Source organism: Gobius niger, assembly GCF_951799975.1.
Source record: "Gobius niger genome assembly, chromosome: 3".
Lineage (NCBI taxonomy): Eukaryota > Metazoa > Chordata > Actinopteri > Gobiiformes > Gobiidae > Gobius > Gobius niger.
The window spans coordinates 707,090-851,268 of NC_136854.1; the positions used below are offsets into that span (position 1 = coordinate 707,090).

At 47.2% G+C, this 144,179-nt stretch overlaps 3 protein-coding genes across 3 annotated transcripts; 2 read left to right on the forward strand and 1 right to left on the reverse strand.

Moving 5' to 3' along the window:
• Positions 1-8,010: 8,010 nt before the first annotated feature.
• kif16ba (kinesin family member 16Ba) lies at positions 8,011-67,186 on the reverse strand. The gene is made up of 27 exons (XM_079552984.1): positions 67,061-67,186; positions 64,719-64,788; positions 56,689-56,802; positions 55,070-55,186; positions 53,521-53,612; positions 52,285-52,394; positions 52,075-52,217; positions 50,907-51,075; positions 43,261-43,386; positions 42,764-42,939; positions 42,455-42,580; positions 40,251-40,370; positions 40,127-40,178; positions 39,914-40,051; positions 37,678-37,760; positions 37,134-37,222; positions 36,742-36,774; positions 33,505-33,558; positions 31,872-32,103; positions 26,132-26,259; positions 25,976-26,065; positions 25,821-25,908; positions 25,497-25,544; positions 10,946-11,068; positions 9,681-9,770; positions 9,467-9,550; positions 8,011-8,221 (listed from the first exon to the last, which is right to left on the reverse strand). Exons 1-27 carry the CDS (start codon positions 67,105-67,107, stop codon positions 8,069-8,071), a joined length of 2,895 nt encoding a protein of 964 aa, XP_079409110.1. The 5' UTR covers positions 67,108-67,186; the 3' UTR covers positions 8,011-8,068.
• A 1,011-nt stretch (positions 67,187-68,197) lies between these two features.
• On the forward strand, positions 68,198-81,718 carry snrpb2 (small nuclear ribonucleoprotein polypeptide B2). Its single transcript, XM_079554130.1, has 7 exons — positions 68,198-68,207; positions 69,522-69,593; positions 71,167-71,339; positions 71,415-71,549; positions 72,335-72,364; positions 72,591-72,679; positions 81,547-81,718. Exons 2-7 carry the CDS (start codon positions 69,530-69,532, stop codon positions 81,704-81,706), a joined length of 651 nt encoding a protein of 216 aa, XP_079410256.1. The 5' UTR covers positions 68,198-68,207; positions 69,522-69,529; the 3' UTR covers positions 81,707-81,718.
• A 4,283-nt stretch (positions 81,719-86,001) lies between these two features.
• On the forward strand, positions 86,002-89,149 carry prokr1a (prokineticin receptor 1a; the record flags this gene model as incomplete). Its single annotated transcript, XM_079552985.1, has 4 exons — positions 86,002-86,067; positions 86,343-86,695; positions 88,422-88,716; positions 88,778-89,149. 4 exons carry the CDS (start codon positions 86,002-86,004, stop codon positions 89,147-89,149), a joined length of 1,086 nt encoding a protein of 361 aa, XP_079409111.1.
• Positions 89,150-144,179: the final 55,030 nt, after the last annotated feature.

Consider the following 144,179-nt stretch of genomic DNA (forward strand, 5'->3'; position numbering starts at 1 on the left):
GGTCGTGGCACACTGGACCAGCTCTATACCCTCCGTCGGGTGCTCGAGGGTTCGTGGGAGTTCGCCCAACCAGTCCACATGTGTTTTGTGGATCTGGAGAAAGCGTTCGACCGCGTCCCACGTGGTGCCCTGTGGGGGGTGCTCCGGGAGTATGGGGTCCGGGGCCCTCGTGGTGCCCTGTGGGGGGTGCTCCGGGAGTATGGGGTCCGGGGCCCTCTGCTAAGGGCTGTCCGTTCCCTGTATGAGCAGCAGGAGCTTGGTTCGCATTGCCGGCAGTAAGTCAGACCTGTTCCCGGTGCGTGTTGGTCTCCGCCAGGGCTGCCCTTTGTCACCGGTTCTGTTCATTACTTTTATGGACAGAATTTCTAGGCGCAGCTGTTTGCGGATGATGTTGTTCTGTTGGACCTCCAGCTGCCCTGGGGCGGTTTGCAGCCGAGTGTGAAGCGGCCGGGATGAGGATCAGCACCTCCAAATCTGAGGCCATGGTTCTCCTTCCCCTCTTCAGGTCGGTGGGGAGTCCTTACCTCAAGTGGAGGAGTTCAAGTATCTCGGGGTCTTGTTCACGAGTGAGGGACGGATGGAGCGTGAGATGGACAGACGGATCGGTGCGGCGTCAGCAGTGATGCGGTCGCTGTATCGGTCTGTCGTGGTGAAGAGGGAGCTGAGTCGGGGCAAAGCTCTCGATTTACCGATCGATCTACGTTCCCACCCTCACCTATGGTCATGAGATTTGGGTCATGACCGAAAGGACAAGATCGCGAATACAAGCGGCCGAAATGAGTTTCCTTCGCAGGGTGGCTGGGGGTGAGGAGCTCAGTTACCCGGGAGGAGCTCGGAGTAGAGTCACTGCTCCTTCACGTGGAAAGGAGCAGCTGAGGTGGCTCGGGCATCTGTTCCGGATGCCTCATGGTCGCCTCCCGCGGGAGGTGTTCCAGGCATGTCCTAGTGGGACAAGGCCTCGTGGAAGACCCAGGACACGGTGGTGGGACTATGTCTCCGAGCTGGCCTGGTGTGGCCTCGGGGTCAGAACAGCTGGAGGAGGTGTGGCCTCGGGGTCAGAACAGCTGGAGGAGGTGTGGCCTCGGGGTCAGAACAGCTGGAGGAGGTGTGTGTGGATCGGGAAGTTTGGGCATCTCTGCTGAGACGCTGCCCCCGCGACCCGGCCCCGGATAAAGCGGAAGAAAATGGATGGATGGTTCAAAAAGTAATTGTAATTGTTAAGCCTCATGTGGTGTATCTTTGTCTGTTGTAGGTTATCAACCTACTCCTCAACCAAAAGAAAATTAAATACAAATTTGGCAAATGGAGTTGAGTTGTCCCAGCGTCCTTTTGTCCAGAGTCAGGCCTTTTTCAAGTTTGGGCAGGAGCTGAAGGAACTTTTAAAAAACTTGACGTTGAATAAACGACTGTACTTTACTTTACTTTACACAAAGGGATGTACTGCGTGTCCTTCGCTGAGTGTAGTACCTGGTATTGTGTGTTTTCTTTACCTTTACTCCTGACACGGCGTGACTTCAGGGTGCTCTCAGATAACTGTGTGGAAGCCGTTCTGGTGAGCACTGGAGCAGCACTGGCTTGAACCCCCACTGACCTCACTGGAGCAGCAGGGGTTTGAACCCCCACTGACCTGTGGGTGTAGCCGGGGTGGACGGGCTCTTGTGACGTGCTCTTGGAAACAAACATTATTTAACTTTAGTATCAGTGAAGAAGGACGGAGAAGAACCCATTCAGTGTCAGAAAACAAGAACAGCTACAGAAGACTGATACTAAAGGGGGGGTATTCTGCAAAATGGACTTGTTCAAGCTTTCCATCATGTTATTCTGTCACTCCCTCATTAAAAACATGGCTGAAGTGTTGCCTTGGCACATTCACGTATTTCTGAGTAATCTGTAAAAACTCTGATGGCGGCCATTTTAGGGATAGGTTTGCCTGAGTCCTCCTAGGAACGCCCCCACTTAGCCTGTTTACTTTGGTACAAGTGATAGTTACTAGTACTTACAGTGAAACATCTATGGTACTTGTTGGTAATTGAAGTACACAACAGTAATAATTCCTAGGTAGTAAAATGTGTTTAAAACCCCTTTAACCCCTTAACTCCCACCGGAACCGAGCACATTTTCTCCAGTTTGACTTTACCCCAATCCAAAAGCTTCTGGAAAAAAGCTGTGAAAATAGCAACAAAACTGATACGAAAACAATGATGGAAATGTGAGAAAAAAAGTGATGGAAAATTGGTGAAAAAGTGGCAAAAATGTCTCAAGAAATTGACAAAAATGTGAAAAATAAAATAAAAATAAAAAGATAAAAAATGATTAAAAAAATGACAAAAAATTGACAAAAAAATGAAAAAAAAATGTGACAAAAATGTGATAAAAAACGGACGAAAAGATGAAAAAAATGTGACAAAAAATGACAAAAAATGTGACAAAAATGTGACAAAAAAATGAAAAAAAATGTGACAAAAATGTGATAAAAAACGGACAAAAAAACGAAAAAAAAAATTGACAAAAATGAAAAAAATGTGACAAAAATGTGATACAAAATTGACAAAAAAATAAAAAATAATTTATAAAAAATAACAAAAAATTGACAAAAAATGTGACAAAAATGTGATAAAAAATTGACGAAAAGATGAAAAAAATTTGACAAAAAAATAATGAAAAAGTAACAAAAATGAGTTGAATACCCAACAAAAAAATGATGGGAAAAAATGTGATGACGTGAGGAAAAAGATCCTCTCGGTTCAGGCGGGAGTTAAGAGGTTAAACAACATTAGTTTCTTTATTAATATACACAACACAACCTAAAACATTGTTCTCATTAGCGGTATACACGTCATTACGGCCGCAGAGCTCATGTTATCACGTGACTATGGCTCTCACGTGACCACGCTACTCACCGCGTCTCCGTCCGGCGTGTTCACGGTGGGCACCGCGCCGGTTACGAGGGTTAATCTCTGGGTCCACCCGCTCTGGTACGGGCCGAGGTTGGCCAGGCAGCTGTGGCTGAAGTGCAGGTCACACAGATGCGCGTTCACGCTGGTCAGATGCGGGATCGCGGAGAGAAAGTCCAGCCATTTTTGGCGCGTGGGCTCTTCTTTGGGGAGGCTGAATAACGCCCTGTAGCTCTGGCAACCGAACGCGCATTTCCGTGTTTTCCGAGACATGATCTTCAGGAGGGATGATAATAAAACACTGGTGCTGCGACAGAGCAGGAGAAACACTTTGTCCGGACCCGGGGAGCGTCTGTTTACTCTGCCGGAGCGGAACTACCGAGCACTTCCGGGTTTCCGCCGTGACGACACACCTTTTAAAGGACATAGACGGCATCTCGTCATAGAAGGGGGCGTGGCTTCGCCAAGGGGGAAATAGAATCTTTAGAGAAACACAATTTTCCACTCTTTTAAGCCATTTCCTGGTGGAATATGAACTTATTTATCACATAAATAAAGTCAAGTGTAAATCAGGTCTATATGGATATTTTCTTACAGCAGATTGTTCAGTAGAAGTAAAAAAACGGCAGTTGTAACAAGCGCTAGCTAACCGTTAGCATTAGCCCGATGCTAACATGTAGCATCAAGTTAGCATTCTCCGTTATTCATGTATTTATGGGCTGTTGAACCTCTTTGCTCCTCTCCATGTCTTTGTATCTTTATTTAGTAGAAACTATATTCATAATTCAGCCTTTGTTAAGTAGTTTTTTGAATAATTAGAGAAAGTTTAAATTTTTCTCCAAACTTTTTCCCCCTTAACTGTTTTCAAACATGACCATATATGGGTGATTCCAGAGATGTCGTCTGTATATATATTTCAGGATTTTTGACATAGGTCTTGCTCTGAATGTTTAACCACTTATCTGCTCCCCATGTTGTATCATATTGGACCCAATTTATAGGTAATATTTCATGAAAAATACACGGACACTTCCCAACAAATGTCTGATAACAAACAAAGTAAAAGAGGTTTCGTACAAAATCATCCATAAATATCATCCAGTTAATTCTTTTGTGACTAAATTCAAAAGGGACAGTGACGTGAACTGCTCTTTTTGTGGAGATCATGTTCTGACCCCAAGACATTCTGGAAGGACTTCTGTAGTTTTATAATTGAACATCTACACAAGGACTTTACATTGAGAAGGTTATTTTTTGTTTCTTCAGAAAGCAAAAGAATGAAGACGTCTATTTTGTTATTAATTTACTCATTCTTTTGTCCAAATTTTATGTTCACAAATGTAAATATTCTAAGCAGAAACCCACCTTTACACATTGTTTTAGTGACACTCTCATATATTAAGATTTTGGAAGGTTCTGAAAACAAAAAGGCTCTAAAAACTCTAAAAAAAAATCAGTATTTGCTCAAAATACAATATGTTTGTAACTGAATAATTGTATTGTACAATTCTGTTACCCCCGGCATACTCTGTACTCTGTGTATTCATATACTTTTCAATTTAAAAAAAGATGTCTGACATAGGGCCTCATTTCCTCATTATCCAGAGTGTGATTTCTGGAGATATATTTTTTTTTTGTAGTTCATGCAGTTCTTATATTTGAAGAGTTTCGTGGCGCTAGGCTAGTGCGAGGCTAGTGCATGTCTATGGTATCAGCTAGCCTGCATTAAAAACAGTGTGACCTGCTCCACAGAGCACCTGAGAATCATTTAAAATACCTTATATTTGAGCAGCATCAGCTTCCTGGTTGTATAAGCTAGGCGGCGGCGGAGTGATCTGAGAGAAAATAGTCCAGGTCAGTTATATTCCAAACATGATTCTATGGACACAGACGTTTCTATGGTTAGTCTGGTGTTATCAGTGATTTGCCTCAGGTGCTCTGTGGAGCGGGTCACACTGTTTTTAATGCAGGCTAGCTGATACCATAGACATGCACTAGCCTTGCATTAGCCTAGCATCACAAAACTCTTCAAATGTAAGAACTGCATGAACTACAAAAAAAAATATCTCCAGAAATCAGCAACACTCTGGATGAGGCCTGAGATCTGCTCTTACCTGAGCTTAGACGAGTTGATGCGTACCTGTCTGGTCTTTGTGCGTGCGCTCAATCACGCAAAACGACCAAAGATGTTGCTAGCATTTGGCCTCTCCCTGTATATTCGTATAGCTCCAAACGGGGGTGAAGTTAGAAGCGACAAAGCTCTTCCACGGGCACAAAGACCAGACAGGTACGGATCAACTCGTCTAAGCTCAGGGAAGAACATATCTCATTTTGTGAAAACAGTGGCCTGTTCCTTTAAGAGAGGGCGGGGCTGCTGCTCAGAGGGCGGGGCTGCTGCTCAGAGGGCGGGGCTGCTGCTCAGAGGGCGGGGCTGCGTCCAAAACCATCAAATTATATCCTCTAAGCACTATGTTGTTGCAAATGCAGTACAGTAGGGGGCGACATGCTTTTGTTTGCCTGCAGTCTGCCAATAACTTAAAGAAGAAGAACAGCAGCTGTTGGTGATGTCACTTCCTCTTCCCCTGGGTCAGGACGGTCCCATACGAGCGATCGCTGTTATTGTTTACTTCCGCAATTTTCGCCGGATGTTTGGTAGGCAGCTGATGCAGACAGGTCTCTAACTCGGTTTTATAAAATGATAGATCTGTTACAGAGCAAGAGAAGCAATGCCCTGTTTATGGACATTGTTTTTGATGATTATAGGATTTTAATAAAATGTTTATCAAATATGAAAATGTAAAATGCCTACCACGGCCAACGGATGTGACGACATCGCGATCGCTCGTATTGGACAAATGCTGCTGAAGCAGAAGTTCACTCCCTGCAGAGATCTAACAGTCGACCCATGAAAGGTTAAGGGTTACGAGCTCGGGTTTGTGCTTAGAGGATATCAGTTGATGGTTTCGGACGCAGCCCCGCCCTCTGAGCAGCAGCCCCGCCCTCTGAGCAGCAGCCCCGCCCTCTCTTAAAGGGACAGGCCACTGTTTTCACAAAATGAGACCCCCGTTTGGAGCCATAGAAATACACTGGGATTGGCCAAATGCTAACAACATCTTTAGTTGTTTTGCGTGATTGAGCGCACGCACAAAGACCAGACTGGTACGTATCAACTCGTCTAAGCTCAGGTAAGAACATGTCTCAGTATGTAATAACGCTGGCCTGTTCCTTTAAAGGAATAGGCCAGCGTTATTACATACTGAGACATGTTCAACTCGATGTGTCATATAGCTCCAAAAAAGCTCACGATAGAAGCTACCAAGCTCTTCCACGTGTTCCCTATTTAAATAAAGTTACGTGAAGTGTTTTCATGCGGAGTATATTTACACAGAAATGTAACGTGTTGATTTTATAAGCAAATAAAAAGGGGAACTATATTGTGAGGCGTAATGATACGAGGAGCAAAACGTCCGCGCAGTAACTCCTAAAGACTTCCCCGCTCACTTCACAAAAGCACACGCCGCCCCCTACTGTACTGCATTTGCAACAACATAGTGTCCAAATAAAGACATTTAAGGAGAGAAAAACAGAAAAATCCAGATGTTCCTTCCCATTTCCCTTTCGTGTTGTTTTATCTCACAGCTGTTTCTTAAAGTGACAGCTGCGAATGATCCGTGTGGGTTAAGTTTGTGCTAAATGAAGCAAAAGCACAAACTGTCCTCGTTTCCTGGGGCGGCTCTTTAACACGGACATGTGACCGAGCTGTGGGGACGGGGAACCTTTCAGAATAAAAGCACTCTTCACTTCGGCTGCACTTCCTCCACTTTTATTTGGTAAAAAACAGTATTTACAGCTTCTTCACATCTGCAAACATCGACTTTACATCTGCAAAAACAAAATCTCATTCAGTATTAATTTAATCAAAGCTGCCTTTAAGACGAGACGCTGCAGTGAAACAGGAAATGCTTTTAATGTGAAAGAGTTTTCTGTCATTTCATGTTTTGGCCACAGTCATGTTCTGTTTGAGTCGTGTGGGTTAGAAAACGATAAATCGACACTAAAGTAAATACCATTTCAGTAGTCGATTCATCATGAGTTGTTTCATTTTCATTCTGTATAACTTTATTTGTTTTATTCAAGCAGATCGCACAGTGGCCCCGCCCCTTTACACCTGTTACTGCAGGAAAAGACTTCAGATATTTATATATATTTATATTTATATTGAATATTTCATGTTCGTGTTACACGAGTCAAAAAGTCTCTGTATTTTCCCAGTTTCACGGCAGAGTCTGTTCTTTCACAGTAAACCAGTCACTCAGTCAGTAAAGTGCAGTCAGATCCAGACGGGACCGGCTTTAGGCTCAGTCCGGTCCCCTGGGGGGGTCTGTGGGGGGTCTACCTGGGGTACATGTGGGTCTATCCTGTCCTGTGGGGGGTCTGTGGGGGTCTATCCTGTCCTGTAGGGGTCTATCAGGGGTCTGACTCGGTCTATCCTGTCCCGTGGGGGTATGTCAGGGGTCTAATTCGGTCTATCCCGTCCTGTAGGGGGTCCGTGTGGGTCTATCCTGTCCCGTGGGGGGTCTGTGTGGGTCTGTGTGGGTCTGTGGGGGTCTATCCTGTCCTGTAGGGGTCTATCAGGGGTCTGACTCGGTCTATCCCGTCCTGTAGGGGGTCCGTGTGGGTCTATCCTGTCCCGTGGGGGGTCTGTCAGGGGTCTATCCGGGTCTATCCCGTCCCATCCCGTCCCGTGGGGGTCCTGTGGGGGGTCCGTGTGGGTCTATCCCGTCCCGTGGGGGTCCTGTAGGGGGGGTCCTGTGGGGGTCCTGTGGGGGGTCCGTGTGGGTCTATCCCGTCCCGTGGGGGTCCGTGTGGGTCCTGTAGGGGGGTCCGTGTGGTCTATCTCGTCCCGTGGGGGGTCTGTCAGGGGTCTATCCGGGTCTATCCCGTCCCATCCCGTCCCGTGGGGGTCCTGTGGGGGGTCCGTGTGGGTCTATCCTGTCCCGTGGGGGGTCTGTCAGGGGTCTATCCGGGTCTATCCCGTCCCATCCCGTCCCGTGGGGGTCCTGTAGGGGGGTCCTCTGGGGGTCCTCTGGGGGGGTCCGTGTGGGTCCATCCCGTCCCGTGGGGGTCCTGTAGGGGGGTCCTGTTGGGGGTCCTCTGGGGGGGTCCGTGTGGGTCTAACCCGTCCCGTGGCTGCTGGACTCGAACACCCCCTTCTTGAAGAACGGCGAGAGTTCGTAGACGTGACGTTTGTTCAGAGGCTCCGAGTCCGGCCTGAGCGGAGACGGAGAAACGTCCCGGACCAGAGAGAAGAGGGCCCTCAGGTACCTCTGCAACACACGAAGGTTAATCTACGACTGGACCAGGGCCCTCAGGTACCTCTGCAACACACAAGGGTTAATCTACGACTGGACCAGGGAGAACAGGTACTTCAGGTACGTCTGGCCTGTGCTCCAGACGAGGCCCTCACACCTCTAGACCAGTGGTTCTCAACCTTTTGGAGCCGCGACCCCCATTATAGCTGTTACCGGGGTTACACCGTGAGAAATAGAAACATTAGCCTGCGTAATTCTTATAAAACAAAGAGGGAAAAAAACCAAATGGATAAAATAAAATCCATCAAACTACGAACAAATAACGCCACTCTGGTAAAATAGCTACACCTGCTACAGTAAAATGTTACATTTATGCTAATCCCCTCCTGGAGCCGCCACCTTAGCGCAGTGGAGGGTTTGAGCACCCGCATGATCCTGGAGCTCTGTGGTCGGGGCTTCATGCCCCTGTAGGGTCTCCCAGGGCAAACTGGTCCTAGGGGACGGGTCAGACAAAGAGCGGGTCAGAAGCTCCTTATGAGAGACCAACAGGCCCGGGTTAGAACCATGAGGCCGTCCTTCTGTGGACCCCCCACCTGCAGGAGGAGCCATGAGGGGCTGGTGCAATGTGATCTGGGCAGCTCCAACATCTGCCCCCACGACCCGGCAACGGACAAGTGGAAGAAAATGGATGGATGGATATACGCTAATGAAAATATGTATATTTTGTCTAAATGATCTGCCGACCCCCCAAATTTGTCTCGCGACCCCCAGGTTGAGAACCACTGCTCTAGACAATAGGCCCAAATGGCCCGTCTCCTCAACATGACAAAGACCTCCTTCTGCCTCCAAACGCCACCTTGATGCATCACCAGGCAAAGCGCCGTTTGGTGGCCTGTATGGACATCTCCAACTGTATTACCATGTCTATGTGTTTCTGTGCTTCCCTCTGTTGTGTGACCTATGACCCCTGTCCTGCTGCTCCGTCTGTGGTGCTCACCTATAAAAGGTGATGCCAAAGCTGACTCGGGCAGAGCTTAGCATGAACTCGCGTCATGTGTCACCCTCTCCGCAATGCACTGTGTAATAAACTTCACATCTTGACGAACATCTCTTCTTTACTAAGCAAGAAAATCCACAACACACCTCTGCAAACACACGAAGGTTAATCTACGACTGGACTTGTCGGAAACCAAACCCTCACATCCAGAGGAATCTTCTGAAAGAGTCCAGATTATTTCAGAGCAGGTTCTCCAAACTCACCTCGAGCTGAAGGCGTCGCTCAGAAACCATCTTCTCGTCTTTGTTCCTGAAGAGTTTCTTTGGAGGAAAGTCCAGACACGCCACCTGCAGGACGACAGTGGAACAGCAGGACGTTACAGAGTTTGACTTTGTCCAGTTTCGGGTCTCAGAACTTGAAGATTCCCCCAAAGCTTCACGGTTTCAGGGGTTTGACAGGTTAGGTGGAGTCTCAGACCTGGGGGAACTTGAGGCGGAGGCTGTGGTGCATCTCCCTGAAGCGACTGTATCTGCGGAACACGCTCCACGACTCTCCCGTCACCGTGAGCTGCAAACAGGACAGGAGGGTTTCAGAGCCCAGAGGATCAGAGGATCAGAGGATCAGAGGATCGGCCTGTTCAAGGACGCGACCCCCGTTATAACAGTTAAAGGGTCTCGTGAACCCCCGCCCTGGTCACACCGTGAGGCACATTAGTCTACGAAATTCTTTAACCTCGTAACTCCCGCCTGAACCGAGACGATCTTTTTCCTCACGTCATCAGATTTTTCTTCCAGCATTTTTTTGTCATTTTTAATTTTTTTTGTCAAATTTGTATCACATTTTTGTCCTTTTTCTCATCCATTTTTTATCAATTTTTTTCTCAATTTTTGTCATTTTTTTGTCCATTTTTTATCATATTTTTGTGACATTTTGTCACATTTTTCTTATTTTTTTGTCATTTTTTGTCTTTTTTTGTCCATTTTTTATCACATTTTTGTCCTTTTTCTCATCCATTTTTTATCAATTTTTTTTCTCAATTTTTGTCATTTTTTGTTCCATTTTTTATCATATTTTTGTTACATTTTTGTTATTTTTTGTAAAACATTTTTAATTTTTTTATCAATTTTTTTTTCACATTTTGTCACATTTTTGTCGTTTTTTTTGTCATTTTTTGTGTTTTTTTTGTCAATTTTCTCATATTTTTCTCATTTTTTCTCATATTTTTGTCACATTTTTCTTATTTTTTTGGTCATTTTTTGTCTTTTTTTGGTCCATTTTTTATCACATTTTTGTCACATTTTTGTTATTTTTTGTAAAACATTTTTAATTTTTTTGTCAACTTTGTATCACATTTTTGTCCTTTTTTTCATCCATTTTTTATAAAAAAAAATTCTCATTTTTTTGTCCATTTTTTATCATATTTTTGCCACTTTTTCATCAAAGTTTCATCACTTTTTTGTCACATTTCCATCATTGTTTTCGTCTCAGTTTTGTTGCTATTTTCACACCTTTTTTCCAGAAGCTTTTGGATTGGGGTAAAGCCAAACTGGAGAAAACGTGCTCGGTTCAGGCGGGAGTTGAGGGTTTAAAAAACAAAGAAAAAAAATAGCAACACACATGCTACAATAAAACATTAGATAATCTGCTAATTAAACAGATGTATATTTTATCTACAGATTCTGGTGACCCTATCAAATAAATACATCAAATAAAATAAAATAAAAAGATCCGGAGAGACAGACCTTGACCTCAAACTCGAAGTGCTCGTCTTTCCCTTGTCCTCTGCGGACGAAGCGCGGGACGGAGACTCTGACGCCGTCCTCCGAGACGTCGGCGCCGCACGTCCACGAGCGGCCAATCAGGTGCTGCCGAGGGGGCGGGGCAAAGGAGGGACCAGAGAGAGACATGGAGAGAGGAGACGCTGCAGGATCATTCGCCGTTTGAAGAAGGAAAACCTCTCCATGAACAGTTTACGACAATCTCCTTGGAGGCTCCGTCATGTGAGTGAGGCAACTCAGCCCAGGACAGATCAACACTCAAACGACTGACACGTTTAAAGGAACAGGCCAGCGTTTTTACATACTGAGATATGTTCTTACCTGAGCTGTGACGAGTTCTTTAGGACCTGTCTGATCTTCAGTCACGTAAACACAGCGCAGACGGCGTTAGCATTTAGCCTCTCCCTCTCTCCTCTATAGCTCCAAAACAGGTCAAGATAGAAGCTACCAAGCTCTTCCACGTTTTCCCTATTTAAATATGGTTACGTGAAGTTTTACACTACAAAGTATAATTACACACAATTAAACAATGTGGATTTTCTAAGCCAGGGGTGTCCAAACTTTTTTCATGGGGGGCCGCATATTGAGGTGTACACGGGGTGAAGGGCCGTAGATCAGTAGCTAGTGCCGCAAAACCTTCGACTAGCAGAGGTTTAAATTGTGCCCCATACGTCTATTTAAGCTTAAAACCTTCATGGCAGCTCTGTCTCACAATAAAATGTCAGTTGTTCGGTTAGAATTGTATAGAATTATTACATTTCAAATAAAAAGGTCCATCTCTAGAGATGTGTACCGATACAGCAAGAGGCCGAGGGCCACCATAAATTGGTCTGAGGGCCGCATTTGGCCCCCGGGCCGCACTTTGGACACCCCTGTTCTAAGCGGATAAAAGGGGGAACTATATTGTACGGCGTAATAATACCAGGAGTAGCTTGGCATCCGCGCAGTAAAGTGAAGATTACTGCGCGGGTTTGGAACTACACTACAAAAAGTAAATATCAAGCATAGACACAGACGCATCTCGTCATAGAAGGGGGCGTGGCTTCTCCGAGGGGGAAAATAGAATCTTCATAGAAACACAATTTTCACTCTTTTTAGCCATTTTTCTGGTGGAATATGAACTTATTTATCACATAAATAAAGTCAAGTGTAAATCAGGCCCATATGGATATTTTCTCACAGCAGATTGTTCTGTAGAAGTGAAAAAAAAACGGCAGTTGTAGCTAGCGCTAGCTAACTGTTAGCATTAGCCCGATGCTAGCATGTAGCATCAAGTTAGCATTCTCCGTTATTCATGTATTTATGGGCTGTTGAACCACTTTGCTCCTCCCCATGTCTTTGTATCATTATTTAGTAGAAACTATTTTCATAATTCAGCATTTGTTACAGTAGTTTTTGAATAATTAGAGAAAGTTTAGATTTTTCTCCAAATTGTTTTCCCCCTAAACTGTTTTCAAACATGACCATATATGGGCGATTCCAGAGATGCTCTGTATCTATTGTCTTAAATGACTTGAATTGAGGAAATGTTTCTTGTTTTGAGCGGTTTTCACTCATTAAGACACTTTTCCTGATCGGACCGAGTTTCCTTTGCTTGTTTGAGGACATTTCAGACCAGTTCTAGGGAAAATCTCGCTTGAAATAAGAAAGTAAAATTGCCAATGAGATAAGACCGATTTTCTTTCCCCATTGGCAAAGAAAATGACCTGAAATAAGGACGAAATGTATCGAAACGAGTCAGAAACATCTCAGAACAAGTGACAGAATCTGGGACAAATGCCCAACAACTTCTTAACTAGTCAAAACAATTAACATTTGGATTATTGTGCTCAAATTGAGATTTTTATACTGTTCTAGTTAAATACTTTTTGCAGTGTACTCCTGGTATTATTACGCCTTACAATATGGTCCCCCCTTCCTCCCTTAAATAGGGAAAACGTGGAAGAGCTTGGTAGCTTCTATCTTGACCTGTTTTGGAGCTATAGAGGAGAGAGGGAGAGGCTAAATGCTAACGCTATAGAGGAGAGAGGGAGAGGCTAAATGCTAACGCTATAGAGGAGAGAGGGAGAGGCTAAATGCTAACGCTATAGAGGAGAGAGGGAGAGGCTAAATGCTAACGCTATAGAGGAGAGAGGGAGAGGCTAAATGCTAACGCCGTCTGCGCTGTGTTTACGTGACTGAAGATCAGACAGGTCCTAAAGAACTCGTCTCAGCTCAGGTAAGAACATGTCTCAGTATGGAAAAACGCCGGCCTGTTCCTTTAACTCCGCCTCCATGGATCGGTCCAGGAGAACTCTGCTCAGGGACTCCCATCAGCCCTGGGTCTATCTCCTGTCCGTCCATGGGAGTGGATCTCTCCTTCTGTGGTTCTCCCCCAGGTTTCTCTTTTCTCTCCCTGGGTTTTTGAGTCTTATTTATTGCTCTGTTTTGTTGCCTTAATGTTCGGTGTTTTTGATTTGTTGCCATCGACTGAACTCACTTTAGTGGATTAATCAGGACATTTAACACCTACATTTATTTCATTTGGCAAATAATTTAGTGAGATTGTGGGGGAAGTTCTGCTGCTCTTGTCGTCACTGATGCAACGTATAAATGCCTTTCAGTCATGTGACCTTTGTTGTTTTGGCGGCCATTTTGAATACCGAAGTAGAATCATGCAGTACTACAACATGTAACAATATCTCTACTCAGGATATAAAAGAAAGACATGTGACTGACAGAGGCATTTTTATGAACTCATAATCACTGCTCAAGAAGAAAAGAGTAAAAACTCGGCCCCAGAGACGCACGTTTATGTGATATAACCAGTCTTTAAGCTGCTCGACATGTTAGCATGCTACCGGTTAGCATTTAGCTTCAACAGGCGGCACGGCAGCGCAGCGGTTAGTGCTCTCGCTTCACAGCTAGAAGGTCCGGGTTCGACTCCCACCATGTTCTCCCCGTGTCTGCGTAGGTTTCCTCCGGGCACTCCGGTTTCCCCTACCACTAAAAACATGTACAATAGGCCAGTGAGTGGATGTATGGTGGTGTCAGAGGGACCGTTGGCGCAGACCTAGCTTACCACCACCGAGTATGGAGTGAATGTACAAGTGTCTCATGTAAAGCGCTTTGTGACCATGTCTGTGAAAGGCGCTATATAAATAAAGATCTTCTTCTTCTTCTTCTTCAACAGCTCAGCTCAGACCTCTCCAAGAGAAAGCCCTGAACCACAAACATCTGGCCTTGGCTACAACATGTGACAGAGGTCAGAGCTGTTACTGTAGTATTTCCTCAGTGTCACAGATGTGGCCACACGTGTTTATCGTGTTGAAGACATTGACAGTTGGTTGATGACAGTTGCTAACCGGTAGCATGCTAACGCTAAGCACTGACTCAGACAGAGACTCTGCTGACTTGACAAACTGTAACAATCCCAGGGAGAGGTTTTCTGTCCCCTCTTTGATGTGTTCATTTAGTCTTCAGAGTGGAGCAGATCTTTAGTAAATCCAGCTGTAGCTCCACAGACGGAGCTGCTACGTCTGAGCCACATGTGCTGGTTTTATCACATTAACGTGTTTATACTGTTCTCTTCATGAGCAATGATCACGAGTCATAAAAATGCCTCTGTCAGTCACATGTCTTTCTTTTTCATCCTGAGTAGAGATATTGTCACATGTTGTTGTACTGCATAATTCTACTTCGGTATTCAAAATGGCCGCCGGAGTGATGTCATTGGTGACGCATGTATTGGACTGAATGTAGTTGTGTCTCATTGTGAATAATGAGCTTCATGTGACGCTCTGTTCCTTTTCCAGGGACTGGCCATGTGTCCGTTCTGGAAGAGCACAGAGGGGCCACCGGTCCCAACCGAGCTTTACCCAAATCTAAAAGCTAAACAGAAAAGCATCATAATAGCGAGAAAAAGAGGATGAAAACATGAGAAAAACACGGCCAAAAAAACACAACAAAAAATGATAGAAAAAATGATGAAAAAAACAACAAAAATATGACAAAAATGCGGCGACGTCACGAAAAGTTTCCGTCACTTTTGTGGGTCTTAGCTTTCAAATGAGGCGTTACATTGTTGCTCTCCAGTCGAGAAGCTTTTAGATTTTACTATAAAAAAACATGAATCTAAAAGGAATTCCGTGGAGTATGGTGCACCACAAGGTTCAGTTTTCGGACCGTTATTATTTATTATTTATATGAATGATTTTGCTTCTGTTTCTACGACCGCCTTTCCCGCTCTTTCTGCTGATGATGCCGATCAAAAAAACAATAATAAAAAGCCGAACTGGGGAAAATGCACTCGTTAATGTTAAGGCGGTGGGTCAGAGGTTAACCTGAACGGATCCCATTTTCTCCAGTTTGGCTTTACCCAAATCAAAAAGATTCTTGGGAAAAAAGCACCAAAAATGTGACAAAAACTCAGCAAAAATGTGACAAAAATGTGACAAAAAAGTGACAAAAATTCAACAAAAATGTGACAAAAAAGTGACAAAAACTCAACAAAAATGTGACAAAAACTCAACAAAAATGTGACAAAAATGTGACAAAAATTCAACAAAAAAGTGACAAAAATTCAACAAAAATGTGACAAAAAAGTGACAAAAAAGTGACAAAAATTCAACAAAAATGTGACAAAAAAGTGACAAAAAAGTGACAAAAACTCAACAAAAATGTGACAAAAATGTGACAAAAATTCAACAAAAAAGTGACAAAAATGTGACAAAAATTCAACAAAAAAGTGACAAAAATGTGACAAAAATTCAACAAAAAAGTGACAAAAACTCAACAAAAAAGTGACAAAATTCAACAAAAATGTGACAAATATGAAAAAGAAAAAAAAAACATACAAAAGCTGACTCAACACAGCAACAACGTGAGGAAAAAGGTCAGTTTTGTGGGTCTTAGCTTTCAAATGAGGTGCTACACATCCAAAAGAGGACAGAATGCATTTGGTTTAGGCGGGGGGTCAGAGGTTAAATATGTATTTGTGGAAGTGTCACGATTGTTTCTCAGTCCCAGTCCAGCCCTGTCCTTTTCTAAACGACGTCTCTTCTTCGACTTCTGATTCAGTTTTTAAACATCTGCAGATTTTAGTCACAGTTTTAGCCTCATTCATTCACTTTGTGGTGTTTTCTCCTCACGTCCTTTTTAAGATATAATGAAGAAGAGTGAGGTGAGTGCGTCCAACGTCCAAGCTCTGATCGAAAGTCCTTTATTTGGTTTTATCACGTTTTATTCACAAAATCAGACACAAATAAAGTGCAATCAGTGTGTTTGAAATCAGTCTGCAGTTCATTCACAAAAACAACTAATTTTGGTTTAAACATTGAATTTCTGTCTCTTTATTGCTACGACTTTTGGTAATTTTGATGAAAGTGGAGCAGCTTGAACAGGGACGGCTGGTAATGCAGTAAGTGCTTCATGCTAAACATCTCCCACTTCTGTTTTCTTCATTATTACAGTTACTAAAACATTAAAACTAACAGTGTTTAAATCTGTTTTCTTCATTATTACAGTTACTAAAACATTAAAACTAACAGTGTTTAAATCCAGATTTCCTTTCACAGTTTTCCATTGATTCCTGATTGATCATTTTACTTTTAGTTTTATGGAGCGACTGAAGGTCAGATGTTGTTATGGTTTAGTCTCTTTGTTTGCACATGGGCGCCTCCCACAGAGGAAATGACCATATTTGGATTACAGCGTCTTTCCTGCTACACGTGGATACCAAACATGTCAGTGTCTGTGAATGTGGGAAAGACCAGGAGCGACACAGACGTGATTAAAGGAGTAAACTTTCCAAACTGTCCCAAAATCTCCTCCAAACTTTGTCACATTTTTCAAAGTTTGTACATTTTTAAAAACTTTTCCAAAATGTTCAAATGTTTTCCAATTTTTTTTCTAAAAACAATTTTAAAAAAAATCGAAACATGTAAAAAAAAAATTATCCAAATTTTCCATAAAAAAAATCCAAAACTAAGAAAAAAAAAATCACAATTTTTCCAAATTTTTCACAATATTTCCAATAATTTCCCATTTTTTTCTAAAGAAAAAAAACTTTTCCAACATTGAAACGTTCAAATTTTCCACTTTTTCAAACACTTAAAAAAAAAAAAAAATCTAATTTTTTCACAATATTTCCAATAATTTCCAAACGTTTCCAGTATTTCCAAACCTCGCCTCTGTGTGATAATATTATGGTCTGTCCTCCTGTCGTTACTGGAGATCCAGGACCTTCTGGCTCTTCACCAGGTGCCTGAGCACCGCGGCTGCGTCTGAACTGTCTCCAAACGTCTCGCCTCTGTGTGATAATATTATGGTCGTCACTGGAGATCCAGGACCTTCTGGCTCTTCACCAGGTGCCTGAGCACCGCGGCTGCGTCTGAACTGTCTCCAAACCTCACGGTCCAGCTGGGGCTGCTCTCCTTCAGCACAGACACGTCCACAGACCTCCTCCTCGTGTCCAGATGTTTCCTGAGGTTAAACACCAGCTCCAGCTCCACACAGCCGTCCACGCTCCTCACAGACACGCAGCGGACCTCCTCCCGCCCGCGCACCCTCAGCCCTCCGAACCCCGCCCCGCCCCGGGACACGGCCCGGAGCGAGGCCTCCCCCACGCAGCAGACGTGCGTGTCCGTCAGGAGGAACCGCGTGACCTCCCGCCTGGTCTGGGACTTCATCCACACGCTGGTGTAGACCAGGGCGCGCACGTGAGCGAGCGACGGCCTCGCCGGGCCCTCCATGTTCCCGTGGACCAGGTACAGCAGATCCGCCAGCACGCGCTTGAACCGCGACTGCACGCGGAACCCGTTCAGGAAGAACAGGTCCGGGACCCGGGACGTCCAGTCCAGGGACAGGGCCATGAGGTCCGCGCTCAGCAGCGGGTGGAGCTCCGGGACTGGGGCTTCAGGGAAACCTTTAACATCTTTGCTACACTTTCTTTCCTTTTCTCTGTTGCTTTCCAAAACCTGCTTCATGTTTATCTCTCGACCACTCTCTACAACAGCTTCTCCTGCATCGACCTCAGCCTCATTTTCCAAAACCTGCTCCTGGTTCCTCTCGCAGTGTTGTTGATCCTCTGAAGAACCTCCCTTTGTTGGACTTCCTGGGACCTTCTGTTCCTCCTCCACAGCTCCAGCCTGAAGCATCACCTCCTCTGCCTGTGTCTCTGAAGGTTGTTGCTGGTTCTGAGCGCTGACGATGTCCCTGCAGAACTCCTGTGTGAGTTTAGCGCTGAGCGTGAAGAGCGTCAGAACCTCCTCCTCTTCATCCCGGATCATCCTCACGCTCTGCCCTCCCAGCCCCACCTCCGCCGCCGCTAACTCGCTCCACAGAAGCCGCCGCTGGAGCCGCGGTTCCTCCTGAACCACCCCCAGCCCGTGCTCACACACCGACACCGCCGCCGCCGTCGGGACCGGCCGCTCGCCGTCCGCCGCCGCCATGAAGAACACGCTCAGAACCCGCCCCAGCTCGCCGTCCGGGAGTTTGGATAAAAGCTCGGCGTTGGGCAGCGCCGTCAGCTCGGACAGACGCGGCGGGAAATCCACCAGCGTCTGCAGGAAGACTCGAGGCCGCTCGCCGGCGCCGCGGCGGACGGACCCGGGCGCTGCTCTGAACGCCTGAAGCACTTCCTGGTCTGTGAGGGGCGTCGTCTCCGCCCTCTCGTCTTCAGAATCCTCCGCGATGTCCCGCTCCCTCGGGGCGAAGGTCGACTTTAGCTTCGGGAAAATCGACCTGGTTTCGGCCTGAGCGACAGCGACACAAACAAACACTCGAGGTTTTCTTTCTCCACAACGACCACGAAGAATTTATGTAGAACGTCAGAAATGTGGAAGAAATGTCCTGCAAACGTTTCCCCCTAATGTTTCCACACTTTTCCACATTCATCCACTAATGTTTTTACATTCTCCCGCTCTGTTGTACATTTTTCACATGTTTTTCCTCCATGTTTTACTGTTTTTCCACCGCCCCACATTCTCCCAAAGGTTTATTTTTTTAACTTTTACTCTTCTATTTTGTCAAACATGTTTCTAATCCCTCATGTTTTCCGCCAATTATTTCCTTCATGTTTTACTTTTCCCTATTTATCTTTTCTTCATATTTTACAATTTGTCCCATTTTTCCCCCACATTTTCCACTTTTTTTTCTTCCATTCTACCATTTTTATTTACATTTGTTTCCAATTCCTTTTCTCTCAAATATTTATCCCCATTTACTATTTTTTTCCACTTATTTCTTCTATTTTGTCCACATTTTAATCAAAGATTTTTCTCACCCCCCTCATGTTTTCCCCAAATTCCCCCCATTTTTTGCCAAATTATTTCTTCATGTTTTACTATTTTGCCCGATTTTTTTTTTTTCCATTTTCCAAACTCTTGGAGAATCTTGTTCCGTCTTTCCTCTATTTTTTCAAACTTTTCTCTGAAATATTTTGTCTGACACATTTTTTTAAACTTTTTTTTTTCTCATTTCATCCCCATATTTTCTACATGTTTTGCTGTTTTTCATTTGTCTTCCATTTGTTTCCCCCATTTCCCACAATTATTATTTGTAATTATTAGTTTTGTTTCTCCAATTTCTCCCCCACATTTTCTCTTTTTTTTTCTCCATGACATTTCTGTTTCCACTTTTCCCGGTGTTTTCCTTATATCTGTTTTCACTTTACTCTCAGACATTTATCCCCATCTTCTATTCTTTCACTTCTTTTTTCTGTCATGTCCAAATTTTCATCTAAAATGTTTCCCATCCCCCTCCATGTTTCCCCCATTTTTTTCTCCATTTCCCAAAATCTTTGAGAATTAAATCTTTTTCCCTCTTTTCTCTAAGTTTTCAGACTTATATTATATTTATCCCCTACGGAGCCCGACAGGGGACATGAACGGAAAAAAAAAGGGTAGGAGAATTTATTTTTTATATAAAAATCCCAACTTATTATCTCGGGATCCCGAATTAATAAATCGGGATCCCGAGATAATTAAGTCAGGATCCCGGGAAAGTTAATAACACCTTTTAGTAGCCTTGATTACCGCTATGCTAATCACTTGTTTACTTCTGGCATCCGCGGTTGGAGCCGAAACCTTAAGGATAGTGGAGTTTACGAACTAAAGCTAACCTTACCTTAGCCCTAACCTTAAGGATAGTGGAGTTTATGAACTAAAGCTAACCTTACCTTAGCCCTAACCTTAAGGATAGTGGAGTTTACGAGCTAAAGCTAACCTTACCTTAGCCTTAAACGTAAGGATAGTGGAGTTTACGAACTAAAGCTAACCTTACCTTAGCCTTAAACTTAAGGATAGTGGAGTTTACGAACTAAAGCTAACCTTACCTTAGCCTTAAACTTAAGGATAGTGGAGTTTACGAGCTAAAGCTAACCTTACCTTAGCCCTAAACTTAAGGATAGTGGAGTTTACGAGCTAAAGCTAATCTTACCTTAGCCCTAACCTTATGGATAGTGGAGTTTACGAGCTAAAGCTAATCTTACCTTAGCCCTAAACTTCAGGATAGTGGAGTTTACGAACTAAAACTAGCCTTACCTTAGCCCTAAACTTAAGGATAGTGGAGTTTACGAAATAAAGCTAACCTTACCTTAGCCCTAACCTTAAGGATAGTGGAGTTTACGAGCTAAAGCTAACCTTACCTTAGCTCTAAACTTCAGGATTGTGGAGTTTACGAGCTAAAGCTAACCTTACCTTAGCCCTAAACTTAAGGATAGTGGAGTTTACGAGCTAAAGCTAACCTTACCTTAGCTCTAAACTTCAGGATTGTGGAGTTTACGAACTAAAGCTAACCTTACCTTAGCCCTAAACTTAAGGATAGTGGAGTTTATGAGCTAAAGCTAACCTTACCTTAGCTCTAAACTTCAGGATTGTGGAGTTTACGAGCTAAAGCTAACCTTACCTTAGCCCTAAACTTCAGGATTGTGGAGTTTACGAGCTAAAGCTAACCTTACCTTAGCCCTAAACTTAAGGATAGTGGAGTTTACGAACTAAAGCTAACCTTACCTTAGCCTTAAACTTAAGGATTGTGGAGTTTACGAGCTAAAGCTAACCTTACCTTAGCCCTAACCTTAAGGATTGTGGAGTTTACGAACTAAAGCTAACCTTACCTTAGCCCTAAACTTAAGGAGAGTGGAGTTTAATAGCTAAAGGTAACCATACCTTAGCCCTAACCTTAAGGATAGTGGAGTTTACGAGCTAAAGCTAACCTTACCTTAGCCCTAAACTTAAGGATAGTGGAGTTTATGAACTAAAGCTAACCTTACCTTAGCCTTAAACTTAAGGATAGTGGAGTTTATGAACTAAAGCTAACCTTACCTTAGCCCTAACCTTAAGGATAGTGGAGTTTACGAACTAAAGCTAACCTTACCTTAGCCCTAAACTTAAGGATAGTGGAGTTTACGAACTAAAGCTAACCTTACCTTAGCCCTAAACTTAAGGATAGTGGAGTTTACGAACTAAAGCTAACCTTACCTTAGCCCAAACCTTAAGGATAGTGGAGTTTACGAGCTAAAGCTAACCTTACCTTAGCCCTAACCTTAAGGATAGTGGAGTTTACGAACTAAAGCTAACCTTACCTTAGCCCTAACCTTAAGGATAGTGGAGTTTAAGAACTATAGCTAACCTTACCTTAGCCTTAAACTTAAGGATAGTGGAGTTTACGAACTAAAGCTAACCTTACCTTAGCCCTAACCTTAAGGATAGTGGAGTTTACGAACTAAAGCTAACCTTACCTTGGCCTTAAACTTAAGGATAGTGGAGTTTACGAACTAAAGCTAACCTTACCTTAGCCCTAACCTTAAGGATAGTGGAGTTTACGAACTAAAGCTAACCTTACCTTAGCCCTAAACTTAAGGATAGTGGAGTTTACGAACTAAAGCTAACCTTACCTTAGCCCTAACCTTAAGGATAGTGGAGTTTACGAACTAAAGCTAACCTTACCTTAGCCCTAACCTTAAGGATAGTGGAGTTTACGAGCTAAAGCTAACCTTACCTTAGCCCTAAACTTAAGGATAGTGGAGTTTACAAACTAAAGCTAACCTTACCTTAGCCCTAACGTTAAGGATAGTGGAGTTTACGAACTAAAGCTAACCTTACCTTAGCCCTAAACTTAAGGATAGTGGAGTTTACGAGCTAAAGCTAACCTTACCTTAGCCCTAAACTTAAGGATAGTGGAGTTTACGAACTAAAGCTAACCTTACCTTAGCCCTAACCTTAAGGATAGTGGAGTTTACGAACTAAAGCTAACCTTACCTTGGCCTTAAACTTAAGGATAGTGGAGTTTACGAACTAAAGCTAACCTTATCTTAGCCCTAACCTTAATGATAGTGGAGTTTACGAGCTAACCCTAACCCTAACCCTAACCCACTAACCCTACCCCTACCCCTACCCCTACCCCTAACCCTAACCCTAACCCTAACTAAAGCTAACCTTACCTTAGCCCTAACCTTAAGGATAGTGGAGTTTACGAGCTAAAGCTAACCTTACCTTAGCCCTAACCTTAAGGATAGTGGAGTTTACGAACTAAAGCTAACCTTACCTTAGCCCTAACCTTAAGGATAGTGGAGTTTACGAACTAAAACTAACCTTACCAGATGAAAAGTTACGAGAGTTGTAGCTATTATTAGATAGTAAGCCGGGATTTTGAGTTTCAAAAAAATTCTCCTCCCCTTATTTTTTTTCTGTTCATGTCCCCTGGCGGACTCCGTAATCCCCAACCCGTTTACCACCTTTTTTTCCACTTTTTTTTTCTACTTTTCCAAATTTTCTCTCATTTTTTTCTCATTCCACCCCACATGTTTACCATTCTCACAATTTTTCTTCTATTTTTCACACCTTTAACATTTTTTCCACATTTCTTGACCCGGTCGACCTTCATCTGCAGATCTGGTCTTTAATCTCGCACCTGTTTCTTCTCGTCCTCTGAATCCTCGTCCCGCTCCCTCAGACTGAAGCCCGCCGGGATCTTGGGCAGCCCCGGCAGCTCTCGGCTCAGCCTGGACACGTAGTGGGACATCGCTCCCGTCACGTCCTGGATCTGGACGTTCTGGATGATTTCTCGCGTCCCCTGGATTTTGCGGTTGGCGTCTCTGTAAGCGTCCGACAGTTTCCCGGCGAAGAACCCGAACACGGCGGCGCTCCTCGGAGTTTCCTCGTTCTGCACGTAGGAGCTCAGGTAGGAGTTCACCGACCGCACGACGGAGGAGCTCAGCTCGGACACGCTGCTCGGAAAACGCACTCTCCCAGCGGCCGCCATCTTGTCTTCCTCCGCCATCTTGTCCTCCTCCGCCATCTTGTCTTCCTCCGCCATCTTGTCTTCCTCCGCCATCTTGTCTTCCTCCGCCATCTTGTCTTCCTCCGCCATCTTGTCCTCCTCCGACATCTTGTCCTCCTCCGCCATCTTGTCCTCCTCCGCCATCTTGTCTTCCTCCGCCATCTTGTCTTCCTCCGCCATCTTGTCTTCCTCCCCCATCTTGTCTTCCTCCGCCATCTTGTCTTCCTCCGCCATCTTGTCTTCCTCCGCCATCTTGTCTTCCTCCGCCATCTTGTCTTCCTCCCCCATCTTGTCCTCCGCCATCTTGTCTTCCTCCGCCATCTTGTCTTCCTCCCCCATCTTGTCCTCCTCCGCCATCTTGTCCTCCTCCGCCATCTTGTCCTCCTCCGCCATCTTGTCTTCCTCCGCCATCTTGTCCTCCTCCGCCATCTTGTCCTCCTCCGCCATCTTGTCCTCCTCTGGTCTGTTCTCGCTTGTGTTTTCACTCAGAGTCTCTGTTTTCTGCTCTTCTTCTTCTTCACAGACATTTCCGAGCGTTAAATCGTCGCTTCCCGATTGTATCGGTCGTTCTCGTTTCCCGCTCAGATCCGACGAAGAGCCGCCGTGTTTCTGCGAGCGAGAAGACGAGGAGTTCGATCTTTACCGACGGAAAAGTCCGAGCCTCGAGGAGGAGAATCAGCGGGCGAGATTTCAGATTAAGAGCGTGACATGCAGATCACAGCAGGCAGTGGCTTTTATTGTGAAAGGGTGCAGCTCCTTCCCATGTTTCTGATTCACATACCAACATGTTTGTCTCCACATGAGCAAAACACACACGTGTTCCTAAATGATATGAGGCTCTTTCAAACTGTCCCTTCTTTTACTTTGGACAAAATCTCCAGATATTTCAAAAACTAAATCCACAGTCACTGACAGGAACGTATGAGATGGATTTAGTGTTTGATAAATGTTTGTAGAGGAGAGTGAGCAGCTAGGTTAGCTACTGTTAATAACATATGAGCTTTACATTTCTATTGGAAACGGTTAAGGCTATTCATCATTTTCAGGCGTACATAAAATGATCCTGCATTGAAGCATCTTTGTCTGGATTAGTAAAGTCAAACATAAAAGTTTGAGTTGGGGGGGCCCAGGTGTGAGCGACTCCACCGCAGCTGTTTCCATAAACAGTTGAGCTGGTTGAGCTAGCTAGCTAGCTTCAGGTTAAACCTTGTAAAAGGTAAATAACTCCTGCCCACGAGTGCCGCATATCGGTGTTTCCTTCCAGGGAAAAGTGTTTCCGGGTTAGTCCTGTTGTGTTGTGATTCTGTGCTGATGTTGTGTCGTTGAGCCTGACTGAGATCCTCGTAATAGCTGCGGAGAATGACTCGCTCTGAGACCAGCCTTCAGTGACCGGCTAATAACACACACAAAATAGTCCCGTAGTCTGGCAGATTTAGTGACTTTAGTCAATGAAAAACACATTTATTATAAATGTTAGGTTTGTGGGACCCTGGTATAAGCGGATTAAACAACGAGGAGCCGCGTTAGACGTTATAATGCAGGAGGAACAACACTGTGTCGGGCTGCTACGAGCTAAAGCTCCAACCGAGCAAGTGAAAACGAGAAATATGCACGAAAAAAGTCAAACCAAACCACATCTACATAAAGAACCGTTTAACAATGATCACACACTGGGGTTGTTGATTTTGTAGTTTGTTTTACGTTTTAATCTATAATTTGCCGTAGCCGATTGTTTAGCGCCCGGACTTAGCTGCTAACTAGCTTGATCCTATGAAAACAAATTATGCACCAATAACATAAATAAACCCGGTAAAGCCTTTAGACGATCACACACTTGTCCAGCTTGACGTATTTGTGGTTTATTACAGACTTTTCATCAACAATGCCAGACCTCAGCCCCTGGTCCTCACTTTGGAAATATTACGCGCTATAGGTCAATGTTGAGACGAACGCGGGAAAGAGGGTGTGGACTTTGTGTGGACAGGGGCTTTAAAGCAGAATCCGTCCTACAGCTGGAATCTGAGCTAAATGTGGCCAATAATAAATAACTGTGAGGGTCAGAATCCTGCAGCTGTCCTGTGTTTGTGACCCTCGCCTCAGCTTTGACCAGGCATGTGTTTCAGGAGTCTGAGGGATAAACCCGTGCATGTAGAGGATGAGTTTTAAAGAGAATTACGTCTCATGCAGCTCCGTGTTTCCATTTCAGATTCCATCGAGGTGGTGATTCAGAAAACAATGTCACTAAAGCAGGTCCTACCTCGTACTTGAGTCGTCTGGGGTTCAGGTTCTGCTGCTCCTCCTCGTCCTGGAACGAAAGAGAGCCGAGGTTAAAGGTAACGCCGTAGAAAAGTGGTGGAAAAACTACAGAAAAGTGATGAGAGATGAGAGAAAATGCCAGAGGAACAGAGGAAAACCACTCTGGTCTGGGGGATAGAGACAAAAATTAATATGTCAATATTTTCCCAGCTAGAAACCTAGCTGGAGCCTCAAGGAAAAAGCCCAAAGACTCAGAGAGCATCCATCTGCTGGTAGGAGGCGTGGTCACCTGTGTGGGCGTGGTCACCTGTGTGGGCGTGGTCACCTGTGTGGGCGTGGCCGGCTCGTTGTCGTTGCTGAAGTTGATCTGACGGAGGCGCCGCTGAACCTCCTCCTCGATCAGAGCGTTGATCCTGGAGAAACACAGAGTCAGACGGAGAACAGGGGGGGACGGGAGGGCATCTGGTGCCTCGGTGGTACCTGTGGTCCGAGAGCGAGGGCAGGGGGGCCGGGGGGGGCAGGGGGCTCAGGTCGTCGCTCAGCCTGCGACTCCACAGCTCGCGCTCCGCTCTGAAAACAACACAGCGCTCCTTAAACTGCAACAAAAGATCAAACCTGAACGTGTGTGAGTGGTACCCGTCTGTGTGGTCCTGGTGGTCCTCGTACGGTTCCTGAGGCTCAGAGCTCCACACCATCAGGCTGTGACTGCGCTGCTCCACGTCCTCCACCTGCAGCAGAGAGAGGACCTCCATAACTCCAACAAACTCCACAGAGAGAGAGAGAACCTCCATAACTCCAACAAACCCCACAGAGAGAGAGAGAACCTCCATAACTCCAACAAACCCCACAGAGAGAGAGAGAACCTCCATAACTCCATCAAACCCCACAGAGAGAGAGAGAACCTCCATAACTCCAACAAACCCCACAGAGAGAGAACCTCCATAACTCCAACAAACCCCACAGAGAGAGAACCTCCATAACTCCATCAAACCCCACAGAGAGAGAACCTCCATAACTCCAACAAACCCCACAGAGAGAGATCCTCCATAACTCCAACAAACCCCACAGAGAGAGAACCTCCATAACTCCAACAAACCCCACAGAGAGAGAACCTCCATAACTCCAACAAACCCCACAGACAGAGAGAGAACCTCCATAACTCCATCAAACCCCACAGAGAGAGAGAACCTCCATAACTCCAACAAACCCCACAGACAGAGAGAGAACCTCCATAACTCCAACAAACCCCACAGAGAGAGAGAACCTCCATAACTCCATCAAACCCCACAGAGAGAGAGAGAACCTCCATAACTCCATCAAACCCCACAGAGAGAGAGAGAACCTCCATAACTCCAACAAACCCCACAGACAGAGAGAGAACCTCCATAACTCCAACAAACCCCACAGAGAGAGAGAACCTCCATAACTCCATCAAACCCCACAGAGAGAGAGAGAACCTCCATAACTCCATCAAACCCCACAGAGAGAGAACCTCCATAACTCCATCAAACCCCACAGAGAGAGAACCTCCATAACTCCAACAAACCCCACAGACAGAGAGAGAACCTCCATAACTCCATCAAACCCCACAGAGAGAGAGAACCTCCATAACTCCAACAAACCCCACAGACAGAGAGAGAACCTCCATAACTCCAACAAACCCCACAGAGAGAGAGAACCTCCATAACTCCATCAAACCCCACAGAGAGAGAGAGAACCTCCATAACTCCAACAAACCCCACAGAGAGAGAACCTCCATAACTCCAACAAACCCCACAGAGAGAGATCCTCCATAACTCCAACAAACCCCACAGAGAGAGAACCTCCATAACTCCAACAAACCCCACAGAGAGAGAACCTCCATAACTCCAACAAACCCCACAGAGAGAGAACCTCCATAACTCCATCAAACCCCACAGACAGAGAGAGAACCTCCATAACTCCAACAAACCCCACAGACAGAGAGAGAACCTCCATAACTCCATCAAACCCCACAGAGAGAGAGAACCTCCATAACTCCATCAAACCCCACAGAGAGAGAGAACCTCCATAACTCCAACAAACCCCACAGAGAGAGAGAGAACCTCCATAACTCCAACAAACCCCACAGAGAGAGAACCTCCATAACTCCAACAAACCCCACAGAGAGAGAACCTCCATAACTCCATCAAACCCCACAGAGAGAGAGAACCTCCATAACTCCAACAAACCCCACAGAGAGAGAGAGAACCTCCATAACTCCAACAAACCCCACAGAGAGAGAACCTCCATAACTCCAACAAACCCCACAGAGAGAGAACCTCCATAACTCCATCAAACCCCACAGAGAGAGAACCTCCATAACTCCATCAAACCCCACAGAGAGAGAGAACCTCCATAACTCCAACAAACCCCACAGAGAGAGAGAGAACCTCCATAACTCCAACAAACCCCACAGAGAGAGAACCTCCATAACTCCAACAAACCCCACAGAGAGAGAACCTCCATAACTCCATCAAACCCCACAGAGAGAGAGAACCTCCATAACTCCATCAAACCCCACAGAGAGAGAGAACCTCCATAACTCCAACAAACCCCACAGAGAGAGAGAGAACCTCCATAACTCCAACAAACCCCACAGAGACAGAGAGAACCTCCATAACTCCATCAAACCCCACAGAGAGAGAGAGAACCTCCATAACTCCAACAAACCCCACAGAGAGAGAACCTCCATAACTCCAACAAACCCCACAGAGAGAGAACCTCCATAACTCCATCAAACCCCACAGAGAGAGAACCTCCATAACTCCAACAAACCCCACAGAGAGAGAACCTCCATAACTCCATCAAACCCCACAGAGAGAGAACCTCCATAACTCCAACAAACCCCACAGAGAGAGAACCTCCATAACTCCAACAAACCCCACAGAGAGAGAACCTCCATAACTCCAACAAACCCCACAGAGAGAGAACCTCCATAACTCCATCAAACCCCACAGAGAGAGAACCTCCATAACTCCAACAAACCCCACAGAGAGAGAACCTCCATAACTCCAACAAACCCCACAGAGAGAGAACCTCCATAACTCCATCAAACCCCACAGAGAGAGAACCTCCATAACTCCATCAAACCCCACAGAGAGAGAACCTCCATAACTCCAACAAACCCCACAGACAGAGAGAGAACCTCCATAACTCCAACAAACCCCACAGACAGAGAGAGAACCTCCATAACTCCATCAAACCCCACAGAGAGAGAGAACCTCCATAACTCCAACAAACCCCACAGACAGAGAGAGAACCTCCATAACTCCATCAAACCCCACAGACAGAGAGAACCTCCATAACTCCAACAAACCCCACAGAGAGAGAGAGAACCTCCATAACTCCAACAAACCCCACAGAGAGAGAGAGAACCTCCATAACTCCAACAAACCCCACAGAGAGAGAGAGAACCTCCATAACTCCAACAAACCCCACAGAGAGAGAACCTCCATAACTCCAACAAACCCCACAGAGAGAGAGAACCTCCATAACTCCAACAAACCCCACAGAGAGAGAGAACCTCCATAACTCCATCAAACCCCACAGAGAGAGAACCTCCATAACTCAAACAAACCCCACAGAGAGAGAGAACCTCCATAACTCCAACAAACCCCACAGAGAGAGAGAACCTCCATAACTCCAACAAACCCCACAGAGAGAGAGAGAACCTCCATAACTCCAACAAACCCCACAGAGAGAGAGAGAACCTCCATAACTCCAACAAACCCCACAGAGAGAGAGAACCTCCATAACTCCATCAAACCCCACAGAGAGAGAGAACCTCCATAACTCCATCAAACCCCACAGAGAGAGAGAACCTCCATAACTCCATCAAACCCCACAGACAGAGAGAGAACCTCCATAACTCCATCAAACCCCACAGAGAGAGAGAACCTCCATAACTCCATCAAACCCCACAGAGAGAGAGAAACTCCATAACTCCAACAAACCCCACAGAGAGAGAGAACCTCCATAACTCCATCAAACCCCACAGAGAGAGAACCTCCATAACTCCATCAAACCCCACAGACAGAGAGAACCTCCATAACTCCATCAAACCCCACAGAGAGAGAGAACCTCCATAACTCCATCAAACCCCACAGAGAGAGAGAGAACCTCCATAACTCCAACAAACCCCACAGACAGAGAGAACATCCATAACTCCATCAAACCCCACAGACAGAGAGAACCTCCATAACTCCATCAAACCCCACAGAGAGAGAGAACCTCCATAACTCCAACAAACCCCACAGACAGAGAGAACCTCCATAACTCCATCAAACCCCACAGAGAGAGAGAACCTCCATAACTCCATCAAACCCCACAGAGAGAGAGAACCTCCATAACTCCAACAAACCCCACAGACAGAGAGAGAACCTCCATAACTCCATCAAACCCCACAGAGAGCGAGAACCTCCATAACTCCATCAAACCCCACAGAGAGAGAGAGAACCTCCATAACTCCAACAAACCCCACAGACAGAGAGAACCTCCATAACTCCAACAAACCCCACAGACAGAGAAAACCTCCATAACTCCATCAAACCCCACACAGAGAGAGAACCTCCATAACTCCATCAAACCCCACAGATAGAGAGAACCTCCATAACTCCAACAAACCCCAGAGAGAGAGAACCTCCATAACTCCATCAAACCCCACAGATAGAGAGAACCTCCATAACTCCAACAAACCCCACAGAGAGAGAACCTCCATAACTCCATCAAACCCCACAGAGAGAGAGAACCTCCATAACTCCAACAAACCCCACAGAGAGAGAACCTCCATAACTCCAACAAACCCCACAGAGAGAGAGAACCTCCATAACTCCAACAAACTCCACAGAGAGAGAGAACCTCCATAACTCCATCAAACCCCACAGAGAGAGAGAACCTCCATAACTCCATCAAACCCCACAGACAGAGAGAACCTCCATAACTCCATCAAACCCCACAGAGAGAGAGAGAACCTCCATAACTCCATCAAACCCCACAGAGAGAGAGAACCTCCATAACTCCAACAAACCCCACAGACAGAGAGAGAACCTCCATAACTCCATCAAACCCCACAGACAGAGAGAACCTCCATAACTCCAACAAACCCCACAGAGAGAGAGAGAACCTCCATAACTCCAACAAACCCCACAGAGAGAGAGAGAACCTCCATAACTCCAACAAACCCCACAGAGAGAGAGAGAACCTCCATAACTCCAACAAACCCCACAGAGAGAGAGAACCTCCATAACTCCAACAAACCCCACAGAGAGAGAGAACCTCCATAACTCCATCAAACCCCACAGAGAGAGAACCTCCATAACTCAAACAAACCCCACAGAGAGAGAGAACCTCCATAACTCCATCAAACCCCACAGAGAGAGAGAGAACATCCATAACTCCAACAAACCCCACAGACAGAGAGAACATCCATAACTCCATCAAACCCCACAGACAGAGAGAACCTCCATAACTCCATCAAACCCCACAGAGAGAGAGAACCTCCATAACTCCAACAAACCCCACAGACAGAGAGAGAACCTCCATAACTCCATCAAACCCCACAGAGAGCGAGAACCTCCATAACTCCAACAAACCCCACAGACAGAGAGAACCTCCATAACTCCAACAAACCCCACAGACAGAGAGAACCTCCATAACTCCAACAAACCCCACAGACAGAGAGAACCTCCATAACTCCAACAAACCCCACAGACAGAGAGAACCTCCATAACTCCATCAAACCCCACACAGAGAGAGAACCTCCATAACTCCATCAAACCCCACAGATAGAGAGAACCTCCATAACTCCAACAAACCCCAGAGAGAGAGAACCTCCATAACTCCATCAAACCCCACAGATAGAGAGAACCTCCATAACTCCAACAAACCCCACAGAGAGAGAACCTCCATAACTCCAACAAACCCCACAGAGAGAGAACCTCCATAACTCCAACAAACCCCACAGAGAGAGAGAACCTCCATAACTCCAACAAACCCCACAGAGAGAGAGAGAACCTCCATAACTCCATCAAACCCCACAGAGAGAGAGAACCTCCATAACTCCATCAAACCCCACAGAGAGAGAGAACCTCCATAACTCCATCAAACCCCACAGAGAGAGAGAGAACCTCCATAACTCCATCAAACCCCACAGAGAGAGAGAACCTCCATAACTCCAACAAACCCCACAGAGAGAGAGAGAACCTCCATAACTCCAACAAACCCCACAGACAGAGAGGACCTCCATAACTCCAACAAACCCCACAGAGAGAGAGAGAACCTCCATAACTCCCCACAGAGAGAGAGAACCTCCATCACAGAGCAAACGTGTCAGTATGAGTGAAGGATTGTGGGTAACCTGCGGCGGCCTGTTGCTCCTCCTCTCCTCCTGGACTCTCCTCTGTTGCTCCTGGACCTCCTGCAGTCGACTGTGGAGGTTCTGGCTGCGCAGACGCAGACTCTCCTCCTGCAGACGGATGCGCTGCTGCAGCTGCTCTGACTCCCTGCGCTGACTCTCCACCTCCTGCTGGAGGCGCTGCAGCTCCCGCCGCTCGTCCTGCTGCTTCTGCTCCATCTCCGCCATGACACGCCTGCAAGACACAACGCCATCAGAGACACGACGCCATCAGCTTCATGCTAACGTTAGCTGCTAACCTTTAGCTTGAGCTGTTAAATGACCGACAGCTTCATGCTAACGTTAGCTGCTAACCTTTAGCTCGAGCTGTTAAATGACCGACAGCTTCATGCTAACGTTAGCTGCTAACCTTTAGCTCGAGCTGTTAAATGACCGACAGCTTCATGCTAACGTTAGCTGCTAACCTTTAGCTCGAGCTGTTAAATGACCGATAGCTTCATGCTAACGCTAGCTGCTAACCTTTAGCTCGAGCTGTTAAATGACCGATAGCTTCATGCTAACGTTAGCTGCTTACCTTTAGCTCGAGCTGTTAAATGACCGACAGCTTCCTCTCGAATAATCCAGGTCATTCATGTAAAATCCATGTGAAATATAAAGTATCTGACTCGTATTAATCCATAAATATTCCACGGTCTCTGAGTTTGTTTTTTATCACAGAAATACTTTATTCCCGGAGTTTATTGAACTTTTAGCAGATGTCGTCACTCAATCTGCTGGTGTTCGGACACCGGGCTCTGACCGACTCTCGGCGTCTCTGAGCTCACGCTGGGGAGACTTTTTTTCTTCCTTTTTTTGTGATGACAGTAACGCCTGTAAAAGTGCCAAAACAGTCTTTCTGTTTCATAAAATAAACTAGTGACTATATAGTGACTATAGTGACTATATAGTCACTATATAGTGACTATAGTCACTATATAGTCACTATATAGTCACTATATAGTGACTATAGTCACTATATAGTGACTATATAGTGACTATAGTGACTATATAGTGACTATATAGTGACTATAGTGACTATATAGTGACTATATAGTGACTATATAGTGACTATAGTGACTATATAGTGACTATATAGTGACTATAGTCACTATATAGTGACTATATAGTGACTATAGTGACTATATAGTGACTATAGTGACTATATAGTGACTATATAGTGACTATAGTGACTATAGTCACTATATAGTGACTATAGTCACTATATAGTGACTATATAGTGACTATAGTGACTATATAGTGACTATAGTGACTATATAGTGACTATATAGTGACTATAGTCACTATATAGTGTCTATACAGTGCGGGCCTATGTAGTGAATGAGGGGTTAGGGACGAGGGTGGACATTCAGATACAGCCCAAGTCTTTCTGGAGCTTTGGTCAAGTCAGTCTCGAGTCATGTGATGGAGTCATGTGATGGAGTCATGTGACGGGAGTCATGTGATGGAGTCATGTGACTGGAGTCAAGTGATGGAGTCATGTGATGGAGTCATGTGACTGGAGTCATGTGATGGAGTCATGTGACTGGAGTCATGTGATGGAGTCTCCCTCCTCTGGTAAATACTGTAGTATTTGTACCTCTTCATCTCCAGCTTGTCCAGCTCCTCCCTCTGCTGCCGCTCGAACTCCAGCCTGAAGGAGAAACACGTGTGAGCGGAGTTCACTGAGAACATGAGGGAGAACACGAGGGAGAACATGAGGGAGAACACGAGGGAGAACACGAGGGAGAACATGAGGGAGAACACGAGGGAGAACACGAGGGAGAACACGAGGGAGAACATGAGGGAGAACATGAGGGAGAACATGAGGGAGAACATGAGGGAGAACATGAGGGAGAACACGAGGGAGAACATGAGGGAGAACATGAGGGAGAACATGAGGGAGAACATGAGGGAGAACATGAGGGAGAACACGAGGGAGAACACGAGGGAGAACATGAGGGAGAACATGAGGGAGAACATGAGGGAGAACATGAGGGAGAACATGAGGGAGAGCATGAGGAAACGACATTAAAGCCACAGGAGGAACATTCAAGGAGTACAGTGAGGAACAACTCGAACAGGAACAACCACAGGAACAACCACAGGAACAACCACAGGAACAGCTCGAACAGGAACAACCAAAGAGACACCAAGGAAAGACGCAGGAAGTAAATGGAAGCATGTTGGTGATGTTATGAAAGGGTCAGAATGTCACAGAGAAGATGAGGTTAGACTGAACAGAACTGAAGGATCTGAGGTCACGATTAGGAAACTCTGGAGCATCAGCCATTTCCAAAGAATGGTGACGAAGGCCTTCTCTGTTCCTCTGTGGCCGACACCCGTCCATCCATTTTCTTCCGCTTTATCCGGGGCCGGGTCGCGGGGGCAGCAGTCTCAGCAGAGACGCCCAGACTTCCCGACACCAGGCCAGCTCGGAGACATAGTCCCACCACCGTGTCCTGGGTCTTCCACGAGGCCTTGTCCCACTAGGACAAGCCTGGAAAACCTCCCGCGGGAGGCGACCAGGAGGCATCCGGAACAGATGCCCGAGCCACCTCAGCTGCTCCTTTCAACGTGAAGGAGCAGCGACTCTACTCCGAGCTCCTCCCGGGTAACTGAGCTCCTCACCCCCAGCCACCCTGAGAAGGAAACTCATTTCGGCCGCTTGTATTCGCGATCTCGTCCTTTCGGTCATTACCCAAATCTCATGACCATAGGTGAGGGCGGGAACGTAGATCGATCGGTAAATCGAGAGCTTTGCCCCGACTCAGCTCCCTCTTCACCACGACAGACCGATACAGCGACCGCATCACTGCTGACGCCGCACCGATCCGTCTGTCCATCTCACGCTCCATCCGTCCCTCACTGTGAACAAGACCCCGAGATACTTGAACTAGGACTCCCCACCGACCTGTAGAGGGGAAGGAGAACCATGGCCTCAGATTTGGAGGTGCTGATCCTCATCCCGGCCGCTACACACTCGGCTAAAAAACCGCCCCAGAGCAGCTGAAGGTCCAACAGAACAACATCATCTGCAAACAGCAGAGATGAGATCCTGAGGCTCCCAAACCGGACTCCCTCCGGCCCCTGGCTGCGCCTAGAAACTCTGTCCATAAAAGTCATGAACAGAACCGGTGACAAAGGGCAGCCCTGGCGGAGACCAACACGCACCGGGAACAGGTCTGACTTACTGCCGGCAATGCGAACCAAGCTCCTGCTGCTCATACAGGGAACGGACAGCCCTTAACAGAGGGCCCCGGACCCCATACTCCCGGAGCACCCCCCACAGGGCACCACGAGGGCCCCGGACCCCATACTCCCGGAGCACCCCCCACAGGGCACCACGAGGGCCCCGGACCCCATACTCCCGGAGCACCCCCCACAGGGCACCACGAGGGACGCGGACCCCATACTCCCGGAGCACCCCCCACAGGGCACCACGTGGGCCCCGGACCCCATACTCCCGGAGCACCCCCCACAGGGCACCACGTGGGCCCCGGACCCCATACTCCCGGAGCACCCCTCTCAGGGCACCACGAGGGACGCGGTCGAACGCTTTCTCCAGATCCACAAAACACATGTGGACTGGTTGGTCAAACTCCCACGAACCCTCGAGTACCCGATGAAGGGTGTAGAGCTGGTCCAGTGTGCCACGACCAGGACGAAAACCGCATTGTTCCTCCTGTATCCGAGGTTCAACTATCGGCCGGATCCTCCTCTCCAGCACCTGGAGTAGACCTTACCGGGGAGGCTAAGGAGGGTGATTCCTCTGTAATTGGAACACACCCTCCAATCCCCCTTCTTAAAGAGAGGGACCACCACCCCGGTCTGCCAATCCAGAGGCACTGTCCCCGACCGCCACGTGATGTTGCAGAGACGTGTCAGCCAAGACAGTCCTACAACATCCAGAGACTTAAGGTACTCAGGGCGAATCTCATCCACCCCCGGAGCCTTGCCACCGAGGAGCTTTCTCACCACCTCGGTGACTTCAGCCCCGGTGATGGGCGAGCCCACCTCCGAGTCCCCAGCCTCTGCTTCCTCATTGGAAGACGTGACGATGGGATTGAGGAGGTCCTCGAAGTACTCCTTCCACCGCCCGACGACATCCCCAGTCGAGGTCAGCAGCCCCCCACCCGCACTGTACACAGTGTTGGTGAAGCACTGCTTCCCCCTCCTGAGGCACCGGACGGTTTGCCAGAATCTCTTCGAGGCCGACCGATAGTCTTCCTCCATGGCCTCCCCGAACTCCTCCCAGACACGAGTTTTAGCCTCCGCGACCGCACGAGCTGCAGCACGCTTGGCCTGCCGGTACCTCTCAGCTGCCTCAGGAGTCCCACAAGCCAACAAGGCCAGGTAGGACTCCTTCTTCAGCTTGACGGCATCCCTTACTTCCGGGCGCCACCACCGGGTTCGGGGATTGCCGCCGCGACAGGCACCAGAGACCTTACGGCCACAACTACGAGCACCCGCATCGACAATGGAGGAGGAGAACAGGGTCCACTCGGACTCCATGTCCCCAGCCTCATGGGTGAAGAATCTTGAGGTGGGTTGAAGGAGCTTCGAGGTCGGGATGTTGAAGACACGCTGATTGGGACCTCCAGTAGGACTTCCCACAGTACCTAAAATACCTTCTCAGTGGCCAACGACCATTTCCACCATGGTCCTAAGTTTCTACGATACGGAGAAGCAGGAGTGAGTTAGGACGGAGCTGCAGAGGGCGGAGCTGCAGAGGGCGGAGCCTCACGGACACATCGTTATGACACGGTTGAACCACACACATGTGACAGACGGACTGAGGTCACTGCACACGGACAGTATGACGTGTAACGGGTACCTGAAGCGCCCCGGGGTGCTCTCCGTGAGGAGGCTGCAGAGACACACACAGCTGTAAACACGGGGGTTTTACCAAAGGGAAATCCTCTTTTTAGAGCTTTCCACTGGGTCAGAATGTTCTAGAGCACATCTTATCCCTCCTCCACAGGGCAGCGAGAGGAAAAGACACCACCAGAGCCGCGGGGAGTGAGGGGAGACGGGTTAAAGGGACAGATTACTGCCACAAACTGAGGAATGAGGGAAATGTTCTTGGACACAACAGCCAAAACTGAAGCTGAGTGAGCTTTAGAATTTCAGGATGTTTCTTATCAATGAAGGCTACAAAAAAGTATTAGCAGGAGCAGTATCTGTAGTAGTAGTAGCAGTAGAAGTATCCGTAGTGTCAGTACTGACCCGGGGTTGTAGAGCATGGCGGTGGACAGGTTCTCACAGGACTGGGACAGGTCTGTCATGGAGAGACTCAGAGTCGACAGGAGTCCGCTCTGAAACACACAAACAAACTCATGTTTAAAGCATTACTAAGTAACTCTTCCCCCTAGAGATTTTTTAACTTATTAATTATCTTGGAGAGTAAATACTACGCTGACAGGACAGGCAAAGGGAGAGGGGGTTACTGTGCATCCAATTATACAATGGAAATATTTTTTTTCACTCAAACTTGGCTGTAAATACTGTTTAAAGTGACGCTAGCCCACAGTTAGCTTTGAAACTGACGAATAACACATTCATCTATGCATTTATTAAGAACTCTCCCTTTATAATGTTGATTTATGATGTCATGTCTTTCCTCTTTTCTCCTGAGGCGTCTCGGCTTCAGCGTTTCATCTGCAGGTTCTTTTTCTTGTGTTGGTTTTATCCTTGTTTTTACATTTTTCGTATAAGTTTATTCGTTTGTAAGACGAGCTGTGGAATAAAGTGTCTGAGGTTTTTCTCTGACCTTCCTCTTCTCGCGCAGACGAGCTGCTTCTTTGGGATGGTTAAAGCGGAACATGTTGGTGCGTCCCAGAAGAATCACGGCTCCTGCAACCAAAAACAAACTGGATTCAGACACTTCAGAAGCAGAAGAAGAAGAAGAAGAAGAAGAAGAAGAAGAAGAAGAAGAAGAAGCAGAAGAAGAAGCAGAAAAAGAAGCAGAAGTAGAAGAAGAAGCAGAAGAAGCAGAAGAAGAAGAAGCAGAAGAAGCAGAAGCAGAAGAAGCAGAAGAAGAAGAAGCAGAAGCTTGCTTTGTCAACAAATGTGGGACAATGGCCCTCATTTATCAAACTTGCGTACGGTGAAATCAGAGCGTATGTGGGGTGTACGAAAAATTACCGCCTGTTTTGGCATTTATCAATCTGAGCGCACCGTACACCTGGCTCAAATCCTACACCAAGTCAGGAGGTGGTGTACATGATACACCAATTTTAACTAAACACTAAACAGCGCTGGGAAATAGTTTTTAACAGCATGAATTGCACTGCCACACCGCATATAATCCAGACTGATGATTTAAACATGAAACAAGGCGACAGCGTTAATGTTTATGGGCAGATTTGATTCAGTGTTGCGCTGCATCGACCTGCTCCTCCACGAGGCTCAGCCAGACCAGAGACACTAGAACCTGGACTGCGGGGATATTTTCTTTTTTAACAAAAAACACCGCTGCTGCTGCGCAAACTTTGTGTGGATGTCTGCCCCGCCTCACATGCCGCTGCCGTCGGGACACCGGGACTCACCTGGGTCTTCGCGAGGCCATGTTCTGGCTGGTGTGAGCGTCAAGTCTGTGGACCGTATTCCGTGGCGCGAGCAACCCGAGCGTCAAATAAATCCTCCGACAGCACCACAGCTGTCTTCGGTTCGGACGGGTTCGTAAGGTCCGGGAGCGGCGCGCTTAGTGTCTGCTCTCCTCTCCTCAGGGGGAGGATCGAAGCTCGTCCCGTCGTCGGGCTGTCTTCGGTCCGGACGGGTCGTTAGGTTCCGGTTGGCTGTCAGCTCTCCGCGCACCTGTTCCCTCCCGGAGGAAGACTCTGATCAGGCCTAAAGACGCGCAGTTCTGCCCCCGGCTCCAGCGCTGAGTCCGCGGGGCTGACCGCTGCTTTTCGCTGGTCCAGTTCATGGTCCAGAGTTTGCTCAGACTGCAGCGTTACATCCACACTTTCTTCTTTTTACTACACATTATTTTTTGTGGTTTAATTTTATACCCTTTTTTATGTTATTTAGGCCTACAGCGTATTTAATAAACGTTTTTATCACATTTTCAGTAAATGTGATCTTGGATTGGCTATAAGGTTATTGTGAGTTTCTAATAGATTCTTAAATTTTTCTCATGCGCAAAATATCATATTTGTTGTGTTAAAAACAATTCTTAATCATTTCCTGGTTGGAGAAATGTTCCTTTTTTGCCGTGTTTCGTGCTGTAAAACCCGTGGCTGAGGCCTCCTGATTATGAATATTTGTGGGCGTTTCATTCAAATGACGCTGGGATTTCTCCGTGACATTTAGCATCAGCTGCTTTTGCGTACGGAGAGATCTGAGCGTAAAACACGGGTTCATAAATGCCACGCGCACTCTGGCGTATATCACAAATACACCTACACGTACACCGTTTTTGTACGCAATGTTGATAAATGAGGGCCAATATGTGGGAAAACTGAGGGAAAAATAGGGGAAAATAGTAGGAAAGAATTTAGGAAATAAAATTGTGAAGAAAAAAAGCATAAAATTTTGAGAAAATTTGGAAAAAAAATTGGGGAAAATGTGATGAAAAAAAGGGAAATAAATTTTGGGAAAATAGTAAAAGAAATTGTGAAAAAAAGGAAAGAATGGGAAAAGATTTGGGAGAAAATCTGAAATATTTTGTGGGAAAATATTAAAAAAAAAGAATACAGAAATTTGGGAAATGATGGGGAAAATTGGGGAAAAAATGTAATAAAAAATGGTAAATTAATTAGGAAAATAATAAGAAATTGGGGAAAAAAAACAAAAAAAAAGGAAATGATGGGAAAAAGTAAAGACAAAATGGGAAAAAAATTGAGAAAATAATGTGGGGAAATGTAGTAATTTTTCCGTCTCTTTTTGAGCAACAAAACGATAGAAATGTGGATGTTTGCAGCACATTCTTTAATCTTTCTGACGTTTTGTGAATGTAACAGATGTTCCTGATGTAGATGTTTCCTCTTCCTCCGCAGCCGTACCTTGCGTGAGCAGCGTGGCCTGGCTCACGGTGACCCCGTTGACTGAACACTGCGATGCGTTCAGGGGCAGCAGGGTCACGGTGCCGCTGTGGTTCTCAAACACACAGTGCTCCGACTCCAGGTCCAGGCCGTGAAGGACTGGAGGACCAGAAGAAGAAGAAGTGTGTGAGTACTACAAGCACCAGGGCCAGGACACGAACCTGTGGGACTCACTGATGTCCTGCTCCGTGTCCGCGTCGTCCCGTCCCACGTAGGTGCGCCCCTCCTGCAGAGACACCGGGGGGACAGAGGTGAGCGGCTGAAAGGTCCCGGGGGGGTCCGGGGTGGGGGGGGTTACCTTGAGGTGGTAGAGGATGATCCCGGTGCTCAGGAGGTCGTCGTCGATGCCGATCAGATGAGGCAGCTCTGAGTCCAGCACCACCCCGATCCCCTCCTTCCGCAGGGCCAGGGTCTCCTCCTGGACGAGCGAGAGCGGGGTCAGAACCAGGACTAAACCAGGTCTAAACCAGGACTAAACCAGGTCTAAACCAGGACTAAACCAGGTCTAAACCGGGACAAAACCAGGACTAAACCAGGACTAAACCAGGACTAAACCAGGACTAAACCAGGACTAAACCAGGTCTAAACCAGGACTAAACCAGGACTAAACCAGGTCTAAACCAGGTCTAAACCAGGACTAAACCAGGACTAAACCAGGACTAAACCAGGACTAAACCAGGACTAAACCAGGACTAAACCAGGACTAAACCAGGTCTAAACCAGGACTAAACCAGGTCTAAACCAGGTCTAAACCAGGTCTAAACCAGGACTAAACCAGGACTAAACCAGGTCTAAACCAGGACTAAACCAGGTCTAAACCAGGACTAAACCAGGTCTAAACCAGGACTAAACCAGGAGTAAACCAGGACTAAACCAGGACTAAACCAGGTCTAAACCAGGACTAAACCAGGTCTAAACCAGGTCTAAACCAGGACTAAACCAGGACTAAACCAGGAGTAAACCGGGTCTAAACCAGGACTAAACCAGGACTGAGCCAGGTCTAAACCAGGACTAAACCAGGACTAAACCAGGACTAAACCAGGACTAAACCAGGACTAAACCAGGACTAAACCAGGTCTAAACCAGGACTAAACCAGGTCTAAACCAGGACTAAACCAGGTCTAAACCAGGACTAAACCAGGACTAAACCAGGACTAAACCAGGACTAAACCAGGACTAAACCAGGTCTAAACCAGGACTAAACCAGGACTAAACCAGGACTAAACCAGGACTAAACCAGGACTAAACCAGGACTAAACCGGGACTAAACCAGGACTAAACCAGGACTAAACCAGGAGTAAACCAGGACTAAACCAGGTCTAAACCAGGACTAAACCAGGACTAAACCAGGACTAAACCAGGACTAAACCAGGACTAAACCAGGTCTAAACCAGGAGTAAACCAGGTCTAAACCAGGACTAAACCAGGTCTAAACCAGGACTAAACCAGGTCTAAACCAGGTCTAAACCAGGTCTAAACCAGGTCTAAACTAGGTCTAAACCAGGACTAAACCAGGACTAAACCAGGTCTAAACCAGGACTAAACCAGGACTAAACCAGGACTAAACCAGGTCTAAACCAGGGCTAAACCAGGACTAAACCAGGACTAAACCAGGACTAAACCAGGACTAAACCAGGTCTAAACCAGGACTAAACCAGGTCTAAACCAGGACTAAACCAGGACTAAACCAGGTCTAAACCAGGACTAAACCAGGACTAAACCAGGTCTAAACCAGGACTAAACCAGGTCTAAACCAGGTCTAAACCAGGACTAAACCAGGTCTAAACCAGGACTAAACCGGGAGTTAACCAGGACTAAACCAGGCCTAAACCAGGTCTAAACCAGGAGTAAACCAGGTCTAAACCAGGACTAAACCAGGACTAAACCAGGACTAAACCAGGACTAAACCAGGACTAAACCAGGAGTAAACCAGGACTAAACCAGGACTAAACCAGGTCTAAACCAGGTCTAAACCAGGACTAAACCAGGACTAAACCAGGACTAAACCAGGAGTAAACCAGGTCTAAACCAGGACTAAACCAGGACTAAACCAGGACTAAACCAGGACTAAACCAGGACTAAACCAGGAGTAAACCAGGAGTAAACCAGGTCTAAACCAGGACTAAACCAGGAGTAAACCAGGACTAAACCAGGACTAAACCAGGACTAAACCAGGTCTAAACCAGGACTAAACCAGGAGTAAACCAGGAGTAAACCAGGACTAAACCAGGACTAAACCAGGACTAAACCAGGTCTAAACCAGGACTAAACCAGGAGTAAACCAGGAGTAAACCAGGTCTAAACCAGGACTAAACCAGGACTAAACCAGGTCTAAACCAGGTCTAAACCAGGACTAAACCAGGACTAAACTAGGACTAAACCAGGTCTAAACCAGGTCTAAACCAGGACTAAACCAGGTCTAAACCAGGACTAAACCAGGTCTAAACCAGGTCTAAACCAGGACTAAACCAGGACTAAACCAGGACTAAACGGAGTCTGTACCTTGAGGATGTTCTGCGTCTCGTTCCATTTGTTGGTCCATTCCTTGGTGAGCTCCAGGACTCGGGCCTCGTTCTGGTGCAGCTTCTCCTCCACACTCAGGGCTGTGGGAGAGTCCAACAGCGCCACCTGGGCACCAACAGGAGAACAGCAGGCACTTTGAAACAGTGTGGAGACTTCTGCTGCTTTTCACCAGGAACAAAGTCTAAGTGAATCAACTTAAATTAAGAAAAACATCCACAGCAATCTTATACTTTAAGTACGTAGCAGCAGTAGTAGTATTTGTAGTATTCGTAGTAGTAGTACTGGTACCTGGCTCCCGTGCAGCAGCAGCGTCCGCAGCCGTGCGATCTCCGCCCGCAGTTCCCGGATCAGCCTGACGTTGGCGTCCTCGTTCACGGTGGGCTTGTTGATGATGTTCTTGGCGCGGTTAGCGTAGCGTAGCGTGCTGAGCGTCTCGCCGTAGTTCACGTCGGCCGGAGAGATCGCTGACAAAACAAAACACACATTTATTTTCATCTTCATGAGACGCTAAGTTAGGTCTGATTGGGGAAGATTTAACCTTTTATACGAATAGGACGGGGCAGGAGTATGTGCATAGACGAAGGGCTGGTCAGATTTAGGGACCGTCAGCAAATAACTCTACTGTGTGGTCGTGTTGTAAAGGCCTGTGTTCATCTATGTCGACAGTAGCTCCAACCTCAGTCTGCACAATGCGCCCACTGATGGGGTCTGAGGGGTTCATCAGGGGGGTCGGACCCCCCAAAGACCCCCCCGTATTTCACACACTGTTTGTAACAAATACTCACTGGCGATCATGATGGTCCGTGAGTTCCCGCCCAGACTGTCCTTGAGGAGCCAGGTCAGGACCGAGTCTCGATACGGGACGAAGACCGACTTCTTCTTCAGGGTCACAGCGTCCTGGGACAGGTCGGCTGTGGAGCCACAGGGCGTTCACATGATGTCACAACCCTCTACACAAAACTGCAGTACTACAGTATCCTGACCTGAAGTAACTTCAGTACTACAGTATTTGAGTTGTCCTGACCTAAAATAACTTCAGTACTACAGTATTTGAGTTGTCCTGACCTAAAGTAACTTCAGTACTACAGTATTTGAGTTGTCCTGACCTAAAGTAACTTCAGTACTACAGTATTTGAGTTGTCCTGACCTAAAGTAACTTCAGTACTACAGTATTTGAGTTGTCCTGACCTAAAATAACTTCATTACTACAGTATTTGAGTTGTCCTGACCTAAAGTAACTTTAGTACTACAGTATTTGAGTTGTCCTGACCTAATGTAACTTCAGTACTACAGTATTTGAGTTGTCCTGACCTAAAGTAACTTCAGTACTACAGTATTTGAGTTGTCCTGACCTAAAGTAACTTCAGTACTACAGTATTTGAGTTGTCCTGACCTAAAGTAACTTCAGTACTACAGTATTTGAGTTGTCCTGACCTAAAGTAACTTCAGTACTACAGTATTTGAGTCGTCCTGACCTAAAGTAACTACAGTACTACAGTATTTGAGTTGTCCTGACCTAAAGTAACTACAGTATTTGAGTTGTCCTGACCTAAAATAACTACAGTATTACAGTATTTGGGTTGTCCTGACCTAGAGTAACTACAGTACTACAGTATTTGAGTTGTCCTGACCTAAAGTAACTACAGTACTACAGTATTTCAGTTGTCCTGACCTAAAGTAACTTCAATACTACAGTATTTGAGTTGTCCTGACCTAAAGTAACTTCAGTACTACAGTATTTGAGTTGTCCTGACCTAAAGTAACTACAGTATCTGAGTTGTCTTGACCTAAAGTAACTTCAGTACTACAGTATTTGAGTTGTCCTGACGTAAAGTAACTTCAGTACTACAGTATCTGAGTTGTCCTGACCTAAAGTAACTTCAGTACTACAGTATTTGAGTTGTCCTGACCTAAAGTAACTTCAGTATTACAGTATTTGAGTTGTCCTGACCTAAAGTAACTACAGTATCTGAGTTGTCCTGACCTAAAATAACTTCAGTACTACAGTATTTGAGTTGTCCTGACCTAAAGTAACTTCACTACTACAGTATTTGAGTTGTCCTGACCTAAAGTAACTTCAGTACTACAGTATTTGAATTGTCCTGACCTAAAATAACTACAGTACTACAGTATTTGAATTGTCCTGACCTAAAGTAACTTCACTACTACAGTATTTGAGTTGTCCTGACCTAAAGTAACTTCACTACTACAGTATCTGAGTTGTCCTGACCTAAAGTAACTACAGTACTACAGTATTTGAGTCGTCCTGACCTAAAGTAACTTCAGTACTGCAGTATTTGAGTTGTCCTGACCTCTTCAGTACTGCAGTATTTGAGTTGTCCTGACCTAAAGTAACTTCAGTATTACAGTATTTGAGTTGTCCTGACCTAAAGTAACTACAGTATTTGAGTTGTCCTGACTTAAAGTAACTTCACTACTACAGTATTTGAGTTGTCCTGACCTAAAGTAACTACAGTACTACAGTATTTGAGTTGTCCTGACCTAAAATAACTACAGTACTACAGTATTTGAGTTGTCCTGACCTAAAGTAACTTCAGTACTACAGTATTTGAGTTGTCCTGACCTAAAGTAACTTCAGTACTACAGTATTTGAGTTGTCCTGACCTAAAGTAACTTCAGTACTACAGTATTTGAGTTGTCCTGACCTAAAGTAACTTCAGTACTACAGAATTTGAGTTGTCCTGACCTAAAGTAACTTCAGTACTACAGTATTTGAATTGTCCTGACCTAAAATAACTTCAGTACTACAGTATTTGAGTTGTCCTGACCTAAAGTAACTTCACTACTACAGTATTTGAGTTGTCCTGACCTAAAGTAACTTCAGTACTACAGTATTTGAATTGTCCTGACCTAAAATAACTACAGTACTACAGTATTTGAATTGTCCTGACCTAAAGTAACTTCACTACTACAGTATTTGAGTTGTCCTGACCTAAAGTAACTTCACTACTACAGTATCTGAGTTGTCCTGACCTAAAGTAACTACAGTACTACAGTATTTGAGTCGTCCTGACCTAAAGTAACTTCAGTACTGCAGTATTTGAGTTGTCCTGACCTCTTCAGTACTGCAGTATTTGAGTTGTCCTGACCTAAAGTAACTTCAGTATTACAGTATTTGAGTTGTCCTGACCTAAAGTAACTACAGTATTTGAGTTGTCCTGACTTAAAGTAACTTCACTACTACAGTATTTGAGTTGTCCTGACCTAAAGTAACTACAGTACTACAGTATTTGAGTTGTCCTGACCTAAAATAACTACAGTACTACAGTATTTGAGTTGTCCTGACCTAAAGTAACTTCAGTACTACAGTATTTGAGTTGTCCTGACCTAAAGTAACTTCAGTACTACAGTATTTGAGTTGTCCTGACCTAAAGTAACTTCAGTACTACAGTATTTGAGTTGTCCTGACCTAAAGTAACTTCAGTACTACAGTATTTGAGTTGTCCTGACCTAAAGTAGCTTCAGTACTACAGTATTTGAGTCGTCCTGACCTAATGTAACTACAGTACTACAGTATCCTGACCTAAAGTAACTACAGTACTACAGTATCTGAGTCGTCCTGACCTAAAGTAACTTCAGTACTACAGTATTTGAGTTGTCCTGACCTAAAGTAACTTCAGTACTACAGTATTTGAATTGTCCTGACCTAAAGTAGCTTCAGTACTACAGTGTTTGAGTTGTCCTGACCTAAAATAACTTCACTACTACAGTATCTGAGTTGTCCTGACCTAAAGTAACTACAGTACTACAGTATTTGAGTCGTCCTGACCTAAAGTAACTTCAGTACTGCAGTATTTGAGTTGTCCTGACCTAAAGTAACTTCAGTACTACAGTATTTGAGTTGTCCTGACCTAATGTAACTTCATTACTACAGTATTTGAGTTGTCCTGACCTAAAGTAACTAAAGTACTACAGTATTTGAGTCGTCCTGACCTAAAATAACTACAGTACTACAGTATTTGAGTCGTCCTGACCTAAAGTAACTTCACTACTACAGTATCTGAGTTGTCCTGACCTAAAATAATTTCAGTACTACAGTATTTGAGTCGTCCTGACCTAAAGTAACTTCAGTACTACAGTATCTGAGTTGTCCTGACCTAAAGTAACTTCAGTACTACAGTATTTGAGTTGTCCTGACCTAAAGTAACTACAGTATTTGAGTTGTCCTGACTTAAAGTAACTTCACTACTACAGTATCTGAGTTGTCCTGACCTAAAGTAACTTCAGTACTACAGTATTTGAGTTGTCCTGACCTAAAGTAACTACAGTATTTGAGTTGTCCTGACTTAAAGTAACTTCACTACTACAGTATTTGAGTTGTCCTGACCTAAAGTAACTACAGTACTACAGTATTTAAGTTGTCCTGACCTAAAGTAACTTCAGTACTACAGTATTTGAGTTGTCCTGACCTAAAGTAACTTCAGTACTACAGTATTTGAGTTGTCCTGACCTAAAGTAGCTTCAGTACTACAGTATTTGAGTCGTCCTGACCTAAAGTAACTTCAGTACTACAGTATTTTAGTTGTCCTGACCTAAAGTAACTTCAGTACTACAGTATTTTAGTTGTCCTGACCTAAAGTAACTACAGTACTACAGTATTTGAGTTGTCCTGATCTAAAGTAACTTCAGTACTACAGTATTTGAGTTGTCCTGACTTAAGTAACTTCAGTACTACAGTATTTGAGTTGTCCTGACCTAAAGTAACTTCAGTACTACAGTATTTGAGTTGTCCTGACCTAAAGTAACTTCAGTACTACAGTATTTTAGTTGTCCTGACGTAAAGTAACTACAGTACTACAGTATTTGAGTTGTCCTGACCTAAAGTAACTACAGTACTACAGTATCTGAGTTGTCCTGACCTAAAGTAACTTCAGTACTACAGTATTTGAGTTGTCCTGACCTAAAGTAACTTCAGTACTACAGTATCTGAGTTGTCCTGACCTTAAGTAACTTCAGTACTACAGTATTTGAGTTGTCCTGACCTAAAGTAACTACAGTACTACAGTATTTGAGTTGTCCTGACCTAAAGTAACTTCAGTACTACAGTATTTTAGTTGTCCTGACCTAAAGTAACTACAGTACTACAGTATTTGAGTTGTCCTGATCTAAAGTAACTTCAGTACTACAGTATTTGAGTTGTCCTGACCTAAAGTAACTACAGTACTACAGTATTTGAGTTGTCCTGATCTAAAGTAACTACAGTACTACAGTATTTGAGTTGTCCTGATCTAAAGTAACTTCAGTACTACAGTATCTGAGTTGTACTGACCTAAAGTAGCTTCAGTACTACAGTGTTTGAGTTGTCCTGACCTAAAATAACTACAGTACTACAGTATCTGAGTTGTCCTGACCTAAAGTAGCTTCAGTACTACAGTATCTGAGTTGTCCTGACCTAAAGTAGCTTCAGTACTACAGTATCTGAGTTGTCCTGACCTAAAGTAGCTTCAGTACTACAGTATCTGAGTTGTCCTGACCTAAAGTAGCTTCAGTACTACAGTATTTGAGTTGTCCTGACCTAAAGTAACTTCAGTACTACAGTATTTGAGTTGTCCTGACCTAAAGTACCTTCAGTACTACAGTATTTGAGTTGTCCTGACCTAAAGTACCTTCAGTACTACAGTATTTGAGTTGTCCTGACCTAAAGTAACTAAAGTACTACAGTATTTGAGTTGTCCTGACCTAAAGTAACTTCAGTACTACAGTATTTGAGTTGTCCTGACCTAAAGTAACTAAAGTACTACAGTATCTGAGTTGTCCTGACCTAAAGTACCTTCAGTACTACAGTATCTGAGTCGTCCTGATCTAAAGTAACTTCAGTACTACAGTATTTGAGTTGTCCTGACCTAAAGTAACTACAGTACTACAGTATTTGAGTTGTCCTGACCTAAAGTAACATCAGTACTACAGTATTTGAGTTGTCCTGACCTAAAGTAACATCAGTACTACAGTATTTGAGTTGTCCTGACCTAAAGTAACTAAAGTACTACAGTATTTGAGTTGTCCTGACCTAAAGTAACATCAGTACTACAGTATTTGAGTTGTCCTGACCTAAAGTAACATCAGTACTACAGTATTTGAGTTGTCCTGACCTAAAGTAACATCAGTACTACAGTATTTGAGTTGTCCTGACCTAAAGTAACTACAGTATTTGAGTTGTCCTGACCTAAAGTAACTACAGTACTACAGTATCTGAGTTGTCCTGACCTAAAGTACTACAGTATCTGAGTCGTCCTGACCTAAAGTAACTACAGTACTACAGTATTTGAGTTGTCCTGACCTAAAGTAACTACAGTACTACAGTATGTGAGTCGTCCTGACGTAAAGTAACTTCAGTATTTGAGTTGTCCTGACTTAAAGTAACTTCAGTACTACAGTATCTGAGTTGTCCTGACCTAAAGTAACTTCAGTACTACAGTATCTGAGTTGTCCTGACCTAAAGTAACTTCAGTGCTACAGTATCTGAGTTGTCCTGACCTAAAGTAACTTCAGTGCTACAGTATCTGAGTTGTCCTGACCTAAAGTAACTTCACTACTACAGTATCTGAGTAGTCCTGACCTAAAGTAACTTCAGTACTACAGTATTTGAGTTGTCCTGACCTAAAGTAACTTCACTACTACAGTATCTGAGTAGTCCTGACCTAAAGTAACTACAGTACTCAGTATTTGAGTCGTCCTGACCTAAAGTAACTTCAGTACTGCAGTATTTGAGTTGTCCTGACCTAAAGTAACTTCAGTACTGCAGCATTTGAGTTGTCCTGACCTAAAGTAACTTCACTACTACAGTATTTGAGTCGTCCTGACCTAAAGTAACTTCAGTACTACAGTATTTGAGTTGTCCTGACCTAAAGTAACTTCAGTACTGCAGTATTTGAGTTGTCCTGACCTAAAATAACTACAGTACTACAGTATCTGAGTTGTCCTGACCTAAAATAACTTCAGTACTACAGTATCTGAGTTGTCCTGACCTAAAATAACTTCAGTACTACAGTATTTGAGTTGTCCTGACCTAAAGTAGCTTCAGTACTACAGTATTTGAGTTGTCCTGACCTAAAGTAACTTCAGTACTGCAGTATTTGAGTTGTCCTGACCTAAAATAACTACAGTACTACAGTATCTGAGTTGTCCTGACCTAAAATAACTTCAGTACTACAGTATTTGAGTTGTCCTGACCTAAAGTAGCTTCAGTACTACAGTATTTGAGTTGTCCTGACCTAAAGTAACTTCAGTACTACAGTATCTGAGTTGTCCTGACCTAAAGTAGCTTCAGTACTACAGTATCTGAGTCGTCCTGACCTAAAATAACTTCAGTACTACAGTATTTGAGTTGTCCTGACCTAAAATAACTTCAGTACTACAGTATTTGAGTTGTCCTGACCTAAAGTAGCTTCAGTACTACAGTATTTGAGTTGTCCTGACCTAAAGTAACTTCAGTACTACAGTATTTGAGTCGTCCTGACCTAAAGTACTACAGTATTTGAGTTTTCCTGACCTAAAGTAACTTCAGTACTACAGTATTTGAGTTTTCCTGACCAAAAGTAACTTCAGTACTACAGTATTTGAGTTGTCCTGACCTAAAGTAACTTCAGTACTACAGTATTTGAGTCGTCCTGACCTAAAGTACTACAGTATTTGAGTTGTCCTGACCTAAAGTAACTTCAGTACTACAGTATTTGAGTCGTCCTGACCTAAAGTACTACAGTATTTGAGTTGTCCTGACCTAAAGTAACTTCAGTACTACAGTATTTGAGTCGTCCTGACCTAAAGTACTACAGTATTTGAGTTTTCCTGACCTAAAGTAACTTCAGTACTACAGTATCTGAGTCGTCCTGACCTAAAGTACTACAGTATCTGAGTCGTCCTGACCTAAAGTAACTTCAGTACTACAGTATCTGAGTTGTCCTGACCTAAAGTAACTACAGTACTACAGTATCTGAGTCGTCCTGACCTAAAGTACTACAGTATCTGAGTCGTCCTGACCTAAAGTAACTACAGTACTACAGTATTTGAGTTGTCCTGACCTAAAGTAACTACAGTACTACAGTATTTGAGTTGTCCTGACCTAAAGTAACTTCAGTACTACAGTATTTGAGTTGTCCTGACATAAAGTAACTTCAGTACTACAGTATTTGAGTCGTCCTGACCTAAAGTAACTTCAGTACTACAGTATCTGAGTTGTCCTGACCTAAAGTACCTTCAGTACTACAGTATCTGAGTCGTCCTGACCTAAAGTAACTTCAGTACTACAGTATTTGAGTTGTCCTGACATAAAGTAACTTCAGTACTACAGTATTTGAGTTGTCCTGACCTAAAGTAACATCAGTACTACAGTATTTGAGTTGTCCTGACCTAAAGTACTACAGTATCTGAGTCGTCCTGACCTAAAGTACTACAGTATCTGAGTCGTCCTGACCTAAGGCGGAGATGACGTTGCCCAGGGTGACCAGGCTCTTGTTGATGTTGGCCCCCTCCTTCAGTCGGGCCCCGGACGCCCCCGTAGACTCCGCCCTCTCGGACCCGGCCAGGTCGACCAGGTGGATCTTACTCAGCGTCTCACTCGGCCGCTCGGCATCGAACTTGGCCTGAAGGTGAGAAACGTTAACGTGATGAGGGAGGTGAGAGTTCAGTCCTGGAGCTCAGAGTGAGGGAGGTGAGAGTTCAGTCCTGGAGCAAAAAATAAATAAATGTTACAAAAAAAAAAGACAAAAATTCAACAAAAAATGAGAAAAATTCAACAAAAAAAATGACAAAAATTCAACAAAAAATGAGAAAAATTCAACCAAAAAAATGACAAAAATTCAACAAAAAATGACCCAAAAAAATGACAAAAATTAAACTAAAAAATGACAAAAATTCACCAAAAAAAATGAGAAAAATTCAACAAAAATTCAACAAAAAAAGACAAAAAAAGACAAAAATTCTACAAAAAATGAGAAAAATTCAACAAAAATGACAAAAATTCAACAAAAAATGAGAAAAATTCAACAAAAATGAGAAAAATTCAACAAAAATTCAACAAAAAATGACAAAAATTAAACAAAAATATGTCAAAAATTCAACAAAAAGACTGAGGGAGGTGAGAGTTCAGACCTGGAGCTCAGACTGAGGGAGGTGAGAGTTCAGACCTGGAGCTCAGAGTGAGGGAGGTGAGAGTTCAGTCCTGGAGCTCAGAGTGAGGGAGGTGAGAGTTCAGACCTGGAGCTCAGGCTGAGGGAGGTGAGAGTTCAGACCTGGGTGAAGCTCAGGGTGAGGGAGGTGAGAGTTCAGACCTGAAGCTCAGAGTGAGGGAGGTGAGAGTTCAGACCTGAAGCTCAGAGTGAGGGAGGTGAGAGTTCAGACCTGAAGCTCAGAGTGAGGGAGGTGAGAGTTCAGACCTGAAGCTCAGAGTGAGGGAGGTGAGAGTTCAGACCTGAAGCTCAGAGTGAGGGAGGTGAGAGTTCAGACCTGAAGCTCAGAGTGAGGGAGGTGAGAGTTCAGACCTGAAGCTCAGACTGAGGGAGCTGAGAGTTCAGTCCTGGAGCTCAGAGTGAGGGTGAGAGTTCAGTCCTGGAGCTCAGAGTGAGGGAGGTGAGAGCTCAGACCTGGGTGAAGCTCAGGGTGAAGATGGCGTGGGAGCGGCTGCTGGTCTCGTTCATCCCGGTGGCGGCCGTGGTTCGGTTCATGTTCCCGCCCTCCATCAGGTCCTCCACGTCTCTGTAGGTCTGCACCAGGTGCCGGGACAGCTCTGGGGACACAGCGCGTGTGTTTAAAGGCGTCACAGGCAGGTGGCGCTGTGCCGAGCCGGGCCTCACCCTCCACGTACGGCCCCTCTTTCGGGTGCTCTCGGACTCGCAGGTTATACGTCTGACTGGACTTCCTCCGCAGAAGGTCCCGCACTCGCTCGTTGTAGATCTCCAGGAAACTGCAGCCGAAACAAAGGGTTCATAAGGACAAAGAGAAACTTCAAAAATGGAAAGAATTGGGAAAAGTTTATCGGGATGGCAGAAAATCAGGAATAAATAGGGAAAAATTGGGGATACTAGTGTAAAAAATAATGAGGGGAAATTGGAAAGTGCTGCTCTTTTTTCAGGACTATTAACCTCTTAACTCCCACCTGAACGGATCCCATAGTGTCCAGTTTGGCTTTACCCTAATCAAAAAGCTTCTTGGGAAAAAAGCACCAAAACAGCCACAAAAATGAGAAGAAAACAAGGATGTAAACGCAACAAAAATTGACAAAAATTCAGCAAAAAAGTGACAAAAATTCAACGAAAAACTGTCAAAAATTAAACGAAAAACTGACAAAAAATATACAAAAAATGACAAAAATTTAACAAAAATGTGACAAAAATAAAAAAAAATTAAACGAAAAAATGACAAAAAATCAACGAAAAAATGACAAAAATTCAACAAAAAAATGACTAAAAAATAAACAAAAAAATGACAAAAAAATGCTACAAAAAATTGACAAAAATTTAACAAAAAATAACAAAAATTCTACAAAAAACGATAAAATGTGACAAAAATCCAACAAAAATGTGACAAAAAATCAACTAAAAAATTACAAAAAATCAACAAAAAAATGACAAAAATTTAACAAAAAAATGACCAAAAATTCAACAAAAAAATGACAAAAATTCAACAAAAATTCAAGAAAAATTCAACAAAAATGAAAAATAAAAATCTATATATATATATATATATATATATGAAAAAAAGTGACAAAAAATCAACAAAAAAATGACAAAAATTCAACAAAAAAATGACAAAAAATCAACAAAAAAATGACAAAAATTTAACAAAAAATGACAAAAATATATGAAAAAAAAAAAACATACAAAAGGTGAGACAACACAGCAACAACGTGAGGAAAAAAGGTCAGTTTTGTGGGTCTTTCAAATGAGGTTACACAGGCCTAAATAACAGCCAAAGAGGACAGAAGGCATGTGGTTGAGGCGGGAGGTAAGAGGTTAAATGTAGACGTTTGCGGCTCAGTTTTGTATATGTCTGACTCCAGCTCCAGCTCCAGCTCCAGCTCCGGGTCTTACCTGACCTCGGTCCTGTAGGACGCCTGGTCCCAGCCTGAGTGGATGCGGCTGAACAGTCCCTCACAGATCCTCGGGATGAGCCCGGCTTCGCCCTGAGGAGCCACACGGTCATAAACATGTTAAAGGTAAAGGTTTCCTCTGCATTGACCCAGAGGAAGCTACGCAGGGGAGAACAGGGACACTTCCTGGATGGAGGTGGTTTCACAGGTTCCACTGGGGGAGTTTTTGAGAAGGAAACAACATTACAACTGCAGTGTTTTCAGGCTCTAGAATGTGATGATGTCACAGTGGGGGCGGAGCCGGTTTTTCCTATTAACAGCATTACACTTCCACAAGTCGTATCTAAAAAGAACATGTATGAACTACAAACATGATCATTAATATCAGTCACTGGGTCCATGATCTTTTACCTCTATATAACATGCTAGGCCTTTAGAGCGCTGTGACGTGACCTGAAACCCCGCAACAGGATGTTTAACCCCTTAACTCCCGCCTGAACCGAGCACAGTTTCTCCAGTTTGGCTTTACCCCCAGTCCAAAAGCTTCTGGAAAAAAGCTGTGAAAATAGTGACAAAACTGAGACGAAAACAATGATGGAAATGTGAGAAAAAAGTGAGAAAACATTGACAAAAAAGTGACGATAAATTGATGAAAAAGTGGCAAAAATGTGACAAGAAATTGACCAAAAATGTAGGAAAAAATGACAAAAATGTGACAAAAAATGACACAAATTTGATAAAAATGTGACAAAAAAGTTGCAAAAATGAGTTGAATACCCAACAAAAAAATGATGGAAAACAAATGTGATGACGCGAGGAAAAAGATCCTCTCGGTTCAGGCGGGAGTTAAGAGGTTAAAACTTCTCTTCCACATGGTCGTGTTGATGAGTCGCAATAATAAAGTTTGTCCACCAGAGGTCAGTGTGAAGCAGCTCAGAGACGTCGAACCTCAGGACGTTTTTTCAGAAAAACCTTAAAGGGACTATAAAGAGTTTAAAAATGTTAAAATTAAGTATTTTCCTCCCCCTACATGTTCCAGTCATGTCCTAATGTGTAGAATGAGCTCAGACCTGTTCACCACAACTGCCTCTAAAATCCTGTACGGTCACTCAAAAATGTGTCACTTCGGCCCGAATTGCCGTCATGCACGAGCTTAATATAGAAGGTGCAGTTACATATATGGCCTGAGGTGGCAGTAGTGAGTATAAAATGGCGAACTTGCTTCCAGCCCCTTTAAGCGTTTCACTCGCCGTCAGAGTTTTTCTAACACTGTGACTAAATCTCCTCAGTTTTTCTGTTTGAATAGTTCTCTTTAAACATGAGCTGTACGTGTTTCCAGAGACATAAGAATCATATTCGATACAAAGTCCAGAGGAAACGTATCTGCAGCCTCTGCCCCAGAGACTTATCAGCTCAGAGTCCAGAGTCCTGACCTCTGACCTCTGACTCACTGTAGTGCTGTCAGAGTGCGGTGCTTCCCTGGCAGTAGTAGTAGTAGTAGTAGTATCAGTAGCAGTAGTAGCAGTAGCAGTAGTAGTAGTAATACTCACAGGAGTTCCCATCATGGTGTAGGATTTGCCGGAGCCCGTTTGGCCGTAGGCGAACACGCAGGCGTTATATCCTTCAAACGCAGACTTCAGCACGTCCAGACCCAGGTCCGAGAACACCTGCAGGGTTTATACACAGAGTACTTTATATACCAGAGAGAACACCTGCAGGGTTTATACACAGAGTACTTTATACACCAGAGAGAACACCTGCAGGGTTTATACACAGAGTACTTTATACACCAGAGAGAACACCTGCAGGGTTTATACACAGAGTACTTTATATACCAGAGAGAACACCTGCAGGGTTTATACACAGAGTACTTTATACACCAGAGAGAACACCTGCAGGGTTTATACACAGAGTACTTTATACACCAGAGAGAACTCCTGCAGGGTTTATACACAGAGTACTTTATATACCAGAGAGAACACCTGCAGGGTTTATACACAGAGTACTTTATACACCAGAGAGAACACCTGCAGGGTTTATACACAGAGTACTTTATACACCAGAGAGAACACCTGCAGGGTTTATACACAGAGTACTTTATACACCAGAGAGAACTCCTGCAGGGTTTATACACAGAGTACTTTATATACCAGAGAGAACACCTGCAGGGTTTATACACAGAGTACTTTATATACCAGAGAGAACACCTGCAGGGTTTATACACAGAGTACATTATATACAAGAGAGAACTCCTGCAGGGTTTATACACAGAGTACTTTATATACAGATAAATGTAGTTCTCCTTAAAAAAAAAAGTTGTTTTCATTGTATTTCTTCTGAAAACAAGCTTTGGGGGCCCCCCGTAGTGCCTCTGAGGCCCCCCCAAGGGGCCCCGGACCCCACTTTGGGAAGCACTGTGTGACAAAGTGGGTTTGTCTCATTATGTATTTTGTTTGAATCATTTGCGATATACACCAGCGAACAATAACCCCTGATTCATTTTATGAAGTTAATAATTACGTCACGTTGTCTATTTAACACTTTGTTTATTCATTCACTCAGTAAACAATTTACCTGCACCACCTGGGGAGAAAGAAGGGCCGTGGTCTGTGTCGGCCATTTTAAAATCGTAGGCCGGACCATGTGGCCGGGGGAAACCGGTTTAACTTTGCTTTGTGTTTCCTTTTGTTTTTGACGTTTGATTTGTATTTTGACTTTGTTTTGATTTGAACACAGATCATTTCATTTGATGTAAAATGTTAAAGCTTACCAGCAGAACTTTCATGTGGAACCTACCCATTGAGCTAATGGTACTTTCCGGTGGGAGGTCCTTTCCCATTAGGGGGAAGTATAAAACCTGACTGCTTCTAGTCACTGGGGGCCATTTTGTATGTGACATGTGGGTCACTGAGAAGTTCTGTTGGTCTTGCAAAATAAATGTCTGGTGAGAACTCTACCTTTGTTAAGTCCGCCCATTTCGACCCCTCATGGGCGGCTTCCTCACACACTGTGCAATAAAATAAACTTGAATTTTAAAGGACTTTCCCTGCACTTTTCCACAGGAATAAACCAACATGCGGCACTTCCCTCAGATAAACACAGCCCCCCCCAGATACAGCACGGCCTGAAGGGTTCCCCCCCCCCCCCCGTACGCCCCCCCAGCTCTGACCTGCTCCTGGGAGGTGAAGCCCGACCTGTTGGCGTCGGACGAGTCGTAGGAGAAGTCGTAGGTGAAGGTCTTGGTCCGGTCTCTGAGCGAGTCCCCGGTCGGTCCGTCAGGAAGCTGAGAACCAGAGAGAGAACCAGACTGAGAACCAGAGAGAGAACCAGACTGAGAACCAGAGAGAGAACCAGACTGAGAACCAGAGAGAGAACCAGACTGAGAACCAGAGAGAGAACGAGACTGAGAACCAGAGAGAGAACGAGACTGAGAACCAGAGAGAGAACGAGACTGAGAACCAGAGAGAGAACCAGACTGAGAACCAGAGAGAGAACCAGACTGAGAACCAGAGAGAGAACGAGACTGAGAACCAGAGAGAGAACGAGACTGAGAACCAGAGAGAGAACCAGACTGAGAACCAGAGAGAGAACGAGACTGAGAACCAGAGAGAGAACCAGACTGAGAACCAGAGAGAGAACGAGACTGAGAACCAGAGAGAGAACCAGACTGAGAACCAGAGAGAGAACCAGACTGAGAACCAGAGAGAGAACGAGACTGAGAACCAGAGAGAGAACCAGAGAGAGAACCAGAGAGAGAACGAGACTGAGAACCAGAGAGAGAACCAGACTGAGAACCAGAGAGAGAACGAGACTGAGAACCAGAGAGAGAACCAGACTGAGAACCAGAGAGAGAACCAGAGAGAGAACCAGAGAGAGAACGAGACTAAGAACCAGAGAGAGAACCAGACTGAGAACCAGAGAGAGAACCAGACTGAGAACCAGAGAGAGAACCAGACTGAGAACCAGAGAGAGAACCAGACTGAGAACCAGAGAGAGAACGAGACTGAGAACCAGAGAGAGAACGAGACTGAGAACCAGAGAGAGAACCAGAGAGAGAACCAGAGAGAGAACGAGACTGAGAACCAGAGAGAGAACCAGAGAGAGAACCAGAGAGAGAACGAGACTGAGAACCAGAGAGAGAACCAGACTGAGAACCAGAGAGAGAACCAGACTGAGAACCAGAGAGAGAACCAGAGAGAGAACCAGACTGAGAACCAGAGAGAGAACCAGAGAGAGAACCAGACTGAGAACCAGAGAGAGAACCAGACTGAAAACCAGAGAGAGAACGAGACTGAGAACCAGACTGAGAACCAGAGAGAGAACCAGACTGAGAACCAGAGAGAGAACCAGACTGAGAACCAGAGAGAGAACCAGACTGAGAACCAGAGAGAGAACGAGACTGAGAACCAGAGAGAGAACCAGAGAGAGAACCAGAGAGAGAACGAGACTGAGAACCAGAGAGAGAACCAGAGAGAGAACCAGAGAGAGAACGAGACTGAGAACCAGAGAGAGAACCAGACTGAGAACCAGAGAGAGAACCAGACTGAGAACCAGAGAGAGAACCAGAGAGAGAACCAGACTGAGAACCAGAGAGAGAACCAGACTGAAAACCAGAGAGAGAACGAGACTGAGAACCAGAGAGAGAACCAGACTGAAAACCAGAGAGAGAACGAGACTGAGAACCAGAGAGAGAACCAGACTGAGAACCAGACTGAGAACCAGAGAGAGAACCAGACTGAGAACCAGAGAGAGAACCAGACTGAGAACCAGAGAGAGAACCAGACTGAGAACCAGAGAGAGAACCAGACTGAGAACCAGAGAGAGAACCAGACTGAGAACCAGAGAGAGAACCAGAGAGAGAACGAGACTGAGAACCAGAGAGAGAACCAGAGAGAGAACCAGAGAGAGAACCAGAGAGAGAACCAGACTGAGAACCAGAGAGAGAACCAGAGAGAGAACCAGAGAGAGAACGAGACTGAGAACCAGAGAGAGAACCAGACTGAGAACCAGAGAGAGAACCAGAGAGAGAACGAGACTGAGAACCAGAGAGAGAACCAGACTGAGAACCAGAGAGAGAACGAGACTGAGAACCAGAGAGAGAACCAGACTGAGAACCAGAGAGAGAACGAGACTGAGAACCAGAGAGAGAACCAGACTGAGAACCAGAGAGAGAACGAGACTGAGAACCAGAGAGAGAACCAGACTGAGAACCAGAGAGAGAACCAGACTGAGAACCAGAGAGAGAACGAGACTGAGAACCAGAGAGAGAACCAGACTGAGAACCAGACTGAGAACCAGAGAGAGAACGAGACTGAGAACCAGAGAGAGAACCAGACTGAGAACCAGAGAGAGAACGAGACTGAGAACCAGAGAGAGAACCAGACTGAGAACCAGAGAGAGAACCAGACTGAAAACCAGAGAGAGAACGAGACTGAGAACCAGAGAGAGAACGAGACTGAGAACCAGAGAGAGAACGAGACTGAGAACCAGAGAGAGAACCAGACTGAGAACCAGAGAGAGAACCAGACTGAGAACCAGAGAGAGAACCAGACTGAGAACCAGAGAGAGAACGAGACTGAGAACCAGAGAGAGAACGAGACTGAGAACCAGAGAGAGAACGAGACTGAGAACCAGAGAGAGAACCAGAGAGAGAACCAGAGAGAGAACGAGACTGAGAACCAGACTGAGAACCAGACTGAGAACCAGAGAGAGAACCAGACTGAGAACCAGAGAGAGAACCAGAGAGAGAACGAGACTGAGAACCAGAGAGAGAACCAGACTGAGAACCAGAGAGAGAACCAGAGAGAGAACCAGACTGAGAACCAGAGAGAGAACCAGACTGAAAACCAGAGAGAGAACGAGACTGAGAACCAGAGAGAGAACCAGACTGAAAACCAGAGAGAGAACGAGACTGAGAACCAGAGAGAGAACCAGACTGAGAACCAGACTGAGAACCAGAGAGAGAACCAGACTGAGAACCAGAGAGAGAACCAGACTGAGAACCAGAGAGAGAACCAGAGAGAGAACGAGACTGAGAACCAGACTGAGAACCAGAGAGAGAACCAGACTGAGAACCAGAGAGAGAACCAGACTGAGAACCAGAGAGAGAACCAGAGAGAGAACGAGACTGAGAACCAGAGAGAGAACCAGAGAGAGAACCAGAGAGAGAACCAGAGAGAGAACCAGACTGAGAACCAGAGAGAGAACCAGAGAGAGAACCAGAGAGAGAACGAGACTGAGAACCAGAGAGAGAACCAGACTGAGAACCAGAGAGAGAACCAGAGAGAGAACGAGACTGAGAACCAGAGAGAGAACCAGACTGAGAACCAGAGAGAGAACGAGACTGAGAACCAGAGAGAGAACCAGACTGAGAACCAGAGAGAGAACGAGACTGAGAACCAGAGAGAGAACCAGACTGAGAACCAGAGAGAGAACGAGACTGAGAACCAGAGAGAGAACCAGACTGAGAACCAGAGAGAGAACCAGACTGAGAACCAGAGAGAGAACGAGACTGAGAACCAGAGAGAGAACCAGACTGAGAACCAGACTGAGAACCAGAGAGAGAACGAGACTGAGAACCAGAGAGAGAACCAGACTGAGAACCAGAGAGAGAACGAGACTGAGAACCAGAGAGAGAACCAGACTGAGAACCAGAGAGAGAACGAGACTGAGAACCAGAGAGAGAACGAGACTGAGAACCAGAGAGAGAACCAGACTGAGAACCAGAGAGAGAACGAGACTGAGAACCAGAGAGAGAACCAGACTGAGAACCAGAGAGAGAACCAGACTGAGAACCAGAGAGAGAACCAGACTGAAAACCAGAGAGAGAACGAGACTGAGAACCAGAGAGAGAACGAGACTGAGAACCAGAGAGAGAACGAGACTGAGAACCAGAGAGAGAACCAGACTGAGAACCAGAGAGAGAACCAGACTGAGAACCAGAGAGAGAACCAGACTGAGAACCAGAGAGAGAACGAGACTGAGAACCAGAGAGAGAACCAGACTGAGAACCAGAGAGAGAACGAGACTGAGAACCAGAGAGAGAACCAGACTGAGAACCAGAGAGAGAACGAGACTGAGAACCAGAGAGAGAACGAGACTGAGAACCAGAGAGAGAACCAGACTGAGAACCAGAGAGAGAACGAGACTGAGAACCAGAGAGAGAACCAGACTGAGAACCAGAGAGAGAACCAGACTGAGAACCAGAGAGAGAACCAGACTGAAAACCAGAGAGAGAACGAGACTGAGAACCAGAGAGAGAACGAGACTGAGAACCAGAGAGAGAACCAGACTGAGAACCAGAGAGAGAACCAGACTGAGAACCAGAGAGAGAACCAGACTGAGAACCAGAGAGAGAACCAGAGAGAGAACGAGACTGAGAACCAGAGAGAGAACCAGACTGAGAACCAGAGAGAGAACGAGACTGAGAACCAGAGAGAGAACCAGAGAGAGAACGAGACTGAGAACCAGAGAGAGAACCAGACTGAGAACCAGAGAGAGAACCAGACTGAGAACCAGAGAGAGAACGAGACTGAGAACCAGAGAGAGAACCAGACTGAGAACCAGAGAGAGAACGAGACTGAGAACCAGAGAGAGAACCAGACTGAGAACCAGAGAGAGAACGAGACTGAGAACCAGAGAGAGAACCAGACTGAGAACCAGAGAGAGAACCAGACTGAGAACCAGAGAGAGAACCAGACTGAGAACCAGACTGAGAACCAGAGAGAGAACGAGACTGAGAACCAGAGAGAGAACCAGACTGAGAACCAGAGAGAGAACCAGACTGAAAACCAGACTGAGAACCAGAGAGAGAACCAGACTGAGAACCAGAGAGAGAACCAGAGAGAGAACGAGACTGAGAACCAGAGAGAGAACCAGACTGAGAACCAGAGAGAGAACCAGACTGAAAACCAGACTGAGAACCAGAGAGAGAACCAGACTGAGAACCAGAGAGAGAACCAGACTGAGAACCAGAGAGAGAACCAGACTAAGAACCAGAGAGAGAACCAGACTGAGAACCAGAGAGAGAACCAGACTGAGAACCAGAGAGAGAACCAGACTGAAAACCAGAGAGAGAACGAGACTGAGAACCAGAGAGAGAACGAGACTGAGAACCAGAGAGAGAACGAGACTGAGAACCAGAGAGAGAACGAGACTGAGAACCAGAGAGAGAACCAGAGAGAGAACGAGACTGAGAACCAGACTGAGAACCAGAGAGAGAACCAGAGAGAGAACGAGACTGAGAACCAGAGAGAGAACCACACTGAGAACCAGAGAGAGAAACAGACTGAGAACCAGAGAGAGAACCAGACTGAGAACCAGAGAGAGAACGAGACTGAGAACCAGAGAGAGAACCAGACTGAGAACCAGAGAGAGAACGAGACTGAGAACCAGAGAGAGAACCAGAGAGAGAACGAGACTGAGAACCAGAGAGAGACCCAGAGAGAGAACCAGACTGAGAACCAGAGAGAGAACCAGACTGAGAACCAGAGAGAGAACCAGACTGAGAACCAGACTGAGAACCAGAGAGAGAACGAGACTGAAAACCAGAGAGAGAACCAGACTGAGAACCAGAGAGAGAACCAGACTGAGAACCAGAGACAGAACCAGACTGAAAACCAGAGAGAGAACCAGACTGAGAACCAGAGAGAGAACCAGACTAAGAACCAGAGAGAGAACCAGACTGAGAACCAGAGACAGAACCAGACTGAGAACCAGAGAGAGAACCAGACTAAGAACCAGAGAGAGAACCAGACTGAGAACCAGAGAGAGAACCAGACTGAGAACCAGAGAGAGAACCAGACTAAGAACCAGAGAGAGAACCAGACTGAGAACCAGAGAGAGAACCAGACTGAGAACCAGAGAGAGAACCAGACTGAGAACCAGAGAGAGAACCAGACTGAGAACCAGAGAGAGAACCAGACTGAGAACCAGAGAGAGAACGAGACTGAGAACCAGAGAGAGAACCAGACTGAGAACCAGAGAGAGAACCAGACTGAGAACCAGAGAGAGAACGAGACTGAGAACCAGAGAGAGAACCAGACTGAGAACCAGAGAGAGAACGAGACTGAGAACCAGAGAGAGAACCAGACTGAGAACCAGAGAGAGAGCGAGACTGAGAACCAGAGAGAGAACCAGACTGAGAACCAGAGAGAGAACGAGACTGAGAACCAGAGAGAGAACGAGACTGAGAACCAGAGAGAGAACGAGACTGAGAACCAGAGAGAGAACCAGAGAGAGAACCAGAGAGAGAACGAGACTGAGAACCAGACTGAGAACCAGACTGAGAACCAGAGAGAGAACCAGACTGAGAACCAGAGAGAGAAGATCCATCATGGTCTACAAGATCAGAACGAGACTGCTGGAAGAAATGCTCATTTACAACATCGAGACATGGGGGAAACTGGGATAAAACTGAGAAGAAATGTGGAGAAAATATGAGGACAAGATGGATGAAATTGGGAAACAATCGTTCAAAACAATAACTTTTATCAAATTAATCAGTAGTAGTAGCACAGTAGCAGTAGCAGCATAGCGGTAGCAGTAGCAGTAGCAGCGTAGCGGTAGCAGTAGCAGCGTAGCGGTAGCAGTAGCACAGTAGCAGTAGCACAGTAGCGGTAGTAGTAGCACAGTAGCAGTAGCAGTAGCAGCATAGCGGTAGCAGTAGCAGTAGCAGCGTAGCAGTAGCAGCGTAGCAGTAGCAGCGTAGCGGTAGCAGTAGCACAGTAGCAGTAGTAGTAGCACAGTAGCGGTAGCAGTAGCACAGTAGCAGTAGCACAGTAGCAGTAGCAGTAGCAGCAGCAGTAGTATGGGTAGTATTAGTAGTAGTAGTAGTATTTGTAGTATTGGTAGTAGTATTAGTATTAGTAGTAGTAGTAGTATTTGTAGTATTGATAGTAGTAGTAGTAGTAGTATTGTTGCCTTTGCGTTGGTGATGCTGGTCTTGTTTCCCTTGTTTTAGCAGTATTGTTAGTTTTGGTAGTATGTAGTATTTGTAGTAGTAGTAGTATTGGTAGTAGTATTTGTAGTAGTAGTAGTAGTATTTGTAGTATTTGTAGTACTAGTACCTTGGCGTTGGTGATGCTGGTCTTGGTTCCCTCTAGTATTGTTAGTTTTGGTAGTAGTAGTAGTAGTATTTGTAGTATCTGTAGTACTAGTACCTTGGCGTTGGTGATGCTTGTCTGGTTTCCCTCTAGTATTGATAGTTTTGGTAGTAGTATTAGTAGTAGTATTTGTAGTATCTGTAGTACTAGTACCTTGGCGTTGGTGATGCTAGTAGTAGTAGTAGTAGTAGTAGTAGTAGTAGTAGTAGTAGTAGTAGTAGTAGTAGTAGTAGTAGTAGTAGTAGTAGTAGTAGTAGTATTTGTAGTACGAGTACCTTGGCGTTGGTGATGCTGGTCTTGGTTCCCTCTAGTATTGTTAGTTTTGGTAGTAGTAGTAGTAGTATTTGTAGTATCTGTAGTACTAGTACCTTGGTGTTGGTGATGCTGGTCTTGTTTCCCTCTAGTATTGTTAGTTTTGGTAGTAGTAGTAGTAGTAGTATTTGTAGTATCTGTAGTACTAGTACCTTGGCGTTGGTGATGCTGGTCTTGGTTCCCTCTAGTATTGTTAGTTTTGGTAGTAGTAGTAGTAGTATTTGTAGTATCTGTAGTACTAGTACCTTGGCGTTGGTGATGCTGGTCTTGTTTCCCTCTAGTATTGTTAGTTTTGGTAGTAGTAGTAGTAGTATTTGTAGTATCTGTAGTACTAGTACCTTGGCGTTGGTGATGCTGGTCTTGGTTCCCTCTAGTATTGTTAGTTTTGGTAGTAGTATTATAAGTATTTGTAGTATCTGTAGTACTAGTACCTTGGCGTTGGTGATGCTGGTAGTATTGGTAGTAGTATTATAAGTATTTGTAGTATTTGTAGTACTAGTACCTTGGCGTTGGTGATGCTGGTCTTGTTTCCCTCTAGTATTGTTAGTTTTGGTAGTAGTAGTAGTAGTAGTAGTAGTAGTAGTAGTAGTATTAGTAGTATAGTTACCTTGGCGTTGGTGATGCTGGTCTTGTTTCCCTCTAGTATTGTTAGTTTTGGTAGTAGTATAAGTAGTATTTGTAGTATTAGTAGTATAGTTACCTTGGCGTTGGTGATGGTGGTCTTGGTTCCCTCTAGTATTGTTAGTTTTGGTAGTAGTATTTGTAGTATTAGTAGTATAGTTACCTTGGCGTTGGTGATGCTGGTCTTGGTTCCCTCCATCCTGATGATGTTCTGAGCCTCCAGATCCTTCTCTCTGAAACACACGTTTATTCTCAGGCTTTTGGAGGAAGTGTCGAGTAATCCTCAAAGTAAAAACTACTACAGATCCTCAAATACTCTTACGTTACTCATTTATTCACACTTCACTTACTAATGTGTAAAAGCTCTAGTTAAAGATTTAAATCTGAATTATCTGAGTCGTGTTGTGATGCTGACGTGGTGTTTTTTAACCTCGCGTTATCTCCAGATCGGCTTTACCCAAATCTAAAAGCTTCTGGAAAAAAGCTTCAAAACGAGAAACAAAACGAGACAAAAACAAGGATGAAAATAAAACAAAAGAGAGTAGCAGTAGCGTTAGCAGCAGCAGTAGCACAGTAGCAGTAGCACAGTAGCAGTAGCACAGTAGCGGCAGCAGTAGCACAGTAGCGGTAGCACAGTAGCGGTAGCACAGTAGCGGTAGCACAGTAGCGGCAGCAGTAGTAGCAGTAGCACAGTAGCAGTAGCCATAGAGGTAGCAGTAGCAGTAGTAGTAGCAGTAGCATTAGCGGTAGCGGTAGCAGTAGCAGTAGTAGTATTAGTAGTAGCAGTAGCGTTAGCGGTAGCAGTAGTAGTGGTAGCACAGTAGCGGTAGCAGTAGTAGTGGTAGCAGTAGCAGTAGCACAGTAGCGTTAGCGGTAGTAGCAGTAGCACAGTAGCAGTAGCAGTAGTAGTGGTAGCAGTAGTAGCAGTAGCACAGTAGCGTTAGCGGTAGCAGTAGCAGTAGTAGTATTAGTAGTATTAGTAGTATTAGTAGTAGTATTAAAGAACAAACTCTGACTTTACTGTGGTCACGTGTGACCTGCAGTAGGTGAATATGTGTAAAGTCGGACACTTAACTTTAATCATGATTATTTTTTAATGTGTCATATTTTATTACTAGTAGCAGTAGCCATAGAGGTAGCAGTAGCAGTAGCACAGTAGCACAGTAACCATAGAGGTAGCAGTAGCAGTAGCCATAGAGGTAGCAGTAGCAGTAGCACAGTAGCACAGTAGCCATAGAGGTAGCAGTAGCAGTAGCCATAGAGGTAGCAGTAGTAGTAGCCATAGAGGTAGCAGTAGCAGTAGTAGTAGCAGTAGCAGCAGCCATAGAGGTAGCAGTAGCAGTAGTAGTAGCGGTAGCAGTAGCAGTAGTAGTAGCACAGTAGCGGTAGCAGTAGCAGTAGTAGTAGCAGTAGTAGTAGCACAGTAGCAGTAGCAGTAGTAGTAGCACAGTAGCAGTAGCAGTAGCAGTAGTAGTAGCAGTAGCATTAGTGGTAGTAGGAGTAGCACAGTAGTGGTAGCAGTAGCAGTAGCACAGTAGCGTTAGCAGTAGCAGTAGCAGTAGTAGTATTAGTAGTAGCAGTAGCGTTAGCGGTAGCAGTAGTAGCAGTAGTAGCAGTAGCACAGTAGCGTTAGCGGTAGCAGTAGCAGTAGTAGTATTAGTAGTATTAGTAGTATTAGTAGTAGTATTAAAGAACAAACTCTGACTTTACTGTAGAACAAACTCTGACTTTACTGTGGTCACGTGTGACCTGCAGTAGGTGAATATGGGTAAAGTGGGACACTTAACTTTAATCATGATTATTTTTTAATGTGTCATATTTTATTACTAAAAATACAAACACACCCAATAATTAGAATGTGCAGGATAAGAAAATAATGGTTCTGTGGATATAACTTCACTTATGTGGCGGCAAACATAATCTACCACCAAGCAGTAAAAAAGCAGAGGTGTGTCCAATGACATAGCATTAAAGTTATAACTTTTTAAAACAGACATGCATTTTTGTTGATAAATGGGATAAAGGGAATTAATGCATCTGCAAACAAAACATCTCAAAATCACATGTTTATTCTTCATACTTTAATTTTTATAAGAGATTGTATCACTGTCCCACTTTACCAATGTGCTATTGCTAAAGTGGGACAGTGTATTTTTGTGGAGAATCCTGGGTATTTGGTGTTCCTTTTATTCACACATCTTCAAATCAGATACATTTAACTCTATATTTCTTGTTTTGATCAAGTTTTCTGATTATCACATTTCTGAAAATTTATCATTGGACCAACCTGTGTTTGAGGCAAAATTATAACTTCTGTGTTAAACATTTGACTTTTTTTCCTCCACTGGTGTAAAATAAACATCAAAAGCTTTTAAAAATATACAACATTAAAGACTTTGGTTTTAATTCCAAACCAAAAATGAGGTGGAAACTGAATTTTGTCCGACTTTACCCATGTTCACCCTGTCTGTACTTTTACTCGAGTAATAAAAACAACTGTCTCACCGTCTGTTCATGGGCCTGACCCGGACTGCCACCCGCACCGACGCCATGGTCCGCCTGTGCCCGGTTACGGCCCGGTTACGGCCCGGCTGCTGCGGTTCTGCTGCGGTTGTCGGTCTCCGGGCTCGGGCTGTTTCAGAGGCGCTCGGTCCCGGGAGGAAGGAGCGGCCGGTGGAGCCTCTGGGCCCGGGGGGAGAGAGCAGAGACACCGGGGGGAGAGAGCGGAGACACCGGGGGGAGAGTGCGGAGACACCGGGGGGGAGAGAGCGGAGACACCGGGGGGAGAGAGCGGAGACACCGGGGGGGAGAGAGCGGAGACACCGGGGGGGAGAGTGCGGAGACACCGGGGGGGGAGAGTGCGGAGACACCGGGGGGGAGAGAGCAGAGACACCGGGGGGAGAGAGCGGAGACACCGGGGGGAGAGTGCGGAGACACCGGAGGGGAGAGAGCGGAGACACCGGGGGGAGAGAGGACCGTCAGCGTTAGAGAAGAACAGCTGATGACAACAAACCGAGTACGGAAGCCCGGGGAGGACAAAGAGGAGGTTCAAGTTCGACTTTTAAAGGGACAGTCTGTTCAAATGTTTTTGTTTTTAACCATTTAACTCCCGCCTGAACCGATGCAGTTTCTCCAGTTTAGCTTTTTTTTTGTTTTTTTTGTTTTTACGAAATGTAAATAAATGTGGCATGAAATCAACATGAAAATTAAAGTTTTTTTTGTGTGTTTTTATCTTTGATACTCTTGTCTTGGAATTTTCTTAATGACTAAAATAACATCTGTAACAAGTCCATGTTTGTGGGAGATTCAAAAAGGAATATTCCAGAAAATCCCTTTGACTAAATCTTAAACACAACTCAAACTCATTTTACGTGTTAAAAAAAAAAAAAAAAAAGTACAAAGAAATTACAAAAAAAATATGAAAAAGGCAAGAAAAAATGACTACAAAATTACAAAATTCCCCCAAAAAACTCCAGTCAAAAAGCTTTAGATTTGGGTCAGTTCAGAGGTTAAAGCGTTCGCCATAGAGAGGCTGCAGTTCCTCCTCTGACCTGCGGCGGCGGTGTCACTTAAACCGCAGCAGCAGCAGGAAGTACCGAGAGAGAATCACTTCCGGGTTTAGCCTCATCGTGTTCGCGGCGCAAACAAACCGGTAAGAGCCGCAAAAACTCACGGAAACGTCACTTTTATTCAATAATCTGCGTTAAGGCGGACACGGAGCAGTGACCGGACCCTGACCTCCGTATGACCGGGCACTGACCTCCGCGTAACCCGCTGAAAGTGGTTCAAATATCAGACTAAAGGAGGGTAAAAGAGGGGTTAGCCTCCGGAGCTAACCGCGGCTAATGAATGGGAGCGTAAAGAGAACGTTGATCTGACTTTTTACATTTATAATTTAATTTATTTTCTATTTATTAACTCACATTTGTCCAGAGGGAGTGACGGGGAGTAGGAAGGATTTCTACGCAGTTTTTAAAGTACAAATGGAGCCTTAACTTGAGGCAGAGTAACAGTAATAACTTGTTACAGTATAATCTAAAGTTTTGCAGAAGTAAAAGACATCCACGATTTCTTGGGTTCATTAAGTAATTCATTCATTAACCTCTTAACCCCCACCTGAACAGAGCACATTTTCTCCAGTTCAGCTTTACCCAAATCTAAAAGCTTCTCGACTGGAGAGCAACAGTGTAGCGCCTCATTTGAAAGCTAAGACCTACAAAACTGATGGTAACTTCCTGTCTTCTGTCTCATTTCTGAAGCGTTTTTGTTTGTTTTTTTCCATTTCATTTTTAACCGAGAGGATCTTTTTATCAGATTTTTTTCCCCATCATTTTCTTGTTGGGCATTCAACTCATTTTTGTAACTTGTTTATCACATTTTTGTAAAAAAAAAAGTCAATTTTTTATCACATTTTTTGTCATTTTTTTGTCACATTTTTGTCATTTTTTGTCACAATTTTGTCATTTTTTTGTCAAATTTTTGTTATTTTTTAGTTACATTTTTGTCATTTTTTCGTCCATTTTTTGTCCATTTCTTGTGACATTTGTGTGACATTTTTTCCACTTTTTCATCAATTTTTTGTAACTTTTTTTTATCACATTTCCATCATTGTTTTCGTCTCAGTTTTGTTGCTTTTTCACACCTTTTTTCCAGAAGCTTTTGGATTGGGGTAAAGCCAAACTGCAGAAAATGTGCTGGGTTCAGGTGGGACTGAGCGGTTCAGCCACACTAATAAGAAGTAAAGAAGTCGGGCCCAAAATAATGACTGAAGATTTAAAAATATATGAAATGCTATTTAAGTCCTGTGAGTAACTGAGTCTGATTTATGAAAGTATGATCTTCAGGAAAAAGTATCCGCCGGACCTTGGTGGACCGAGCCAAAGTCTCACTATCAAATTATTATTATTACTATTGAAATCATTATTATCTATGTTATAAGAGAATAATAAAGTGTTAATGTCTGCAGAGCTGACCATGGACATCAGGCCGAACCACACCATCTACATCAACAACATCAACGACAAAGTCAAGAAGGAAGGTAAGCAAGACCCTGAACTCACCCGTCTGAGTCACATTAAACCAGCTGCTGTTTCTGTTTGAAGCCGTTAGCATTAGCATTAGCCTTCTAACTTCACAGATTCTGATCCATCCAGATGTTTTCAGCTGTTGTCAGAGCCTGGTTGTGACTCTTTAGGTCAGAGTGAGCGTTTAAGGCGAGACGCTGCAATTTTCTTTTTTTATTTATTTGAAACAAAGACCTTTTTCAGAGGGATTTGGGGTCATGTTTGGTTTTGGGTTGAGCTGAAGCGCTCGCTGTACGCGCTCTTCTCCCAGTTCGGGCAGGTGGTGGACATCGTGTTCCTCACATGTTCTCGTGTTCTCTCTCTGTAGAGCTGAAGCGCTCGCTGTACGCGCTCTTCTCTCAGTTCGGGCAGGTGGTGGACATCGTGTTCCTCACATGTTCCTCACATGTTCTCGTGTTCTCTCTCTGTAGAGCTGAAGCGCTCGCTGTACGCGCTCTTCTCTCAGTTCGGGCAGGTGGTGGACATCGTGTTCCTCACATGTTCTCGTGTTCTCTCTCTCTCAGAGCTGAAGCGCTCGCTGTACGCGCTCTTCTCTCAGTTCGGGCAGGTGGTGGACATCGTGTTCCTCACATGTTCCTCACATGTTCTCGTGTTCTCTCTCTCTCAGAGCTGAAGCGCTCGCTGTACGCGCTCTTCTCCCAGTTCGGGCAGGTGGTGGACATCGTGTTCCTCACATGTTCCTCACATGTTCTCGTGTTCTCTCTCTCTGTAGAGCTGAAGCGCTCGCTGTACGCACTCTTCTCTCAGTTCGGGCAGGTGGTGGACATCGTGTTCCTCACATGTTCCTCACATGTTCTCGTGTTCTCTCTCTCTCAGAGCTGAAGCGCTCGCTGTACGCGCTCTTCTCTCAGTTCGGGCAGGTGGTGGACATCGTGTTCCTCACATGTTCCTCACATGTTCTCGTGTTCTCTCTCTCTCAGAGCTGAAGCGCTCGCTGTACGCACTCTTCTCTCAGTTCGGGCAGGTGGTGGACATCGTGTTCCTCACATGTTCCTCACATGTTCTCGTGTTCTCTCTCTCTCAGAGCTGAAGCGCTCGCTGTACGCGCTCTTCTCTCAGTTCGGGCAGGTGGTGGACATCGTGTTCCTCACATGTTCTCGTGTTCTCTCTCTCTCAGAGCTGAAGCGCTCGCTGTACGCGCTCTTCTCTCAGTTCGGGCAGGTGGTGGACATCGTGTTCCTCACGTGTTCCTCACATGTTCTCGTGTTCTCTCTCTCAGAGCTGAAGCGCTCGCTGTACGCGCTCTTCTCTCAGTTCGGGCAGGTGGTGGACATCGTGTTCCTCACGTGTTCCTCACATGTTCTCGTGTTCTCTCTCTCAGAGCTGAAGCGCTCGCTGTACGCGCTCTTCTCTCAGTTCGGGCAGGTGGTGGACATCGTGTTCCTCACATGTTCCTCACATGTTCTCGTGTTCTCTCTCTCAGAGCTGAAGCGCTCGCTGTACGCGCTCTTCTCTCAGTTCGGGCAGGTGGTGGACAGCGTGTTCCTCACATGTTCCTCACATGTTCTCGTGTTCTCTCTCTCTCAGAGCTGAAGCGCTCGCTGTACGCGCTCTTCTCTCAGTTCGGGCAGGTGGTGGACATCGTGGCTCTGAAGACCATGCCCATGAGAGGACAGGCCTTCGTGGTGTTTAAGGAGCTGGCGGCGGCGACCAACGCCCTGAGGCAGCTGCAGGGCTTCCCCTTCTACAACAAGCCCATGGTACGGCTGCTCACGGTCACACGTGTGGCTCCTCACACATGTATGTAGCATGTTAAAGTGTCGCCGTGTTTGCAGAGGATCCAGTACGCCAAGACGGACTCTGAAATCATCTCCAAGATGAAGGGAACGTACGGCGACAAAGAGAAGAAGAGGGAGAAGAAGAAGAAGGCTCAGGAGGCGGCGGCCAATCAGAACAAGCGCCCGGCTCAGGTGACGTCAGGGCTTATATTATCTAAAACAAGAGAAGAAACTAGAGTCATTTATTTATATTGATGCTTTAACTCAGGGGTCCTCAGACCTGTTTCTCTGGGGCCACATTATTGTTCCTGACTGTGATGGCTGTAGTGGTTTGCAAAAATACTAATCAAGTCTTCACACTTTGTTTTAATTTCCATTTATTTGTATTTTAAAATAAAACCTCATTATGTAATGTGACCAAAGTAATAACTTCTTACACTTGTGCTTTACGAGCCTGTTCACAAGTTTCTCAAAGTACTGCAGTCATTATTCATTCTCTCCACACTCTGTGGTGAAGCTTCATTTACCACGTGGCTATAATGTTTATATTCTGATCCCTTATGTAAGTGCCCTCTGCTGGACACCTGTGGAATTATTTTTTATGTATTCAAATCCCCCCCTAGTGGCTGGAATGAGTAAACTGGTTATTTAGTTAAAACATCCTAACTCCGCACAGGAATGGGCTGAGACTGACTTTATTTATTTGACATACTCAGGGATCTGTGCTCTACAAGTGGGGGCTGGATTAAATCATCTCGGGGCCGGATTTGGCCGTAGTTTGAGGACCCCTGCTTTAAAGCCACACTGCGGAGATTTTTACCCAATAGATAAGATTGAAATACAAGTATTTATTTGTAGATGTTTTTCGTATTAAATGAACAAACGTGAGCGGCTCCTCTTTCTGAAACATCCTTAAAGAATAACTATGTCCCAAACAGTCAGTGTGTTTGTTTCTAACGGGTCTGTTTGTTCCTCAGGTCCCGGTCGCCGTGCACACGCCTGTCCAGGTAACACAGCACCACTCAGTACTCGCTGTCCTCTGTGAAGTACTCAGTATTCTCTGTGAAGTACTCAGTATTCTCTGTGAAGTACTCAGTATTCTCTGTGAAGTACTCAGTATTCTCTGTGAAGTACTCAGTATCCTCTGTGAAGTACTCGGTATCCTCTGTGAAGTACTCAGTATTCATTCAGACTCTGGCTCCGCCCCCTGGTCATGTGACGCTTCTGTTTCAGGTTCCTGACAATCCTCCCAACCACATCCTGTTCCTCAGTAACCTCCCGGAGGAAACCAACGAGATGATGCTGTCCATGCTGTTCAACCAGTGAGTGACCGAGCTGCTTCACTGACCTCCTGTGTGACTGACCTCCTGTGTAACTGACCTGTGTGACTGACCTCCTGTGTGACTGACCTGTGTGACTGACCTCCTGTGTAACTGACCTCCTGTGTAACTGACCTCCTGTGTGACTGACCTCCTGTGTAACTGACCTCCTGTGTGACTGACCTCCTGTGTAACCGTGATGCCTTCACTGACCTCCTGTGTAACTGACCTGTGTAACTGACCTCCTGTGTAACTGACCTGTGTAACTGACCTCCTGTGTAACTGACCTGTGTAACTGACCTCCTGTGTAACTGACCTGTGTGACTGACCTCCTGTGTAACTGACCTCCTGTGTAACTGACCTCCTGTGTGACTGACCTCCTGTGTAACTGACCTCCTGTGTGACTGACCTCCTGTGTAACTGACCTCCTGTGTAACTGACCTCCTGTGTAACTGACCTCCTGTGTAACTGACCTCCTGTTTAACTGACCTCCTGTGTAACTGACCTCCTGTGAAACTGACCTCCTGTGTGACTGACCTCCTGTGTGACTGACCTCCTGTTTAACTGACCTCCTGTGAAACTGACCTCCTGTGTGACTGACCTCCTGTTTAACTGACCTCCTGTGTAACTGACCTCCTGTGAAACTGACCTCCTGTGTGACTGACCTGTGTGACTGACCTCCTGTGTGACTGACCTCCTGTGTGACTGACCTCCTGTGTGACTGACCTCCTGTGTGACTGACCTCCTGTTTAACTGACCTCCTGTGTAACTGACCTCCTGTGTAACTGACCTCCTGTGTGACTGACCTGTGTGACTGACCTCCTGTGTGACTGACCTCCTGTGTGACTGACCTCCTGTGTGACTGACCTCCTGTGTGACTGACCTCCTGTGTGACTGACCTCCTGTGTGACTGACCTCCTGTGTGACTGACCTCCTGTGTGACTGACCTCCTGTGTAACTGACCTCCTGTGTAACCGTGATGCCTTCACTGACCTCCTGTGTGACTGACCTCCTGTGTAACCGTGATGCCTTCACTGACCTCCTGTGTAACTGACCTCCTGTGTAACCGTGATGCCTTCACTGACCTCCTGTGTAACTGACCTCCTGTGTAACCGTGATGCCTTCACTGACCTCCTGTGTAACTGACCTCCTGTTTAACTGACCTCCTGTGTAACTGACCTCCTGTGTAACTGACCTGTGTGACTGACCTCCTGTGTAACTGACCTCCTGTGTAACTGACCTCCTGTGTAACTGACCTCCTGTGTGACTGACCTCCTGTGTGACTGACCTCCTGTGTGACTGACCTCCTGTGTGACTGACCTCCTGTGTAACTGACCTCCTGTGTAACTGACCTCCTGTGTAACTGACCTCCTGTGAAACTGACCTCCTGTGTAACTGACCTCCTGTGTAACTGACCTCCTGTGTGACTGACCTCCTGTGTGACTGACCTCCTGTGTGACTGACCTCCTGTGTAACTGACCTCCTGTGAAACTGACCTCCTGTGTAACTGACCTCCTGTGAAACTGACCTCCTGTGTAACTGACCTCCTGTGTAACTGACCTCCTGTGAAACTGACCTCCTGTGTGACTGACCTCCTGTGTAACTGACCTCCTGTGTAACTGACCTGTGTGACTGACCTGTGTGACTGACCTCCTGTGTAACTGACCTCCTGTGTGACTGACCTCCTGTGTGACTGACCTCCTGTGTAACTGACCTCCTGTGTAACTGACCTCCTGTGAAACTGACCTCCTGTGTAACTGACCTCCTGTGTGACTGACCTGTGTGACTGACCTGTGTGACTGACCTCCTGTGTAACTGACCTCCTGTGTAACTGACCTCCTGTGTAACTGACCTCCTGTGTGACTGACCTCCTGTGTGACTGACCTCCTGTGTGACTGACCTCCTGTGTGACTGACCTCCTGTGTAACTGACCTCCTGTGTAACTGACCTCCTGTGTGACTGACCTCCTGTGTAACTGACCTCCTGTGAAACTGACCTCCTGTGTAACTGACCTCCTGTGAAACTGACCTCCTGTGTAACTGACCTCCTGTGTGACTGACCTCCTGTGAAACTGACCTCCTGTGTAACTGACCTCCTGTGAAACTGACCTCCTGTGTAACTGACCTCCTGTGTGACTGACCTCCTGTGTGACTGACCTCCTGTGTAACTGACCTCCTGTGTAACTGACCTCCTGTGTGACTGACCTCCTGTGTGACTGACCTGTGTGACTGACCTGTGTGACTGACCTCCTGTGTAACTGACCTCCTGTGTGACTGACCTCCTGTGTGACTGACCTGTGTGACTGACCTCCTGTGTGACCGACCTCCTGTGTGACCGACCTCCTGTGTGACCGACCTCCTGTGTAACTGACCTCCTGTGTAACTGACCTCCTGTGTAACTGACCTCCTGTGTGACTGACCTCCTGTGTAACTGACCTCCTGTGTAACTGACCTCCTGTGTAACTGACCTCCTGTGAAACTGACCTCCTGTGTGACTGACCTCCTGTGTAACTGACCTGTGTAACTGACCTCCTGTTAAACTGACCTCCTGTGTAACTGACCTCCTGTGTGACTGACCTCCTGTGTAACTGACCTCCTGTGTAACTGACCTCCTGTGTGACTGACCTCCTGTGTAACTGACCTCCTGTGTGACTGACCTCCTGTGTAACTGACCTCCTGTGTGACTGACCTCCTGTGTAACTGACCTCCTGTGTAACTGACCTCCTGTGTGACTGACCTCCTGTGTAACTGACCTCCTGTGTAACTGACCTCCTGTGTGACTGACCTCCTGTGTGACTGACCTCCTGTGTAACTGACCTCCTGTGAAACTGACCTCCTGTGTGACTGACCTCCTGTGTGACTGACCTCCTGTGTGACTGACCTCCTGTGTAACTGACCTCCTGTGTAACTGACCTCCTGTGTAACTGACCTCCTGTGTGACTGACCTCCTGTGTGACTGACCTCCTGTGTAACTGACCTCCTGTGTGACTGACCTCCTGTGTAACTGACCTCCTGTGTGACTGACCTCCTGTGTGACTGACCTCCTGTGTGACTGACCTCCTGTGAAACTGACCTCCTGTGTGACTGACCTCCTGTGTGACTGACCTGTGTGACTGACCTCCTGTGTAACTGACCTCCTGTGTAACTGACCTCCTGTGTAACTGACCTCCTGTGTAACTGACCTCCTGTGTAACTGACCTCCTGTGTAACTGACCTCCTGTGTGACTGACCTCCTGTGTGACTGACCTGTGTGACTGACCTCCTGTGTAACTGACCTCCTGTGTGACTGACCTCCTGTGTAACTGACCTCCTGTGTAACTGACCTCCTGTGTGACTGACCTCCTGTGTGACTGACCTCCTGTGTGACTGACCTCCTGTGAAACTGACCTCCTGTGTGACTGACCTCCTGTGTGACTGACCTGTGTGACTGACCTCCTGTGTAACTGACCTCCTGTGTAACTGACCTCCTGTGTAACTGACCTCCTGTGTAACTGACCTCCTGTGTAACTGACCTCCTGTGTGACTGACCTCCTGTGTGACTGACCTCCTGTGTAACTGACCTCCTGTGTAACTGACCTCCTGTGTGACTGACCTCCTGTGTGACTGACCTGTGTGACTGACCTCCTGTGTAACTGACCTCCTGTGTGACTGACCTCCTGTGTAACTGACCTCCTGTGTAACTGACCTCCTGTGTAACTGACCTCCTGTGTAACTGACCTCCTGTGTGACTGACCTCCTGTGTAACTGACCTCCTGTGTGACTGACCTCCTGTGTAACTGACCTCCTGTGTGACTGACCTCCTGTGTAACTGACCTCCTGTGTAACTGACCTCCTGTGTGACTGACCTCCTGTGTAACTGACCTCCTGTGTGACTGACCTCCTGTGTGACTGACCTCCTGTGTGACTGACCTCCTGTGTAACTGTGCTGCCTTCACTGACCTCCTGTGTGACTGACCTCCTGTGTGACTGACCTCCTGTGTGACTGACCTCCTGTGTAACTGACCTGTGTAACTGACCTCCTGTGTGACTGACCTCCTGTGTGACTGACCTCCTGTGTAACTGACCTGTGTGACTGACCTCCTGTGTGACTGACCTCCTGTGTGACTGACCTCCTGTGTGACTGACCTCCTGTGTGACTGACCTCCTGTGTGACTGACCTCCTGTTTAACTGACCTCCTGTGTGACTGACCTCCTGTGAAACTGACCTCCTGTGTGACTGACCTCCTGTGAAACTGACCTCCTGTGTAACTGACCTCCTGTGAAACTGACCTCCTGTGTGACTGACCTCCTGTGAAACTGACCTCCTGTGTGACTGACCTGTGTGACTGACCTGTTTAACTGACCTCCTGTGTAACTGACCTCCTGTGTGACTGACCTCCTGTGTGACTGACCTGTTTAACTGACCTCCTGTGTGACTGACCTCCTGTGTAACTGACCTCCTGTGTGACTGACCTCCTGTGAAACTGACCTCCTGTGTGACTGACCTGTGTGACTGACCTCCTGTGTAACTGACCTCCTGTGTGACTGACCTCCTGTGAAACTGACCTCCTGTGTGACTGACCTCCTGTGAAACTGACCTCCTGTGTGACTGACCTGTGTGACTGACCTGTTTAACTGACCTCCTGTGTAACTGACCTCCTGTGTGACTGACCTCCTGTGAAACTGACCTCCTGTGTGACTGACCTGTTTAACTGACCTCCTGTGAAACTGACCTCCTGTGTAACTGACCTGTGTAACTGACCTCCTGTGTAACTGACCTCCTGTGTGACTGACCTCCTGTGTGACTGACCTCCTGTGTGACTGACCTCCTGTGTAACTGACCTCCTGTGTAACTGACCTCCTGTGTAACTGACCTCCTGTGTGACTGACCTCCTGTGTAACTGACCTCCTGTGTAACTGACCTCCTGTGTGACTGACCTCCTGTGTGACTGACCTCCTGTGTGACTGACCTGTGTGACTGACCTCCTGTGTGACTGACCTCCTGTGTGACTGACCTGTTTAACTGACCTCCTGTTTAACTGACCTCCTGTTTAACTGACCTCCTGTGAAACTGACCTCCTGTGTGACTGACCTCCTGTGAAACTGACCTCCTGTGTGACTGACCTGTGTGACTGACCTGTTTAACTGACCTCCTGTGTAACTGACCTCCTGTGTGACTGACCTCCTGTGAAACTGACCTCCTGTGTGACTGACCTGTTTAACTGACCTCCTGTGAAACTGACCTCCTGTGTGACTGACCTCCTGTGTGACTGACCTCCTGTGTAACTGACCTCCTGTGTGACTGACCTCCTGTGTAACTGACCTCCTGTGTAACTGACCTCCTGTGTGACTGACCTCCTGTGTAACTGACCTCCTGTGTGACTGACCTCCTGTGTGACTGACCTCCTGTGTGACTGACCTCCTGTGTGACTGACCTCCTGTGTGACTGACCTCCTGTGTAACTGACCTCCTGTGTGACTGACCTCCTGTGTAACTGACCTCCTGTGTAACTGACCTCCTGTGTGACTGACCTCCTGTGTGACTGACCTCCTGTGTAACTGACCTCCTGTGTGACTGACCTCCTGTGTAACTGACCTCCTGTGTGACTGACCTCCTGTGTGACTGACCTCCTGTGTGACTGACCTCCTGTGTAACTGACCTCCTGTGTGACTGACCTCCTGTGTGACTGACCTCCTGTGTAACTGACCTCCTGTGTAACTGACCTCCTGTGTAACTGACCTCCTGTGTGACTGACCTCCTGTGTGACTGACCTGTGTGACTGACCTCCTGTGTGACTGACCTGTGTGACTGACCTCCTGTGTAACTGACCTCCTGTGTAACTGACCTCCTGTGTGACTGACCTCCTGTGTGACTGACCTGTGTGACTGACCTCCTGTGTAACTGACCTCCTGTGTGACTGACCTCCTGTGTGACTGACCTGTGTGACTGACCTCCTGTGTGACTGACCTCCTGTGTGACTGACCTCCTGTGTGACTGACCTCCTGTGTGACTGACCTCCTGTGTGACTGACCTGTGTGACTGACCTCCTGTGAAACTGACCTCCTGTGTAACTGACCTCCTGTGTAACTGACCTCCTGTGTGACTGACCTCCTGTGTGACTGACCTCCTGTGAAACTGACCTCCTGTGTAACTGACCTCCTGTGTAACTGACCTCCTGTGTGACTGACCTCCTGTGTGACTGACCTCCTGTGTAACTGACCTCCTGTGTGACTGACCTCCTGTGTGACTGACCTCCTGTGTGACTGACCTCCTGTGTGACTGACCTCCTGTGTGACTGACCTCCTGTGTGACTGACCTGTGTGACTGACCTCCTGTGTGACTGACCTCCTGTGTGACTGACCTCCTGTGTGACTGACCTCCTGTGTAACTGACCTCCTGTGTAACTGACCTCCTGTGTGACTGACCTCCTGTGTGACTGACCTGTGTGACTGACCTCCTGTGTGACTGACCTCCTGTGTAACTGACCTCCTGTGAAACTGACCTCCTGTGTGACTGACCTCCTGTGTGACTGACCTGTGTGACTGACCTCCTGTGTGACTGACCTCCTGTGTGACTGACCTCCTGTGTGACTGACCTCCTGTGTGACTGACCTCCTGTGTGACTGACCTCCTGTGTAACTGACCTCCTGTGTAACTGACCTGTGTAACTGACCTCCTGTGTAACTGACCTCCTGTGAAACTGACCTCCTGTGAAACTGACCTCCTGTGTGACTGACCTCCTGTGTAACTGACCTCCTGTGTAACTGACCTCCTGTGTGACTGACCTCCTGTGTAACTGACCTCCTGTGTAACTGACCTCCTGTGTGACTGACCTCCTGTGTAACTGACTTCCTGTGTGACTGACCTCCTGTGTGACTGACCTGTGTAACTGACCTCCTGTGTGACTGACCTCCTGTGTGACTGACCTCCTGTGTAACTGACCTCCTCTGTGACTGACCTCCTGTGTGACTGACCTCCTGTGTAACTGACCTCCTGTGTGACTGACCTCCTGTGTGACTGACCTCCTGTGTAACTGACCTCCTGTGTAACTGACCTCCTGTGTGACTGACCTCCTGTGTGACTGACCTCCTGTGTAACTGACCTCCTGTGTAACTGACCTCCTGTGTGACTGACCTGTGTAACTGACCTCCTGTGTGACTGACCTCCTGTGTGACTGACCTCCTGTGTGACTGACCTCCTGTGTAACTGACCTCCTGTGTAACTGACCTCCTGTGTGACTGACCTCCTGTGTGACTGACCTCCTGTGTGACTGACCTCCTGTGTGACTGACCTCCTGTGAAACTGACTTCCTGTGTGACTGACCTCCTGTGTGACTGACCTGTGTAACTGACCTCCTGTGTGACTGACCTCCTGTGTGACTGACCTCCTGTGTGACTGACCTCCTGTGTAACTGACCTCCTGTGTGACTGACCTCCTGTGTAACTGACCTCCTGTGTGACTGACCTCCTGTGTGACTGACCTGTGTAACTGACCTCCTGTGTGACTGACCTCCTGTGTGACTGACCTCCTGTGTGACTGACCTGTGTAACTGACCTCCTGTGTGACTGACCTCCTGTGTGACTGACCTCCTGTGTAACTGACCTCCTGTGTAACTGACCTCCTGTGTGACTGACCTCCTGTGTGACTGACCTCCTGTGTAACTGACCTCCTGTGTGACTGACCTCCTGTGTAACTGACCTCCTGTGTAACTGACCTCCTGTGTAACTGACCTCCTGTGTGACTGACCTCCTGTGTGACTGACCTCCTGTGTGACTGACCTCCTGTGTGACTGACCTCCTGTGTGACTGACCTCCTGTGTAACTGACCTCCTGTGTAACTGACCTCCTGTGTAACTGACCTCCTGTGTGACTGACCTCCTGTGTGACTGACCTCCTGTGTAACTGACCTCCTGTGTAACTGACCTCCTGTGTAACTGACCTCCTGTGTAACTGACCTGTGTAACTGACCTCCTGTGTAACTGACCTCCTGTGTGACTGACCTCCTGTGTGACTGACCTCCTGTTTAACTGACCTCCTGTTTAACTGACCTCCTGTGTAACCGTGATGCCTTCACTGCTCCTCTGTTCCCTCTGTATTCTGATCGTGCTGCCTTCATTTTTTAATCACCTTTTTGGTCATTTTTTGTCACATTTTTGGTCATTTGTTTGTCATAATTTTGTCATTTTTTGGTAATTTTTAGTGATATTTTTGTCACATTTTTGGTCATTTTTTGGTCACTTTTTTGTCATGTTTTGTAATTTTTTTGTCACATTTTTGTCATTTTTTTGTCACATTTTTGGTCATTTTTTGGTCACATTTTTGTCATTTTTTGGTCATTTTTTTGGTCACTTTTTTGTCACTTTTTTGTCACTTTTTTGTCACATTTTTGTCACATTTTTGTCATTTTTTGGTCATTTTTTTGGTCACATTTTTGTCATTTTTTGGTCACTTTTTTGTCATTTTTTTGTCACATTTTTGTCATTTTTTTTGTCACATTTTTGTCACATTTTTGTCATTTTTTGGTCATTTTTTGGTCATTTTTTTGGTCACTTTTTGGTCATTTTTTGGTCATTTTTTTGGTCACATTTTTGTCATTTTTTGGTCACTTTTTTGTCATTTTTTTGTCACATTTTTGTCATTTTTTTTGTCACATTTTTGTCACATTTTTGTCATTTTTTGGTCATTTTTTTGGCACATTTTTGTCATTTTTTGGTCATTTTTTGGTCACATTTTTGTCATTTTTTGGGCACATTTTTGTCATTTTTTGGTCATTTTTTTGGTCACTTTTTGGTCATTTTTTGTCACATTTTTGTCACATTTTTGTCAATGTTTTCTCTTTTTTTGTCACATTTCCATCATTGTTTTCTGACCGTGCTGCCTTCACTGCCCCTCAGATTCCCCGGCTTTAAGGAGGTGCGTCTGGTTCCCGGGAAACACGACATCTCGTTCGTGGAGTTCGAGGGCGAGGCGCAGGCGGGCGTGGCCAAAGACGCGCTGCAGGGCTTCAGGATCACCGCCACCTGCGCCATGAGGATCTCCTACGCCAAGAAGTGACCCTGAACGCAGCGCCACCTGCGCCATGAGGATCTCCTACGCCAAGAAGTGACCCTGAACGCACCGCCACACAGAGACAGTGAACACACCGGCGAGAGAGAGACGCCTTTATGTTGAAGTTTGGAAGTGTTGCTTTAATCAGCGCCGACGCTCTTCATGACGACTTTATTTTGTTAAATCTGTTTTGTGTTGAATTTGTCCTTTTTTAATAAAATCTCAAACACAGTGACGTCTGTTTAAAGAGTAACTAAACACCAAATCCACTTTGTTTTGCTGATAAACGGTCTAAATGGTTGTTGAATAGAGTTAGCTACACGTCCCAGTCAATATGTTGACATTTGGTGCAAACTTGTTCAAAATCTCACTTTTGTGTCTAAAACCGCAGGGTTAGCGCCTCTACTGGTTTCACGCAGCAACTACATTTGATATTTTGTGGTTGGAGGAGAGTGTGTCCACGGCGTCCACAAAACGTCATCAGTTCTGCCTCTGTGCCTCTGTGGCCCCGCCCACACACGCCTCTGTGGCCCCGCCCACACACGCCTCTGTGGCCCCGCCCACACACTCCTCCGCCTCCGTCACGTAGCAACGAGGACACGCGTCGCGCAGTCAAACCAGTAGATGGCGCCCCTGCGATGCTCACACTTCAGCTGAGGTGGTGCAGTGCAGTGTTTTTCAACCTTTTTTGAGCCAAGGCACATTTTTTTCATTGAAAAAATCACGAGGCACCACCAGCAGAAAATATAAAAAAACGTAACCCTGTAGCCTATTTTTAGTCATTCACATCAAAGTGTCTTGAATAGGAACAGCGTATAGTCTCGCGAGCTACTGTGCCCCAGTCACCGCCACCTGCCGAATCCACGCATCACTAATTCTCTTGTCTCAAAGAAATTAGCGACCTAATATGGAGTATTTATTACATGGTTACTCTACTCTAGACAGCACAGACACTCAAACGGTACATTATTTGCAGATAATAATGAATGGTGAAAGTGAAGTGAAATGAAGGTGAAATTGGATAATTTTCCAAGGCACACCAGACAATATCTCACGGCACACTGGTTGAAAAACACTGGTGTAGAGGAATAAATCCCTTAGAAAAGCTCCTGTGCGATGCTCTCTCTCTGTTCGCAGTCACTGACAGCGAGCAAGTCGTCTCTTTTTTTTTTTTCGTAGGATAGTTGCTACTAGTGATGCGCGGGTTGCGGGTTCCACCGTCGTCTTTACAGCAGGTTTTTGGCGTAAATATACGTCGGATTTTCATAAAACAAGCAGCGTTTTGCAGCTTGTGATCCAGGCTCTGCCATACTGTTCCCTGTCCATTCCATGCAGGGAGTTAGTCTGGTCACGGAGCAATTGGAGCAGTTTGAAGGGGCGGGGCCTAACGCGCACAGATTGTCAGTGAAATAAACCAATCGGCGATTAGCGGACGTGACGACAGCTGTGTCCAATTAAACAAATATGAAGTGAATATAAACTCAGGCGGAGAACGCGAGGCAAAATCCTTCACTACTTCATCCAATGATTAGTTTTGGCTGATGTTAACGTTAATTGAACTAAAAACACAGAGGTGCAGCGAGTGACGTCACCTTCTCATTTCTCTGTGACGGTCGTGATTGGCTCCTTAGCCGCCAATAACAACTTGTCTACCGTGCGTGGCCACACCCACCTTCTTTCGTGCAGAAAGACGGTGGGTGTGGTTTATCAGGCTAACGCTTTTGTGGAAACTCATGTCTCCTGTTTTCCAGTATGTGCGACTGTGTGTGACTTCGCGTTAGGCCGACCTCTGCTCTTCCTCTTTCCCTCTTGCCCAGCGCTCTTCAGAGAGAGAGCGAGAGCGATGACACGCCGGTACTGTTCATACGGATCATATTTGTAACATATAATATTTAATGGTTGCGGGTGCGGGGCGGGTTGTAATAATAGAACAACGTTGCGGGGCGGGCTGGGTCGGGTTAGAACCCGCGGGTTGAAAAAAACCCTGACCCGCATCACTAGTTGCTACATCAAGCAATCACAAGTCATGAGATGCACCAACTCTCCTACGAAAAAATAAACCTTGCGCACAGTGGTGACAGCGGTAACAGCCGTCTGTCAGTCCTGTCAGATCTAGGGGCGTGGTCTGAGACTGTCAACAGAGCAGACCCCGCCCACACACTCACCCCCCCTGGGGAAAGGCTCTGCCACGCCCGTTTAGTTGCTCTTTAATATCAGGTCTGGATCTCCTCATTATTGTGGAAACAGCGCCCCCTGGTGGCCGTGACTCATGACCTTTGTGACTGTTTAGTGGAGCTGCAGGATTTAACTCCCGCCTGAACCGAGAGGATCTTTTTCCTCACGTCATCAGATATTTTTTGGGGGGTATTCAACTCATTTTTGTCAATTTTTTGTATTTTTTTTCATAAATTTTTAATTTTGTCATTTTTTATCACTTTTTTGTCAATCTTTTTTAAAAAAAAATCATCTTTTTTTTTATCAAATTTTTGTCATATTTTTTTTTTTTTTTTTTGTCACATTTACATCATTGTTTTCGTCACAGAAAACGTGCTCGGTTCAGGTGGGAGTTAAGGGGTTAACCTCCTCATATCAGGTCTGGATCTCCTCATTATAGTGGAAACAGCGCCCCCTGGTGGCCGTGTCTCATGACCTTTGTGACTGTTTAATATCAGGTCTGGATCTCCTCATTGTAGTGGAAACAGCGCCCCCTGGTGGCCGTGTCTCATGACCTTTGTGACTCTAACATTAACGTTAGATCCGCTGCCGAATGAACTGATTTTATTTTAATGATAAAATAAAACAAACTAAAATGTGACGCTGTGATGACGTCATAAACACGTCACATGATCACAGTTGAGTTTAAACGACTGCGGCTCCACAGGGGCCGACTTCACAGAGCTGCACCAGCCACGTGCACTCTCTCCTCGTGCACTCTCCTCGTGCACACTCTCCACGTGCACTCTCTCCTCGTGCACACTCTCCTCGTGCACTCTCCTCGTGCACACTCTCCTCGTGCACTCTCTCCACGTGCACTCTGCTCGTGCACTCTCCTGTTCCCTGTGGACGGAGCAGCAGCAGCTTCAGGTGAGTCTCCTCGACTTTTCCTTCAAACAGCAGACGCTCTTCTTCACTTCCTTCACTCGTTTCTTTGAACACTTTGAAGTTGTTTCACTGAGAGACTCTTTGTGACTCAGACGGAGACGCTGCAGGTGAGAAACCAACACACTTTAAAGACACGTTTCAGAACAAACTGAAGCTCAGATCCAGGTTTAGAAGTTTCGTTCTGTGACAGAAGTTCCAAAAGATTTGCTCATTTTGGATCTGGTTTAGTATTTGAACAAATATGTCGTTCTGGGGCCGGTGATACTGACAGAAATTAATATGTCAATTTCCCCCATTTTTTCTCCTTTTTGGTTTTGCGTTTTTTAATAAATGTTTTCCACATTTTGCTCATTTTTTGACATTAGAGATAAAGTCGATATTGTAAGTTTGCTGCAGTTTTGTTGTCGTTGTGTGTGTGCGTGTGCGTGTGCGTGTGTGTGTGTGTGCGTGTGTGTGTGTGTCGGTTTGTGGTGCAGTGACAGATTCCTCAGAGTCTCGTCAAACGGCTCCAACAGACTCCACACAGGAGTCCATCGTCACCATGGAGACCCTGAGTCTGACCCGGACTCGACCCGGACTCGTACGTCAGTCACAGAGCCGGGTCCAGAACAAACCGAGGGGAACCGGAGTTTAAAGGTTTAAAGTTATCATGTCACTCCCTCATTAAAAACATGGCTGAAGTGTTGCCTTGGCACATTCACGTATTTCTGAGTAATCTGTAAAAACTCTGATGGCGGCCATTTTAGGGATAGGTTTGCCTGAGTCCTCCTAGGAACGCCCCCACCTCCTGGAGACGCCTCCGAGCTTTGGTCACCAGCCGAGTAACCAACCACTGCTCCTCAGCAGAACCCCCTCCCCACTGATGCCACAGACAGCGTGTGGAGGGGGCGTGTCTAAAGGCTCAGAGGTTCTTAAAGAGACAGAGGCCTATTTCAAGACATTCACTACAGCCATTTTGAGAGAGACATTTTATACAAGTTGTTGTGTTTGTGTTGTTGTGTTGTTGTGTGTTGTGTTGTTGTTGTTGTGTTGTTGTGTGTTGTGTTGTTGTTGTTGTTGTGTTGTTGTTGTGTTGTTGTGTGTTGTGTGTTGTGTCCCTCTAAGGCTCTGTATCTGTGTCTGAGTTGTTTTGTTTAAAAGTGTCGTGTGTAAATCCCAGTTTCAGCCGGTCTGTGAGTCAGAGATGCTGCAGAGCCAAGATGGCCGCCGGCTCCGACCTGCGCTCAGAGACGGACTACGGCGTCGTGAACGATGTGGACTATCAGGTCAGAAGAGACGTTCATGAACTCCTGTTCTTCAGAGTGACGGCTGAAGAATTTCATAAAAAAATGGACAAAAATGTGACAAAAAAATGACAAAAAATTTATTAAAAAATTGATAAAAAATGTATAAGAATGTGACAAAAAAATGACAAAAAATGATAAAAATTTGATAAAAATTTGACAAAAAATTGATTAAAAAGTGAGAAAAAAAATGATAGAAAAAAAAGCGACGGCTGAAGAACATGTCCATAAACTCCTGTTCTTCTCCTGTTCTCCAGCTGTCTCCGGAGGACGTCCCGGACCTGACTCGGGGCCCCGTGTTCCTGGGGTTCTCGGCTCTGATGGCCGTGGTCCTGGTCCTCATCGTGGTGGTGTGTGGCGTGGGTAACGTGGTGCTGGTGGTCACGGTGACGCGGTCCGGGCGCCTGCGCTCCCTCGCCGATCGCCTGGTGGTCAGCCTGGCGCTGTCCGACGCCCTGGTGGCGCTCTGCTGCCCCCTGCTGCTGGACTACTACGCCCTGCGCCGCCTGAGCTGGAGCCACGGCCTGGAGATGTGCGCCGCCGTCAGCTACGTCCGCACGCTCAGCCTGCACGTGTCCACCAACGCGCTGCTCGCCATCGCCGTGGACAGGTGATCCTGACCTTCACCTCCTGAAGGTCCTGACCTCCGACCTCCTGAAGGGTCCTGACTTCCGACCTCCTGAAGGGTCCTGGGTCCAGGACCTCCTGAAGGGTCCTGACCTTTAGCTCAGACTTCCTGCTCCTGAAGGGTCCTGACCTTCATGCTAACTACTGGTCCTGAAGGGTCAAAAAAGTGACAAAAAATGACAAAAATGTGACAAAAAATGATGAAATTTGATTTAAAAAATGATAAAAATTTGTTTAAAAAATGATAAAAATGTGACAAAAAGTGATTAAAAAATGATTTAAAAAAATCATTAAAAATGATTAAAAAAATGATTAAAATGATTAAAAAATGATTAAAATGTGACAAAAAATGATAAAAATGTGACGAGAAAAATGATACAAAAATGATAAAAATGTGACAAAAAATGATAAAAATGTGACAAAAAAAATTATTTAAAAAAATAATAAAAATGTGACAAAAAAATGATAAAAAATTTGATAAAAAATGACCAAAAAAAAAGATTAAAAAAATGACAGAAATGTGACCAAAAAGTTACATAAATGAGTTGAATACCCAACAAAAGAATGATGGAAAAAGAATCTGACGTGAGGATCCTCTCAGTTCAGGCGGGAGTTAAGAGGTTAAACTTTAGCTCCACATTCACATTATTAACCTCTTAACTCCCACCTTCACCGAGTGCATGACCCAAAACAAAAAGTTTCTTGAGTGGAGCTACAGGTCAGAGCAACACCTCATTTGAAAGCTAAGACCAACAAAACTGATCTTTTTCCTTGCTTTGTTGCCATGTTGTGATCTTTTTGTGCATTTTTACAACTTTTTCGGCATTTTGCAATAGCTTTTTTGTCACATTTTTATCACTTTTTTGTCATTTTTTCTGTTGCTTTTTTTTCTTTTTTTTTCTTTTTTGTCATTTTTTTCTTGTATTTTTGTCCATTTTCGTAGCTGTTTTTATGTTTTTGTTGTTGCGCTTTCCAAACTGCAAACTCCTGCTCCTGAAGGGTCCTGACCTTCTTCTTGTCTCCTGAAGGGTCCTGACCTTCATGCTAACTCCTGCTCCTGAAGCTCCTGACCTTCTTCTTGTCTCCTGAACTTCCTGACCTTCTTCTTGTCTCCTGAACTTCCTGACCTCCTTCTTGTCTCCTGAACTTCCTGACCTTCTTCTTGTCTCCTGAAGCTCCTGACCTTCTTCTTGTCTCCTGAACTTCCTGACCTTCTTCTTGTCTCCTGAAGCTCCTGACCTTCTTCTTGTCTCCTGAACTTCCTGACCTTCTTCTTGTCTCCTGAACTTCCTGACCTTCTTCTTGTCTCCTGAACTTCCTGACCTTCTTCTTGTCTCCTGAACTTCCTGACCTTCTTCTTGTCTCCTGAACTTCCTGACCTTCTTCTTGTCTCCTGAAGCTCTTGACCTTCTTCTTGTCTCCTGAACTTCCTGACCTTCTTCTTGTCTCCTGAAGCTCTTGACCTTCTTCTTGTCTCCTGAAGCTCCTGACCTTCTTCTTGTCTCCTGAACTTCCTGACCTTCTTCTTGTCTCCTGAACTTCCTGACCTTCTTCTTGTCTCCTGAACTTCCTGACCTTCTTCTTGTCTCCTGAACTTCCTGACCTTCTTCTTGTCTCCTGAACTTCCTGACCTTCTTCTTGTCTCCTGAACTTCCTGACCTTCTTCTTGTCTCCTGAACTTCCTGACCTTCTTCTTGTCTCCTGCGCAGGTATGTGGCCATCGTGCACCCCCTGCGCCCGCGCTGCCGCCGCTCGGTTGCCGTGGTGACGGCGGTGTGGGCGGTGCCCGCGCTGGTGTCCGTGCCCGTGGTCCTCACCTCGTCCCTGACCACCTTCACGGGGGCGGACGGGCTCGTGAAGACCTTCTGCGGGCAGGTGTGGAGCGTGGACCGGCGGGCGCTCTACCAGACCTACTTCCTGTCCGTCATGGTCCTGCAGTTCCTGTTTCCTGTGGTCGTCATGGCGACGTGCTACAGCCAGGTGTGCCGGGAGCTGTGGTTCAAGGTGAGGCGCGCGTGTTATCCTCTCGGCTGCGCAGACGTGTTGACCTCTCTCTGTTGCGCAGACGCCGCCGGGGGAGCAGACGCCTCAGGTGAAGCTGCGGCTGCTGAGGAGGCGCCGCACCGTGCTGCTCCTCGTGGTGGTCCTGGCGTGTTACGTGCTGTGCTGGAGTCCGTACTACTTCCTGTCCGTGCTCCGGGACTTCCACGGCGACTTCCTGTCCAGGCAGAGACACGCCCTCACCGCCTTCTACGCCGCGGACGGCCTCGCCATGGCCAACGGCGTCTTCAACACGCTCTGCTTCTTCTGGGTCCGACGCCGCGCCGGGGGCGGGGCCAAGGCGAGGCGCCAGGTCAGGCTGAGGAGCGTCCACAGCCCCGAGGAGAAGCTCGCCACGTCCACCAGGAACACGGAGACCGACAGCAGCCCGGTGTAGTCCCACAGGGGCCACAGGGGGCGCCACCGGGGCCAGGGCTGGACTGGCCATCGGGAGATTCGGGAGTTTTCCCGGTGGGCCGACGTACTTTTGGGCCGGATGGACCAATCACACCGAAATAAGGCCCATTCAAAAGAATCACAACAGATCAACAAGAGCAAGTTCCAGAGGTGATTGTACAATTCCCTTCCCGAAAAAGTGCCTTTGGACAAGCAGTGTTCTCCTTCCGAGCCTCTCAAACTTGGAACACTGAACACCGAGCATAAAAGAGATGCCTACAATGAGCTCGTTCACCAAACATCTCACGTCATGGCTATTGGACAATAAAAACTGCCCACACAACCTGGCATAACCTGAACTCTGGCAAAGAAATGTTTATGTGTTTTAACATTGGACATTGTACAGTATTTGATATGTAGTATGAGAGTGTATGTAAGGTAGAAGTGACCTTTTATTATCATTTTTAGGAGACTGGGCTGGTTGCCGGGTGGGGGTGGGTGAAAGGTGTGCGGGCATGGGGGGCGGATGTAAAGTGTGTGGGTTTTAGAAGGGATAGGACTGTGTGAGTGAGTGCAGGGGTGAATGTGCAGAGTGAGGGGTGTGTGGTGGAGCCGGGCCTGGTCCGGTTGGGGACAGAGGATGGAAATTAGCTTGAGCTGTAATCCTGCATTTTAAGTATAATGTACTTTGTGTAAATGCATTGTCCCTTTTAAATAAATAAATACAAAAAAATACAAAAATACCTTACACCGGCCCACATTAAACGCCAAAAGCCATCGGAAGCTGTATCATTTCATTTATGCAATAGGCGGCGTTCACGCTTTAGAATGTGATGATGTCATAATGTCAGATGGAGGGCGGGGCCAATGCAACTCTATGGGAGAAATGCAGTTTTTGGAAGAAATCTCCAAAACAAAAATTGACAAATGTTTTTCCTCTTCAGTGTTTGACAGTGATCAGATTCACAAACCTGTGATATTATTTTTTTGTCTGAAAGTCCTTTCTATTGGACAATATCATGGTCATGTTTTCGCATATTGTCACCACTTTTTGACATTTTTCAGAGATAATAATTGGACATTAGTTCACATGTGCCGACAGAGGAGACGATGAACTTTGAGACAGTTTTTGTTTCATGTGGATTCCTCCAGTAATAACTGAGATATGAGCCAAAAAACAAAGACATAAAAATATGCATTTTGTCAGTTACCACCGTTACCATAGTTACCGTCAGTTGACCTCCACCTCAATGTTAAACTATGGCTCTTTAGAATGTTGTGATGTTACGTGAACGCTACCTATTACACAACTCCTCCACCTGAGGGATGTGACTTCTTTTATTACCCTCTGGTGGCGCTTTCTTGAGTCATGGTTCACAGATAATCTGGTATAATGGGCCTCTGGGACATAACACTCATGCCCCTCACATTGTGAATATAAGAGGAAATAGTTTATTGTAACTCCCTCCAGGACCCACAGAACCTCAGACCTCTATTTAATACATTTTAGACAAATGTTTGTAAAAAAGTGCATGCTGGGAGTTGTCAGGTGACTCCGTCTTGCCCCTCGTCGTCAGTGCAGTTTGGAAATCTTCTAGTTTCCATTGAAAGGATTTACAATGTTTGGCCTTTTTGTGATTTCTGTTCTCACTCCTCACGTCTGTAACGAGCGATCATTTGGTTTTGAGACGTTTATTTGTGTTGCAGTCGCGAGAGGAACTTCATTAACAGAACGCACATTTTAATATTGTTTAGTCATTTTACAAAAGTTCCTTCAAGTTTTAAATGAAAAGATGAAAGTGTTGAGTCTCTGAGACGTGAGCTTGAATTCGGCAGAAACAAAATGAAGCAGCTTTTGTCCTCGAGTCGTAGCTTATACTGTTTTAGTTCAAGCCAAGGGCTCATTGTTTTGCTCATCACCTCCACTATTGCATTGAATATGACAGTTTTTTTTTTCTGGGGGCCGGTCTTGACCCAAAAGTCCCGGGCCGACTTTTTCTGCCAGTCCAGCCCTGACCGTGGCCCACAGGGGGCGCCACCGGGGCCACAGACACTGAAAGCAGCCCGGTGAGGCCCACAGGGGGCGCCACTGGGGCCCACAGAGGGCGCCACCGGGGCCACAGACACTGACAGCAGCCCGGTGAGGCCCACAGGGGGCGCCATCGGGGCCATGGACACTGAGAGCAGCCCGGTGAGGCCCACAGGGGGCGCCATCGGGGCCACAGACACTGAGAGCAGCCCGGTGAGGCCCACAGGGGGCGCCATCGGGGCCATGGACACTGAGAGCAGCCCGGTGAGGCCCACAGGGGGCGCCATCGGTGCCACAGACACTGAGAGCAGCCCGGTGAGGCCCACAGGGGGCGCCATCGGGGCCATGGACACTGAGAGCAGCCCGGTGAGGCCCACAGGGGGCGCCATCGGGGCCACAGACACTGAGAGCAGCCCGGTGAGGCCCACAGGGGGCGCTATCGGGGCCATGGACACTGAGAGCAGCCCGGTGAGGCCCACAGGGGGCGCTATCGGGGCCATGGACACTGAGAGCAGCCCGGTGAGGCCCACAGGGGGCGCCATCGGGGCCATGGACACTGAGAGCAGCCCGGTGAGGCCCACAGGGGGCGCCACCAGGAACACGGACACCGACAGCAGCCCGGTGAGGCCCACAAGGGGGACCTCGCGGGAGGCTCAGACATCAGGGCTGGTGATATGTTTGTTTTGGTGCTGGGACTTCATTAAAGTGTTTGAGTTCTCGGCTGCGTCGTTTATGACCCTTTAACCCTCGTCGTGTGTGTGATCTGTGAAGCACAGCTCAGATCATCACCTCAGGTTAAGCATCTTTTATTTTTTAGGTACATTTTTGATGCTTCTTTGTAAACTCCTCGATTTGAGCTGATGTTCAGATTTTTTATCACATTAAAACATGTGAGGATTAAACACCTCGGAGCCGCATTAGCCGGTTCTAACGCCCGACACAGTGTTGTTCCTCCTGCATTATAACGTCTAACGCGGCTCCTCGTTGTTTAATCCGCTTATACCAGGGTCCCACAAACCTAACATTTATAATAAATGTGTTTTTCATTGACTAAACTCACTAAATCTGCCAGACTACGGGACTATTGTGTGTGGGTTATTAGCCGGTCACTGAAGGCTGGTCTCAGAGCGAGTCATTCTCCGCAGCTATTACGAGGATCTCAGTCAGGCTCAACGACACAACATCAGCACAGAATCACAACACAACAGGACTAACCCGGAAACACTTTTCCCTGGAAGGAAACACCGATATGCGGCACTTGTGGGCACGAGTTATTTACCTTTTACAACGTTTAACCTGAAGCTAAAGCTAGCTAGCTCAACCAGCTCAACTGTTTATGGAAACAGCTGCGGTGGAGTCGCTCACACCTGGGCCCAACTGAAACTTTTATGTTTGACTTTACTAATCCAGACAAATATGCTTCAATGCAGGATCATTTTATGTACGCCTGAAAATGATGAATAGCCTTAACCGTTTCCAATAGAAATGTAAAGCTCATATGTTAAGGGTCACAATTGGTGCATTGACCGCAGCGAGTTTGTCCCCCATTTGTTCTGCGCCAAAATTTGAAATTGCAATCAGCCGCAACGATCGCAAAGTAGACTTTTAAGAAATTGCAGTCACGGTCACAATAGACGGGCTGCGACTGGATGCGGTTGATTTTGGATAGTGTTCAAATGCGAGCGGTGCAAAGAAGAAAGCGAATGGTGAGAGGCTGGTGTGCGAGTGTTTCACGGGCCACAGACACTGAATGCGGACAGTGGTGCGGACTAGAAAAACGTATTTTCGGGCTCGGACGGATCAGCGCATTTACAAATGAAACTGGTGTAAAATTAAAATGGGCCTGTTAAGTTGAGCGACTTAGCGTTCGTTTTTGTGGAAAAAAAATCAATAAATAAACTGGGCCCGCGGTGCACGGTGTGGGCCGCCCCACACATGGCTGGAGGCATTAGCGCATCACGGCTTTTATGCACCAAGCTCAGCAAGACCCTGAGCTCAGGCCCTGCTCCGGGGAAGTGACCAGCTTCTGTCTGACGTATTCCTGACAGAGCGCCTTCGAGGGAACAAGTTATGACGAATAAAGGACAGACGTCCACAATCAATAATTAGCACTTTTTAATAATAAAAAAAAAACAATTATCATTATCGCAAATAAATAGCCTACTCTTGGCTTTAAAGAAATAGCCTATCGATACTGCCTGTGATTTGATTGAAAAAAATAATTAACAACTCGGTGCCCTCCACGCGCTCATCCAGCGTCTCCACGCGCTGGTCCAAGGAGCGTCACCTGCTGCAGGACGCAGCGCACAGGCCACGGTCAAATCGGGGATGGAAACTAGCAGGAAACAGCTCAGCAGCTGTTTGTCAGAGGACTATGAGGTTTTTATCATGGACTCTTCAAAAGCAGAGGATTTTGATCCAGTAGGAAAACACGCGCGCACTTTGGAGACGCGCGGAGAAGAGCGGCAGGTGAACAGTGAACATACGGCTCGTGCCTCCTCATGTAGCCATCATCAACTCGCCGTCCCTGCGGATTCGTAAGGATTAAGGACTTTAAAAGGACGTGGGACAGACTCGTGGAGCCTTTTTCATTTGTAGAGCCTTTTGTTTGGACAGCGGTTGTGAACTGCAGGTCGAGCCAAAGGAAACAAGGTCACAGGTAACGTGCACTTCCTTTATAAAAGCATACACCATTAAAACAACACAATTATTATTCTACCTTTGTAAATGAGCCAGATGTACATTTTTGTAAACGTTTAGAACACCACATTGGTTCACAAACTGCATTATGTTGAAGGTTTGCACCTGCTTCTCCCACGTATTCATTTCTTACGCAGTTTTACTTCACACAGTCGAGATAAATGCGACATTTCCCTGCCTCAGATTTTGCGCACTGCCTTCGTTTGCATATTCACGAGGACCGGTGCGCGAAGTTTGCTCCGCGCTCTAGACCAAACGGGGGAAGAGGAAACAGTGTCTAGCCATAAATCTACAGCAGAAACCGCACGAGACTGAAAGTGGCGCTGACCAGTGTCTCACCAGTGTCTCACCAGTGTCTCACCAGTGTCTCACCAGTGTCTCACCAGTGTCTCACCAGTGTCTCACCAGTGTCTCTCCAGTGTCTCTCCAGTGTCTCACCAGTATCTCACCAGTATCTCACCAGTATCTCACCAGTGTCTCACCAGTGTCTCACCAGTGTCTCACCAGTGTCTCACCAGTATCTCACCAGTGTCTCACCAGTGTCTCTCCAGTGTCTCTCCAGTGTCTCACCAGTATCTCACCAGTATCTCTCCAGTGTCTCACCAGTGTCTCACCAGTGTCTCTCCAGTGTCTCTCCAGTGTCTCACCAGTGTCTCACCAGTGTCTCTCCAGTGTCTCTCCAGTGTCTCTCCAGTGTCTCTCCAGTATCTCACCAGTGTCTCACCAGTGTCTCACCAGTGTCTCACCAGTGTCTCTCCAGTGTCTCACCAGTGTCTCACCAGTGTCTCACCAGTGTCTCACCAGTGTCTCTCCAGTGTCTCTCCAGTGTCTCACCAGTGTCTCACCAGTGTCTCACCAGTGTCTCACCAGTATCTCACCAGTGTCTCACCAGTATCTCACCAGTGTCTCACCAGTGTCTCTCCAGTATCTCACCAGTGTCTCACCAGTGTCTCACCAGTGTCTCACCAGTGTCTCACCAGTGTCTCTCCAGTGTCTCTCCAGTGTCTCTCCAGTGTCTCACCAGTGTCTCACCAGTGTCTCACCAGTGTCTCACCAGTGTCTCTCCAGTGTCTCACCAGTGTCTCACCAGTGTCTCTCCAGTGTCTCACCAGTGTCTCACCAGTGTCTCACCAGTATCTCACCATCTGCACGACTGAGACGATTTATCTCTCACCATTCTCACGACCGTGGCGGCCTGCTGCGGCTTTATTCAGTCGCAATCGACCGCCACTGAATTTTGTGCATGCATGACATTCAGCTGCGCCACATACGCCAACTGCGATTAACACCTTTTCATGCGGTCAATAGCGGTCGCTCGTGCAGACGCTCGTGCGCCAAAAGAGAGTGTTTGCACGGCCTTCATATTTTGAGGCCGCGAATGATCGCATAGTGCCCGTACGCCAATTGTGACAGGCCCTTTATTAACAGTAGCTAACCTAGCTGCTCACTCTCCTCTACAAACATTTAGCAAACACTAAATCCATCTCATACGTTCCTGTCAGTCACTAATTACGCCTTTATCTGACTCAGCTGTGTCACGCGTTGCTATGGCGACGCCACAGCGGAGTGACATCCCAGTGATTTAACTACCGGACTACGTGTGCGGTTACACCAAAATAATGCACCAGCCAATCAGAGTCCAGTATTCACCCAGACCATGGTGTAAATATAATTAATTCATCAGAATCAATCCTGGCCTGGGGGGAACCTATTGTATGTGTTTTTACCCGGATCAGACCTGCACAGACACGAGGAGAACATCTGCAAATATCTGAATCTCACACTTCCCGGAGCCTGTGTTTGGGAGCGTTTCCACGGCGACGGGAGCGCGGGTCACATGACACCTCGGTGACGATTCTGGTGGAAACGTGCTAAAGGTAACATGATGGTCTCTGCTCTGGACATGATGGTCTCTGCTCTGCTCTGGACATGATGATCTCTGCTCTGGACATGATGGTCTCTGCTCTGCTCTGGACATGATGGTCTCTGCTCTGGTCATGATGATCTCTGCTCTGGACATGATGATCTCTGCTCTGGACATGATGGTCTCTGCTCTGGACATGATGGTCTCTGCTCTGGACATGATGGTCTCTGCTCTGGACATGATGGTCTCTGCTCTGGACATGATGATCTCTGCTCTGCTCTGGACATGATGATCTCTGCTCTGGACATGATGATCTCTGCTCTGCTCTGGACATGATGGTCTCTGCTCTGGTCATGATGATCTCTGCTCTGGACATGATGATCTCTGCTCTGGACATGATGGTCTCTGCTCTGGACATGATGGTCTCTGCTCTGGACATGATGATCTCTGCTCTGGACATGATGGTCTCTGCTCTGGACATGATGGTCTCTGCTCTGGACATGATGATCTCTGCTCTGGACATGATGATCTCTGCTCTGGACATGATGGTCTCTGCTCTGGACATGATGGTCTCTGCTCTGGACATGATGGTCTCTGCTCTGGTCATGATGGTCTCTGCTCTGGACATGATGGTCTCTGCTCTGGTCATGATGGTCTCTGCTCTGGTCATGATGGTCTCTGCTCTGGTCATGATGGTCTCTGCTCTGGTCATGATGATCTCTGCTCTGGACATGATGATCTCTGCTCTGGTCATGATGATCTCTGCTCTGGACATGATGGTCTCTGCTCTGGTCATGATGATCTCTGCTCTGGACATGATGATCTCTGCTCTGGACATGATGATCTCTGCTCTGGTCATGATGGTCTCTGCTCTGGACATGATGATCTCTGCTCTGGACATGATGATCTCTGCTCTGGTCATGATGATCTCTGCTCTGGACATGATGATCTCTGCTCTGGTCATGATGATCTCTGCTCTGGACATGATGATCTCTGCTCTGCTCTGGACATGATGGTCTCTGCTCTGGTCATGATGTTCTCTGCTCTGGTCATGATGATCTCTGCTCTGGTCATGATGGTCTCTGCTCTGGTCATGATGGTCTCTGCTCTGGTCATGATGATCTCTGCTCTGGACATGATGATCTCTGCTCTGCTCTGGTCATGATGATCTCTGCTCTGGACATGATGATCTCTGCTCTGGACATGATGGTCTCTGCTCTGGACATGATGGTCTCTGCTCTGGTCATGATGGTCTCTGCTCTGGTCATGATGATCTCTGCTCTGGACATGATGGTCTCTGCTCTGGACATGATGGTCTCTGCTCTGGACATGATGATCTCTGCTCTGGTCTGGACATGATGGTCTCTGCTCTGGTCATGATGGTCTCTGCTCTGGTCATGATGATCTCTGCTCTGGTCATGATGGTGTCTGCTCTGGTCATGATGGTCTCTGCTCTGGACATGATGGTCTCTGCTCTGCTCTGGACATGATGATCTCTGCTCTGGACATGATGGTCTCTGCTCTGGACATGATGATCTCTGCTCTGGTCATGATGATCTCTGCTCTGGTCATGATGATCTCTGCTCTGGTCATGATGATCTCTGCTCTGGTCATGATGACCTCTGCTCTGGTCATGATGATCTCTGCTCTGGTCATGATGATCTCTGCTCTGGTCATGATGATCTCTGCTCTGGACATGATGATCTCTGCTCTGGTCATGATGATCTCTGCTCTGGTCATGATGACCTCTGCTCTGGACATGATGATCTCTGCTCTGGTCATGATGATCACTGCTCTGGTCATGATGATCTCTGCTCTGGTCATGATGATCTCTGCTCTGGTCATGATGATCTCTGCTCTGGTCATGATGATCTCTGCTCTGGACATGATGACCTCTGCTCTGGACATGATGATCTCTGCTCTGGACATGATGGTCTCTGCTCTGGACATGATGGTCTCTGCTCTGGACATGATGGTCTCTGCTCTGGACATGATGGTCTCTGCTCTGGACATGATGATCTCTGCTCTGCTCTGGACATGATGATCTCTGCTCTGGACATGATGATCTCTGCTCTGGACATGATGGTCTCTGCTCTGGACATGATGGTCTCTGCTCTGGACATGATGATCTCTGCTCTGGACATGATGATCTCTGCTCTGGACATGATGATCTCTGCTCTGGACATGATGATCTCTGCTCTGGACATGATGATCTCTGCTCTGCTCTGGACATGATGATCTCTGCTCTGGACATGATGATCTCTGCTCTGGTCATGATGATCTCTGCTCTGCTCTGGACATGATGATCTCTGCTCTGGACATGATGATCTCTGCTCTGGTCATGATGATCTCTGCTCTGCTCTGGACATGATGATCTCTGCTCTGGACATGATGGTCTCTGCTCTGGACATGATGGTCTCTGCTCTGGACATGATGATCTCTGCTCTGGTCATGATGATCTCTGCTCTGGACATGATGGTCTCTGCTCTGGTCATGATGATCTCTGCTCTGGTCATGATGATCTCTGCTCTGCTCTGGACATGATGATCTCTGCTCTGGTCATGGTGGTCTCTGCTCTGGACTTGATGGTCTCTGCTCTGGTCATGATGATCTCTGCTCTGGACATGATGGTCTCTGCTCTGGTCATGATGGTCTCTGCTCTGGACATGATGATCTCTGCTCTGGACATGATGGTCTCTGCTCTGGTCATGATGGTCTCTGCTCTGGTCATGATGATCTCTGCTCTGGACATGATGATCTCTGCTCTGGTCATGATGATCTCTGCTCTGGACATGATGGTCTCTGCTCTGGACATGATGGTCTCTGCTCTGGACATGATGGTCTCTGCTCTGGACATGATGGTCTCTGCTCTGGACATGATGATCTCTGCTCTGCTCTGGACATGATGATCTCTGCTCTGGACATGATGATCTCTGCTCTGGACATGATGGTCTCTGCTCTGGACATGATGGTCTCTGCTCTGGACATGATGATCTCTGCTCTGGACATGATGATCTCTGCTCTGGACATGATGATCTCTGCTCTGGACATGATGATCTCTGCTCTGGACATGATGATCTCTGCTCTGCTCTGGACATGATGATCTCTGCTCTGGACATGATGATCTCTGCTCTGGTCATGATGATCTCTGCTCTGCTCTGGACATGATGATCTCTGCTCTGGACATGATGATCTCTGCTCTGGTCATGATGATCTCTGCTCTGCTCTGGACATGATGATCTCTGCTCTGGACATGATGGTCTCTGCTCTGGACATGATGGTCTCTGCTCTGGACATGATGATCTCTGCTCTGGTCATGATGATCTCTGCTCTGGACATGATGGTCTCTGCTCTGGTCATGATGATCTCTGCTCTGGTCATGATGATCTCTGCTCTGCTCTGGACATGATGATCTCTGCTCTGGTCATGGTGGTCTCTGCTCTGGACTTGATGGTCTCTGCTCTGGTCATGATGATCTCTGCTCTGGACATGATGGTCTCTGCTCTGGTCATGATGGTCTCTGCTCTGGACATGATGATCTCTGCTCTGGACATGATGGTCTCTGCTCTGGTCATGATGGTCTCTGCTCTGGTCATGATGATCTCTGCTCTGGACATGATGATCTCTGCTCTGGTCATGATGATCTCTGCTCTGGACATGATGGTCTCTGCTCTGGTCATGATGATCTCTGCTCTGGTCATGATGGTCTCTGCTCTGGACATGATGATCTCTGCTCTGGACATGATGATCTCTGCTCTGGTCATGATGATCTCTGCTCTGGTCATGATGATCTCTGCTCTGGACATGATGATCTCTGCTCTGGTCATGATGATCTCTGCTCTGGACATGATGATCTCTGCTCTGCTCTGGACATGATGGTCTCTGCTCTGGTCATGATGTTCTCTGCTCTGGTCATGATGATCTCTGCTCTGGTCATGATGGTCTCTGCTCTGGTCATGATGGTCTCTGCTCTGGTCATGATGATCTCTGCTCTGGACATGATGATCTCTGCTCTGCTCTGGTCATGATGATCTCTGCTCTGGACATGATGATCTCTGCTCTGGACATGATGGTCTCTGCTCTGGTCATGATGATCTCTGCTCTGGACATGATGGTCTCTGCTCTGGTCATGATGATCTCTGCTCTGGACATGATGATCTCTGCTCTGGACATGATGGTCTCTGCTCTGGACATGATGATCTCTGCTCTGGACATGATGGTCTCTGCTCTGGTCATGATGGTCTCTGCTCTGGACATGATGATCTCTGCTCTGGACATGATGGTCTCTGCTCTGGTCATGATGGTCTCTGCTCTGGTCATGATGATCTCTGCTCTGGACATGATGATCTCTGCTCTGGTCATGATGATCTCTGCTCTGGACATGATGGTCTCTGCTCTGGTCATGATGATCTCTGCTCTGGTCATGATGGTCTCTGCTCTGGACATGATGATCTCTGCTCTGGACATGATGATCTCTGCTCTGGTCATGATGATCTCTGCTCTGGTCATGATGATCTCTGCTCTGGACATGATGATCTCTGCTCTGGTCATGATGATCTCTGCTCTGGACATGATGATCTCTGCTCTGCTCTGGACATGATGGTCTCTGCTCTGGTCATGATGTTCTCTGCTCTGGTCATGATGATCTCTGCTCTGGTCATGATGGTCTCTGCTCTGGTCATGATGGTCTCTGCTCTGGTCATGATGATCTCTGCTCTGGACATGATGATCTCTGCTCTGCTCTGGTCATGATGATCTCTGCTCTGGACATGATGATCTCTGCTCTGGACATGATGGTCTCTGCTCTGGTCATGATGATCTCTGCTCTGGACATGATGGTCTCTGCTCTGGTCATGATGATCTCTGCTCTGGACATGATGATCTCTGCTCTGGACATGATGGTCTCTGCTCTGGACATGATGATCTCTGCTCTGGACATGATGGTCTCTGCTCTGGTCATGATGATCTCTGCTCTGGACATGATGGTCTCTGCTCTGGTCATGATGATCTCTGCTCTGGACATGATGATCTCTGCTCTGGACATGATGGTCTCTGCTCTGGACATGATGATCTCTGCTCTGGACATGATGATCTCTGCTCTGGTCTGGACATGATGGTCTCTGCTCTGGTCATGATGGTCTCTGCTCTGGACATGATGGTCTCTGCTCTGGTCATGATGGTCTCTGCTCTGGTCATGATGATCTCTGCTCTGGTCATGATGGTGTCTGCTCTGGTCATGATGGTCTCTGCTCTGGTCATGATGGTCTCTGCTCTGGTCATGATGGTCTCTGCTCTGGTCATGATGATCTCTGCTCTGGTCATGATGATCTCTGCTCTAGTCATGATGGTCTCTGCTCTGGTCATGATGATCTCTGCTCTGGTCTGGACATGATGGTCTCTGCTCTGGTCATGATGGTCTCTGCTCTGGTCATGATGATCTCTGCTCTGGTCATGATGGTGTCTGCTCTGGTCATGATGGTCTCTGCTCTGGTCATGATGGTCTCTGCTCTGGTCATGATGGTCTCTGCTCTGGTCATGATGATCTCTGCTCTGGTCATGATGATCTCTGCTCTAGTCATGATGGTCTCTGCTCTGGTCATGATGGTCTCTGCTCTGGTCATGATGGTCTCTGCTCTGGTCATGATGGTCTCTGCTCTGGACATGATGGTCTCTGCTCTGGTCATGATGATCTCTGCTCTGGACATGATGGTCTCTGCTCTGCTCTGGACATGATGGTCTCTGCTCTGGACATGATGATCTCTGCTCTGGACATGATGATCTCTGCTCTGGACATGATGGTCTCTGCTCTGGACATGATGATCTCTGCTCTGGTCATGATGATCTCTGCTCTGGTCATGATGATCTCTGCTCTGGAAATGATGATCTCTGCTCTGGACATGATGATCTCTGCTCTGGACATGATGGTCTCTGCTCTGGACATGATGGTCTCTGCTCTGGACATGATGATCTCTGCTCTGGTCATGATGATCTCTGCTCTGGTCATGATGATCTCTGCTCTGGACATGATGATCTCTGCTCTGGACATGATGATCTCTGCTCTGGACATGATGGTCTCTGCTCTGGACATGATGGTCTCTGCTCTGGACATGATGGTCTCTGCTCTGCTCTGGACATGATGATCTCTGCTCTGGACATGATGATCTCTGCTCTGGTCATGATGATCTCTGCTCTGGACATGATGATCTCTGCTCTGCTCTGGTCATGATGATCTCTGCTCTGGACATGATGATCTCTGCTCTGGACATGATGGTCTCTTCTCTGGACATGATGATCTCTGCTCTGGACATGATGATCTCTGCTCTGGTCATGATGATCTCTGCTCTGGTCATGATGATCTCTGCTCTGGACATGATGATCTCTGCTCTGGACATGATGATCTCTGCTCTGCTCTGGTCATGATGATCTCTGCTCTGGACATAATGATCTCTGCTCTGGACATGATGATCTCTGCTCTGGACATGATGATCTCTGCTCTGGACATGATGATCTCTGCTCTGCTCTGGTCATGATGATATCTGCTCTGGACATAATGATCTCTGCTCTGGAAATGATGATCTCTGCTCTGGACATGATGATCTCTGCTCTGCTCTGGTCATGATGATCTCTGCTCTGGACATGATGATCTCTGCTCTGGACATGATGATCTCTGCTCTGGACATGATGATCTCTGCTCTGGACATGATGATCTCTGCTCTGGACATGATGATCTCTGCTCTGGTCATGATGATCTCTGCTCTGGACATAATGATCTCTGCTCTGGACATGATGATCTCTGCTCTGGACATGATGATCTCTGCTCTGGTCATGATGGTCTCTGCTCTGGACATGATGATCTCTGCTCTGGTCATGATGGTCTCTGCTCTGGTCATGATGATCTCTGCTCTGGTCATGATGACCTCTGCTCTGGACATGATGATCTCTGCTCTGGACATGATGATCTCTGCTCTGCTCTGGTCATGATGATCTCTGCTCTGGTCATGATGATCTCTGCTCTGGTCATGATGATCTCTGCTCTGCTCTGGTCATGATGGTCTCTGCTCTGGTCATGATGATCTCTGCTCTGGTCATGATGACCTCTGCTCTGGACATGATGATCTCTGCTCTGGACATGATGATCTCTGCTCTGCTCTGGTCATGATGATCTCTGCTCTGGACATGATGATCTCTGCTCTGGTCACGATGGTCTCTGCTCTGGACATGATGATCTCTGCTCTGGACATGATGATCTCTGCTCTGGTCATGATGGTCTCTGCTCTGGTCATGATGATCTCTGCTCTGGTCATGATGGTCTCTGCTCTGGTCATGATGATCTCTGCTCTGGTCATGATGGTCTCTGCTCTGGTCATGATGATCTCTGCTCTGGTCATGATGGTCTCTGCTCTGGACATGATGATCTCTGCTCTGGACATGATGATCTCTGCTCTGCTCTGGTCATGATGATCTCTGCTCTGGACATGATGATCTCTGCTCTGGTCATGATGGTCTCTGCTCTGGTCATGATTACCTCTGCTCTGGACATGATGATCTCTGCTCTGGACATGATGATCTCTGCTCTGGTCATGATGACCTCTGCTCTGGACATGATGATCTCTGCTCTGCTCTGGACATGATGATCTCTGCTCTGGTCATGATGGTCTCTGCTCTGGACATGATGGTCTCTGCTCTGGTCATGATGATCTCTGCTCTGGTCATGATGATCTCTGCTCTGGACATGATGATCCCTGCTCTGCTCTGGACATGATAGTCTCTGCTCTGGACATGATGATCTCTGCTCTGGTCTGGACATGATGGTCTCTGCTCTGGACATGATGGTCTCTGCTCTGGACATGATGGTCTCTGCTCTGGACATGATGATCTCTGCTCTGGTCATGATGATCTCTGCTCTGGTCTGGACATGATGGTCTCTGCTCTGGACATGATGGTCTCTGCTCTGGACATGATGGTCTCTGCTCTGGACATGATGATCTCTGCTCTGGTCATGATGATCTCTGCTCTGGTCTGGACATGATGGTCTCTGCTCTGGACATGATGGTCTCTGCTCTGGACATGATGATTTCTGCTCTGGTCATGATGATCTCTGCTCTGGACATGATGGTCTCTGCTCTGGACATGATGATCTCTGCTCTGGTCATGATGATCTCTGCTCTGCTCTGGTCATGATGATCTCTGCTCTGGACATGATGATCTCTGCTCTTGTCATGATGGTCTCTGCTCTGGACATGATGATCTCTGCTCTGGTCATGATGATCTCTGCTCTGGTCTGGACATGATGGTCTCTGTTCTGGTCATGATGATCTCTGCTCTGGTCATGATGGTCTCTGCTCTGGACATGATGATCTCTGCTCTGGTCATGATGATCTCTGCTCTGGTCTGGACATGATGGTCTCTGCTCTGGACATGATGGTCTCTGCTCTGGACATGATGATCTCTGCTCTGGACATGATGATCTCTGCTCTGGACATGATGATCTCTGCTCTGGACATGATGGTCTCTGCTCTGGTCATGATGATCTCTGCTCTGGTCATGATGATCTCTGCTCTGGACATGATGATCTCTGCTCTGGTCATGATGATCTCTGCTCTGGACATGATGGTCTCTGGTCTGGACATGATGGTCTCTGCTCTGGTCATGATGATCTCTGGTCTGGTCATGATGATCTCTGCTCTGGACATGATGATCTCTGCTCTGCTCTGGACATGATGGTCTCTGCTCTGGTCATGATGATCTCTGCTCTGGACATGATGATCTCTGCTCTGGTCATGATGATCTCTGCTCTGCTCTGGACATGATGATCTCTGCTCTTGTCATGATGATCTCTGCTCTGCTCTGGTCATGATGGTCTCTGCTCTGGACATGATGGTCTCTGCTCTGGACATGATGATCTCTGCTCTGGACATGATGATCTCTGCTCTGCTCTGGACATGATGATCTCTGCTCTGGACATGATGATCTCTGCTCTGGACATGATGATCTCTGCTCTGGACATGATGATCTCTGCTCTGCTCTGGACATGATGATCTCTGCTCTGGACATGATGATCTCTGCTCTGGACATGATGATCTCTGCTCTGGACATGATGATCTCTGCTCTGGACATGATGGTCTCTGCTCTGGTCATGATGATCTCTGCTCTGGTCATGATGATCTCTGCTCTGGTCATGATGATCTCTGCTCTGGACATGATGGTCTCTGCTCTGGACATGATGATCTCTGCTCTGGTCATGATGATCTCTGCTCTGGACATGATTATCTCTGCTCTGGTCATGATGATCTCTGCTCTGGTCATGATGATCTCTGCTCTGGACATGATGGTCTCTGCTCTGGTCATGATGGTCTCTGCTCTGGACATGATGGTCTCTGCTCTGGACATGATGATCTCTGCTCTGGACATGATGGTCTCTGCTCTGGACATGATGATCTCTGCTCTGCTCTGGACATGATGATCTCTGCTCTGGACATGATGATCTCTGCTCTGGACATGATGATCTCTGCTCTGGACATGATGGTCTCTGCTCTGGTCATGATGATCTCTGCTCTGGTCATGATGATCTCTGCTCTGGTCATGATGATCTCTGCTCTGGTCATGATGATCTCTGCTCTGGACATGATGGTCTCTGCTCTGGACATGATGATCTCTGCTCTGGTCATGATGATCTCTGCTCTGGACATGATTATCTCTGCTCTGGTCATGATGATCTCTGCTCTGGACATGATGATCTCTGCTCTGGACATGATGATCTCTGCTCTGGACATGATGGTCTCTGCTCTGGTCATGATGGTCTCTGCTCTGGTCATGATGGTCTCTGCTCTGGTCATGATGATCTCTGCTCTGTTCATGATTATCTCTGCTCTGGACATGATGATCTCTGCTCTGGACATGATGGTCTCTGCTCTGGTCATGATGATCTCTGCTCTGGACATGATGGTCTCTGCTCTGGTCATGATGATCTCTGCTCTGTTCATGATTATCTCTGCTCTGGACATGATGATCTCTGCTCTGGACATGATTATCTCTGCTCTGGTCATGATGATCTCTGCTCTGGTCATGATGATCTCTGCTCTGGACATGATTATCTCTGCTCTGGACATGATGGTCTCTGCTCTGGTCATGATGGTCTCTGCTCTGGACATGATTATCTCTGCTCTGGTCATGATGATCTCTGCTCTGGACATGATGATCTCTGCTCTGGACATGATGATCTCTGCTCTGGACATGATGATCTCTGCTCTGGTCATGATGGTCTCTGCTCTGGTCATGATGATCTCTGCTCTGCTCTGGTCATGATGGTCTCTGCTCTGGACATGATGATCTCTGCTCTGGTCATGATGATCTCTGCTCTGGTCATGATGGTCTCTGCTCTGGTCATGATGATCTCTGCTCTGGACATGATGATCTCTGCTCTGGTCATGATGATCTGCTCTGGTCATGATGATCTCTGCTCTGGTCATGATGGTCTCTGCTCTGGACATGATGATCTCTGCTCTGGTCATGATGATCTCTGCTCTGGACATGATGGTCTCTGCTCTGGTCATGATGATCTCTGCTCTGGACATGATGATCTCTGCTCTGGACATGATGATCTCTGCTCTGCTCTGGTCATGATGGTCTCTGCTCTGGTCATGATGATCTCTGCTCTGGTCATGATGATCTCTGCTCTGGTCATGATGATCTCTGCTCTGGTCATGATGATCTCTGCTCTGGACATGATGACCTCTGCTCTGGACATGATGATCTCTGCTCTGGACATGATGGTCTCTGCTCTGGACATGATGGTCTCTGCTCTGGACATGATGGTCTCTGCTCTGGACATGATGGTCTCTGCTCTGGACATGATGATCTCTGCTCTGCTCTGGACATGATGATCTCTGCTCTGGACATGATGATCTCTGCTCTGGACATGATGGTCTCTGCTCTGGACATGATGGTCTCTGCTCTGGACATGATGATCTCTGCTCTGGACATGATGATCTCTGCTCTGGACATGATGATCTCTGCTCTGGACATGATGATCTCTGCTCTGGACATGATGATCTCTGCTCTGCTCTGGACATGATGATCTCTGCTCTGGACATGATGATCTCTGCTCTGGTCATGATGATCTCTGCTCTGCTCTGGACATGATGATCTCTGCTCTGGACATGATGATCTCTGCTCTGGTCATGATGATCTCTGCTCTGCTCTGGACATGATGATCTCTGCTCTGGACATGATGGTCTCTGCTCTGGACATGATGGTCTCTGCTCTGGACATGATGATCTCTGCTCTGGTCATGATGATCTCTGCTCTGGACATGATGGTCTCTGCTCTGGTCATGATGATCTCTGCTCTGGTCATGATGATCTCTGCTCTGCTCTGGACATGATGATCTCTGCTCTGGTCATGGTGGTCTCTGCTCTGGACTTGATGGTCTCTGCTCTGGTCATGATGATCTCTGCTCTGGACATGATGGTCTCTGCTCTGGTCATGATGGTCTCTGCTCTGGACATGATGATCTCTGCTCTGGACATGATGGTCTCTGCTCTGGTCATGATGGTCTCTGCTCTGGTCATGATGATCTCTGCTCTGGACATGATGATCTCTGCTCTGGTCATGATGATCTCTGCTCTGGACATGATGGTCTCTGCTCTGGTCATGATGATCTCTGCTCTGGTCATGATGGTCTCTGCTCTGGACATGATGATCTCTGCTCTGGACATGATGATCTCTGCTCTGGTCATGATGATCTCTGCTCTGGTCATGATGATCTCTGCTCTGGACATGATGATCTCTGCTCTGGTCATGATGATCTCTGCTCTGGACATGATGATCTCTGCTCTGCTCTGGACATGATGGTCTCTGCTCTGGTCATGATGTTCTCTGCTCTGGTCATGATGATCTCTGCTCTGGTCATGATGGTCTCTGCTCTGGTCATGATGGTCTCTGCTCTGGTCATGATGATCTCTGCTCTGGACATGATGATCTCTGCTCTGCTCTGGTCATGATGATCTCTGCTCTGGACATGATGATCTCTGCTCTGGACATGATGGTCTCTGCTCTGGTCATGATGATCTCTGCTCTGGACATGATGGTCTCTGCTCTGGTCATGATGGTCTCTGCTCTGGACATGATGATCTCTGCTCTGGACATGATGATCTCTGCTCTGGTCTGGACATGATGGTCTCTGCTCTGGTCATGATGGTCTCTGCTCTGGACATGATGGTCTCTGCTCTGGTCATGATGGTCTCTGCTCTGGTCATGATGATCTCTGCTCTGGACATGATGGTCTCTGCTCTGGACATGATGGTCTCTGCTCTGGACATGATGATCTCTGCTCTGGTCTGGACATGATGGTCTCTGCTCTGGTCATGATGGTCTCTGCTCTGGTCATGATGATCTCTGCTCTGGTCATGATGGTCTCTGCTCTGGTCATGATGGTCTCTGCTCTGGTCATGATGGTCTCTGCTCTGGTCATGATGGTCTCTGCTCTGGACATGATGGTCTCTGCTCTGGTCATGATGATCTCTGCTCTGGACATGATGGTCTCTGCTCTGCTCTGGACATGATGGTCTCTGCTCTGGACATGATGATCTCTGCTCTGGACATGATGATCTCTGCTCTGGACATGATGGTCTCTGCTCTGGACATGATGATCTCTGCTCTGGACATGATGGTCTCTGCTCTGGACATGATGGTCTCTGCTCTGGACATGATGATCTCTGCTCTGGACATGATGGTCTCTGCTCTGGACATGATGATCTCTGCTCTGGTCATGATGATCTCTGCTCTGGTCATGATGATCTCTGCTCTGGACATGATGATCTCTGCTCTGGACATGATGATCTCTGCTCTGGACATGATGGTCTCTGCTCTGGACATGATGGTCTCTGCTCTGGACATGATGATCTCTGCTCTGGTCATGATGATCTCTGCTCTGGACATGATGATCTCTGCTCTGGACATGATGATCTCTGCTCTGGACATGATGGTCTCTGCTCTGGACATGATGGTCTCTGCTCTGGACATGATGGTCTCTGCTCTGCTCTGGACATGATGATCTCTGCTCTGGACATGATGATCTCTGCTCTGGTCATGATGATCTCTGCTCTGGACATGATGATCTCTGCTCTGCTCTGGTCATGATGATCTCTGCTCTGGACATGATGATCTCTGCTCTGGACATGATGGTCTCTTCTCTGGACATGATGATCTCTGCTCTGGACATGATGATCTCTGCTCTGGTCATGATGATCTCTGCTCTGGTCATGATGATCTCTGCTCTGGACATGATGATCTCTGCTCTGGACATGATGATCTCTGCTCTGCTCTGGTCATGATGATCTCTGCTCTGGACATAATGATCTCTGCTCTGGACATGATGATCTCTGCTCTGGACATGATGATCTCTGCTCTGGACATGATGATCTCTGCTCTGCTCTGGTCATGATGATATCTGCTCTGGACATAATGATCTCTGCTCTGGAAATGATGATCTCTGCTCTGGACATGATGATCTCTGCTCTGCTCTGGTCATGATGATCTCTGCTCTGGACATGATGATCTCTGCTCTGGACATGATGATCTCTGCTCTGGACATGATGATCTCTGCTCTGGACATGATGATCTCTGCTCTGGACATGATGATCTCTGCTCTGGTCATGATGATCTCTGCTCTGGACATAATGATCTCTGCTCTGGACATGATGATCTCTGCTCTGGACATGATGATCTCTGCTCTGGTCATGATGGTCTCTGCTCTGGACATGATGATCTCTGCTCTGGTCATGATGGTCTCTGCTCTGGTCATGATGATCTCTGCTCTGGTCATGATGACCTCTGCTCTGGACATGATGATCTCTGCTCTGGACATGATGATCTCTGCTCTGCTCTGGTCATGATGATCTCTGCTCTGGTCATGATGATCTCTGCTCTGGTCATGATGACCTCTGCTCTGGACATGATGATCTCTGCTCTGCTCTGGTCATGATGGTCTCTGCTCTGGTCATGATGATCTCTGCTCTGGTCATGATGACCTCTGCTCTGGACATGATGATCTCTGCTCTGGACATGATGATCTCTGCTCTGCTCTGGTCATGATGATCTCTGCTCTGGACATGATGATCTCTGCTCTGGTCACGATGGTCTCTGCTCTGGACATGATGATCTCTGCTCTGGACATGATGATCTCTGCTCTGGTCATGATGGTCTCTGCTCTGGTCATGATGATCTCTGCTCTGGTCATGATGGTCTCTGCTCTGGTCATGATGATCTCTGCTCTGGTCATGATGGTCTCTGCTCTGGTCATGATGATCTCTGCTCTGGTCATGATGGTCTCTGCTCTGGACATGATGATCTCTGCTCTGGACATGATGATCTCTGCTCTGCTCTGGTCATGATGATCTCTGCTCTGGACATGATGATCTCTGCTCTGGTCATGATGGTCTCTGCTCTGGTCATGATTACCTCTGCTCTGGACATGATGATCTCTGCTCTGGACATGATGATCTCTGCTCTGGTCATGATGACCTCTGCTCTGGACATGATGATCTCTGCTCTGCTCTGGACATGATGATCTCTGCTCTGGTCATGATGGTCTCTGCTCTGGACATGATGGTCTCTGCTCTGGTCATGATGATCTCTGCTCTGGTCATGATGATCTCTGCTCTGGACATGATGATCCCTGCTCTGCTCTGGACATGATAGTCTCTGCTCTGGACATGATGATCTCTGCTCTGGTCTGGACATGATGGTCTCTGCTCTGGACATGATGGTCTCTGCTCTGGACATGATGGTCTCTGCTCTGGACATGATGATCTCTGCTCTGGTCATGATGATCTCTGCTCTGGTCTGGACATGATGGTCTCTGCTCTGGACATGATGGTCTCTGCTCTGGACATGATGGTCTCTGCTCTGGACATGATGATCTCTGCTCTGGTCATGATGATCTCTGCTCTGGTCTGGACATGATGGTCTCTGCTCTGGACATGATGGTCTCTGCTCTGGACATGATGATTTCTGCTCTGGTCATGATGATCTCTGCTCTGGACATGATGGTCTCTGCTCTGGACATGATGATCTCTGCTCTGGTCATGATGATCTCTGCTCTGCTCTGGTCATGATGATCTCTGCTCTGGACATGATGATCTCTGCTCTTGTCATGATGGTCTCTGCTCTGGACATGATGATCTCTGCTCTGGTCATGATGATCTCTGCTCTGGTCTGGACATGATGGTCTCTGTTCTGGTCATGATGATCTCTGCTCTGGTCATGATGGTCTCTGCTCTGGACATGATGATCTCTGCTCTGGTCATGATGATCTCTGCTCTGGTCTGGACATGATGGTCTCTGCTCTGGACATGATGGTCTCTGCTCTGGACATGATGATCTCTGCTCTGGACATGATGATCTCTGCTCTGGACATGATGATCTCTGCTCTGGACATGATGGTCTCTGCTCTGGTCATGATGATCTCTGCTCTGGTCATGATGATCTCTGCTCTGGACATGATGATCTCTGCTCTGGACATGATGGTCTCTGGTCTGGACATGATGGTCTCTGCTCTGGTCATGATGATCTCTGGTCTGGTCATGATGATCTCTGCTCTGGACATGATGATCTCTGCTCTGCTCTGGACATGATGGTCTCTGCTCTGGTCATGATGATCTCTGCTCTGGACATGATGATCTCTGCTCTGGTCATGATGATCTCTGCTCTGCTCTGGACATGATGATCTCTGCTCTTGTCATGATGATCTCTGCTCTGCTCTGGTCATGATGGTCTCTGCTCTGGACATGATGGTCTCTGCTCTGGACATGATGATCTCTGCTCTGGACATGATGGTCTCTGCTCTGGACATGATGATCTCTGCTCTGCTCTGGACATGATGATCTCTGCTCTGGACATGATGATCTCTGCTCTGGACATGATGATCTCTGCTCTGGACATGATGATCTCTGCTCTGGACATGATGATCTCTGCTCTGGACATGATGGTCTCTGCTCTGGTCATGATGATCTCTGCTCTGGTCATGATGATCTCTGCTCTGGTCATGATGATCTCTGCTCTGGACATGATGGTCTCTGCTCTGGACATGATGATCTCTGCTCTGGTCATGATGATCTCTGCTCTGGACATGATTATCTCTGCTCTGGTCATGATGATCCCTGCTCTGGTCATGATGATCTCTGCTCTGGACATGATGGTCTCTGCTCTGGTCATGATGGTCTCTGCTCTGGACATGATGGTCTCTGCTCTGGACATGATGATCTCTGCTCTGGACATGATGGTCTCTGCTCTGGACATGATGATCTCTGCTCTGCTCTGGACATGATGATCTCTGCTCTGGACATGATGATCTCTGCTCTGGACATGATGATCTCTGCTCTGGACATGATGGTCTCTGCTCTGGTCATGATGATCTCTGCTCTGGTCATGATGATCTCTGCTCTGGTCATGATGATCTCTGCTCTGGTCATGATGATCTCTGCTCTGGACATGATGGTCTCTGCTCTGGACATGATGATCTCTGCTCTGGTCATGATGATCTCTGCTCTGGACATGATTATCTCTGCTCTGGTCATGATGATCTCTGCTCTGGACATGATGATCTCTGCTCTGGACATGATGATCTCTGCTCTGGACATGATGGTCTCTGCTCTGGTCATGATGGTCTCTGCTCTGGTCATGATGGTCTCTGCTCTGGTCATGATGATCTCTGCTCTGTTCATGATTATCTCTGCTCTGGACATGATGATCTCTGCTCTGGACATGATGGTCTCTGCTCTGGTCATGATGATCTCTGCTCTGGACATGATGGTCTCTGCTCTGGTCATGATGATCTCTGCTCTGTTCATGATTATCTCTGCTCTGGACATGATGATCTCTGCTCTGGACATGATTATCTCTGCTCTGGTCATGATGATCTCTGCTCTGGTCATGATGATCTCTGCTCTGGACATGATTATCTCTGCTCTGGACATGATGGTCTCTGCTCTGGTCATGATGGTCTCTGCTCTGGACATGATTATCTCTGCTCTGGTCATGATGATCTCTGCTCTGGACATGATGATCTCTGCTCTGGACATGATGATCTCTGCTCTGGTCATGATGGTCTCTGCTCTGGTCATGATGATCTCTGCTCTGCTCTGGTCATGATGGTCTCTGCTCTGGACATGATGATCTCTGCTCTGGTCATGATGATCTCTGCTCTGGTCATGATGGTCTCTGCTCTGGTCATGATGATCTCTGCTCTGGACATGATGATCTCTGCTCTGGTCATGATGATCTGCTCTGGTCATGATGATCTCTGCTCTGGTCATGATGGTCTCTGCTCTGGACATGATGATCTCTGCTCTGGTCATGATGATCTCTGCTCTGGACATGATGGTCTCTGCTCTGGTCATGATGATCTCTGCTCTGGACATGATGATCTCTGCTCTGGACATGATGATCTCTGCTCTGCTCTGGTCATGATGGTCTCTGCTCTGGTCATGATGATCTCTGCTCTGGTCATGATGATCTCTGCTCTGGTCATGATGATCTCTGCTCTGGTCATGATGATCTCTGCTCTGGTCATGATGATCTCTGCTCTGGACATGATGACCTCTGCTCTGGACATGATGATCTCTGCTCTGGACATGATGGTCTCTGCTCTGGACATGATGGTCTCTGCTCTGGACATGATGGTCTCTGCTCTGGACATGATGGTCTCTGCTCTGGACATGATGATCTCTGCTCTGCTCTGGACATGATGATCTCTGCTCTGGACATGATGATCTCTGCTCTGGACATGATGGTCTCTGCTCTGGACATGATGGTCTCTGCTCTGGACATGATGATCTCTGCTCTGGACATGATGATCTCTGCTCTGGACATGATGATCTCTGCTCTGGACATGATGATCTCTGCTCTGGACATGATGATCTCTGCTCTGGACATGATGATCTCTGCTCTGGACATGATGAGCTCTGCTCTGGTCATGATGATCTCTGCTCTGCTCTGGTCATGATGGTCTCTGCTCTGGTCATGATGATCTCTGCTCTGGTCATGATGGTCTCTGCTCTGGACATGATGATCTCTGCTCTGGACATGATGGTCTCTGCTCTGGACATGATGGTCTCTGCTCTGGTCATGATGATCTCTGCTCTGGTCATGATGATCTCTGCTCTGGTCATGATGATCTCTGCTCTGGACATGATGGTCTCTGCTCTGGTCATGATGATCTCTGCTCTGGTCATGATGAGCTCTGCTCTGGTCATGATGATCTCTGCCCTGCTCTGATCATGATGGTCTCTGCTCTGGTCATGATGATCTCTGCTCTGGTCATGATGATCTCTGCTCTGGACATGATGATCTCTGCTCTGGACATGATGGTCTCTGCTCTGGTCATGATGGTCTCTGCTCTGGACATGATGGTCTCTGCTCTGGTCATGATGATCTCTGCTCTGGTCATGATGGTCTCTGCTCTGGTCATGATGGTCTCTGCTCTGGTCATGATGATCTCTGCTCTGGTCATGATGATCTCTGCTCTGGTCATGATGATCTCTGCTCTGGTCATGATGATCTCTGCTCTGGTCATGATGATCTCTGCTCTGGTCATGATGATCTCTGCTCTGGTCATGATGATCTCTGCTCTGGTCATGATGATCTCTGCTCTGGTCATGATGGTCTCTGCTCTGGTCATGATGGTCTCTGCTCTGGTCATGATGATCTCTGCTCTGGTCATGATGGTCTCTGCTCTGGTCATGATGGTCTCTGCTCTGGTCATGATGGTCTCTGCTCTGGTCATGATGATCTCTGCTCTGGTCATGATGGTCTCTGCTCTGGTCATGATGGTCTCTGCTCTGGTCATGATGGTCTCTGCTCAGGTCATGATGGTCTCTGCTCTGGACATGATGGTCTCTGCTCTGGTCATGATGGTCTCTGCTCTGGTCATGATGGTCTCTGCTCAGGTCATGATGGTCTCTGCTCTGGTCATGATGGTCTCTGCTCTGGTCATGATGGTCTCTGCTCTGGTCATGATGATCTCTGCTCTGGTCATGATGATCTCTGCTCTGGTCATGATGGTCTCTGCTCTGGTCATGATGATCTCTGCTCTGGTCATGATGATCTCTGCTCTGGTCATGATGGTCTCTGCTCTGGTCATGATGATCTCTGCTCTGGTCATGATGATCTCTGCTCTGGTCATGATGATCTTTGCTCTGGACATGATGGTCTCTGCTCTGGTCATGATGATCTCTGCTCTGGTCATGATGATCTTTGCTCTGGACATGATGGTCTCTGCTCTGGTCATGATGATCTCTGCTCTGGTCATGATGATCTCTGCTCTGGACATGATGGTCTCTGCTCTGGTCATGATGATCTCTGCTCTGGACATGATGATCTCTGCTCTGCTCTGGACATGATGATCTCTGCTCTGGTCATGATGATCTCTGCTCTGGTCATGATGGTCTCTGCTCTGGTCATGATGATCTCTGCTCTGGTCATGATGGTCTCTGCTCTGGTCATGATGGTCTCTGCTCTGGTCATGATGATCTCTGCTCTGGTCATGATGATCTCTGCTCTGCTCTGGACATGATGATCTCTGCTCTGGTCATGATGATCTCTGCTCTGGTCATGATGGTCTCTGCTCTGGACATGATGATCTCTGCTCTGGTCATGATGATCTCTGCTCTGGTCATGACGGTCTCTGCTCTGGTCATGATGATCTCTGCTCTGGTCATGATGATCTCTGCTCTGGCCATGTTGATCTCTGCTCTGGTCATGATGATCTCTGCTCTGGTCATGATGATCTCTGCTCTGGACATGATGGTGTCTGCTCTGGTCATGATGATCTCTGCTCTGGTCATGATGATCTCTGCTCTGGACATGATGATCTCTGCTCTGGACATGATGATCTCTGCTCTGGTCATGATGATCTCTGCTCTGGTCATGATGATCTGCTCTGGACATGATGGTGTCTGCTCTGGTCATGATGATCTCTGCTCTGGCCATGATGGTCTCTGCTCTGGACATGATGATCTCTGCTCTGGACATGATTATCTCTGCTCTGGACATGATGGTCTCTGCTCTGGTCATGATGATCTCTGCTCTGGTCATGATGATCTCTGCTCTGGTCATGATGATCTCTGCTCTGGACATGATGGTCTCTGCTCTGGTCATGATGATCTCTGCTCTGGTCATGATTATCTCTGCCCTGCTCTGATCATGATGGTCTCTGCTCTGGTCATGATGATCTCTGCTCTGGACATGATGGTCTCTGCTCTGGTCATGATGAGCTCTGCTCTGGTCATGATGATCTCTGCCCTGCTCTGATCATGATGGTCTCTGCTCTGGTCATGATGATCTCTGCTCTGGACATGATGGTCTCTGCTCTGGACATGATGGTCTCTGCTCTGGACATGATGGTCTCTGCTCTGGTCATGATGGTCTCTGCTCTGGACATGATGGTCTCTGCTCTGGTCATGATGATCTCTGCTCTGGTCATGATGGTCTCCGCTCTGGTCATGATGGTCTCTGCTCTGGTCATGATGGTCTCTGCTCTGGTCATGATGATCTCTGCTCTGGTCATGATGAGCTCTGCTCTGGTCATGATGATCTCTGCTCTGGACATGATGATCTCTGCTCTGGTCATGATGATCTCTGCTCTGGTCATGATGATCTCTGCTCTGGTCATGATGATCTCTGCTCTGGTCATGATGGTCTCTGCTCTGGTCATGATGGTCTCTGCTCTGGTCATGATGATCTCTGCTCTGGTCATGATGGTCTCTGCTCTGGTCATGATGGTCTCTGCTCTGGTCATGATGGTCTCTGCTCTGGTCATGATGATCTCTGCTCTGGTCATGATGGTCTCTGCTCTGGTCATGATGGTCTCTGCTCTGGTCATGATGGTCTCTGCTATGGTCATGATGGTCTCTGCTCAGGTCATGATGGTCTCTGCTCTGGTCATGATGGTCTCTGCTCTGGTCATGATGGTCTCTGCTCTGGTCATGATGATCTCTGCTCTGGTCATGATGGTCTCTGCTCTGGTCATGATGATCTCTGCTCTGGTCATGATGATCTCTGCTCTGGTCATGATGGTCTCTGCTCTGGTCATGATGATCTCTGCTCTGGTCATGATGATCTCTGCTCTGGTCATGATGATCTTTGCTCTGGACATGATGGTCTCTGCTCTGGTCATGATGATCTCTGCTCTGGTCATGATGATCTTTGCTCTGGACATGATGGTCTCTGCTCTGGTCATGATGGTCTCTGCTCTGGTCATGATGGTCTCTGCTCTGGTCATGATGATCTCTGCTCTGGTCATGATGATCTTTGCTCTGGACATGATGATCTCTGCTCTGGACATGATGATCTCTGCTCTGCTCTGGACATGATGATCTCTGCTCTGGTCATGATGATCTCTGCTCTGGTCATGATGGTCTCTGCTCTGCTCTGGACATGATGATCTCTGCTCTGGTCATGATGATCTCTGCTCTGGTCATGATGGTCTCTGCTCTGGTCATGATGATCTCTGCTCTGGTCATGATGGTCTCTGCTCTGGTCATGATGATCTCTGCTCTGGTCATGATGATCTCTGCTCTGCTCTGGACATGATGATCTCTGCTCTGGACATGATGGTCTCTGCTCTGCTCTGGACATGATGATCTCTGCTCTGGTCATGATGATCTCTGCTCTGCTCTGGTCATGATGATCTCTGCTCTGGTCATGATGATCTCTGCTCTGGACATGATGATCTCTGCTCTGGTCATGATGATCTCTGCTCTGGTCATGATGATCTCTGCTCTGGCCATGATGGTCTCTGCTCTGGACATGATGATCTCTGCTCTGCTCTGGCCATGATGATCTCTGCTCTGGTCATGATGATCTCTGCTCTGGACATGATGATCTCTGCTCTGGTCATGATGATCTCTGCTCTGGACATGATGATCTCTGCTCTGGTCATGATGATCTCTGCTCTGGTCATGATGATCTCTGCTCTGGTTATGATGATCTCTGCTCTGGTCATGATGATCTGCTCTGGACATGATGGTGTCTGCTCTGGTCATGATGATCTCTGCTCTGGCCATGATGGTCTCTGCTCTGGACATGATGATCTCTGCTCTGGACATGATTATCTCTGCTCTGGTCATGATGGTCTCTGCTCTGGTCATGATGATCTCTGCTCTGGACATGATGGTGTCTGCTCTGGTCATGATGATCTCTGCTCTGGCCATGATGGTCTCTGCTCTGGACATGATGATCTCTGCTCTGGACATGATGGTCTCTGTTCTGGTCATGATGATCTCTGCTCTGGACATGATGGTCTCTGCTCTGGTCATGATGATCTCTGCTCTGGTCATGATGATCTCTGCTCTGGACATGATGATCTCTGCTCTGGACATGATGATCTCTGCTCTGGTCATGATGGTCTCTGCTCTGGTCATGATGGTCTCTGCTCTGGTCATGATGGTCTCTGCTCTGGTCATGATGGTCTCTGCTCTGGTCATGATGGTCTCTGCTCTGCTCTGGTCATGATGATCTCTGCTCTGGACATGATGGTCTCTGCTCTGGACATGATGGTCTCTGCTCTGGTCATGATGATCTCTGCTCTGGTCATGATGATCTCTGCTCTGGTCATGATGGTCTCTGCTCTGGTCATGATGATCTCTGCTCTGGTCATGATGATCTCTGCTCTGCTCTGGACATGATGATCTCTGCTCTGGTCATGATGATCTCTGCTCTGGTCATGATGGTCTCTGCTCTGGACATGATGATCTCTGCTCTGGTCATGATGATCTCTGCTCTGGTCATGATGGTCTCTGCTCTGGTCATGATGATCTCTGCTCTGGTCATGATGATCTCTGCTCTGGCCATGTTGATCTCTGCTCTGGTCATGATGATCTCTGCTCTGGTCATGATGATCTCTGCTCTGGACATGATGGTGTCTGCTCTGGTCATGATGATCTCTGCTCTGGTCATGATGATCTGCTCTGGACATGATGGTGTCTGCTCTGGTCATGATGATCTCTGCTCTGGCCATGATGGTCTCTGCTCTGGACATGATGATCTCTGCTCTGGACATGATTATCTCTGCTCTGGACATGATGGTCTCTGCTCTGGTCATGATGATCTCTGCTCTGGTCATGATGATCTCTGCTCTGGTCATGATGATCTCTGCTCTGGACATGATGGTCTCTGCTCTGGTCATGATGATCTCTGCTCTGGTCATGATGAGCTCTGCTCTGGTCATGATGATCTCTGCCCTGCTCTGATCATGATGGTCTCTGCTCTGGTCATGATGATCTCTGCTCTGGACATGATGGTCTCTGCTCTGGACATGATGATCTCTGCTCTGGACATGATGGTCTCTGCTCTGGTCATGATGGTCTCTGCTCTGGACATGATGGTCTCTGCTCTGGTCATGATGATCTCTGCTCTGGTCATGATGGTCTCTGCTCTGGTCATGATGGTCTCTGCTCTGGTCATGATGGTCTCTGCTCTGGTCATGATGATCTCTGCTCTGGTCATGATGAGCTCTGCTCTGGTCATGATGATCTCTGCTCTGGTCATGATGGTCTCTGCTCTGGTCATGATGGTCTCTGCTCTGGTCATGATGGTCTCTGCTCTGGTCATGATGATCTCTGCTCTGGTCATGATGAGCTCTGCTCTGGTCATGATGATCTCTGCTCTGGTCATGATGGTCTCTGCTCTGGTCATGATGGTCTCTGCTCTGGTCATGATGATCTCTGCTCTGGTCATGATGGTCTCTGCTCTGGTCATGATGGTCTCTGCTCTGGTCATGATGGTCTCTGCTCTGGTCATGATGGTCTCTGCTCTGGTCATGATGGTCTCTGCTCTGGTCATGATGATCTCTGCTCTGGTCATGATGATCTCTGCTCTGGTCATGATGGTCTCTGCTCTGGTCATGATGATCTCTGCTCTGGTCATGATGATCTCTGCTCTGGTCATGATGGTCTCTGCTCTGGTCATGATGATCTCTGCTCTGGTCATGATGATCTCTGCTCTGGTCATGATGATCTTTGCTCTGGACATGATGGTCTCTGCTCTGGTCATGATGATCTCTGCTCTGGTCATGATGATCTTTGCTCTGGACATGATGGTCTCTGCTCTGGTCATGATGGTCTCTGCTCTGGTCATGATGGTCTCTGCTCTGGTCATGATGATCTCTGCTCTGGTCATGATGATCTTTGCTCTGGACATGATGATCTCTGCTCTGGACATGATGATCTCTGCTCTGCTCTGGACATGATGATCTCTGCTCTGGTCATGATGATCTCTGCTCTGGTCATGATGGTCTCTGCTCTGCTCTGGACATGATGATCTCTGCTCTGGTCATGATGATCTCTGCTCTGGTCATGATGGTCTCTGCTCTGGTCATGATGATCTCTGCTCTGGTCATGATGGTCTCTGCTCTGGTCATGATGATCTCTGCTCTGGTCATGATGATCTCTGCTCTGCTCTGGACATGATGATCTCTGCTCTGGTCATGATGATCTCTGCTCTGGTCATGATGATCTCTGCTCTGGCCATGATGGTCTCTGCTCTGGACATGATGATCTCTGCTCTGCTCTGGCCATGATGATCTCTGCTCTGGTCATGATGATCTCTGCTCTGGACATGATGATCTCTGCTCTGGTCATGATGATCTCTGCTCTGGACATGATGATCTCTGCTCTGGTCATGATGATCTCTGCTCTGGTCATGATGATCTCTGCTCTGGTTATGATGATCTCTGCTCTGGTCATGATGATCTGCTCTGGACATGATGGTGTCTGCTCTGGTCATGATGATCTCTGCTCTGGCCATGATGGTCTCTGCTCTGGACATGATGATCTCTGCTCTGGACATGATGATCTCTGCTCTGGACATGATGGTCTCTGTTCTGGTCATGATGATCTCTGCTCTGGACATGATGGTCTCTGCTCTGGTCATGATGATCTCTGCTCTGGTCATGATGATCTCTGCTCTGGACATGATGATCTCTGCTCTGGACATGATGATCTCTGCTCTGGTCATGATGATCTCTGCTCTGGTCATGATGGTCTCTGCTCTGGTCATGATGGTCTCTGCTCTGGTCATGATGGTCTCTGCTCTGGTCATGATGGTCTCTGCTCTGGTCATGATGGTCTCTGCTCTGGTCATGATGGTCTCTGCTCTGCTCTGGTCATGATGATCTCTGCTCTGGACATGATGGTCTCTGCTCTGGACATGATGGTCTCTGCTCTGGTCATGATGATCTCTACTCTGGTCATGATGGTCTCTGCTCTGGACATGATGGTCTCTGCTCTGGTCATGATGATCTCTGCTCTGGTCATGATGATCTCTGCTCTGGACATGATGATCTCTGCTCTGGACATGATGGTCTCTGCTCTGGTCATGATGATCTCTGCTCTGGACATGATGATCTCTGCTCTGGACATGATGGTCTCTGCTCTGGTCATGATGATCTCTGCTCTGGTCATGATGATCTCTGCTCTGGACATGATGATCTCTGCTCTGGACATGATGATCTCTGCTCTGGACATGATGGTCTCTGCTCTGGTCATGATGATCTCTGCTCTGGTCATGATGAACTCTGCTCTGGACATGATGGTCTCTGCTCTGGACATGATGATCTCTGCTCTGGTCATGATGATCTCTGCTCTGGTCATGATGATCTCTGCTCTGGACATGATGATCTCTGCTCTGGACATGATGGTCTCTGCTCTGGTCATGATGATCTCTGCTCTGGACATGATGGTCTCTGCTCTGGTCATGATGATCTCTGCTCTGGACATGATGGTCTCTGCTCTGGACATGATGGTCTCTGCTCTGGACATGATGATCTCTGCTCTGGTCATGATGATCTCTGCCCTGGTCATGATGAACTCTGCTCTGGACATGATGATCTCTGCTCTGGTCATGATGATCTCTGCTCTGCTCTGGTCATGAGGATCTCTGCTCTGGTCATGATGATCTCTGCTCTGCTCTGGTCATGAGGATCTCTGCTCTGGTCATGATGATCTCTGCTCTGGTCATGATGATCTCTGCTCTGGACATGATGGTCTCTGCTCTGGTCATGATGATCTCTGCTCTGCTCTGGTCATGATGATCTCTGCTCTGGTCATGATGATCTCTGCTCTGGTCATGATGGTCCCTGCTCTGGTCATGATGGTCTCTGCTCTGGTCATGATGGTCTCTGCTCTGGACATGATGGTCTCTGCTCTGGACATGATGATCTCTGCTCTGGTCATGATGGTCTCTGCTCTGGACATGATGATCTCTGCTCTGCTCTGGTCATGATGATCTCTGCTCTGCTCTGGTCATGAGGATCTCTGCTCTGGTCATGATGATCTCTGCTCTGCTCTGGTCATGATGATCTCTGCTCTGGTCATGATGATCTCTGCTCTGCTCTGGTCATGATGATCTCTGCTCTGGACATGATGGTCTCTGCTCTGGTCATGATGATCTCTGCTCTGCTCTGGACATGATGGTCTCTGCTCTGGACATGATGATCTCTGCTCTGGTCATGATGATCTCTGCTCTGGTCATGATGATCTCTGCTCTGGACATGATGATCTCTGCTCTGGACATGATGATCTCTGCTCTGGTCATGATGGTCTCTGCTCTGGTCATGATGGTCTCTGCTCTGGACATGATGGTCTCTGCTCTGGTCATGATGATCTCTGCTCTGGACATGATGATCTCTGCTCTGGACATGATGATCTCTGCTCTGGTCATGATGGTCTCTGCTCTGGTCATGATGGTCTCTGCTCTGGACATGATGATCTCTGCTCTGGTCATGATGATCTCTGCTCTGGACATGATGATCTCTGCTCTGGACATGATGATCTCTGCTCTGGTCATGATGGTCTCTGCTCTGGTCATGATGGTCTCTGCTCTGGTCATGATGGTCTCTGCTCTGGTCATGATGATCTCTGCTCTGCTCTGGTCATGATGATCTCTGCTCTGGACATGATGGTCTCTGCTCTGGACATGATGATCTCTGCTCTGCTCTGGTCATGATGATCTCTGCTCTGGACATGATGATCTCTGCTCTGGACATGATGATCTCTGCTCTGGTCATGATGGTCTCTGCTCTGGTCATGATGGTCTCTGCTCTGGACATGATGATCTCTGCTCTGGTCATGATGATCTCTGCTCTGGACATGATGATCTCTGCTCTGGACATGATGATCTCTGCTCTGGACATGATGGTCTCTGCTCTGGTCATGATGATCTCTGCTCTGGTCATGATGGTCTCTGCTCTGGACATGATGATCTCTGCTCTGGACATGATGATCTCTGCTCTGGACATGATGATCTCTGCTCTGGACATGATGATCTCTGCTCTGGACATGATGATCTCTGCTCTGGACATGATGGTCTCTGCTCTGGACATGATGGTCTCTGCTCTGGTCATGATGATCTCTGCTCTGGACATGATGATCTCTGCTCTGGACATGATGATCTCTGCTCTGGACATGATGGTCTCTGCTCTGGTCATGATGATCTCTGCTCTGGACATGATGGTCTCTGCTCTGGACATGATGGTCTCTGCTCTGTTCATGATGATCTCTGCTCTGGACATGATGATCTCTGCTCTAGACATGATGATCTCTGCTCTGGACATGATGATCTCTGCTCTGGACATGATGGTCTCTGCTCTGTTCATGATGATCTCTGCTCTGGACATGATGGTCTCTGCTCTGGTCATGATGATCTCTGCTCTGGACATGATGGTCTCTGCTCTGGACATGATGGTCTCTGCTCTGGACATGATGGTCTCTGCTCTGTTCATGATGATCTCTGCTCTGGACATGATGATCTCTGCTCTAGACATGATGATCTCTGCTCTGGACATGATGATCTCTGCTCTGGTCATGATGATCTCTGCTCTGGACATGATGATCTCTGCTCTGGACATGATGGTCTCTGCTCTGGTCATGATGGTCTCTGCTCTGGACATGATGATCTCTGCTCTGCTCTGGTCATGAGGATCTCTGCTCTGGTCATGATGATCTCTGCTCTGCTCTGGTCATGAGGATCTCTGCTCTGGTCATGATGATCTCTGCTCTGCTCTGGTCATGATGATCTCTGCTCTGGACATGATGGTCTCTGCTCTGGTCATGATGATCTCTGCTCTGCTCTGGTCATGATGATCTCTGCTCTGGTCATGATGATCTCTGCTCTGGTCATGATGGTCCCTGCTCTGGTCATGATGGTCTCTGCTCTGGTCATGATGGTCTCTGCTCTGGACATGATGGTCTCTGCTCTGGACATGATGATCTCTGCTCTGGACATGATGATCTCTGCTCTGGTCATGATGATCTCTGCTCTGCTCTGGTCATGATGATCTCTGCTCTGGTCATGATGGTCTCTGCTCTGGACATGATGATCTCTGCTCTGGTCATGATGATCTCTGCTCTGCTCTGGTCATGAGGATCTCTGCTCTGGTCATGATGATCTCTGCTCTGCTCTGGTCATGAGGATCTCTGCTCTGGTCATGATGATCTCTGCTCTGCTCTGGTCATGATGATCTCTGCTCTGGTCATGATGATCTCTGCTCTGCTCTGGTCATGATGATCTCTGCTCTGGACATGATGGTCTCTGCTCTGGTCATGATGATCTCTGCTCTGCTCTGGACATGATGGTCTCTGCTCTGGACATGATGATCTCTGCTCTGGTCATGATGATCTCTGCTCTGGTCATGATGATCTCTGCTCTGGACATGATGATCTCTGCTCTGTTCATGATGATCTCTGCTCTGGTCATGATGGTCTCTGCTCTGGACATGATGATCTCTGCTCTGGACATGATGGTCTCTGCTCTGGACATGATGATCTCTGCTCTGGACATGATGATCTCTGCTCTGGTCATGATGGTCTCTGCTCTGGTCATGATGGTCTCTGCTCTGGACATGATGATCTCTGCTCTGGTCATGATGATCTCTGCTCTGGACATGATGATCTCTGCTCTGGACATGATGATCTCTGCTCTGGACATGATGGTCTCTGCTCTGGTCATGATGACCTCTGCTCTGGTCATGATGGTCTCTGCTCTGGACATGATGATCTCTGCTCTGGACATGATGATCTCTGCTCTGGACATGATGATCTCTGCTCTGGACATGATGGTCTCTGCTCTGGTCATGATGATCTCTGCTCTGGACATGATGATCTCTGCTCTGGACATGATGATCTCTGCTCTGGACATGATGGTCTCTGCTCTGGTCATGATGATCTCTGCTCTGGACATGATGGTCTCTGCTCTGGACATGATGGTCTCTGCTCTGTTCATGATGATCTCTGCTCTGGACATGATGATCTCTGCTCTAGACATGATGATCTCTGCTCTGGACATGATGATCTCTGCTCTGGACATGATGGTCTCTGCTCTGTTCATGATGATCTCTGCTCTGGACATGATGGTCTCTGCTCTGGTCATGATGATCTCTGCTCTGGACATGATGGTCTCTGCTCTGGACATGATGGTCTCTGCTCTGGACATGATGGTCTCTGCTCTGTTCATGATGATCTCTGCTCTGGACATGATGATCTTTGCTCTAGACATGATGATCTCTGCTCTGGACATGATGATCTCTGCTCTGGTCATGATGATCTCTGCTCTGGACATGATGATCTCTGCTCTGGACATGATGGTCTCTGCTCTGTTCATGATGATCTCTGCTCTGGACATGATGATCTCTGCTCTAGACATGATGATCCCTGCTCTGGACATGATGATCTCTGCTCTGGTCATGATGATCTCTGCTCTGGACATGATTATCTCTGCTCTGGTCATGATGATCTCTGCTCTGGACATGATGATCTCTGCTCTGGTCATGATGATCTCTGCTCTGGACATGATGGTCTCTGCTTTGGTCATGATGATCTCTGCTCTGGACATGATGGTCTCTGCTTTGGTCATGATGATCTCTGCTCTGGACATGATGGTCTCTGCTTTGGTCATGATGATCTCTGCTCTGGACATGATGGTCTCTGCTCTGTTCATGATGATCTCTGCTCTGGACATGATGATCTCTGCTCTGGTCATGATGATCTCTGCTCTGGACATGATTATCTCTGCTCTGGTCATGATGATCTCTGCTCTGGACATGATGATCTCTGCTCTGGTCATGATGATCTCTGCTCTGGTCATGATGATCTCTGCTCTGGACATGATGGTCTCTGCTCTGGTCATGATGATCTCTGCTCTGGACATGATGATCTCTGCTCTGGACATGATGATCTCTGCTCTGGACATGATGATCTCTGCTCTGGTCATGATGATCTCTGCTCTGGTCATGATGATCTCTGCTCTGGACATGATGATCTCTGCTCTGGTCATGATGATCTCTGCTCTGGACATGATGATCTCTGCTCTGGACATGATGGTCTCTGCTCTGGTCATGATGATCTCTGCTCTGGACATGATGATCTCTGTTCTGGACATGATGGTCTCTGCTCTGGTCATGATGATCTCTGCTCTGGTCATGATGGTCTCTGCTCTGGTCATGATGATCTCTGCTCTGGACATGATGATCTCTGTTCTGGACATGATGGTCTCTGCTCTGGACATGATGATCTCTGCTCTGGACATGATGGTCTCTGCTCTGGTCATGATGATCTCTGCTCTGGTCATGATGGTCTCTGCTCTGGACATGATGATCTCTGCTCTGGACATGATGATCTCTGCTCTGGTCATGATGATCTCTGCTCTGCTCTGGTCATGATGGTCTCTACTCTGGTCATGATGATCTCTGCTCTGGACATGATGGTCTCTGCTCTGGTCATGATGGTCTCTGCTCTGGACATGATGATCTCGGCTCTGGACATGATGATCTCTGCTCTGGTCATGATGATCTCTGCTCTGGTCATGATGGTCTCTACTCTGGTCATGATGATCTCTGCTCTGGTCATGATGATCTCTGCTCTGGTCATGATGGTCTCTGCTCTGGTCATGATGATCTCTACTCTGGACATGATGATCTCTGCTCTGGTCATGATGGTCTCGGCTCTGGACATGATGATCTCTGCTCTGGACATGATGATCTCTGCTCTGGACATGATGATCTCTGCTTTGGATATGATGATCTCTGCTCTGGACATGATGATCTCTGCTCTGGACATGATGGTCTCTGCTCTGGACATGATGATCTCTGCTCTGGTCATGATGGTCTCTGCTCTGGTCATGATGATCTCTGGTCTGGACATGATGATCTCTGCTCTGGTCATGATGATCTCTGCTCTGGTCATGATGATCTCTGCTCTGGTCATGATGATCTCTGCTCTGGTCATGATGATCTCTGCTCTGGTCTGGACATGATGATCTCTGCTCTGGTCATGATGATCTCTGCTCTGGTCATGATGATCTCTGCTCTGGTCATGATGGTCTCTGCTCTGGTCATGATGATCTCTGCTCTGGTCATGATGATCTCTGCTCTGGTCATGATGGTCTCTGCTCTGGTCATGATGATCTCTGCTCTGGTCTGGACATGATGATCTCTGCTCTGGTCATGATGATCTCTGCTCTGTTCATGATGATCTCTGCTCTGGTCATGATGATCTCTGCTCTGGTCATGATGATCTCTGCTCTGGTCTGGACATGATGATCTCTGCTCTGGACATGATGATCTCTGCTCTGGTCATGATGATCTCTGCTCTGGTCTGGACATGATGATCTCTGCTCTGGTCATGATGATCTCTGCTCTGGACATGATGATCTCTGCTCTGGTCATGATGATCTCTGCTCTGGTCTGGACATGATGATCTCTGCTCTGGACATGATGATCTCTGCTCTGGTCTGGACATGATGATCTCTGCTCTGGTCATGATGATCTCTGTTCTGGACATGATGATCTCTGCTCTGGTCATGATGATCTCTGTTCTGGACATGATGATCTCTGCTCTGGTCATGATGATCTCTGCTCTGGACATGATGATCTCTGCTCTAGACATGATGATCTCTGCTCTGGACATGATGATCTCTGCTCTGGACATGATGATCTCTGCTCTGGTCATGATGATCTCTGCTCTGGACATGATGGTCTCTGCTCTGGTCATGATGATCTCTGCTCTGGACATGATGATCTCTGCTCTGGACATGATGATCTCTGCTCTGGACATGATGATCTCTGCTCTGGACATGATGATCTCTGCTCTGGTCATGATGATCTCTGCTCTGGACATGATGATCTCTGCTCTGGACATGATGGTCTCTGCTCTGGTCATGATGATCTCTGCTCTGGACATGATGATCTCTGTTCTGGACATGATGGTCTCTGCTCTGGACATGATGATCTCTGCTCTGCTCTGGACATGATGATCTCTGCTCTGGACATGATGATCTCTGCTCTGGACATGATGGTCTCTGCTCTGGTCATGATGATCTCTGCTCTGGACATGATGATCTCTGCTCTGGTCATGATGATCTCTGCTCTGGACATGATGATCTCTGCTCTGGACATGATGGTCTCTGCTCTGCTCATGATGATCTCTGCTCTGGACATGATGATCTCTGCTCTGGACATGATGGTCTCTGCTCTGGTCATGATGATCTCTGCTCTGGTCATGATGATCTCTGCTCTGCTCTGGTCATGATGGTCTCTGCTCTGGTCATGATGATCTCTGCTCTGGTCATGATGGTCTCTGCTCTGGACATGATGGTCTCTGCTCTGGACATGATGGTCTCTGCTCTGCCCTGGTCATGATGATCTCTGCTCTGGTCATGATGATCTCTGCTCTGCTCTGGACATGATGATCTCTGCTCTGGTCATGATGATCTCTGCTCTGGACATGATGATCTCTGCTCTGCTCTGGTAATGATGGTCTCTGCTCTGGTCATGATGATCTCTGCTCTGGTCATGATGGTCTCTGCTCTGGTCATGATGATCTCTGCTCTGGACATGATGGTCTCTGCTCTGCCCTGGTCATGATGATCTCTGCTCTGGTCATGATGATCTCTGCTCTGCTCTGGACATGATGATCTCTGCTCTGGTCATGATGATCTCTGCTCTGGACATGATGATCTCTGCTCTGCTCTGGTCATGATGATCTCTGCTCTGGTCATGATGATCTCTGCTCTGGACATGATGATCTCTGCTCTGGACATGATGATCTCTGCTCTGGTCATGATGATCTCTGCTCTGGTCATGATGGTCTCTGCTCTGGTCATGATGATCTCTGCTCTGGACATGATGGTCTCTGCTCTGGACATGATGGTCTCTGCTCTGGACATGATGGTCTCTGCTCTGGTCATGATGATCACTGCTCTGGACATGATGATCTCTGCTCTGGTCATGATGATCTCTGCTCTGGTCATGATGGTCTCTGCTCTGGTCATGATGGTCTCTGCTCTGGACATGATGGTCTCTGCTCTGGACATGATGGTCTCTGCTCTGGACATGATGGTCTCTGCTCTGGTCATGATGATCACTGCTCTGGACATGATGATCTCTGCTCTGGTCATGATGATCTCTGCTCTGGTCATGATGATCTCTGCTCTGGACATGATGATCTCTGCTCTGGACATGATGATCTCTGCTCTGGACATGATGATCTCTGCTCTGGACATGATGATCTCTGCTCTGGACATGATGGTCTCTGCTCTGCTCTGGACATGATGATCTCTGCTCTGGTCATGATGGTCTCTGCTCTGGTCATGATGGTCTCTGCTCTGGTCATGATGATCTCTGCTCTGGTCATGATGATCTCTGCTCTGCTCTGGTCATGATGACCTCTGCTCTGGTCATGATGATCTCTGCTCTGCTCTGGTCATGATGGTCTCTGCTCTGGACATGATGATCTCTGCTCTGGTCATGATGATCTCTGCTCTGCTCTGGTCATGATGGTCTCTGCTCTGCTCTGGTCATGATGATCTCTGCTCTGGACATGATGGTCTCTGCTCTGGTCATGATGATCTCTGCTCTGGACATGATGGTCTCTGCTCTGGACATGATGGTCTCTGCTCTGGACATGATGATCTCTGCTCTGGACATGATGGTCTCTGCTCTGGTCATGATGATCTCTGCTCTGGACATGATGGTCTCTGCTCTGGTCATGATGATCTCTGCTCTGGTCTGGTCATGATGATCTCTGCTCTGGACATGATGATCTCTGCTCTGGTCATGATGATCTCTGCTCTGGTCATGATGGTCTCTGCTCTGGTCATGATGGTCTCTGCTCTGCTCATGATGATCTCTGCTCTGGTCATGATGATCTCTGCTTTGGACATGATGATCTCTGCTCTGGTCATGATGGTCTCTGCTCTGGACATGATGATCTCTACTCTGGACATGATGGTCTCTGCTCTGGACATGATGGTCTCTGCTCTGGACATGATGATCTCTGCTCTGGACATGATGATCTCTGCTCTGGACATGATGGTCTCTGCTCTGGACATGATGATCTCTGCTCTGGACATGATGGTCTCTGCTCTGCCCTGGTCATGATGATCTCTGCTCTGGTCATGATGATCTCTGCTCTGCTCTGGACATGATGATCTCTGCTCTGGTCATGATGATCTCTGCTCTGGACATGATGATCTCTGCTCTGGACATGATGGTCTCTGCTCTGCTCTGGTCATGATGATCTCTGCTCTGGTCATGATGATCTCTGCTCTGGACATGATGATCTCTGCTCTGGACATGATGATCTCTGCTCTGGTCATGATGATCTCTGCTCTGGTCATGATGATCTCTGCTCTGGTCATGATGATCTCTGCTCTGGTCATGATGATCTCTACTCTGGTCATGATGATCTCTGCTCTGGTCATGATGGTCTCTGCTCTGGTCATGATGATCTCTGCTCTGGACATGATGGTCTCTGCTCTGGACATGATGGTCTCTGCTCTGGACATGATGGTCTCTGCTCTGGTCATGATGATCACTGCTCTGGACATGATGATCTCTGCTCTGGTCATGATGATCTCTGCTCTGGTCATGATGATCTCTGCTCTGCTCTGGACATGATGATCTCTGCTCTGGACATGATGATCTCTGCTCTGGACATGATGATCTCTGCTCTGGACATGATGATCTCTGCTCTGGACATGATGGTCTCTGCTCTGCTCTGGACATGATGATCTCTGCTCTGGTCATGATGGTCTCTGCTCTGGTCATGATGATCTCTGCTCTGCTCTGGTCATGATGATCTCTGCTCTGCTCTGGTCATGATGATCTCTGCTCTGGACATGATGATCTCTGCTCTGGACATGATGATCTCTGCTCTGGTCATGATGATCTCTGCTCTGGTCATGATGATCTCTGCTCTGCTCTGGTCATGATGATCTCTGCTCTGGTCATGATGATCTCTGCTCTGCTCTGGTCATGATGGTCTCTGCTCTGGTCATGATGGTCTCTGCTCTGGACATGATGGTCTCTGCTCTGGACATGATGATCTCTGCTCTGGTCATGATGATCTCTGCTCTGCTCTGGTCATGATGGTCTCTGCTCTGGTCATGATGGTCTCTGCTCTGGACATGATGATCTCGGCTCTGGTCATGATGACCTCTGCTCTGGTCATGATGATCTCTGCTCTGCTCTGGTCATGATGGTCTCTGCTCTGGTCATGATGGTCTCTGCTCTGGTCATGATGATCTCTGCTCTGCTCTGGTCATGATGGTCTCTGCTCTGCTCTGGTCATGATGATCTCTGCTCTGGACATGATGGTCTCTGCTCTGGTCATGATGATCTCTGCTCTGGACATGATGGTCCCTGCTCTGGACATGATGGTCTCTGCTCTGGACATGATGATCTCTGCTCTGGTCATGATGATCTCTGCTCTGGACATGATGGTCTCTGCTCTGCTCTGGTCATGATGGTCTCTGCTCTGGTCATGATGATCTCTGCTCTGGTCATGATGATCTCTGCTCTGGTCATGATGATCTCTGCTCTGGTCATGATGATCTCTGCTCTGGTCATGATGGTCTCTGCTCTGGTCATGATGGTCTCTGCTCTGGTCATGATGGTCTCTGCTCTGGTCATGATGATCTCTGCTCTGGTCATGATGGTCTCTGCTCTGGTCATGATGATCTCTGCTTTGGACATGATGATCTCTGCTCTGGTCATGATGGTCTCTGCTCTGGTCATGATGATCTCTGCTCTGGTCATGATGATCTCTGCTCTGGTCATGATGATCTCTGCTCTGGTCATGATGGTCTCTGCTCTGGTCATGATGGTCTCTGCTCTGGACATGATGATCTCTGCTTTGGACATGATGATCTCTGCTCTGGTCATGATGGTCTCTGCTCTGGACATGATGATCTCTACTCTGGACATGATGGTCTCTGCTCTGGACATGATGGTCTCTGCTCTGGACATGATGATCTCTGCTCTGGACATGATGATCTCTGCTCTGGACATGATGGTCTCTGCTCTGGTCATGATGGTCTCTGCTCTGCTCTGGTCATGATGATCTCTGCTCTGGTCATGATGGTCTCTGCTCTGGTCTGGTCATGATGATCTCTGCTCTGCTCTGGTCATGATGATCTCTGCTCTGGTCTGGTCATGATGATCTCTGCTCTGCTCTGGACATGATGGTCTCTGCTCTGGACATGATGGTCTCTGCTCTGGTCGTGATGATCTCTGCTCTGGTCATGATGATCTCTGCTCTGGTCATGATGATCTCTGCTCTGGTCATGATGATCTCTGCTCTGGTCATGATGATCTCTACTCTGGTCATGATGATCTCTGCTCTGGTCATGATGGTCTCTGCTCTGGTCATGATGATCTCTGCTCTGGACATGATGGTCTCTGCTCTGGTCATGATGATCTTTGCTCTGGACATGATGGTCTCTGCTCTGGTCATGATGGTCTCTGCTCTGGTCATGATGATCTCTGCTCTGGTCATGATGATCTTTGCTCTGGACATGATGGTCTCTGCTCTGGTCATGATGGTCTCTGCTCTGGTCATGATGATCTCTGCTCTGGTCATGATGGTCTCTGCTCTGGACATGATGATCTCTGCTCTGGACATGATGGTCTCTGCTCTGGACATGATGGTCTCTGCTCTGGTCATGATGATCACTGCTCTGGACATGATGATCTCTGCTCTGGTCATGATGGTCTCTGCTCTGGTCATGATGATCTCTGCTCTGGACATGATGATCTCTGCTCTGGACATGATGATCTCTGCTCTGGACATGATGGTCTCTGCTCTGCTCTGGACATGATGATCTCTGCTCTGGTCATGATGATCTCTGCTCTGCTCTGGTCATGATGATCTCTGCTCTGCTCTGGTCATGATGATCTCTGCTCTGGTCATGATGATCTCTGCTCTGGTCATGATGATCTCTGCTCTGCTCTGGACATGATGATCTCTGCTCTGGTCATGATGATCTCTGCTCTGCTCTGGACATGATGGTCTCTGCTCTGCTCTGGACATGATGATCTCTGCTCTGGTCATGATGATCTCTGCTCTGCTCTGGTCATGATGATCTCTGCTCTGCTCTGGTCATGATGACCTCTGCTCTGGTCATGATGGTCTCTGCTCTGGTCATGATGATCTCTGCTCTGGACATGATGGTCTCTGCTCTTGACATGATGGTCTCTGCTCTGGACATGATGGTCTCTGCTCTGGTCATGATGATCACTGCTCTGGACATGATGATCTCTGCTCTGGTCATGATGATCTCTGCTCTGGTCATGATGATCTCTGCTCTGGTCATGATGATCACTGCTCTGGACATGATGATCTCTGCTCTGGACATGATGGTCTCTGCTCTGGTCATGATGATCACTGCTCTGGACATGATGATCTCTGCTCTGGTCATGATGATCTCTGCTCTGGACATGATGATCTCTGCTCTGGTCATGATGATCTCTGCTCTGGTCATGATGATCTCTGCTCTGGACATGATGGTCTCTGCTCTGCTCTGGACATGATGATCTCTGCTCTGGTCATGATGGTCTCTGCTCTGGTCATGATGGTCTCTGCTCTGGTCATGATGATCTCTGCTCTGCTCTGGTCATGATGATCTCTGCTCTGGTCATGATGATCTCTGCTCTGCTCTGGTCATGATGGTCTCTGCTCTGGTCATGATGGTCTCTGCTCTGGACATGATGGTCTCTGCTCTGGACATGATGATCTCTGCTCTGGTCATGATGATCTCTGCTCTGCTCTGGTCATGATGGTCTCTGCTCTGGTCATGATGGTCTCTGCTCTGGACATGATGATCTCGGCTCTGGTCATGATGACCTCTGCTCTGGTCATGATGATCTCTGCTCTGCTCTGGTCATGATGGTCTCTGCTCTGGTCATGATGGTCTCTGCTCTGGTCATGATGATCTCTGCTCTGCTCTGGTCATGATGGTCTCTGCTCTGCTCTGGTCATGATGATCTCTGCTCTGGACATGATGGTCTCTGCTCTGGTCATGATGATCTCTGCTCTGGACATGATGGTCCCTGCTCTGGACATGATGGTCTCTGCTCTGGACATGATGATCTCTGCTCTGGTCATGATGATCTCTGCTCTGGACATGATGGTCTCTGCTCTGCTCTGGTCATGATGGTCTCTGCTCTGGTCATGATGATCTCTGCTCTGGTCATGATGATCTCTGCTCTGGTCATGATGATCTCTGCTCTGGTCATGATGATCTCTGCTCTGGTCATGATGATCTCTGCTCTGGTCTGGTCATGATGATCTCTGCTCTGGACATGATGATCTCTGCTCTGGTCATGATGATCTCTGCTCTGGTCATGATGATCTCTGCTCTGGTCATGATGGTCTCTGCTCTGGTCATGATGGTCTCTGCTCTGGTCATGATGGTCTCTGCTCTGGTCATGATGATCTCTGCTCTGGTCATGATGGTCTCTGCTCTGGTCATGATGATCTCTGCTTTGGACATGATGATCTCTGCTCTGGTCATGATGGTCTCTGCTCTGGACATGATGATCTCTACTCTGGACATGATGGTCTCTGCTCTGGACATGATGGTCTCTGCTCTGGACATGATGATCTCTGCTCTGGACATGATGATCTCTGCTCTGGACATGATGGTCTCTGCTCTGGTCATGATGGTCTCTGCTCTGCTCTGGTCATGATGATCTCTGCTCTGGTCATGATGGTCTCTGCTCTGGTCTGGTCATGATGATCTCTGCTCTGCTCTGGTCATGATGATCTCTGCTCTGGTCTGGTCATGATGATCTCTGCTCTGCTCTGGACATGATGGTCTCTGCTCTGGACATGATGGTCTCTGCTCTGGTCGTGATGATCTCTGCTCTGGTCATGATGGTCTCTACTCTGGTCATGATGATCTCTGCTCTGGTCATGATGATCTCTGCTCTGGTCATGATGGTCTCTGCTCTGGTCATGATGATCTCTGCTCTGGACATGATGGTCTCTGCTTTGGTCATGATGATCTCTGCTCTGGACATGATGGTCTCTGCTCTGTTCATGATGATCTCTGCTCTGGACATGATGATCTCTGCTCTGGTCATGATGATCTCTGCTCTGGACATGATTATCTCTGCTCTGGTCATGATGATCTCTGCTCTGGACATGATGATCTCTGCTCTGGTCATGATGATCTCTGCTCTGGTCATGATGATCTCTGCTCTGGACATGATGGTCTCTGCTCTGGTCATGATGATCTCTGCTCTGGACATGATGATCTCTGCTCTGGACATGATGATCTCTGCTCTGGACATGATGATCTCTGCTCTGGTCATGATGATCTCTGCTCTGGTCATGATGATCTCTGCTCTGGACATGATGATCTCTGCTCTGGTCATGATGATCTCTGCTCTGGACATGATGATCTCTGCTCTGGACATGATGGTCTCTGCTCTGGTCATGATGATCTCTGCTCTGGACATGATGATCTCTGTTCTGGACATGATGGTCTCTGCTCTGGTCATGATGATCTCTGCTCTGGTCATGATGGTCTCTGCTCTGGTCATGATGATCTCTGCTCTGGACATGATGATCTCTGTTCTGGACATGATGGTCTCTGCTCTGGACATGATGGTCTCTGCTCTGGTCATGATGGTCTCTGCTCTGGACATGATGATCTCTGCTCTGGACATGATGATCTCTGCTCTGGTCATGATGATCTCTGCTCTGCTCTGGTCATGATGGTCTCTACTCTGGTCATGATGATCTCTGCTCTGGACATGATGGTCTCTGCTCTGGTCATGATGGTCTCTGCTCTGGACATGATGATCTCGGCTCTGGACATGATGATCTCTGCTCTGGTCATGATGATCTCTGCTCTGGTCATGATGGTCTCTACTCTGGTCATGATGATCTCTGCTCTGGTCATGATGATCTCTGCTCTGGTCATGATGGTCTCTGCTCTGGTCATGATGATCTCTACTCTGGACATGATGATCTCTGCTCTGGTCATGATGGTCTCGGCTCTGGACATGATGATCTCTGCTCTGGACATGATGATCTCTGCTCTGGACATGATGATCTCTGCTTTGGATATGATGATCTCTGCTCTGGACATGATGATCTCTGCTCTGGACATGATGGTCTCTGCTCTGGACATGATGATCTCTGCTCTGGTCATGATGGTCTCTGCTCTGGTCATGATGGTCTCTGCTCTGGACATGATGGTCTCTGCTCTGGTCATGATGATCTCTGCTCTGGTCATGATGGTCTCTGCTCTGGACATGATGATCTCTGCTCTGGACATGATGATCTCTGCTCTGGTCATGATGATCTCTGCTCTGCTCTGGTCATGATGGTCTCTACTCTGGTCATGATGATCTCTGCTCTGGACATGATGGTCTCTGCTCTGGTCATGATGGTCTCTGCTCTGGACATGATGATCTCGGCTCTGGACATGATGATCTCTGCTCTGGTCATGATGATCTCTGCTCTGGTCATGATGGTCTCTACTCTGGTCATGATGATCTCTGCTCTGGTCATGATGATCTCTGCTCTGGTCATGATGGTCTCTGCTCTGGTCATGATGATCTCTACTCTGGACATGATGATCTCTGCTCTGGTCATGATGGTCTCGGCTCTGGACATGATGATCTCTGCTCTGGACATGATGATCTCTGCTCTGGACATGATGATCTCTGCTTTGGATATGATGATCTCTGCTCTGGACATGATGATCTCTGCTCTGGACATGATGGTCTCTGCTCTGGACATGATGATCTCTGCTCTGGTCATGATGGTCTCTGCTCTGGTCATGATGATCTCTGCTCTGGACATGATGATCTCTGCTCTGGTCTGGACATGATGATCTCTGCTCTGGTCATGATGATCTCTGCTCTGGTCATGATGATCTCTGCTCTGGTCATGATGATCTCTGCTCTGGTCTGGACATGATGATCTCTGCTCTGGTCATGATGATCTCTGCTCTGGTCATGATGATCTCTGCTCTGGTCATGATGGTCTCTGCTCTGGTCATGATGATCTCTGCTCTGGTCTGGACATGATGATCTCTGCTCTGGTCATGATGATCTCTGCTCTGTTCATGATGATCTCTGCTCTGGTCATGATGATCTCTGCTCTGGTCATGATGATCTCTGCTCTGGTCTGGACATGATGATCTCTGCTCTGGACATGATGATCTCTGCTCTGGTCATGATGATCTCTGCTCTGGTCTGGACATGATGATCTCTGCTCTGGTCATGATGATCTCTGCTCTGGACATGATGATCTCTGCTCTGGTCATGATGATCTCTGCTCTGGTCTGGACATGATGATCTCTGCTCTGGACATGATGATCTCTGCTCTGGTCTGGACATGATGATCTCTGCTCTGGTCATGATGATCTCTGTTCTGGACATGATGATCTCTGCTCTGGTCATGATGATCTCTGCTCTGCTCTGGTCATGATGATCTCTGCTCTGGACATGATGGTCTCTGCTCTGGACATGATGATCTCTGTTCTGGACATGATGATCTCTGCTCTGGTCATGATGATCTCTGCTCTGGACATGATGATCTCTGCTCTGGACATGATGATCTCTGCTCTGGACATGATGATCTCTGCTCTGGACATGATGATCTCTGCTCTGGACATGATGATCTCTGCTCTGGTCATGATGATCTCTGCTCTGGACATGATGATCTCTGCTCTGGACATGATGGTCTCTGCTCTGGTCATGATGATCTCTGCTCTGGACATGATGATCTCTGTTCTGGACATGATGGTCTCTGCTCTGGACATGATGATCTCTGCTCTGCTCTGGACATGATGATCTCTGCTCTGGACATGATGATCTCTGCTCTGGACATGATGGTCTCTGCTCTGGTCATGATGATCTCTGCTCTGGACATGATGATCTCTGCTCTGGTCATGATGATCTCTGCTCTGGACATGATGATCTCTGCTCTGGACATGATGGTCTCTGCTCTGCTCATGATGATCTCTGCTCTGGACATGATGATCTCTGCTCTGGACATGATGGTCTCTGCTCTGGTCATGATGATCTCTGCTCTGGTCATGATGATCTCTGCTCTGCTCTGGTCATGATGGTCTCTGCTCTGGTCATGATGATCTCTGCTCTGGTCATGATGGTCTCTGCTCTGGACATGATGGTCTCTGCTCTGGACATGATGGTCTCTGCTCTGCCCTGGTCATGATGATCTCTGCTCTGGTCATGTTGATCTCTGCTCTGCTCTGGACATGATGATCTCTGCTCTGGTCATGATGATCTCTGCTCTGGACATGATGATCTCTGCTCTGCTCTGGTAATGATGGTCTCTGCTCTGGTCATGATGATCTCTGCTCTGGTCATGATGGTCTCTGCTCTGGTCATGATGATCTCTGCTCTGGACATGATGGTCTCTGCTCTGCCCTGGTCATGATGATCTCTGCTCTGGTCATGATGATCTCTGCTCTGCTCTGGACATGATGATCTCTGCTCTGGTCATGATGATCTCTGCTCTGGACATGATGATCTCTGCTCTGCTCTGGTCATGATGATCTCTGCTCTGGTCATGATGATCTCTGCTCTGGACATGATGATCTCTGCTCTGGACATGATGATCTCTGCTCTGGTCATGATGATCTCTGCTCTGGTCATGATGGTCTCTGCTCTGGACATGATGGTCTCTGCTCTGGACATGATGGTCTCTGCTCTGGACATGATGGTCTCTGCTCTGGTCATGATGATCACTGCTCTGGACATGATGATCTCTGCTCTGGTCATGATGATCTCTGCTCTGGTCATGATGGTCTCTGCTCTGGTCATGATGGTCTCTGCTCTGGACATGATGGTCTCTGCTCTGGACAGGATGGTCTCTGCTCTGGACATGATGGTCTCTGCTCTGGTCATGATGATCACTGCTCTGGACATGATGATCTCTGCTCTGGTCATGATGATCTCTGCTCTGGTCATGATGATCTCTGCTCTGGACATGATGATCTCTGCTCTGGACATGATGATCTCTGCTCTGGACATGATGATCTCTGCTCTGGACATGATGATCTCTGCTCTGGACATGATGGTCTCTGCTCTGCTCTGGACATGATGATCTCTGCTCTGGTCATGATGGTCTCTGCTCTGGTCATGATGGTCTCTGCTCTGGTCATGATGATCTCTGCTCTGGTCATGATGATCTCTGCTCTGCTCTGGTCATGATGACCTCTGCTCTGGTCATGATGATCTCTGCTCTGCTCTGGTCATGATGGTCTCTGCTCTGGACATGATGATCTCTGCTCTGGTCATGATGATCTCTGCTCTGCTCTGGTCATGATGGTCTCTGCTCTGCTCTGGTCATGATGATCTCTGCTCTGGACATGATGGTCTCTGCTCTGGTCATGATGATCTCTGCTCTGGACATGATGGTCTCTGCTCTGGACATGATGGTCTCTGCTCTGGACATGATGATCTCTGCTCTGGTCATGATGATCTCTGCTCTGGACATGATGGTCTCTGCTCTGCTCTGGTCATGATGGTCTCTGCTCTGGTCATGATGATCTCTGCTCTGGTCATGATGATCTCTGCTCTGGTCATGATGATCTCTGCTCTGGTCATGATGATCTCTGCTCTGGTCATGATGATCTCTACTCTGGTCTGGTCATGATGATCTCTGCTCTGGACATGATGATCTCTGCTCTGGTCATGATGATCTCTGCTCTGGTCATGATGGTCTCTGCTCTGGTCATGATGGTCTCTGCTCTGCTCATGATGATCTCTGCTCTGGTCATGATGATCTCTGCTTTGGACATGATGATCTCTGCTCTGGTCATGATGGTCTCTGCTCTGGACATGATGATCTCTACTCTGGACATGATGGTCTCTGCTCTGGACATGATGGTCTCTGCTCTGGACATGATGGTCTCTGCTCTGGACATGATGATCTCTGCTCTGGACATGATGGTCTCTGCTCTGCCCTGGTCATGATGATCTCTGCTCTGGTCATGATGATCTCTGCTCTGCTCTGGACATGATGATCTCTGCTCTGGTCATGATGATCTCTGCTCTGGACATGATGATCTCTGCTCTGGACATGATGATCTCTGCTCTGGTCATGATGATCTCTGCTCTGGTCATGATGATCTCTGCTCTGGTCATGATGATCTCTGCTCTGGTCATGATGATCTCTGCTCTGGTCATGATGATCTCTACTCTGGTCATGATGATCTCTGCTCTGGTCATGATGGTCTCTGCTCTGGTCATGATGATCTCTGCTCTGGACATGATGGTCTCTGCTCTGGACATGATGGTCTCTGCTCTGGACATGATGGTCTCTGCTCTGGTCATGATGATCACTGCTCTGGACATGATGATCTCTGCTCTGGTCATGATGATCTCTGCTCTGGTCATGATGATCTCTGCTCTGCTCTGGACATGATGATCTCTGCTCTGGACATGATGATCTCTGCTCTGGACATGATGATCTCTGCTCTGGACATGATGATCTCTGCTCTGGACATGATGGTCTCTGCTCTGCTCTGGACATGATGATCTCTGCTCTGGTCATGATGGTCTCTGCTCTGGTCATGATGGTCTCTGCTCTGGTCATGATGATCTCTGCTCTGCTCTGGTCATGATGATCTCTGCTCTGGTCATGATGATCTCTGCTCTGCTCTGGTCATGATGGTCTCTGCTCTGGTCATGATGGTCTCTGCTCTGGACATGATGGTCTCTGCTCTGGACATGATGATCTCTGCTCTGGTCATGATGATCTCTGCTCTGCTCTGGTCATGATGGTCTCTGCTCTGGTCATGATGGTCTCTGCTCTGGACATGATGATCTCGGCTCTGGTCATGATGACCTCTGCTCTGGTCATGATGATCTCTGCTCTGCTCTGGTCATGATGGTCTCTGCTCTGGTCATGATGGTCTCTGCTCTGGTCATGATGATCTCTGCTCTGCTCTGGTCATGATGGTCTCTGCTCTGCTCTGGTCATGATGATCTCTGCTCTGGACATGATGGTCTCTGCTCTGGTCATGATGATCTCTGCTCTGGACATGATGGTCCCTGCTCTGGACATGATGGTCTCTGCTCTGGACATGATGATCTCTGCTCTGGTCATGATGATCTCTGCTCTGGACATGATGGTCTCTGCTCTGCTCTGGTCATGATGGTCTCTGCTCTGGTCATGATGATCTCTGCTCTGGTCATGATGGTCTCTGCTCTGGTCATGATGGTCTCTGCTCTGGTCATGATGGTCTCTGCTCTGGTCATGATGGTCTCTGCTCTGGTCATGATGATCTCTGCTCTGGTCATGATGGTCTCTGCTCTGGTCATGATGATCTCTGCTTTGGACATGATGATCTCTGCTCTGGTCATGATGGTCTCTGCTCTGGTCATGATGATCTCTGCTCTGGTCATGATGATCTCTGCTCTGGTCATGATGATCTCTGCTCTGGTCATGATGGTCTCTGCTCTGGTCATGATGGTCTCTGCTCTGGACATGATGATCTCTGCTTTGGACATGATGATCTCTGCTCTGGTCATGATGGTCTCTGCTCTGGACATGATGATCTCTACTCTGGACATGATGGTCTCTGCTCTGGTCATGATGATCTCTGCTCTGGACATGATGATCTCTGCTCTGGACATGATGATCTCTGCTCTGGACATGATGATCTCTGCTCTGGACATGATGGTCTCTGCTCTGGTCATGATGGTCTCTGCTCTGGTCATGATGGTCTCTGCTCTGCTCTGGACATGATGGTCTCTGCTCTGGACATGATGATCTCTGCTCTGGACATGATGATCTCTGCTCTGGACATGATGGTCTCTGCTCTGGTCATGATGGTCTCTGCTCTGCTCTGGTCATGATGATCTCTGCTCTGGTCATGATGGTCTCTGCTCTGGTCTGGTCATGATGATCTCTGCTCTGGTCATGATGATCTCTGCTCTGGTCATGATGATCTCTGCTCTGGTCATGATGATCTCTGCTCTGGTCATGATGATCTCTGCTCTGGTCATGATGATCTCTGCTCTGGTCTGGTCATGATGATCTCTGCTCTGCTCTGGACATGATGGTCTCTGCTCTGGACATGATGGTCTCTGCTCTGGTCGTGATGATCTCTGCTCTGGTCATGATGATCTCTGCTCTGGTCATGATGATCTCTGCTCTGGTCATGATGATCTCTGCTCTGGTCATGATGATCTCTGCTCTGGTCATGATGATCTCTACTCTGGTCATGATGATCTCTGCTCTGGTCATGATGGTCTCTGCTCTGGTCATGATGATCTCTGCTCTGGACATGATGGTCTCTGCTCTGGACATGATGGTCTCTGCTCTGGACATGATGGTCTCTGCTCTGGTCATGATGATCACTGCTCTGGACATGATGATCTCTGCTCTGGTCATGATGGTCTCTGCTCTGGTCATGATGATCTCTGCTCTGGACATGATGATCTCTGCTCTGCTCTGGACATGATGATCTCTGCTCTGGACATGATGGTCTCTGCTCTGCTCTGGACATGATGATCTCTGCTCTGGTCATGATGATCTCTGCTCTGCTCTGGTCATGATGATCTCTGCTCTGCTCTGGTCATGATGATCTCTGCTCTGGTCATGATGATCTCTGCTCTGGTCATGATGATCTCTGCTCTGCTCTGGACATGATGATCTCTGCTCTGGTCATGATGATCTCTGCTCTGCTCTGGACATGATGGTCTCTGCTCTGCTCTGGACATGATGATCTCTGCTCTGGTCATGATGATCTCTGCTCTGCTCTGGTCATGATGATCTCTGCTCTGCTCTGGTCATGATGACCTCTGCTCTGGTCATGATGATCTCTGCTCTGCTCTGGTCATGATGGTCTCTGCTCTGGACATGATGGTCTCTGCTCTGGAAATGATGATCTCTGCTCTGGACATGATGATATCTGCTCTGGACATGATGGTCTCTGCTCTGGACATGATGATCTCTGCTCTGGTCATGATGATCTCTGCTCTGCTCTGGTCATGATGATCTCTGCTCTGCTCTGGTCATGATGGTCTCTGCTCTGCTCTGGTCATGATGGTCTCTGCTCTGGACATGATGATCTCTGCTCTGGTCATGATGATCTCTGCTCTGGACATGATGGTCTCTGCTCTGGTCATGATGATCTCTGCTCTGGACATGATGGTCTCTGCTCTGGACATGATGATCTCTGCTCTGGTCATGATGATCTCTGCTCTGGTCATGATGGTCTCTGCTCTGGACATGATGGTCTCTGCTCTGCTCTGGTCATGATGGTCTCTGCTCTGGTCATGATGATCTCTGCTCTGGTCATGATGATCTCTGCTCTGGTCATGATGATCTCTGCTCTGGACATGATGGTCTCTGCTCTGGACATGATGATCTCTGCTCTGGTCATGATGATCTCTGCTCTGGTCATGATGATCTCTGCTCTGCTCTGGTCATGATGGTCTCTGCTCTGGACATGATGATCTCTGCTCTGGTCATGATGATCTCTGCTCTGGTCATGATGATCTCTGCTCTGCTCTGGTCATGGTGATCTCTGCTCTGGTCATGATGATCTCTGCTCTGGTCATGATGATCTCTGCTCTGCTCTGGTCATGATGATCTCTGCTCTGGTCATGATGATCTCTGCTCTGGTCATGATGATCTCTGCTCTGGACATGATGGTCTCTGCTCTGCTCTGGTCATGATGGTCTCTGCTCTGGACATGATGGTCTCTGCTCTGCTCTGGACATGATGGTCTCTGCTCTGCTCTGGACATGATGATCTCTGCTCTGGTCATGATGGTCTCTGCTCTGCTCTGGTCATGATGATCTCTGCTCTGGTCATGATGGTCTCTGCTCTGGACATGATGGTCTCTGCTCTGCTCTGGTCATGGTGATCTCTGCTCTGGACATGATGGTCTCTGCTCTGCTCTGGACATGATGATCTCTGCTCTGGTCATGATGGTCTCTGCTCTGCTCTGGTCATGATGATCTCTGCTCTGGTCATGATGGTCTCTGCTCTGGACATGATGGTCTCTGCACTGGTCATGATGGTCTCTGCTCTGGACATGATGATCTCTGCTCTGCTCTGGTCATGATTATCTGCTCAGGACATGATGGTCTCTGCTCTGGACATG

Coding starts and splice junctions, on each gene's coding strand:
- snrpb2 (XM_079554130.1), top strand. CDS start 69,530: ATGGACATCAGGCCGAACCACACCATCTACATCAACAACATCAACGAC. Junction 71,340..71,414: donor CCTTCTACAACAAGCCCATG/GTACGGCTGCTC, acceptor CCGTGTTTGCAG/AGGATCCAGTACGCCAAGAC. Junction 72,365..72,590: donor CCGTGCACACGCCTGTCCAG/GTAACACAGCAC, acceptor CTTCTGTTTCAG/GTTCCTGACAATCCTCCCAA.
- kif16ba (XM_079552984.1), bottom strand. CDS start 67,107: ATGGCGTCGGTGCGGGTGGCAGTCCGGGTCAGGCCCATGAACAGACG. Junction 33,559..36,741: donor AGCACCCCGGGGCGCTTCAG/GTACCCGTTACA, acceptor TTTCTCCTTCAG/GCTGGAGTTCGAGCGGCAGC. Junction 25,545..25,820: donor AGCCGGCCACGCCCACACAG/GTGACCACGCCC, acceptor CTTTCGTTCCAG/GACGAGGAGGAGCAGCAGAA.